The sequence below is a fragment of the Pipra filicauda genome, unplaced genomic scaffold (assembly GCF_003945595.2).
Source record: "Pipra filicauda isolate LSUMZ 115617 unplaced genomic scaffold, ASM394559v2 scaffold109_size3271384_pilon, whole genome shotgun sequence".
NCBI lineage: Eukaryota > Metazoa > Chordata > Aves > Passeriformes > Pipridae > Pipra > Pipra filicauda.
The window spans coordinates 734,023-869,983 of record NW_024103540.1 but is presented as its reverse complement, the minus strand read 5'-3'; the positions used below and the strand labels follow the sequence as shown (position 1 = coordinate 869,983).

The 135,961-nt window shown below is 44.1% G+C and overlaps 2 protein-coding genes and 1 long non-coding RNA gene across 8 annotated transcripts; 1 reads left to right on the top strand and 2 right to left on the bottom strand.

The window, feature by feature from the left end:
- Positions 1-16,894: 16,894 nt before the first annotated feature.
- Positions 16,895-77,173, bottom strand: SPRED2 (sprouty related EVH1 domain containing 2). 2 transcript variants are annotated; one of them, XM_027710099.2, is made up of 6 exons: positions 77,014-77,173; positions 43,620-43,797; positions 42,083-42,251; positions 39,263-39,327; positions 20,802-20,951; positions 16,895-20,374 (listed from the first exon to the last, which is right to left on the bottom strand). In XM_027710099.2, exons 1-6 carry the CDS (start codon positions 77,058-77,060, stop codon positions 19,724-19,726), a joined length of 1,260 nt encoding a protein of 419 aa, XP_027565900.1. In that variant the 5' UTR covers positions 77,061-77,173; the 3' UTR covers positions 16,895-19,723. The 2 variants fall into 2 exon arrangements, with proteins under 2 accessions (XP_027565900.1, XP_027565982.1); XM_027710181.2 differs by lacking the exon at positions 77,014-77,173 and adding an exon at positions 51,710-51,969.
- Positions 76,700-86,490, top strand: LOC113982426. Of its 5 annotated transcripts, XR_005563458.1 has the most exons (4): positions 76,700-77,021; positions 78,998-79,115; positions 79,323-84,312; positions 85,820-86,490. It is a non-coding gene; the product is annotated as an uncharacterized LOC113982426 (long non-coding RNA). The 5 variants fall into 5 exon arrangements; XR_003538766.2 differs by having other exon boundaries at positions 79,323-86,490; XR_005563460.1 differs by lacking the exon at positions 76,700-77,021 and adding an exon at positions 77,292-77,311 and having other exon boundaries at positions 79,323-86,490.
- A 21,308-nt stretch (positions 86,491-107,798) lies between these two features.
- On the bottom strand, positions 107,799-108,341 carry LOC114003840 (proline-rich proteoglycan 2-like). The gene has a single exon (XM_027751229.1). The coding sequence runs from the start codon at positions 108,339-108,341 to the stop codon at positions 107,799-107,801; it is 543 nt and encodes a 180-aa protein (XP_027607030.1).
- Positions 108,342-135,961: the final 27,620 nt, after the last annotated feature.

Sequence of the window (135,961 nt, the reverse complement as noted above, 5' to 3'; positions counted from 1 at the left end):
ATGGGATTAAGTTGTAATTGGATCATGTGATCGAAACCAAGAGCCAGGCAAGTTATTCGTGACTAATTTCAGGCAACGGGAACCTTTTTGCTGCCTGCTGTTACACTCTGAATTAGGCCCCTTCTTAACAGAAGTGGTCAGCATGTGCATCATCTGCAAACAACCTTTTCAAGTGTTCGAGGCCAAAATCACTTGCTCAAGAGTTTCCGAGCACACACATCCGTTGCAGATCATTTGCAAGCACTTGGGAGGGTTTTGCATCAAGAAATGAGCAGCAATACTTTGGACAAGTGAGTCATACAGCAAATCCCTTTCCCTACTCAAATAAATCTAAATCTGTAAGGATACGCACATTTAGTGATTAAAAATTAGGGCATTTGGAGTATTCGGTCTCAGAATCTGCTGTCTCTGGGACCATCTTTTGCTGCAGGAATCCCAGGCTCAGTCCCAGCAATATCCGCAGGGGAAAAAAAAAAAAGGCAAAACTGCACAGAATCATACCCAAATCAAATAAAAGTGCTATAATGCAGGTGTTTCGATACTTGATTTCAGGTGCTGGTCCCACCTAAGCTGTGGGTGGGCTTTCCTTGCCAGCTGCAGCAGCCAACTCCAGTGTTAAGCCCCTCCAAACCTCTGCTCAGCTGCAACCTCCCCTATAACGGGGGGCCTTTGGCACATAAGCTTTTTTCCAGTTAAAACACAAGTTCCCTCGGTACCTAAAAGTCTGCTGCGAGGCGAGTGCAGATCTGTTGAGACCCTGACAGCACTGAGCAGCTATGTGCTGTGTCCATGCCTAAACCACAATAGGCCCTACCAGCAAAGCGTTCTCTATCAAGCTCGCCTGCGGAGCCAGGCTGGAAGATGTGTGCGCAAGATGTTTTTGGATCAAGTCTCTCACAAAAACAGCTGTGGGAGGAAATGAGGCCAGTAGTCAGACCACATTTACCATTAATATTCATTTATGCACAAATACTAACACAATCATAGATGACTTCTAAAGGAATGAGCCTAAATACCTCCAGGAAGAGGCAGCTCTGTGCTCTGGACAAATGATTTAGAGGCCACTGAAAGGAAACCCAAACCCTCTTCCTCTGTTTTGTGAGAGGGGCCTCTCTTGCAGAGAGTTCCTGCCTGTGCATCCTGGTGAGGAGGAGACATCTCCTTCTAATACAGGATAAAGCACCTGGCTGGCTTTGAGGGCCCACAGCAGTGTCCTCAGCCTCTCCAATTTGCCAGGGTTTGGCAGCTCCTTGCCCACAGCTGAGCAACTCCCAGGGATCGATTGCACACCGTCCCTCATGCACCAGAGTGAAAAAGGTACCTGACGGCCCCTAGAACTGGCAGCTCCCCCAGGCTACAGGAAAGCCACATCCTTGCATAGATTCAAACCTCCAGCTGCTCTGTAACTCCTGCAGGAGAGAAATGATCCTCCCCTCCTGTAGCACCAGAGTACTAAGCAGGTATTGGATATAAATGGGCATTGCAGAAGGCTCAGATACAGAAGTAACTCAAGCTATACCTGTACTTAGGTGGATATATTTGAGGGGACATGTTTAGTTATAAAAGGAGCAAAGAGGTGTAAACCAGAATGACATAATTTTAATTTTGAGCATGGTTAATTGGAGGCCCCAAAATCACATCCCTGAAGCAGACAGGATTAAGATGCAAGGCAACATCCCAAAGAATGATGGGTATCTAGTGCCCCAAACTTGCATCCGCTCATGGTAAGACAGGAACAGAACAAGGAAAATACAACTCAAGCAAGGAAAATCAAACAGAGTGGGAAAGAAGCAAAGAGGGGGAAGAAGGACAATAGAGATGACCAGGAAAGGAGGGAGAGATGGCAATGAGAGGGTTACCACTGGCTTACCAACCCTAGTTACACAATCAATGCCACGTTTGCAGGTGGCCATGCATTCAAGCAGAGCCCAAGGATGCACTACAGAGGACATGGTCTGTCACCCCCTGTTTTGTGTGAGGTGCCAACAGTCAATGTGCAAACTTGTGGCACTTTTCACAAGGTTTAGAGTGCAAGACTCCCTGGCCAGACTCCTTTTGAAATCGATGAAATCAGCCCTGGATGGGATAAGAGAGGTGTTGAACAGGGCTCGAGGGGTCCAAGGAAAATTTTCACTTGTTCCACCATTCCATTTTTAGTTAAAGTGCTTGATGCATCAGTGATTACTCCCTGTTGGAACCAGCTATGTCACAGGGAGCACAGTAAAGATGGAACTCTGGGTTTTCCTCAAGGACACAGCTCCATTTTGAGGGGCAAAGCCTAGAAAAGTGCACAAGAGGGAGGAGACATAGAAACCTTTCTCCCCAAGGTTTACTCAAGTTCCCTGCTCATGTGGAGAAGTTATTAAAGGATACAGAGTGTAAATCCACTGACACCAGGAATGCATTTTCTTTCAAACCAAGTTTCTCTGTGAATCACTATGAAGGAACAAACACACAAGACCAAGTCCAAAACCCATGTCATTGCCTTATGTAGACAGTTTACCATCACCTTACATGGATGGTCCATCTGACTTCCAATATCTGCAAGCACAAGACGTTGCCTGCCAACTTCAAGAGAGATATTCACATGCACAACAGGCAGGACAAAACTTTAAAACCACTAGTAGTTACACTTTTACTGCCAGAAGCAACATTTTAATCTAAGTATTGGCTCCTGACAGAGGCTGTATTCTGAGGCACTCCAACATCTTTGCTCCATCTGAGTAATTGCAAATGCCTGTCTTTAATCTATTTTCAAGAACTGTTGGCTTTGGGGTTTTGATTTTTTTTTTTTTTTAAGTACAAAAGAAAACGTTTCTGTGTGTACATTCATGGCAACAGAGCTACACTGAGACATAAACTAGTGGAAGGTCCATATGTTGAGAGAATATCATATGTAATGAGAACTGCTGCATTTTTGTAAAATGTAATGGGACAGATACGCAGCAGCTGTGGGTTACTCAAGAAGCAGCTAATTTAGCAAGCTGAATTCAAGGATATTTCCCAGATCTCCCAAACAATGAATAGCAGTGTTGTTTAAGATTACCATTATGCCTTGCATCCTCCTTTGACTGGAAGCAGGGGGAGGAAGCCTCTATCTGTGCTTCTGGGGCAGAAGTACACGATTAGTGCCTAGCTATCATAGGAAGTCCCAGGGGAGCAAGGGGATCTGGACTTGAAGGAAGGAAGGAAATTGTGTAGGATAAACAAAAAAGAGCCTCAGGAAAGCGGTTGAGATGGGCAAGACTTGGCGAAAAATAGAAAAGAGAAATCAAAAAGGAAATGTTGAAGGGACTGACTTGAGTTTTAACTTTAAAACAAATACACCATCTTCCAAAACAGCATAAGAAATTTAGCAGATTTGTATTTCTGTATATTTAGGTTTGCTCCAAGGCAAGGTATTATACAAATTATTTTCAAATATACAAATAGAATTTTTAAGACTTGATTACCTTTAGATTTTACTTTTCCAGGGATTTTACTCACCCTCCCCCTGTAAAATAAAAGAAGATACAGACAACCTGGACATAGCAGATGCAACCACTACTCCACTTCAGTGTTCACGGAGGAGATGAGGCTGGCATGCTCTGTTCTCCTAAGGTGGCTGGTTTACCAACTGCCCAGTTTGGTGCAGGCCCCCCAAAAAGCCACAGACCCATTGCAAAGTCATTGGGGCTGCCCTGGCTCATAGCACAGCCCACTAGACCCAGCTGCCCTCAGTTCCCACTGCAGCTGGAGCCAAGTGTCTCACACTGAAAATGGAGATACACCAGGGGACCCCCTCCAGGTTCTGCTAATTCATGTATTAAAATAAGTTATATACACTGCTTAAAAAAAAAAGAAAAAGGGAAAAAAAAAAAGAAAAAAGAGGAAAAATCAAAAATGGCACTGCTTTAAACTCTGGCTTCTTACAAAATCTTTATTTTTGTGGGGAAGGTCTCTGCAGTGACAATGCCAATGGCAGTTTGCAGCCACCCTTCTGCAGCTGGGAGACAGAGAGAGAGGATAGGGACTGGCTAATCTGGAATAAGTTGTTGTGGGTTCTACAAATATAAACAAAAGTGACCAGGCCCTCAGCAAACTAAGAGATTGCCTGTGTGAATAGACTCTGTAAAGGACTTTCAGTCCTTTACAACTTGGTAGTAGTAAACTGAAAAGGACATTGTTGCATTAAGATATATTGCATTTATCTATTTCCTGGATCATGATACTAGAATTTCCTCTTGCTGTACTGTTGAGATAACCAAAACCTCTGCCTCTTTATAAAAGAAAAATGCTTGAGTTCCACACAAATGGAATGAGCTTACACAAGAGAAGTACGAGGAAAATTCACCTCTCCTGGCCAAGCTCATCTCTCTGCTCCACTAGTGGAAATCAGGACTAAATGCCCAAAGCTCCAAAACTTCATGTGAACTCCTGGGGGTAGAGCAGAGCAGAGGCTCGTGCTTTACTGATGGAGTCATTCCCACAAGCCCAGCTTTAGGAATTCATTATAGCAACAGGCTCAAGACAAACCTTTTGCTTAGTTACACAGAGAAGAGATTGCTCCTTCTGTTGAAATCAGTGTTAAAGCCACTGAGTGGCTTATGTAACACAGCATTGGGCCTCCAAAGTGTTTTGTGGCAGAGGAGCACATCTGGAGTCAGCAAAAGGCTATCTCGGGCCAAGGACTTCACTCTTTGCCATTTATGAACTGCACATGCAAGTCTGGGTGTAATTCTGCTCCTAGAGCAGCTGAAGTGAGATAACACAGCTGAAAGTTTGGGAACTACCTGAAATAAGCACATTTTAAAATAGACACTTTTTTCTTCCCAAAACTTTTTGAGCTGACCCTTTATGTTTAGTGATAAACAAACACCACTCTGCCCTCATATCAGAATGCAGTTCCCAGAGCAGCTCATTCCTTTGCACAATGACAAAAGCCCAACCCATCAGCAAGAGGAGCCGGAGTTTATTCAGGAGTCCATAGGAAACAGCTGTTGCTTTCAACCCAGCCTCTCCTTTATCTCCTTTATTGTTTATTCATGTCTCAGCTCATACTAGCCACTGTGAGCAGGTCAGGACTCTGCACTCCAAAAAGCTCCTCAGAAGCTGATGGAACTCAGCCCAGTGCCAGTAGGATGGAGAAGCTGGGTTTTATATTATTCAATTCCCAGGTGGTGACAGAGGTAAATTCCTGACTTCATTAGCTAATAGTGCAGACAAGAGCCAGGCCTTTGCCCTGGATTTTTGCAGAGGGGGGCAAACATTCAGTGAGTTGCATGAAAGAAACCAAATGCAACAAGCCAAAAATGGAGCGTGCCTTTGGATATTTCCCCCCTTCTTCTCTGAGTTTGTTGACAATTCCTTTGTACTGCAGAGGATGTTTACTCCCCCTCTCTTCTGTAATGAGGTATTGAGTAGGATTATGCTCACAAACCTGCAAATGTTTATCTGTAAAGACTGTGCTGTGGTGTAACGGCATGCACAAATGGTCCAGAGCCAAAACAGACCAGGGGTATTTCTGCAGAGAAGCAAGAAGGCGGCACAGAGCGGTGATCCGAATACATTTGCTGGAAATTTGCTACCAGGCAGGGGGAAAGACAGCAGCAATGAGCCCAGTGTGAAGAACAGGAAAACAGAAAGAAGGCAAGGCTCCCACGTCCTCCTTCTAACTGCCTTCATTTGTCTCTGTTTCCCAGTCAAAACGTGGGTGTAATTGTTCAGGCATAGCAAGAAGCTTTAAAGACTCACAGTGGATCCGGCATAGCGGGAGGACAGCATGATGTCAGCAAGAAGTAAGTTCTCCTCCTCAGCAGTGAAAGAACCAGTGAGCCAGATATCCAGGGATGTTGGGACTTTAGTCCAGACTGGAAAGAGCACTTGAGCTCACCAGATTGGCAGGAGACAGAGGTCTCCCCTTGCAGAAAAGCTTTCCTGAGTTACAAACCACCTAGAGCTGCACATACCACTCACACCCTACAAAGCTCTGCAAAAACCAAAGCAGTGTCCCCATGGGGAGAGAAGCAACATGAGTTTGCCATGCAGAAGGGGAGAGGAGGGGTGAATGCCTGCTTGTGAGCAGACCTCTTTTCATTCAACAGCAGATGACAGCGTCACTTATTTTCACAAACAGCTATTTAACATAAGGAAGCGTAATGAATAGAGAACAGCAGATAAGGCATAAATTATACAGCCAACTAAAGAATATGGCTCCTACTCCACTTTAAAAGGCAGGCCAGATGTCTTCAGATACTGTCGGCTGTTAGTCGGTGTCGCAAAGCCCTTTCAAGCTCAGCTAACTTGAGTCACAATGTGCGCTTGATTTGCTTGGCTGAGCGGGGAACTTCCCGGGCTCTGAGCAGGATCTACGCGCAGCTGAAAATACGGTGGGAATGAGTCAGTTCCTTGGAGCTTGCGTGGGAGGCAAAGACAGAACTGTGGGTGGCTTCAAAGTGTTAAACAGCCTTTTAAATTCAGGCCCAGTTTCTCAGAGGAATAAGGAAACAGAGCTATTCACCCAGTCTGGATTTAGTTCCATGTCTTGGGTCAGCCTTGAGAAAATTGCTCTCTGACAGTAACAGCCACTTCCTGGTCCACTTGCTCCCGAGCCAGTTCAGCTTCAGATGTAATTCTGTGGAGTTTAACAGCAACCCAGTTAGTCCCTCACCCACAGCAAGCAGCAGCAGCTGGCCCTTCTCTGCTAACATCTGGAGGCTGCATCCAAGACAAGGCAGCTTTGAGTCAGGCACTTGTCTGTCCATCTCACTTCTCTGCATCCCACCCTTTTTGCTTGAGCTGCCTGGGATAATAACTCTGCCAACACAGGCACTTCAGGTACCCACTCCCTGTGATGACAGAGAGCTGCTTCAACCTTTCCAGTTCTGTATTGGCAGGGAGTTTCCCCATCCCCCAGTCTATCATTCCACCTCTGGTGCCAAGAACTTTGGGATGTGGTCCTACCCACAACTGGTTTGCGCATATAGGGGAAAAGGGATACTGTGGGTTAAATTACCTGGTGCATTGGAAATTCAGGCCCCATCCAGTTACCTCCTGCCAACTGTTTGCCATTCAGCCCGGTTCTCCTATAGTGCAACTGGAGTCTGGTCAGCTCTAAAGAGGATTTATTGCTTTTACTGGATCAGGCTCACCCTTCCACCCTTAAGTGGATTAATGTGGGTTAGCTCTAACTTAGCTCCACACAGAATTAGCCAAGTTAACAGAAAGTTCCCTACTTTTGGCAATGTTGTTGTTTTTATCCTGTCACAATGAATTTTTAATGGTCTTTCTGTGTGAGAGCAGCTTCGCAAAATCTTAGACTCCTGCTTTCCAACTTAGATGATTTGGCATGCGAAGAATGCAGTGAATATTTAAACCTGTAGTTTGGCATAGCCTCCACAGGGCAGCCAGAAACCCTAGTCCTGGCCTTTTGGGGACTAGCCAGCAGCGATGCAAAACCCTAAGCCTGGAGGAACAGCACGGGGAGCTTGTGAGGTTACATCAATCTTCAGCGCTCAACCAAAATCGCCCTAACCCCGTCATTCTTTAGATTCTTTTAATTAACCTCAGGACTCATATGGAGGAGCTGCACGCGGGTGGAGCTGTGGGTTATTTGATAGATGACTCAGATCGCTCTGCCGGTCGTATTTTATTCACGTGAGAATAACTGTTGAAGGTTGCTATTTACCACTGGAACCAGGGTCCCCATCCCAGCGGACCATGTGCAACCATGTGGTAACAATCTCTGCCTGGAAGAACTTACAGTCAAACCAGACTAGACAAAAGGGTCAAAAAGGAAGAGACCCCTCTTTTGCCCTCATTGTACAGATGGGTGAACTAAGGGCTCGCACACACACTCAAGCAGCCACCAATTAGGAGTTTACTGTAACCCCTTTGTACACAGTTTAGCCCACAGCAAAATCAAGGCAAATCGACTTAGCTTTATTGGCTGTAAAAGGGCACCCGGTTCAGGAGCCACCACCAGAAATCCTCCATCATCCACTCGAACACACAAGGATAGATGCTGGAATCCAGCCAAGACAATGTGGCTTTCATCTTTTACATGAAAGGGGGCTCCCTTTGACATTTTGAGGCCCACTTTTTTAAGAGCTGTTATGCAAACTTCAGCTCACATGAGCTCGAACAATACGGAGGCACATAGTTCTGAAACTTTCAAAGTACGCAACGTTTCCGTACGCTCTGCAAAGATGGATGTGGGAACAGTGCCATTGGCTGAACAACTCCAACAGGTATCAGTTTGCACCCACCAGCCATAAAGGATGGCAGTGTAAATAAATTTCTGGTCTTAGTGCCCCCCGAGCTGTGGTTTTTGTAGAGATATTAGCATGGAAAGATGCATGGAAAGATCTCTTCAGAAATCGCTGTTGTTCTCTATCTCAGTGTGGCTTTCTGGAAATCCCAGATCTGAATGTTGGCAGATCTTTGCTATTTAACTTGTGAAGCCATCATAACCTCCTGTAGCTGGTGGGGTTCCTCACAAGTGATTATATTTAGGAGGCTCCACAAGCTGGTATGTCATTATCCCTGTGTTAATTGATTAAGTCTGGCCTACATACAGTCACCTGGACTATTCCCTTTTGGGTTGTTATTATCAGCAAGACACAGACATTTTAAGCCTTTTGGAGTCCAGGAATCTCTCTCATCATGCAGGTAGAAGCCCACAGAAATCTCTTGGTATCACTGACTTTCCAGTTACAATAATTTAATTTCATAGATGGAAAGATGCTTATACTGATGCACAAGAAAGTGATTTAAAAAAAGGTGAAAGCAGACTTCAATCTGACAACAACAAAAAAGAAAACCATCCACCTACAGCCCTTCAAAGATGCAGCCAACACTCCCAGCTGAATTAACAAATTGTGAAGCAGACCCTTTAGCAGCTAAAGTCAGACTGAAAAACACCAGGGCATTACTTAACACAATTCTTTGCCCTGATTGGGAAAACATGTCACTTCCCTCCTAGATATCACTGGTATATGTTAAAACAAGTATTCCACAAGCGATGAAATAAACAGGGCTTGGTTTCCAGAGGATGTGTCTGAGCATGACTGGCTGTTTAAGTGAGAGGTATGGTGTGAAAGCAAAGCTGCTCTGGTGGGGTGGCTGTTCAGTGTCCAGCAGGGCATGACTGCCAGCTGAGTTTATTCACAGGTAAGGCATTCATCACAAGGTTTTTCCCACACTTTTCTCAGTGTTTAATCAGGGATGAGCTCAGCAAGAGCATTAATAGCTCTCTGTTTTACCCAGCTGCCTATTTTTATGAGGCCTGTAGGAAATTAATGTCTTTGAGGCCTCAGTTTGGTTTTCCCTGGACATGTGGCTCAAGAACCATTACTGGAGAAGACTATTATACACAGAAGATTAATGGTGCAAATACAAGTCTGTCAGAAACCAAGCCAAAGATGAATTTGTCTTTTTATTCCAAGCTGTGATTAAATTCAATGAGGCGCAGAGCCTTAGGATCCACATCTTAGAAAACCCCATACCTGCTATTTTCAGTGATCTGTGGCCTGATTTCCAGAGATGCTGCTCATCTGTAGTTCATGTTGAAGCAATTAAAAACAATCATATTAGAAGTCTCAAATTAGGATCCAAACATCAATCAGTGAGTTTCTGCATCAGAACCCCAAAGTTTCTACGATTTGGCTGAACTGCTCACCTGGTGAGGCCTTGTTTTAAACAAAGTAGGTCTTTCACTTGTGTTGCTTGTGACTAAGACTGAATAAATGACTCTTAAATTGACTGTGATGGCAACTTAGGCTGAAGAATTTTCCTGTATTTCATTATAGGGTATGGGAAAATGCATAGAAGACCTTTGCACAAAGAAATAAAACACACAGAGGCATTCTGGTATTGTTCTGTGTATTAGCTCAGGCTCTTAGAAAAATAGCTGCCACTAATTAGTGTCCTAACTCTGTATTTTGGAGTTGATTATACTTTACTGAAGCCAGTGGGAAGTGTGCCATTGACCTCAGTGGGGCCAATGTTTTACATCTACCAAGCTTATGGGTTTTCAGGAAAAAACTAAGACATTCAACACCTCTCAGAGCAAAGCCCATTGTACTTATGAGCCTGAATACCGACTTTAAACCTTCCTCTCAGACACTTCATCCTAGTTTACATTCACAGCTAGAGCACGGATGCTTTGGAAAGTATCTGAGTTCCAGAAAACAAGTATTATAAATCCAGCTCAGTGTCAGCAATCTGACAGATAAACAAACCAATAGGTTTGCTGTCTTTTCACTACCCGTCTCATACCTTCAATCTGTTTTGGGTCTTTTGATACACAGGAGGCTTCAGAGAAACTGTACAACAACAAGAACACAACATCATCCCAACAATGAGAAAATTACAGTTAAAGGATTCATAAAAGGGTATTAAAAACTCTTGCCAGGAGAGAGATTTGGAGGAGGAGACATTGGCATTTGCAAAGTGGCTGCTATAGGGCCACAGCTCCTGAACATTGTCACATCTGCAGGGCTATCTGTATAAAAAAATGTCTGGAAAACCCCCTCAAACTATCACTTTAGCACTAGAAAAACCACCAGAGAAAATGGTAGAAGGGTTGTTATGGTATTTTAGAGGAATCAAATACATTTCAAATAAAAATTTGTTAGGTTTAATGAATAAACTTTCATCACTGTTACGCTCAATTGGATTTTTTTTTTTTAAGAGGCACATAAACTTTCCTGCTTGAGGAGATAAATCAATGACAAATTGTCTGATGTTGGGAAGAAATTTCCTCTGCTAGCAGATGATTCCAATACAGAGTTTCTTGTATTCTCTCCCTTTGAAGTATCTGGTGCAGGCTGTGGTTAGAGACAGGATATCAGCCTGATGAACCCCAAAGACATTTTCTTGTAGCTCAAAGTTCAGCTGGTCACAAACAGCAGTTGTTCTGGTTAGAAAAAAGCATCACGCATTTGCTCTAAGTTCAAAAGCTCTCTGCTCAGCACCTGGATTTGCTGCTCTTCGTGCCACATCTTTACAACCACTTCCTTCAGGAACTGGCCATAAAACGTGCTCTGATGGTGACAGCTCTTAAAATGTTATGTATGTGAGTGGGTTTGAAAACACAGCCCTTTCAGAGGTGCTTCTTTGTTTCAGGACCTTTCTGTCATGACTGTTAGTACACAGGCACCCTTTCAACTTTTTTTTTTTTTTAATCTTCAATTGGAATTTTGACCTAATATGAAAAAGGATTGCTGCCAGCTTGAAACCCTGTCAAAAATGAGTGAGAGGTGGCTGAGGGAACCTCCCTGCCAATTTGTCACTTTTTCAGTCAAAACTGCTTACTCCTCCAAAGATACAGTTTTTTTTTCCAAGCTGGTTTGGGAAGGTCCAAGTAAATGAAATGTCTTAGTAATTGGGCACAGGAAAAAAAAAGAGGGGACAAGCTAAGGCGCTAAGTTTAAAACTGGGGATCCTAGGGTCCCAAAAGACCTTCCTCATCCGTCAGCAGGATATTCTCACTCCTTTGCAGGAGCAGAAAGCGGTTCCCATTTCAAACAGCCCTTTAAAGACAGAATCGGGGAGCTGGAGCACTGTGTAGGATAAGAAATCCCTTTTTATGGACTTGGACATTGTACCCAGTGTCCCTGAGGAGAATGGGGGAAGGGAGAATCAAAGAATCACAGAATATCCTAAGTTAGAAGGGACCCACAAGGATCATTGAGTCCAATTCCTGGCCTTGCATGGAACATCCCAAGAATCTCACTGTGTGCCTGAGAGCATTGTCCAGACACTTCTTGAACTCAGACAGGCTTGGTGCTGTGACCACTTCCCTGGGGAGCCTGTTCCAGTGCCCAACCACCCTTTGGGTGAAGAACCTTTTCCTAATATCCAACCTAAAACCCTAACAAAGCTTCGGGCCATTCCCTGGGGTCACCAGAGAGAAGAGATCAGGGTCTGCTCCTCTGCTTCTCCTCATGAGGAAGCTGCAGACTGTGTGAGGTCTCCCCTCAGTCTCCTCCAGGCTGAACAAGAAGACCATGGAAAGTTCACCTCAGAGTTGCCTGTGGAGAATGTGCCAAACCTTGAGATACTGGCATCCAAGTCCAGCAGATCCCAGGAGACAAATCCTGGCTTCACTTTGGCGTATGGGATTTTTGCCACTGACTAAAGTGGAGTCAGGATTTTACCTCAGGGAACTGGAGAACAGTCTCCAGTCATCTCCTACTTTTTGCTGGAAGAAGTCCATTTGTTCAAAACCTAGGGAATAAGAAAGGCAGCAAATAGCATTGCACTGGTGATGGCTGCTAGAGTTTTGAAATTAAATGTGATTCTTGTCACCTCTCTGCCACATTGCAGCCCTTTAAAACTCCCTGCAAAGACACGGGTAAGTGTGAGGACTTTGCTCACCCTACAGACTAATCCAGGCCTGTGGCACATCTGGTCACATGTGGAAGTACAACTATGTCTCAGCCCCGTGGCAGAAACTGTACTTAAACTGTGGAACTGGCATCACTGCAAAGGCTGCCTAGCTCTGGCCAAATGGTTTGCCACAAACCCCTCCATTTCAGACAGATGAATGAATGCACAGGCTTTCTTGTTTGCCAAAATGCCCATGGTTTCCCCACAGCCCAGTCACTGGCCCCAGAGAAACAGCATCACTGACCATCCAGCACATGACCCTCAAGCCACAGCAAAGCAGAAAACTCCTCTGAGCAGAATATATCTCTCTGCTTCATCCTACAGCTATTTTGCTTTCTACTTCGGAAGCTTTCTCATTTCTGTGGCTGGCTCAACCACTTAATAGGGTTCTGGGGTTTTCCTCAAGATGAGGATGTTCACTGAGAACTATTCACTAAATGAACAGAGAAATCCTGCAGCAGTCCCCAAGACTTGGGGTCACTGCACAGAAAACCCTATTCATTGTTGCCAAGCCACCAGGGGCAGCCACACAGCTGGAGTTTTACCTGTTTGTTTAGTTATTTAAAGGGTAACTGTCACTTGGGTTTTTAGCTCATGTTGGTAATTCCATATTTCTGCTCCAAAAGGATATGCACACACACGTGCATCTAGATGTGTATATACATTTCCATTTTGGCAGCCTGTGCCTCAGTGTTGGTCTGAGCACTCCTCTTTGAGGCACAGAGCATCTGCCCTTCCTTGCAGAAATACATGGAAACTGCTAGGGGTACTTTAGCTGGAACATCGGGGCCCCATAGCCATACATTACTGTGACACTGGGAGCTTCATTTTAGGTACCCCTCAAAAAAACCCCAAAAAAACAAAAGAAAAAAAGGACTGTATTTCTACTTATGTTTCATATCTAGGATGAACCATATATCTTGCATCTGCATTCAGTCCTAGCTTATAATCTGTCTTTTTTTTTTTAGCTGCTCAGAGTTTTCTGAAATAAATTTACTGGAATTTGAACTTTGCAATGTTCAGACTCCTGCACAAAACCAGCAGAGTACCGCTTCTTTTGACTGCCCACACCAAAATACTCTCTGCTTTAAGTTGTGGCCAGCACTTTTGCAAAACGTGGTTGAAAGTTATACTTTGTAACCTGGCTTTTATCATTGTTCTCAGGAAGTTGTAAAGAGTAAGCACTTTTAAAGTGAAATCACTTGAGTTCAGTAGTTCTGGAATTGGGCTTTTAAGATAGGAAATGACTCTCTGGGGCACAAGGATGTTAATGCTTCGAATTTCAGAAGTGTCTGAGCTTTTAGTTTCTGAATCGGGTTGGAGGAAAATACAATCTGCATACTGGAAATCTCAGATTTGAAGATATTTTTGAATCTGGGAACATACCAGACTTGATACTTCAAGGATCTCACTGTATTGACAAGTTCCCTTCCCATGTTCTTTCCTGAGATTGAAATGTCATATCAAGAGCTCTATCAGTTGATAGGAAAACACTGGCACAGCACTGAATTGGAGAAATTAAGAGTGTGAAAATCAGCATAGTGCTGGCTCAAAGCAATAAGCCTGATAGTAATCCTGTCAGTTGCCTTAAAACAGATGTTGGCCAATTCTGCAGCTCATTGTGACATAACCTTAGAAAATGCAAAAAAAAAGAAATGCCAGTTCGTATGACATTTTCTATATAATTAATAATAATTAGGTAATCTAGATAAGAATTAAGTTTAAGGCTGTGTGTGACTTGCCAATGCCTTAGCCATCCCAAAGTATGCATTAATTCTAGCTCCCCCATGCAACAATACTTGCTCCTACCTACCATCTGTGACTCTTTAAGTGATTACAGGGATTATATTAAGCCTGAAAATGACTTTGTACTCTCCCTGTCACCTTTGAGCACGGAGCTGTGATTGCTCATGCAGAGAGATCAGATGTGTTACAGTCCTCACAAACCTTTCTCTTTACAACCACCCAGAGTGCTGCCGTGAGATCCCGTCTCACACGACATTAGGCAGCAGTGTTGGAATCAAGCAGAAGCCAAACCAAAGTCTGTTGATTCTTCCTAAATGAATTTACAAGTGGGGAATGGGGGAATGAGATGAATGGCATGGCACGGTTGTGCATGAGTGCAGGGGAGCAACTAAAAATATTTGTGGGGGTCTAAGTATACCACCCAAAAATACACACATACTTTCCACCATTTAAATATCTTGTCTCTGGGCGGAAGCCAAACATTTTTCTATTTATTTCCACATATGTCACCAAGATTCAAAGGAATTTAATTGCCTAATTCAAAATGTTAAGAAAATACCAGTAGGCTGACCATCCTGGAAAAGGATAAGGCGTAAGGAGGATGTTAACTCACCTAGCATGGTGTGCTGAAGACAGGAAAGCATCTCCTTGTTGCTCTCAAAGAAAAAGGCTGCATTTCTTTTGTACAAGAAGCCAAGTTCTGTCTGTGGTAAGCATTGAGAACACATGCAACGATACCTCTTGCTTCCAGGCATCCTGAGAGCTACTTCTAATTTGCATTTCCAAGTGGAATTAGCAGAGAAAGGAGATTTACACACCCCTGGCTGGTGGTTTGGTTTGTGCTCCATGCAGCGAAGCTCCTGCTGAAGCCCAAACTTCCCAATTAATCTTCAGAATGATAGGAGAAATGACCTTTGGATGAAGATGGTGGTGAACTTGTGCTCAGGATACTCCAGGCCAGACTGTGCCACAAAATCCCCATATGACTTTACGTAAGTCATTCAAACTCTTGGACTTACTTGTTTTCACAACAGGGATAAATCCATTTTGCCTATTTAAATTACAAGTTCTCCAAGTAGAGTGAGAAAAGCTTAGATTACTGAGTGATTAAAGCAGGCCAGGTGAACTCTCCTCATGCAAACATTTTGCCCCTAAAAGCAACGGTAGGCAGCTACACTCCTGAGTATTCTAAAATGTAATTTGTATCATGTTTACTAGTGAAACAGATTTTTTTTTAAACCAGAAAATATTCAATCTTGTTTCATATGGTTGCAAGCCTACAGCATCTGTGTCCTTTCCAAACTCAGTCTCTGTGACTCCATCCTACTAAGAGGACAGTACCTGTCCCAGATGATCAGGAGTAAATTAGGTTGCAGAAGGTTGGTTGCCATTCATGCTGTCTTGTATCTTGGTGACACTTCAATTTTCCACAGGTTTGGGGTCCAAATGTACTGTTTTCTGGTTCAGTTTAGAAATCTCCAGGCATAAGCAACACCTTTGATTCACAGATGGAAGCAAGAGGACATTGCAGGCTGTAAGAAATATGGCATAGCTGGGCATTTGTGGGACAAGCTAAATCCAAGTGGTCAGGAACAGGGTTGGAGGAGTCCTGACATAATTAGTCAAGAGAGCATGGACTATGAGCAACAGGCTGTTGGAGTCACCCTGCAGCTTTGCTGTGGATGGAGCCAAACACCAACACAGACTGAATGATTTTGTGTGCAGCAAGTCCTGAACACAGCACCTGACTCACAGTGTCTGTGCTTGTCATGAGGACTGCAAGTCTTTTTTTAAAAATATGTAACATCCGTACGGTTGTATAATAAACCTACACAGAAATATTTGTTTATATGAGCATATAACATTTCCAGGAATATGTAAATACAAATATAAACCAACAAAAAGGGCGCTCTTTGCCTCCTCTCTGACACCGCTCCAGGCAGCTCCGCTGTTCAGCAGCGAAACAAGCAGCAGCACATAAAAAGGAGCAACAGCTTGGCTGTGTTACCACTTACCTACGGAAAAATAAACCTGAGCTCAGCAGATGTGGTTGGGGGTGGCCTGACCAACTCCTGTTGGAAATAATTATAAAAATTTGGATATACTCACTAGTTTCCCCCCAGTTTCCTCAGTTGATTGGGGGAAGCCTGGTGTCCATTTTAACTGGGTTTTTCTCCTGACATCTCCCGCATTAAGTCTCTCTGAGCAGGGATGGCAGCGCCAGGAACCTCAGGAATCCCTCCTTACCAGCCGCTGCAAACCCGCTCTGCGTTCCCTCAGGAATCGAGGCGGCCCTCGCTCAGCAGCCATGTCTGTCACCCTTCTCGGCTCTCCCCTCCTCCTTGGAGCCACTCTGCTTGGGTGAAACAGAACAAAATAAAAACAGCTCCACAGCGTTTTTACCTCGGCCCCAAGCAGCGTGTGGGATGAGGACCTGGAAAGAAGAGCAGGGAGAGCAGGAGGAAGTCCCGGTTGCTGCCAGGGCCTACTGGGGCGTGGTGCCACCAGGCCACATCCTCCCACTGAATGTGTGAAACACCTGAAAACCACCCAAAAACCACCTGGAAAAACACCTGTCCTCGTCCTCCCCACTGTGTCTCGGCGAGAACAGCCCGTGCCCAAGGCTAGCAGCCTTTACCACCCAAAAATGTGAAATAAATCAATATTTTTCCTCAGAAACCCCCAGGTAGCTTCAGAGACGCCCCCATTCCATTTTCCCCTCATTTCCCAGACATCCGAATAACAATAAACAGCATCATTTTGACAATAAACGGCATCATTTTGATATGATGTATTTATATTTACATGGTACATTTTAAAGCAATAGCTACACTGATCATACATATTAGAAACAATAAAAAAAGAAGTTAAGAACTAAAATGTACATCATACACTTGTATATATATTTTTTTTTACACAGAGGTAAAAAGGCTTATAAAAATCAATACAACAGGGTTTTAACTTTTAGTATATAGATACATAATGATGAGGCTTCAGGCACTTTAATTTGTTAATGTGAGCAATAGCTTGGAAAAAAACCCAAAACAAACAAAAAACCAAAACCTTTCCACAACAGGAAAAAAAAACCTGGTTAATGTTTTTGTTACCACAGATACAAAAATAAAATCTGAATAATTTCTCTCAAATGATTGATGTCAGTATTGCAAAGCTGACTGGGAGAACGCTACACACTGTTCAGCAGCAGTGTGGAAATTAAGGAGAAATATTTACAAAAAACCACCCATTTCTATCCTTGTGCCCTTACACCACAGCCATCACAAACCAAATAACGCACGCAGCAAAATCTACAAGTATTACAAAAACCCAAGAGAAGAGGGAGGAAGAAGAAGGGGGAGGAAAAATAAAATAAAAAAAGAGGGACTTTTTTTTTAAACTTTTATTTTCAGACATACAGAAAGGCATGGAGTATGTCTACTTTATTTAAATAAATAGGGGCACTTCAAGACCGGACAAAAAACTGTAAGATCTTTTTGTAGTGTTGTGCTTTATAGAGAGAAGATCTTACAGATGTTTGTTTACATGAAACAACTTTTGAGAACAGAAATAAAAGGAAAAGGTTGTTTCATTAATTATTTTTTTTACGAGGCTGGCTTGATGTTTACTAGACACCATTGAGAGATTTGTCAACTGCTATTAGGCACAAAATATTTATATTTCACTCAGCAAACCCAGACACATCACCCAGAGTGTAACACTCCATCCCTTTTCCACTATCATTCGATTTTTTTCTCCAACTGAAAAAATCCCCAGTAACTGCTATGAATTAAACCTACCCAACTCTATAGTGTATAATAAGCACATTGCATACTTAATTCATGGTTGACTAGAAAGCTGTGATTAACTCTCAGAGGAACCGTCGGGACATTCCACCAAGAAAGAATGGCAAGCGTTCCTTTTACATTTATTTGGCAAATTAATTATTAAAAAAAAAATTCCTCTCTTTTAAGACTGATGTCAATGTGCAATAGAGGGAGGGAAAGGACATGCGCCCACTGGCAATTTACTGCAGAAAGAAATTATGGCAGGAACAGCAGTGCCAGCTTTGACAAGCCAATCCCTAGCTGCCTCAAAGTATTCGGATTGTACTATGCTAGTTAGAGCTCACTGCGCTAAATCAGTTTTTTTATTTTTTAATAAAAATTATTTGGCTATTCCTTGTAATATATTAGAAAAATACTCTTTTTCCAAGCTAATTACAAGCCTTGTACACAAGACAACATGACATTAAAAAAAAAAAATAAAAAATTAAAGTAATAGTATCCTGCTGTATGCACCTTATGCATCCACTTGATAAACCTGGGTGGTGAACTGGGGAGGGGGAAAGCCAGGCAGACGCTTTGGTCTGGCTCCTGCAAAGACTCACATGCTTCATCCTACATACAGACCCACAGAGACGCCGGCTGCGTGCGCAGTACGTTGAGACGTGTAAGTATCTGGAGGACTGGGACCAGAGGTCACAAACTGGAAGTGGTAGTTAAGATCCTGGCTTTGGATTTTTAAATACCTGTTTAGATTGCTAAATGTTGTTTCTACAGTGGACGCGTATGTTCTCATGCTCATGTATACAGAAAACAAGCAAACACGATTTTCCATATAATCCACCACGTAATGCAGCATTTCCCCAGAATTGCCATAATAGTGCTTTTGACATTGCATTGTTAGTAATTCTTTGCATATCAACAACTTTCCTCATCTGGAACCTTAGTGTTTTATTCACAGATCATTACACTGCTGGCTAATGAAGAAGTTCCCTTTCTTTTTGGGCAGAGCTCTGAAAACACAGTTTTATTTTTCCAATGTTATTTAGGGAAAAAAGAAAACACTACAATTTTAAGTTTCCCTTTCAAGTAGTGGTCTGAAATGATTACAGGTAAGGAGGACTTCCAGATTCTCAATGGTTATGTGACTATGAGCTTTCTGCTCACAGAGCTTTGCGAACAGAGAAATAATTTAAGATGTTTGCTGAAGGAAATGATGATGGACTCTAAAAGAGGAACTGCAGCTTAGATGGCTATTTTAGCTTTGGAAAACAGAACAAAAAACCCAAAGAAAACCAGTGACAGAAATACTGTGTTGTGGTACAAGTTTGTTACTAGCACACCTTCTATACACACACAATAACTTGACGGCAAGTTAAAATATCTTCCGAGTGAGATTCCATCCACTACACCGCCCCATTTCTAGAAATGTCAAAGCTTGCTAACACGCTGATGGTACCACACAAGCGGAGGCAAGACAGACACAACCTGGAGATGTTCTACAATCCACCACCATTTAAAGCAGTTCTTCTCTCAAACTCATTTTAAATGAAAAAAAAAAAAAATATAAACATGTACAAGACAGTCTGTTTTGATTACAGATTAATAATACAAAAGTCTATGCTGTAGGTTAGTTAGTTAGAACAGTTGATGAGCAAATCAATGCAGTGTGAGCCCCAGACGACCCAATGTAAAGTGATCCAAACTGGTGGTTCCCAGATGCTGTCGGGCACAGTGGCTGCATCAAAATGAGTGATCTCAATGCTCCAAAACCAACGTGTTCCTTGAACTACAGGAGAAACGTAACACTTTGAATGCATCTGTAGTCATCCAGCAGCTTTGTGTTTTCCACCACAGCACCTGCACATGACCCCACAGTGGTAACAAGCCCGAAGCGGCAAGTAACAGCACATACATGGAGCAATGAAAGACAAGGCGATAAGGGCCATCCACCGGAGGCAAAACATTTCATCACTGGTGTCGCACGAGCAAGGATCCGTATAGTCTCCTTCTGGGTCGGACATACAGTGATAGAGCATAGTGTCTGCGCACCACATACAGCTCACTCGATGGATGCAAGTCTTGACGCGGTCTGGAGCATCCTGGCACTGACCCCGTTTGTTCTCCTCGTGGTTGAACATGTCCCTGCAGTACACGCACCGCGACCTCTCACCGTCTTCCTTCCGCCTGGGCTTGAATTTGACAGGTTGAGTCTTTATCACAGCACCCTTGATATCTTCACCCAGGTCAAAGTCCGAGTTGTCGACGTAAGGATAAGTGTATTCGTGTTTTGAGGCCTCGCTTTTGGCAAAACGTACGTAGGAGTCCATGTCATCAGGATCAAAGTTCTTTCCTCGTGCTGGGGCATGGCGATAATCCTCATATCCAGTCATCCAGATCTTTTCCCGAGGATTGATGCGCACTATCTCCTCATCATCGTCTGGAAAGTTGACGTGCCGGTAGGACCGTGGTACTGACTGTGGAAGTAGGAATGGAGAGGAAGAGAGAGAAAAGATAAATAAGCTCACTTAGCTACTGGCAACAGCTGTCTCCTTGCTTCATGAAGAACCAATATTTAACAATTTTGTCTTTCCTTTTTTGTACGCCCTTCACCGTGATCCATCACAAGAGTTTCAGCCTTTGGCTCAGGAGTGAGTACAACTGTCACAGTCCTACAGTGGCCTGTGTGCACCTGGTACAATGTCACACATTAAACCACAGTGTAATCCCTCCTCTCCCCCCGCTTTATTTTTAATAACTGGAAGCCATTTAAAGTTAACTGAGAGGGAAACGGGGAGAGTGGAAGCGGGGAGGGTGTCTTTCAGGGATGTGGGGGAAAACCACCAGTCTTAGCTCTGGCAGAGACACAGACCTCGAGGTAGCAACACCGGGAAGAAACCTTACTTGTTCTAGATGGTAGTGGTCAGAGCTATAATGGTCGTGAAGGTGTCCACGAGTGCAAATTCTTCGATGTTCGCAGGATGCAGGAGAAGCCAGAGTTCGCACAGGCTGTTCCCTTTTCTGAGAGGAGTTGGAGGAGCTATCTGTAGCATTCTGTTTTAAATGGAAAGGGGAGGGGGGAAATGGTCACACATTCAGCTGTTACCACACACGGTATTAGGAGATGTTTTGCCACTCACTGACTTTGTGCACACCTGCAATACTGGCAACACCTGACGGCTGGAGGCTTCATAAAGTTTCACATAAAATACTTGAAAGAGGCAGATCTGTTGCCAGGCCATAAAAGCTGTCGCCACACACATGGAAAAATAATATGCCATAGCCTGCCCGTGACATATTCACCAACACCACTTGTATTTGCTTGGCATGTTATTTGTTATCCTGGGCATGGCAGGACGATGAGTCGTCACTAGAAGCTCCCTCTGAGGAGGAAAGTTAAACTCCATCAAATGATGCAATCGTGTTAAGTTCTGCGGGCTCACACAGAGCATCTACTCAGGCTACAAAAACACTGGCAATTTTGTTAACCTTTACACGTTCTCCAAACACTCACCAAATTCCAGTTCATCACAGGCTACTTGAAAAAATCAGCTTTCCTTTAAAAAGTTCAGGGTTTATTTTCCCTCTCGTTTTGTCACTGCTCTCTAACGTGCAATGAACGTTGGTTGAGTTTTTGTATGTTCCTGGCTCACGGTGAGCACTTTCTTTAGGTTAATTAGTTACAACATTATGCAACAATGATCATGAAAGGGTGAAATATCACACAATACCACGCTGTTGCCAATACCTGCAGCTTCTTAACATATGTATTTTTCCTCCTGCAGAAATACACAGTGGGATAACAGTTTTAGCCATCATCTCTCCACGGCCCTTCCTAGGTTAGTATAGTTGCCATACGATATCTAGAAATTCAGGATTTTGTCTGTTAATTCTATTTATAGCTTTTGGGCTCTTTCATATTACCATGAATATCAATGGACAGCTGTGAAATGCACCAGCAAACCGGAAGCAGGAAAAAAAGAGCCTCCATGCACAACAATCAGAACAGCTGTAGCATGGAACGTGCCTAAAACATTGCTGCTTTGAAATAAGAAAAATCTCCACCCCATCCCCCCCTCAACTAACAAGATGTGCTGCAGCTACAAGTCCAAGAGAAAGGCTTCCATTTGCCTCCACAGTTAGCTAGAGACACAACGTTGAGAGCAGAGAATTGTATCAGTAGTAGAAGACTGGTTTTACCTGAAAAACCTTCTCTCCTTGTCAAGAATGCACTCTCTAAACACTGTTTTCCAATGAATCGTCCTAGACACATTTTTTTACTCCAAGAATACAAGCACCCTCATTGTGGGTATTTGTTAAATAAAACAATGCTCTGCAAGACTCTGTCCAAAGATGAGAATACCTTGAAGTGTCACAACACAAAAATAGATGTTGGTTCTCTTTTACTGGTATAGCACTTAAAAAGCACTGAACTCCCAACTTACTTTGTTTAAAGCAAATACACAGATGTTTGCAGTGTGATGTAAAGCCAGTCAGGGTTATCTGAGAGGTACAACAAGCAGGATGAGTTTTGAATGGCTGACCCACCCACTAGGAACAGACTTTTAAGGCATGTGTTTGCTTTGGTTGTTTTTTTGCCTTTTTTTTAAACAAGTATGTATAAGCAGATCAACTCTTAACACAGTTAACACCTCTAAAATGGAACTGCACCAGTATTCAGGCTCTTCTAAAAAGTGGTTTTATCAGCCCAGTCTTCATATCTTATTATACAAAGGCACTTCAAATCTGGGGTTTAAACCCTTCAAAGCCAAGTCTTGCACCCATAACTTCAGATCCTACAATAAACAGCACATTTTGGGGACATTTCAAAAGAAAACGAGCAGCTTTTACAAATACTTCATGATAGAATTAAGCTTACAACCTGTTTGAAAAACCTGAGGAGAGCTAGGATTTAGTTACAACAACCATGTTGGTACTCATACGAGTACCTTTTTTTTTTCAGAGCTGTACATGCTGCACACCCCATAGTCTGGGCAGCCTCAGCTTGGTCTCAAAGTTAAATTTTGACTGACATGAACCAAAAAGGAGGTAGGCTTTAAAACCGTGCCATGGCAGCCAGTAGAATCCTTCACCTTCACTGGATCCGTGACTGAGCCCTGCTGGGACAAGCCTTTCGTGGATTCGCTCTGAAAACATCATGGGTGCTCATGGGTGGAACAACGAAGCCTGGGAAAATTACCCAACTGGAGGTGGTTGCACATACTGTCCTGCAACTCCCTCGCTGTCCTACATGAAAATAAAAATCCCACCCAAACTGGATAATCTCAGCAGGGCAGCTGGGAGCTATAACCAGCCCTCCGAGCAGGGCTATTCGCTGCCTCTCGGGGAAGGCAGCATTTCTGCAACAGGCAACTGGAAAGGAGGTTGTAGTGATTTTTATCTTGCCCGATTCATATCTACCTTTGCTTTCCTCCACACCTTCTCCTCCTTTAGACCCGTCAGGGCAACTGAGCCTCTCCTCCACATGTGTTGACACGGTTACAAAACCTGTTTGCAGCACACCACAGAGGCCGTGGCTCTGCTCTCCGCTTTCACCTTATTAAAAATTGCTGCATTTCCACATTCAATGTCCTCAGATTAGAAGGGCAGTTTGCCAACACAAATACTTACTCTTAAGAGCCCAGAAAGGGGAAATAAAGCTATCCAAGACCAGGGCTCTGCTCACTGGTCCATAACAAAGTTCACGCTGACTCCTGGTTGGCAATGTTAAAGGCAGCAGCTGGTTAACAAAGGCAGGGTTATCTTGCTGACCATCAGCTGGGATAAGCACTGTTACTTTCCAACAAGGTCCCTCATGGAAGCTTCACACTTCCATAGGAGAAGAGAGGTCTTGACACATATGAATGGTTTGAAGATTGAGGAAAAAGAAAAAAAGGTAGAAAATACCCACCTCCCAGGCAGAAGGTCACCACTGAACCCCATGGGTTCCTCACCTGTGCTGGTGAGAATACTCATCAATGACCTGAGAGAGGTGAACAAGATGACACAATTTTCTGATGAAACTTAAGTTATTCAGAATGAAAGCTGACCCTGAAAGCTTGCTCAAGAATCTCATAACGCTGAGAGATTGGATGTTAAACCCCCCCCCCCCCCGAAGTGCAATGTGACATAGACACCTTGATCTGACATGTGCAATGATGCACTCTGAGCCAGTTATTGCTGCTCAGGAAAGAGGTTTTGGGATTAAAACAGGCAGCTCTGTGACAGATTAAAAAAAAAAAAAACCAAGCAGAAGCAACAATCACCAAGGCATTGTATCTATCTGCTGTGCTTCCCCAATCTGTCTGCAGTCCTGGTTCCCCTCCACCCAGCGCCAATAGAGGTTATTTCCACCATGGCAAGGTGACAGAAGCATGGCCAGGACAATAGAGGATATGGGATGGCTTCTCAACAACAGCTAACTAAATACCCTGGGTCCCTCCAGCCTGGGAAAGAGATCATGGGGGAGAAGATGGGAAGAGAAGTCTACTGGACTGTGAGTCCCATGGAAATGGGAGCAGGAAGAGATTATTCTTCTAGTATCCTTCAGAAGGGAAGATTCTGAGGCATTCACTGGAACTGGCTCAGATAAGGTTCAGGCAGAACGGGGTACCTCTGATGGTGCCTACAGTCAAAATGTGGTTCAAGAAGCCATAGGGAAACCCTCAGAAGAAAATAAGTATCCAAGGATCAGAGACATGATGATGCCTCAGGCCTTCAAAAGTGTACTGTTCTCTCAGTACCACTCCACTGGGACCAAAACTGGACTTGGTGACCAGAGAAAGTCAGGTATGTTCTCAAAGAAAAGGCACACTCATCTTCAGCCAAGTGTCACTATGAACAAATGATGGCAAGACTTTGTTAGTGAGGGAAGCAGTGAACAATTCCTGTCCCTCATGACAAGACTGGGTCTTGGTTGGGATTTTCTACCATCAGCGTAGCAGGGAAACTTTTGGGGAGGACGGTCAAGAGTGGAAACATGAGAGGTTTGCTGCAGGTCATCCAACTACAACACACTCACCTACAGGAATACACCTAGAAAGGACATGCTGTCTGGAGCCAAGCTATTTCACCAATGGGAAATCAGGTCCCAAACCATCGAGCCACTGGCCTGTCAGAGAAACACTGTCTTCTAAAACCTTTTGAAACTAATCCAGCTCCAGCATTTGGTTTTGAGGGGAAGCTATTGAAAACATGCCCAGTAGTCACAAAAGAGAAATGAACCCAAAACTGAAGTTGGAACAGGGAGTCTGATAAGAAACTCTGTTTCAACATGCCCTCAAATGCTCAATTATGAGACATTTGTGCTGCACGTACCAGAGCTTTGTGATTGCTATGGCGGCCCCAAAGTCTTGTGGTTTCACTGCCTGGATAACAAAATCGTTAATCATGACCATGAGAGTCATTTTATAAAACCTGTGCAACACATTTCCTGTTGCAAGGGAGCCGTACATATCTGAGCGAGCAGACGTACCATATGTGTGGTGTGGCTGCTGTAAGAAACAACACCGTGCTTCTACAGGCAAATGATGGCACTGTGGTAATTTAAAAAAAGGAAAAACTGTGTCCTTGTTTCCCCCTCAGACTTCTAGAAGTGACTCATTAAATTAAAAAGCCCTAGTCATTAGTAAAGAAGATTATGTTAATCATTTACTGCAGTTTACTTCTCATTGAAATGGATTTGTTACACAAGAAGGCAAATCAGATACCCAAGTAATAGGCATAGATAAGCATCTATCAGAAAACTTTGAGAAAAAGAAGCCTTCTCCTGCTCCTGAACTGGACTGATCAACTTGCCTCTAATGGCTTCACAGAACAGGTTCATCCCACGTGATGCAATACCCAAGGGTGACTACGAAAAAGAAGAAAGATTCCTCTCAGAATTACGAAGCAATACAATCCGTGGCAGCTTGTCAGAAATCTGTTGCCAAAGGGAAATTACGGAGCTCTGTCCCTTAAAACTTCCAGAAGTGCTCTCAGCCAGTTAAAGGATTCGCAAGTTTGCTGTCAAAAATAATTGTGGGTCAAGCAAGACAAGATGGGGGTTTTTTATTCTCTCTAGGATTTTAACAGTTACATGAGGCAGGGGGGAACAGAAGTATCACGATGTTGAACAATTAGTTTTGCAAGTAATAGTTCTAAAGGAATCAAAAACCCACGCCAGCTTGGCCTTTGCAAAGCACAAGCCCTCTGCAAACCAACCTGCTCTCTATTGCCACGCTCCACTTTGCTCATCTCCCCCAGACATGCAAGCCCACCCACCACATCGCACAGATCCAAGGGGGAGTGCTGACACGCAGCATGGAAATGCAAAACTCGGTGGGGCTCAAGGTCTCATCTTTAGCAAGGCACCAGCCTGTCTGCAACAGCCAAAGCTCCTCACAGCAGCTTCAGGACATGTTAAAGAGGAGCCCATTGCCACATGGCCATCTGAGAAGGCATCCCCACCATTCCCAGGACAAGAAAAACAGCTCTGCACCAATTCATGGCTTGAGGATGAGCCTGGGAAAATGACAGCCAGCAAGCTGCATCCTCCTGTGCCACAGCCCGACCTCCTCCAGCCGAAACTCCCGTAAAGAGCTCCCCAAAGGCAGTCGGAGCCCTTGGAGTGCTCTGCCCAGGTGCATTCCCTTGGGAGCCCGAGTACAAGCCAGACCTTCCTCACTTGACCCGTTCCATTCACTGGCAGAGGGGGAGGCCCAGCTGTGTTATCAATACAGAAAGGAAAAATGATAAAGCTGGCAAAACGGCACAGCAAGGGAGTGACTCTGAGCTCAGCACCGGCCTGGAGCTTATCTGCAGAGCCTCCGCTGTTTAGGAACTTCACAAAGAGGAAGTCTGAGAGTTATTTCAGATGCATGGCAAAGAGACTTCCACCTTTCCAAAGAAATTAAGATAAAATATAGTCTCCCAGAACTCCCTCAGCTTAATCTTGCCAGACCAGAACAAATGCTTCCTTTCCCCTCCAGCTTTTTTTATTTTTTAAAGCCTAAAGAGATACAGCACTTTCGAGTTTCACAGAGAGTGGAACAGCACAAATCCTAATTTTTGTCTCAAAACACCTTTCTCTCTCTATTCAAGAAATTTAGAAAAGGAAACAGCTGATATTTTCCATTCACCTCTGACTGTGCCCTATATACTCATGACAGCCTATTTCAAGTATTAAGAAAAAGGTTCAGCATGAAAAATCTTTTAAGATTTGAGTGTCCTGTCTCCTGAGCATAAGCTTTTAATTTGTCATGGTAAGATAAAGCCACGGAAGAAAATGTTTTGTCAAATTTTTGTTTGTTTCCTATCACCGAAGACAGAAATTGTCTTGTAGAAAATTGCTTCTATACATTTTTGAAACATTTTGCCACTCTCATCCACTGAGGATGGCTGGAGCTGAATCTAGTTCTACTCCTTAGCAAAGAGTCTGAAAAAGCTTTGTGTTAGATCATATTCCAGTACAGTTTGAAGACAAATTGGCTGTACACAACCACTACAATAAGCATAGATTCAGACTTTTCTAATACCAGAACAGGACTAGAATTTCTCAAATGTTTGGAGTGTAGTCATCCCTTACAAAAATACCAATATAAAGTGCAGAAAGCTAGCTGGTTTTACTGCTATGTTTTTTTTTTATTTTAAGTTTTTGTGGTTACAGCTTTCAGTGCCAGAAAGATGCTGGTGGCTGTGCTGGCTGAAGTCAGCAAAACTCAGGGAACATTTACAAGAATTTGGTGCACAAGATCATCTCCATTAAACTCCTGCTAAACCCGATTCTGGCAACACTGGTCAGTTCTGCGTGGACCACAGATGTGGCTTAACAGCTCGCTTTGAGGAGTAAAAAGAATATATGAGAATCAGACACGGTTAAATGACACGGCACACTCAGATGTGGTAAGGGGGAAACCTCAGTGAGATTTTCCTGTTTCACTATTTGCCACATACAAGGCACCAGACATCTCTGCAAAAGAAGGTATTTGGACAGATACAAAGACAAATGTCTGCAAAAGTCAGATGAGGACTGAACTAAGACAGTACCACCCTTTTTACTCAAACTCAGCCCAGGACCAGAGGCTGTGAGTGGGTCCACACAACATTTCCTTCCCATATGATACCCTCTTCCCTTGCCCTTACTGTACCACTGGGCTAGAGTATCACTTCAGTGGAAGGAAAAGTCTTTGCATCAGGTACTTATAAGGGAAAACCAGAACGTCGAAAGGGGAAAAAAACCCAAACCACAAGCCCCAGCGACTAAGGCTGCTCCCCCAGGCAGCACAGCAACCCCACAGTACAGTGGTGAGAGCAGGGTGGCTCTGTACACCCATGTCCTCATCAATCTGGAGAGTCCTTACCAGGACTCCCACATTTCCGTCTTCATTCCTGTGACTCCTCCATGCGGTGGCCTGATTGGATTTCTCCATGCTGAGACGAGCTACACTGCTTCAACAGGATCTTTTTACCTAAACCTGGGAACTGTTTAAACTAACCAGTTGCTTAAAACCATCTAGGGGTAGAGGCAGGCTTTTCCTTTTCGCAAAAAGGCTCTGTTAATCCCTTTATGCCTTGGAAGTGACATCTTGGTGCAGATTACAGCATTGGTGGGATGATCAGCATCCAGTATTTGTGTTTGTACAGCTCCACGAGGATTAGCAAAGCCTCCCTCCTCTAAAAAGTAATATTAACCATGTTACCACATGTCCTCTCCTAAGGCCATGGGAATGGCCACCAAGGTCTGTACTGCTGTGGGGAGGTGATGGCCACTGCTTCTCCCTCCCACGAGTCCCATCACCTGCTCTGTGGGCATAGGTGGGTGGAGGACCACAGAAATCCAGGCCAAAATCATTTCTGCATCAGCTCCCTGACCCCAGCTGACCATCTGTGTGGTGGCACAGGAGGGTCTCCAGGTGACACAGAGAGCAGAGGTAGGGGAGGCTGGAGGGGGAGGTCCTAATTTTCAGGTGCTAACAGAGAACATAGCACATCCAACGCTGCCAAAAAGCCTTTTGCAAGATGGGTAACGATGCCAGGAAATAAAGGAGGGAAGTTCAGAGGGGGGTGTTAAACACTGGACACACACAGAGGATGGCAGGAGCCTGCACTGCTGCTGAGCACAGCTGGGAACAGATGGCTCCACAGAACCCACCACTGAATCTCAGCTCTCCTACACAGAAACTTTCAAGGAGGGGGAAGGAAGTAATATTAGGAGGGAAAGAAAAATGCTAATGAAAATTAAATTAGCCAAGCTAAAAGAACTGATGCACCTAATCCATCATGAATGTCTTTGCTATGTAAAAATTCCAAACTGCAGCCTCTAAATTCAGCAGTGCTGCTCCTATATAATAACATCAGCTTACAAACAGAGGGGAAAAAACTCAGTTAAATGCAAACTTCCCACAGCAGACTGATATGATATTTTAGGAAGTCAGTTAGGGGTCATTTATTCACACAGTTATGAGCATTGATGTTATTTTAGCTGGTATTTATCACCAAAATAGAATCCAACAGCTGATGCAAACTTTTAAAATACCCTCTTCACATGCACTGCAAATATGTCAGGCTCTGCTTAAAAATGTAATGGTACTTATTTACTTCTGCCTTTCCTTCTCCTTTTGCAGACAGAGCCAGAGACAGATGAACTGCTTCCTATAATGGCTTCTGATTTAATTTTCATAAAATATTTACAAGATACAGGGCAAGCAGACCCTTGGCAAAACACATTAGGCAGGTGAGGGAAGGAAACAGGGCTATTTAGACGCAGTTCTTTATAATGCATTTCTGAACTGGGCAAAGGTCCGTTTTGAGTTCCCCAGACTCTTGTATTTTGTTGTACATCTTTGGTTACTACCAAAAACATACCTGGGACAGAGGGGACACCAACCTGCAGTATTTTGTCAATCAGAAGGTTGTGAGTTTTTTTGTGCTGTGGGTTTGTTTTTTTTTTCCTTTCTTTAAAGGGGTAGAAGGGGAAGCCTGCCAACTTAAAGGAAAATCTTGAAGCCTCATGCAAAAGCACATTTCATTGTTAAGCTTTACCAAAGTCCTTCTTTTCCTTTCCAAATTCTAAAAAAAAAAAAAAAAAAAAAAAAACTGTACAAACAAAAAAAACCCATTTGAAAGGATGCAACTAAATCCCAGTCAGACGAGCAAAATTCAGGTGCACACTCAAGAAATCTCAACTCTGCGTGTTGTTTTTTTTTTATTTTCTACTTGTTACACAAGACAACAGATTCAAATCAGATTTGCCAGTGTTTAAACAGCATATGGAAATTACAGGAAGAGAAGAGCAATACAGTCATTTGCTCCACAGTTCCAGCTTGGCTCCCTCCATATCACTGCCAAGATGGATGCTCCAGCTCAGCAACCCCCTCTAAATTAGGCAGAGGCTGGGGTTGAGCACAGCTTTTGCCCACTTGCTCCAGACCTGCATCTCTCCGGTCCCACCAGGTTATTTGCCAGGCAGCCGTTCCCTAATCCCTTCTGCTGCAACACAGGAAGTTGTCAGTCACAGCTCTGCCCCCCGGCCAAGGCTGTCTCCTTCCAACAGTGTTTACACCCTGTGCAGGGTCCACTCTGCCTGTCACCTTTAGAGCCAGTGCCTGGGGCCAGGAAAGACACCCCAAATCCAGCTGGTGCCTCCTCCTCAGAGCGCCCTGGGACAAAGAGTTTTGTTCCAACACAGCAGCCAGCTGTTTGCTGAAAGTCACTTCCTCAGGTTGAATATTAAAATAATGGAAAAGGTCATTCTCTGTCTTTCTGTCAAGCACCCCACAGCTGAAAGAAAGGATTGTAAACTTCAAAGGCTGACTGCATAGCCCAGATCAAAGAAGGAATCTAATGGAAAACTATAGTCATACCATGTATTTTCAAGGTAAAAGCCACATTTGGCCACAACACACCCACACTGACACCACCTCAGCTATTCTGTCATCTCCTTCTTGTCTCGATCGAAGGATGAATTTCACAGTAGCAACATGAAGGAGGAAAATGCCTTAAATCCGAAGCCAGACTCAGACATGAGTGCAAGAACCATCTTACTTGTACCACCGGGTCTTGCAGAAGGTGATGTATCCAGGGCAAGGGGGTACATGATGAATTTCAGGTGTCACGATGAATATTAGTGGGGCGGAAGAGGTTTTTTGCCGCCCGCTCAGTCCCTCGACTCTTACAGTTTCCCTTTAGCCAGCACTTCTTCTGCTTTTCCAGCCCTACAGCGAGCTGGCTCCAGGAGCCAAACCACCGGAAAAGTATTCGCTTTCTTTTATAGGGCTGGTTTTTGGTTCACTTCCCCAGGCCGGCTCAGCACTGGGTCAGCCGTGCTAGGAAAAGGGGCATGGAGGAGCCCCCTTCTCTGCTCTGGTCATGCTAAAGATGCACCCAGTCAAGTTGAATCCCTCGGCTGTGGTTTCACATAGGTGCTAAAATATCTCCTGCCACCCCAAATCCTGCTCCCCCACACCAGCTCCACTCTTGGCATGGCTGTGCTGCGAAAGCAAGGTGGGGGAACTGAGCTGGCTGGAAAACAACTTGCTTTTCACAGGCTTCTTGACTCAAATCAGGTTCCCCCCCCCTTACATAATGCTGAAGAAATGCCCTGGGAACCATGGCTGAACAAAAGCAAAGGTAAAAAAAAATAAAATAACAAAAAAAAATCCTTTCCCACCCTGTTTTACTGTATGTTAAGAAATGGCAATTTCATCTTGGCTGTATTTTGTTTCTGACACATTTGTGCCTTAAGCACACAAATACACTAAAGCATTTAGCTCCAGATGAATTAAAAGGGAACACGCTCATAAACAGCTTCACACTTTAACTCATCACACAGTTTAAGTACATTACTACACAGCCAATTTATTTTTTCAGGAGACAAACATGCAGCTGGTTGATTGCAAGTGTGAAATGGTGCTACAACACACTCTGATCACAAACTCACCAGCCAGAAACTACGAACAGAGAGAGGCACCAGTCAAGTCACCTTTGGATGTGGAAATCTTACAGGCAGGTTTGCTGGTGACCCTTCTCATCCTAAAGCCTCATATTGCAAGAAAACAAGGGTTTCAGTAACCTGAAGGTTACTTAAATATTTGAGTGCAAGTTTGGTTATACGTAACAAAAATAATTAATAGAGTATAAAAGGTAAAGAGCTGGCACACTAAAGCATGCCATCATATCATCATCTAAGTACAGGGAAAGGCCAAACTGGGTGTTAAAAAGATAAGGAAGGGAGGGAGAAAGAAGGAAAGAAGGATAGATATCATTTGAACTGCTGGGGCAAACCAAACAAAACCAACACCTAACTGGTGCACAAATTACAACGCAAGCTCTGGCAAGATGCAGCTATAAGGAAACTTCCACCACAGCAGAAGATCAAATTTCCATTTCCTGCAGGATATATCCCAATCCCAGTGCACAACCAACTGTGTTTGCATGTGGGAATGGTACAGAGCCAGAAAACACACTACAAACATGGTCTTGAGAGGAAATATTGTGACAAGAGAAATTGCTTACCCTCAGCAAGGTAGCTCAACACATCCCAGTTGCAGCTATAATTAGCTACATAAAAATTACACGACAGCAAGACTTAGAATACTTGATAGCAATACAGATATTTTCTGCTTAATATTTTGTTCTTCTTATTCGTAATTCACTTAAGAGTGAAACAGTGCCAAAGTAACTGAAGTTCAATGCATTTGGGAATTGTGTTGAACTGCTTATTCCTGATCTGCAGCAAGAAAAGCATGCTTTGCCTATCAGAGAGTGACACAAAAGCAAAAAAACCAACATGATAAATACAATAAAGCAATACATAAATTTTGCAAGACCCCTACTCCCCCCCCTCCTTTCTTTTAAAGGAAGCAAATAAAGCTTCAAATTTACCCCATGAATCTCTCTCCTACCAGCTCCCCTGAGCTCCACACTACATCTCATGAATCTGTTATATACACAAGAATAAATGGATTTTATGTTCTGTGTACCTCCAACGCCACAGTAATTTTCACATTTTCTTCTGTCCAGATGACAGGCTGTGAGAAAACAAGGACAATCTATAGGCTGAAGTAGATAGTAATTGCCCCCACAGTTTTGAAGGACTTAAGTAAAAGAGCAGCTGCCATCCCAGACAATACCTCTGTTTCACTGGCAATAGTATTAAATTATCAGTGAGTAAACCTTGCTTGTTTTGGTAAAAAAACAAAAAACAAAAGGGTTAATTTCCAGCATCACTGGAAAGAAACAGGAGGTCATGAAAGAAAGGGAGAAACATAACATTAGAAAATAAGCCTGACGGCCAGAGAAAAAACTTTCCACTTGACCTTCCCTACTGAAAAATCTCTTTGAACATCAGTATCCACTGCCATTGAGTGTCGTGAATTTGTGTGGGCAAAGTTAACCTGAAGGCATCAAAAAAACCCCAAACAAACAACAAAGGAAGGGATAAAAAGCAGCTAGCCTTAAAACAGCTGGGTATTCAGGACCTTTTCACTGTTTTAGTGGCATCTCTCCTGCCTTCTGACCCCCGGCATACAAGCAGGAAGAATTCCACTGAAAAGCCGATACACCCTGGGGTTAATGGGAAGAAGGAAAAGAAAACAAACTACAGATAAACCAATGACTTCAGCCTCCAGGACTACCTTGGTAGTGAGCCTGCTGGAAGAGATCAAGGCAGAGCTCCCAGTGCTGAAGTGCGAGGAGTGAAAGCCGTGTTCAGACACGACAAGTGCTCGCTGAGCTGGTGCTGCACTGACTGCTTGGGTGCCGGGCAAGGATGCCCAGAGCACCGTGAGAGACTCAGCTATAAAAGAGTATAAAAGAGTTCATTGGTCAAAGCCAGCTAAGGTTTCTTTTTTGTTTGTTTGTTTGTTTGTGTTTTTTTGTTGTTGGTTTTTTTGAGGGAGGGGCTTGAGCCTGCTGGTTTCTGTGTGTGAACTTCTCTCTCCTTAGCAAGTACTTTTTTTTCTTTTTTCCTTTTAAAATCTGAATTAGAATAGCTGTGGTTTACAATGTGAGCCCAAAATCCAGACATCAGAGGATGTGGCTAGCAGCAATGAACCCTCTGGCTGTCCAGGCACAGCATAGCTGGCTGCTGGGCAGGAAGAACAGAAGTGAGGCCATCGAGTCCTGTCACTGTGACAATCCCCTCATCACTTTGCTCAGCCTCACAGAGCAAACAAGGTGGATCTGCTGAAGGTGACAACCCCATCATCCCCACAGAGAGCTCTGCTCCTCCAAAAAGCATTTTTCCTGTCTGCTACTCTAGCACAGCGTCAAGAAAAAGGAAATTGCAGGCTCTTGTGGCTCCTCAATCCCTGAGCACAACTTCTGACAGAAACACATCAGTGTTTCTCTACTCTCGGCAACATCTTTTTCCACAGAGGGGTGGGATGAGATGCTCCAGCATCCCACAAAACTTACAAATATATTCTAAAGTATTTGGACCGGGTTTCTGCATGTCTACTTTACAGAAAAAAAGCTACAGTGGTTCTTTAAAAGAACCATCTGAATGTGAAACGTCCAAGCCAGCAAGAAAAAAATTACATTTACTGTTTATCTAATCTAACTAACATAAATCTTATAAATTTTAATAGTGAGGCTCTAACACGCTTGAGGCCCACATGGGAGATGAAAGTAGACAAAAGGTTTCATGGAAAGGCAGCAGGGAGAAATCTGTTTTTTTATTTAGGAAAGCAGGAGAGATGCAAGGAGGACTGTAATGGCAACATCTGCCCCAACATGCACCACTCTGGTGGGGAATGGGTAACTATGCCTGTCTCTAAAATGACTACCAGCACCATCCATGCCACATAACAAACTTCCTAACTCAAACATCCCCAAGCACAGGAGTCCACGTTCAAAAGGCACAAGGGGCACAGGATCACTCCAAACACACAATTTGGTGGTAAAAACATGAGTATGAAGACTCCTGCTAGAAGTCCAAGAAGAAAAGCAGTGGTAGCAAGATCTTCACCTTAGTGAAGCAGGAGAATGTTTTCCCTGTCTTGTAGTTGGGGAACCAAGGTAAGCAAGCTTTTAGCCAGGAGTCAACAAGGGAAGCAATGAATCAAATGTAGGCGCCTCGAAACACAACTCTGTGGCTCAGCCATGGGCCTCTAGATCATGCCTGCTCTACTTCCAAAATTTTGCAGGTCTCACTTTGAACAAAAACTAGGTTTTTAAAAACATTATTATTGATTACATGAAACAGCTGTGATTGTACAGTGCATGTCAAACTTAGTAAGGCTGAGTTTGCTGTTTTCTCTCTTACATTCCCCCTAACCCAGAAGGAGACTGCAGTCATTTTTTTAGAGTCACAAACCAGAATAAACATGGGAGCCGCTGCTCCTCCTGCCAGTGGGTGTCTTTTCTTTAGCACTAAAGCAGGCACAAGGCTGCAGATTTATCTGAAAAACACATGAGTGGTGTTTCAGCTGAACTGGTCATAAGGTTTCAGAACAAAACACCTCTGCTTTTTCAGATGGGATGCTAAAAGAGACCATTTCAGGCACTCTGAAGACTCTGGAAGACATTGACCTTTTTTCCTTGGACTCAATTCACATTTTTCACTTTGTGGTCATGTGGGATTATTATCTGTAATTGAAAGTAAAAGTGTAGATTAAGGAAAAAATTTTACACAAGAACCCAATTATACGACAAATTCCGTGGTTAAGGAACTACACAATATATTCAGCCTGCATTAAATGTTACTTCTGAATCAAATGTTAATTAAAAAAGGCTGAAGATGCAGGCTGGATGGATGAAGACAAACAGAACAATCTCAGCCCGTTGCAATGACAGTGTTTTCCCCAATGGAGACGGAACGGATGGCCAGTCTTACTCAGATTGCATCTCTTGAGAGGACGATTTATAATGTACAAGACAGGAGAAATTTATTTGCTAACATATGGAAAACATTTATGGGCTCTTCTGAGGATCTGAAATTAAAGAAACACAACTACATATTGTTAAAACTTCTAAATGGAGATTTCATTTAAGAAATAAGCATTTTTCAACTTGAGTCAGTGACATTTACTTCTATATACTTTTGTTTTCTGCCCTATCAGGTACGAGCTTCAGAACAGGGGTCTGCTGTAGGTCTGAGCCACAGGAAAAGCATTAGTTGGCAAAGTCCTGTTTTTAAAGACGTAACCCATGCTTCAGGAAGATGGATGGGGAGCATACACCAAAGGGATGGGGCTGGGTACTGCTGCCCACGTTATCATCCTGGCACTGCAAGTTACTGCGATGGGAGGAGATAAGGCTCCTGACACCAAGCAAATGTTCAGACTGCCACAACTGTAGATAATTCACCCCCTCAGAAACAAAAAAAATAAATCCACCTTCTGGTACAAGAAAATTATTTTCCACTAAGCCACACAAGAGCATAGCCTGAAGGGGAGCTCTACCTCTAGGGCAAAACTTCTCCTTCCCATGGAAGTACCTTGCTGGATGCCTGGAAGGGCTGCATGATGAATAAACGAAGTGGATGATGCACAAGTTGCACACACAAAAATATGCACATCCCACGGAGCAAGACTGGAGCTAACATTATAAAAGCCAATTGATTGACATTATAAGGTCAGTCAATATCCAACAGCCATGCTGGAGTCACGGCTTCTATGTAACGAGGGTGGTTGTTTTAAAACTGGTTGGTGCAAACATCGGTGCACGATGAATTCAGGGTGGCCGGTCACAAAGCATCCTAGGAAATGTGAGGGTTTGGACTGCTGTGCTTGAACAGATTGAAACATCTTCAAGGAGAGCAGGACCTCGGGCCAAATACTTGAGGCAGCAGTGCAGCAGCAACGGCTGGGATTTTCAGAGATGGGTAAATGACTGATTAAATGACTCAATCATGCAGATGCTTTTGAAAATTCTGCCGCACGCAGTTAAGTTTATTCATGCATGAGTGGGAGAGGGGGAGGACTGTGAAGATTTTAATAACTACCTAGGAAATAAAAAAGAACAAATGTACTTTCTCTTTAAAACACAGGGGGGGGAGAAAAAAACCCCAAACCCAAAAAATCCACTGCTGTGGCTGTGAAAGAGTTTACAGAAAGTTGCAGGGAAGTTTTGTGTGGAAGGATGACCAAGTGAACTATGATACACTAGTCAAAAATATGTGCAAAGAAAGAATGAAACAGAAGGGTAAAAATAAAACATTTCACAGCCCTATCAATTTCTTCCAGTTTTAAACTGCTCCATGCTTCAGTATGTTATTTCTGGCTTATGCAGACTTCATACTCCACCATAATCTACCAGATAAATAGGAGTTGAGAGCTTTGAAGAGCTGTAGGAAAAGGAAAGACTTAATCTCAGGAAAACAAAGAAGAAATATTAGGGAAGAAGATGCCCCTAAAGCCTTAGTTTTGCAGTATAACAACACACCTGCCCTGATGCAACAGCTTGACTTAACAGCACCACGAGAGGAAGCACGACCAGTGAAGACCCTCTTGCTCTCTGGAGATCACAAAAACCCGCAGAGAGCACTGCCATGCAGGGCACAACTCATCCCCCAGATCCCAAAAAAATGCTGACTGCTGCTGAGGTTTCCCTGCTTGTTAATGCTATTGAGGATCTTCTTGCTCCTTCTCCATCAGGAATCCTACCCATAAATATCTACATACCTGTCACCTCCCTGGGGTCAAGACAGTGGGAAAAATCTCTCATAGTTTTGGCCCTTCACTTTGATTGCAGGAGTTTGAGTGATTCTGATGAAGCTGGAGCACCATTCATCCAACTTTTCCAATGCGAAACAACACCTACTTAAAGGCAACAAGTTCTTCCTCCTGGTAAAAAGCATCCTACGAGTTTAATAATCAACACTCAACCTCAAGATTGAGTGTGTGGAGAAATTCAGGAGCACTCCCAGGTCCCTAAACATCAGCCAGTAGGATTTTAGTAAAAAATATCCCTTCTTATTTCCACAGGCTACTTTTCACTGCCTAAACACTGAGTATTCCCATGTGTAACCCAGTGAGAGCTGGCACACACCCACCCAAGGCACATTTTGACAGTCATTCCCTTTCTGATGAGCACAGAATAGCCACACACACATCAAGAGCGACTGTCCATCCCCAGCAGAGCACAGCTCGTCCGGTGAATCTGGGAGCAAAACAGCACATATCGGTAAACGGCTCTGGCTCCACCGGTGCCTCCCCCCGGTCTGTCCCATCCCAGAGCCTATAAATCACTTCTGGCAGGTAGTTGGGAAGCAGCTGCTAATGATAGTTTTGCTGCAGAGTGCAGGAAGTCACCTTTTAACCCTGCCTGCTGTTGTTTGTCTCCCTGAGCCTTGACAAAAGGACAGATGTGGACAACGTGCCAGCCGTCGGGAGGATCTGGTCAAAACGCAGCAGGGAACCTGACCCGGTCCCACACTTGGTGAAACACCACCCTCAAAAACACCTTTTGGCTTCTGGTGCTTCCTGGTACCCGTTTTCAAACAGCTTGATGCTTGTACTCATTTTTTTCCCCGTTCACCTTAACGATCCAGGGAAGTATCACAAAGACAATTTTGTGATACTGTTGCTGCACAGGGGATGTCCCACCTTCCACCCTCCTGGCACTGAGGCCCCACAGAACAATGACATTTATAATATACTAATTAGTATAATATAATATACTAATATAATAATATATGTGTGCATGGGAGGCTGCAATCTAAGGTGAGCAAATAAATTCAATAAGACACTGAGCAACTCATTTTCAGCCTGTGAAACAGCCCTGACCAGATCCAGAATTTCACCTGACAGGTTTTTTTATTTTTTAACTTTCCTTTTAAAGTGTGCAAGTGTAGCCACTTCTGTTTCAGCAAAGCTCCAAAATACATTTTAGACAATACCACAAATTAACTGCAAACAACTCACTCTTATTTAAGTCACTGCTGGTTAGGTAGATGGCACATTACTGTGCCTTCCTCCACCTAAAAAGCCACTTGTTTGAACTTTCTACATTTTATGTACAGGTGAAACATCTTTAAAGTTGGCTTCTGTTAAGAACTGTGATTCAAAATCTTATTTCCATGAGTATGTACCTGAGTAGCAGCCACCTCCTTGAGTTTGTAGGAAGCTTCTCATGGACAGAGAGAAGTATTGAGAGGTGTGTGTGCACCACTCAGACTAAGCCACAGGAAATTTGAGGGTGACTATTTCTTCACTTCTAGCCCGACATCATCTGCTCTGACACGCTTTTCACGTGGCAGTGGGAGGCCAAAAGAAACCCAACATTCTGCAGAGGATATACTTCCATCAAATAAAACACACCCAATGGCCAAACACGATGGTGGCTGAAAGCCAACCCTGAGGCATAAAAACAAAAAACCCTTTCAAACTTGACCACGTAAACCTGAGCATGAAAGAGAACGACCTTGGGTGACATGCACTTACAGTGAAGACATCATCGTCGCCGACCTCAGCCTCGTTGTGAAGGGTGGACGAGGAAGTCGTAGATCCTAGGGAAAAAAACCAACAACTTTTTAAACACATGATGACATTTCCATGCAACCTTTGTTTTGTTTTTTTTTTTTAATCGGCCTGGTAAATGTTTGGATTCTCACAAGTTTGTGAGTTGCAGATATGTGAAAGAGTGGCTCAAACTAAGGAAGAAAAACCCATCTTCTGGGTTTTGGAAAGGTAAAATCCAAGCTAGGTTTGCAAAGGTAAAATCTGAAAGTGTCTGTAAAAGCAACTGTGTGGCTGGCAATGCTAATTAACAATGTTAAAAATAGCAGTTACCATTTCCAATTACAGAAGACTTTAATTTCTGTAGAATGGTAAAGCTATGCACTAATCAGTGCTTGAGGCTATATCTGCAGCTGTCAAGAAACCATATAAGAGTTTTTCTTCACATATTCCCTAAATCTGGGGGCAAAATAGCCTTTTGTTTAAAAAAAAACAAACCTGACTTCGAAAATGAAGAGTTGGACTGAGTTTTTTTCTCCTTCCAAATCTGGAAGTTGTTATATACTCTAAAGGTCTTCTCTGTTATCAGCTGCTTCTCAGAAAACCACCCTGCCCCACGTAAGCAAAGCATTTGAAAGGAGCTGATATGTGTAAAACCATAGAAAAGAGTAAAATATTGGGGTGCCATTTTCACTAGTTACATGGCAATCTTCTGGAAAAGTGGGAAAGTGTATTAAAAAAATCTTCTTCCAGGGTCTTTCCTCACCCTGTGGGTGTTCCCCTCCGGAGCCGCTGGAAAGCCCAGTCAGCACCCACATTCCAGAAGGGCATCACAGACACCATTGTTGGACTTGACAGTAAATTTATGCTGTAGCTAAAAGGGAGTGACCCCTCTCCTTATACTAGCCCCCCTTCCTGTCTGGCTTCACCCTCCATGAGGCCTCCAAGGAAGGTGGGCGCAGCAAGATGGTCTTGGGGGAGAAACCCCAAGTCAAAGGTCTATTTTTCTGCTGTAAGCCCACTGTTAGACTGAATTACAGCCACATCACATCTCTGACCAAAATAGTTGAACGGTTTGTACCGCCTTCATTCTGGAAATTTGTTAAAATAACGTGCTTTATATAATGCTATCAGCACCAGCCTTGGCTGCTCTCAGTTGCATCATCATGAAGATGTGCAGAGCTAAGTGCGAAAGCCCACTTAAAACACTGAGTAATGTGGAAACATTTGTGCCATTTGCTACATTAGCTTCAAAATTAAAATACCCCAATGCTCTATGGAGCTGCATAGGATTCCTGTACTTGTGCACCAAACTTCTGATGCTACAGGGAATGAACTGCAGGTTAAATATTAACAATAAAGCAGTGATTTCATGAAGTTCCGAATGCACAGTCAGCTGTGCTTAATATTACCTGCTAAATTCGATCAAGTATGTGAATAAAAAATGAATGACAAATGAAGTCGGCTGCCCGACGCTGTGTGTGCATGAGCCAGTTATTGTTGTTCATTCAGAAAGCCTTATTTGGAAGTTAAGGAGGAACACATTCATGAGGATCAGCCTGTACTGTTAATGGGATAAATATAGATTTGCTGATTTTGAAGCATCTGAGATGCAGCAGAACTTGATTTTAAATACCTCCACTGCAAAATGGATCAAAAAGAGCAAAACAGGAGTTGCCAAGTATCGGCATCTCCAGAAGACCACTCAATACAGATGAGTTATCACCTCCTTGAAACTTTGCACAGTCCCGTGCCACTTACATAAAAGTCATCACTTTTATGACTCAGAATGCTTCACAGTTTTAGCAAGAAGAAGAAAGCGGAAAGTCTGGCTGTAGCTTCTTCATGTTAATTGCACAGAAAAAAGCAAATGAGTAACTATTTGAGAACATCCTTCCTCTAATTGATGAGGTATTTGCCAGCAAGGAGGATTAATTGTCTCCCAGTATCTACCATGATTAATTGTCTCCCAGTATCTACCATTTTCATGTTAAAGCAAGGACAGGGTATCTAGAACATTAAGCTGTCTTATGGAGCTGGTGTCCTCAAAAATAATATACATCTGGACGTATATTTGAGTGAGTATCCTCAAAAAATGATACCATCTGTACATAAAAATGTCCCAGTCACACAGAGGGAGAAGGCAAAAGGTTTTGAACCGCTAAGTCCCTACGTAAAGTGGCATGGTTAAAAAAAAAAATCAAGAAAAAACCCCCATGAAGAATCAAATATCATTAAAATAAAGTACAATAGAATTATAGCTGTATTATGATTGCCTGATTGCAATGAAATGGGAAAAGGAAAAAGTTATGACAACTTCAAAGCACGGGCAATTCAAACGCATTTTTTGCAGAATTAAAAAAACAACACCCCAAAACACAACAAAGCCTTCAAGAACTACCATTCAACTAAGAGGATGCAGACAAAACTAATTACTTCAAAATAAAACCAAAGACAAACCAAAGTTTTATTCAACTCCAGGCAAGAATTAATCCTATGATTTAACAAAGACTTCAGGAAGACGAGCTTTGACTGCACATAAAGAAGAGCCTGGGCTGTTTGAGTTGCCATCACTAGCGTGAAACCCAAGCCTATCAAAGAAAGCAATAACAACAAACTTGATAATTAAGGGTGAGAAGTGTGGACAGATAGGATTGAAAAATACTTGGGACTGAAACACCTTATCTCCTTAAGGGAAAACTCAGTTCTTAAAAGCTGATTTTAAATCCATCCCTCTTCCCAGCTCCCTGACTCAAAACCCCTTCCCCACTCTTCCAAGGCTGGAAGCGTCCACCTCCATGCTACCTTCAATGAGGTCCTCGATGGCTTTCCTCACTCCTCTGTCGAAGGCTCGAGCATCGGCGGGGCTTTGAAAAGTGAGCCCAAACTTTCTGTTGTCAACTTTCCAGTGGTGGAAGGTGGGGTTTGCCTTCGTGTACACCAGGTCCTTCTTCACAAAGCACTCCAGAACCACCTAGGAGGGCGTGAGCCCCAAAAGAGGAGCAAAGTCACTTTTCCCACCCCAAGGACACAGCCGGCACCATCTCAGGCCGGACCCAAAAGCAAGCCAAGTCATGCCTCGCGTAGGGGAACATCCTTCCCTACCAAACGATGACTAACAAACACCAGACTCTGTAATTGTTCTCATAACCACTGCACATTCATCTTTTGCTTGTGCTTTGAGTAGGCGTTCATTCCATAGCGCAGGAGTCTATTTTAGACCCAGGCTCAGCATCGGCACAGGTTAAGCTACTGGGGGCTCAGGTGGAGGGAGAACCTCTTCCCTCCATAATTTTGCTCAGCAGAAATTTTATCCACCATCAGCAGCAGATTTAGGAGGAGCTGCAACATTCCCCTCACCATTTTTAAATTGTTCACCCCCAGCCAGACACTCATCTCAACATTTGCTGTGCCAAAAACCATCTCTAGGGTGATGCTCTGGGAGAACAGGAATGGCTTGTCATGTCTTACTCCATCCCTCAAAACCATAAGCATGACTCCCAAATAATATCAAAAAAAGCATCCTAAGCAAAATAGAATTGCAAAAGACAAACTACAACTGAAACAGCTTTAAAACACCAGTCTTTTTGAAAGAAAGATCATTTCTGACTCCAATAATGCAGTTTTGGAGCATGTGCAGGGAGTGCTATTTTTAAGCTGGCCCATATCTTCACAGGAGTCTATTTCAGAAGAATCAAACATATAAAAATGAGATAACAAACTGTAACATCTAAAACTGCCCCTGGAAATCAGGAAAAGGCTTTATTAATTTGATTTGTGCAGGGATAGAAGAGAGCTCCTTTTTAGATAAACAGCTACCAGGAGAAACCGAGTGTGTCAATTCATAAGAGACAACTTGTCTTCATATTCTCACTCAGCTTGTTCAAACCTTGAACGGCACGCAGCATAAATAATTCATGGCCCATTTTAAAAGGCTTGCGCTGCATTACTCAGTGCAATGTGACTGGCTTCATGGGTTCTTTACACTTCAATTCACTTCTCACTTACCCCCACTAGGTCTTAGAAAAAAAAAGAAAAAAAAAAACCCAAAACAACACAGGCCCTCTTTCATTCAAAGGGGATCTTTGCATGGATGTCAAAAATTTACCTGCTCCTTCCAGGTGGCAGCTTGCCAGCCCAGATAGCAAAAGGTGGCAATTCTAGATGAGGATAGGTTTGTTTTGTCCAATCTGATATTATTTGCACATGGCTGTTTTTTTTTGTTTTTAAAAACAAACAAACAAAAAAAACAAACAAAAAACTTGCACAAGAATACAATAGCAATAGATTTGGGATAATTCTCATTATAAGAACAGACAAAAGTTGAATTAGGGTCTATTACCAGTTTGTCTTTCTGCCTTTCACCATGGATTAGAAATCCACTTCTTCCATTGCCCTCCGGGTACGTGACCTTGCAGACGCCAACTCTACTGAGACCGCCTCCTTCTTGCGGCAACCATCCCCCACTGGAGTCATCTCGGGTCATAACCACAGCTTTGACTCGCACAATATAGCTGTCACTGCAATGGTAACAAAACAAAAACAGAACCTTTTGTGAGCATCGCGCAGTCTCATCGCAGTGTTTTTCTCGAGGGCAGCATTTAGATGGCGCTGGGCTGACCCCAGCAGAGAGTTCCTGCCCAGGATGGAAGTCCACCTCTGTGACGGATGGCCTGGACCACTCAAGCCACCATAGGAAAGAGACCCATCAAACAGCAAGGGAAGAACCCACTGGGCTTCCAGATATTAACATACAGATCGAACAACCCGTGGTTCCTGACGCTCTTTCCCTCACGCAGCTGGGGGCAGGGACCAAGAGAGTGGGGTGAACAAGGCAGCACCCCAAGGCCACCTTCTACAGGGTATGCATTGGGGCATCAGGTCTCCAAAGTGCTGGAAGGACACGTGGAGCTCAAATAACCCATGCACAAAGTGTTTCAAGTTTTTTGTGATCAAATTCTTGAAAGCGAGTTTTGGAAGACAACACTCAAATTCCTTTGCATCTGGGACAGCCTTGGGAATCATCTCAGCTCAGGTCATCAGGACTAACCATGTCCCTAAAATAGTTTCACCAGCATTTCAAGGAGCTTTGAAAGGCAGAGCATCACAACCTCACAAGAAACTATTCTGGAAGCACCTAAGATTGGGGGATAATCCAGATGCCCACCGCAAGAGCTCAAAAGAACCCCCACAGCGGGTGGCTCTGCTCCCCCAGGCCTCCTGCTCCACCCTTTCCACAGAGCAGTCACTCTATCATCTGCTGGGGACATGACCAGGGTCACTCAGAAGCAGAAAGGCCACCACAGAACGCAAGCAAAAGAAAAAGAAAGCACCTTGCACAGAATACGCAACAGACCTCGAGTTAAAACGGGTTGTCCCCAGCACAGAACTGCTGGGCAATACCCAAATCAGATTTTGGGTCCTTGATGCTGCCACTGAATCAGTGCAGCCCATCACGTGTTGGACATGGATTAACACAGTGATGCTCAGGACAGCACTGGCAGCTGTGATGCCCTCGCAGGGAGGTCAGCACAGTGTGGCTGGATGTCAACCAGGCACAACCAAGGCACTGCTGGCTGCAGAGCTGCCGGGGCACCCACTGGTGCCCACAAAAGTGCTGCAGGGCACTGAAACCTGAGAACATCAAAAAAAAGGATGCACAAAGAAAACTGCCCAAGGATTGTCCATCTCCGGGCCACCAGGTGAGCTCACCAGGAGGAGGAAGATCAACTTGCTCCAAGAGGGCTCCAAGAGGCAGCCCTTCAAAATGACAGGCACTATCCTTTAGGAAAAGAAATTTCTCCCTGAGGGAAGCTCTGTATCCGGACATTTTCCCAGGATCCTGTACAACATGACAACAGAACCAGTATCCTGTACAACATTACAAGCAGCAGTAGCTTTCTTCATCCTGCACCAGGTAGAACCACCTCTTGTTTTCCGACATAATTTCTGCCACACTTTTGTAATTCAGATGCTAATACTTAAAGTCTGAGCTTCCCTTTCTCTAACATGACCAGACCTAACATCTAAGCAAGCAGCCTCACGGAGCCTACCTGAAGGCAGTTTTGAGGACAAACCAAGGGAAGCAGTGAGCATCTTTTGGGACCAGCTCATCCCTTCTGCAGCCAGAGAGATCTCGCCAAGCACACGCTGCAATTTTCCCTTCACCGCCTTTATTTTATGGATACGCCAACTTTCTCACTGCACCTACACAATGAGGGCAGTGCACAGATGCTTGAAGTTCATCCCCTGTTGCTCGGAGGACTTTGCACTGGCTGATAAAAAGCTTTTCAGCACACTCAGATACGTGGCCCATGGGGTACCACAGCTGACACACACAAGGCATTCAGAGAAATTTTGTTCTTAAGAATATTTTTGCTCGAGTCCTTAAAGCAGCATCCTGGTACAGAAAACAAGGCAAGTGTGTCTATAAAGAGATCCAGTTACCTTTTTATTTTTTAATGAAAACCCATTTCTAGATTTTACAATAGCAACTTTACTCTTTGACTTCCTGATACTCAGAATTAAGCAAAATACCTCAGCTCATTTCCTACTGTGCAAAAACTGAGCTGCTTCCATGCAAGATAGTTTTTGTTTTATCTCTGTATCTTTCCCATATGGTCTACAAGGATTAGCAATTAGCAGATGAAGAAAAAAAGCAAGCCAACTATACATTTCTATATCGTTCTACAGTTCCCCAAGGATCCTTTCTAGACTTATTTTTAGCTCTCTTCTGAAGTCGGAGCCGCTCAATATGACCTTCTCTCCCATCCTCCCGCAAAAGTCATCCACACACAAACTGCTGCTTCTACTTCCACACTTGAAAATTGCCACTAGCATTATAGCTTCCTGCAGGATTTACCATTCACTTTTATGGCAGCAGTTGGAGCCTTGGGCTGTCCCAAAAGTAATGTCTGCCTTCAGTTACTCTGCTGCAAAAATAGTTCACTTAAAGGAAAATTAGCCAAGTAGCAGCTACTCAGTACTTTGTGATTCCTACCAATTATTTGTGTTTCCATCAGCTCTCAGTAAATTCTCTAAATTTGTAGTTATGTTTGAATACTAGTGGATGCCTACACAATTAATTTAGGTGCCCTGACTACTATCCCTGCCCATTATAATGATGACCTGGTGAAGCACAAGGCCATATCCACATCATCTTCATATCCACACTGATACTGTGACCTGTAGCTCTTACAAACTCTGTCACCACATGCCAAGAGAATACCATATAAACTGCATTCTTCCCATCCTGGAGAGCTAACTCCTTAAATATATCAAGCCAGAAAACCTAGTTTCCATCCCCTTACCATGGCAAGATGCCCTCTGTTCCCCTATTAGAGCCTTGTCCAGCAGAAGGGTTCACCTTTGGCAGGGCAAGCAGAGCTCTGGCTCTGTTAACGTAATCCCTTGGCACGCTTTCCTGCAGGATCAAAAGTCATCAGTGACGCTGGGCTCCCTGCAGAGCCCCGTCCCCACTCCCACTGTGCTCCAGCCACAGGCACATGCTTCCCAGAGTGCAATCCATGCCCAGGCACTCGGGGAAAAAGGAAGAAAAGACTGAAGGAAAGGAGGAGGTTAAGGGTTCTTAGGGCTTGACATCTTGATTTAATCACTGGATTAGGACTCAGAAGCTGCACGTTGAAGTTTCAAGGCTATGCACAGCTTCCTTCAGTCTTCTGTCTAAATCCTGCCTGCTGCTTCCATCCACAAGCCTAGAATAGGCAATGCTTCTTTCCCTCATGCCAGTGTTGATAAATACTTGGGAGGTACTCAAATATTTCAGGTCCATATAAGGACCTCGCTTCCTTAGTGTAAAAGCTGTTTATTTTCTTTGCTATTTAATTTTACGCGACTGCATCAAGGCTCTCGCTGGTTCCAGGCATTCAAAATCCTGAGGAGCAAAGGAGCAATCTGCAAATCCCAAGTGCATGTCACTGCTGAAACCATGATGCACCGAGGCAGTGAAACACCTGCATTTTTATCATGGCACCTGCAATTTGACTCTTTCAGGAAAAACGGTTAATGAGGTACGTGAAAATATTTGGTCTGTTACAATTAATGAGATACCAACAGCTAAAAATGAAACAGTTAAAGAAAAACCCCACAGTAGCCTTAGTTCCCCTTGTTTTATTGGCTTCTTAAAACTTTTAAGACTACTCTAACTGTCGGGTTTATGGCCTACATGTTATGCATTTCATGCAAACTATTCTTAATTATGCTCTTAAATGGAATACTTTGCTATCTTAACCCTACAGATTTGTCTTCAACAGCCTTAAAAGCTTGGGAAGAAAGTATCTGAAGGGATTACCCAGCTGCATGGCAGCCAGCCAGCATGTTCCAGGGCTGCTCCAGGTTGTCTGCCCGTCCCATCCTGAGTAAAAAAAAAAAAAACAAAAAACAAAACAAAACCAACAAACCGGAATGAACTTGGGGAGTAAAGGTAGTGCTGAAAAGCACGTTCTGTTTTTATTGGAAGGAAAAGAAAACCCTTTAAAAATTATAGCTTGTGGGTGTGGGTATATATATAAAAGTATTTAAAAAACTGTGTGTGTGTGTCTGTGTGTATAATTGCTATTCTGGAGGACACCGAGCATTTTCCTAAACAAGAAATAACTGAAGGATTACCTTTGCCATCACCGAATGCCAGTTTTACCTACAGCCCAACTTACAAAGCATTTGTGTGTCTAAGTGGTGACATTTAAGGCTGATAGAAATGCTTTCCCCCAGCATGTACAAACGTGGCTGACACCATCCAGCGCTTTCCAACATGAGCCACATCACTTCCAGCAACACCAATGGGGGACAAAGCCCTGAGCTGCCTTGTATGCTCAATGTGGGCTTATGACTGCTATCCTGCATCCAGGACTAAACACCAAATAATTCACTTGCTAGTTAAGGTTTTAATCTCACCAGTGCCTTTGTAAAAGGAAGGTCAAAGTAGACAGCTCCCTTCCACCTGCTGCTCTTCTTCTCCACTTTGCTTCCAATGCAGCAACTGCAAATACCATGTGAGATGTCTAAAAATCCCAAGGGAAAAAAAAAGTAGACCAACCCACCACATTTACTATTCTTTGTTGAGTCACACTTAGCATCTAAAACACTTCCCAGACACATTCCATAATGCAATAATGTTTTTTCCTCCAGCCAAGCTACTTGACCAAAATATAAGCTTATAAACTTCCTTGCTAATGTAGCCATAAGGCACTTCAGTATTTTCCTCCCTTCCCAACTTTGCAGCCTACAAGATCAGAAGAGATTCAGGTCTCAAACAGAAAGGTAATTGCATTCAATGCGTTTCAAAATTATGGTCTGCTGTCATTTAACAAATACATTGACATTCCCAGATCCCAGGTTTCAGGGAAGAACCAAAAGGACAGCAGGAGGCTGCTAATTCAACAGCAGCAGAGGTCAAGCTGTTCAGCTGAACTGGACACATAAACACAATTCAAACTATTTGGATCCATGCAAACATAACTTTACGATCACTGGGGCATAACCTGTTCTTGGCTGAGCTGGATGTATTTTGCAGTGCCAGGTATTTTCCCTGCCCCAGCAGCTCTGGCAGCTGGAGTTAAAGCCATCCCATTCCGCCCAGGTGATTGCTGCAAATTATACTGTGAGCATTCCTCTTTGCAGTTCATCCCACAGCCAGAAAGCAGTGACATTTTGGTGGAAGACGCGAAAAACTGCTATTTTTGGAGTCACACGTTCTTGATTTGACGTTTGGTTTGTGAACCTTCCAGCAAGGGTGAAATATCTGAAGATTACAACCAGCATTTTCTCCTTCAAAACCTAATTTACCAATTTGTTGGAAAGTAAACTTCTGAGTGCATGCAGCTACAGCAAAATAAAGTTGATATTTCCATACCAGTTGAATTTTCAGCAGGTTTGAAACTCTTTCAGTAAGTTTCACCATGAAAAAAAGCCATCTGTGCCTCTCTGGTCAGATCAAATGTTAGAATGCAGCCTGAAGAAAACCATGGAAAACCTCCCAAAAGTTTTCCTTGCCCTCACTTCTGCACCATACCAGGAACGTAGAACCACTCTATCTGTAACCCAACTTCAGTATCGCAAATTTGCAATCTGTATTTTTCTGTCTTTCAAATCTAATACCATCAGAATAAAAAGGCATCTGGGAAATTTTAATTTCCACACAGTCAAAGTAAATACAAGACAGGTCAGTCTCCACATTCCTTGCTCCAGAGATGCTGGTCAAGAGCAGCCCCAAAGAGGGGTCAGGTCCTCCACAGCCAGTGCTCAGCAAGCCTGGGTTTGCTTCAAGCACTTCAGCGCATCCAAAAATCCTTCATAGGAAAAATTAATAGCAGTTTTGTTTGGGGGTTTTTTCATGAAGAAAAAGGACTTCTCAAAAAACCAAGACACCTGCAACAACCCAGCCACCCGCCTCCACATCTCCCTTAAATACCGAGGCAGAGAGGAACAAAGGAATCCTTTCACCAAAACGTGTGTTCAACATTTAAGGCTGATTTTACTGAGTTTACGAGAAGCAGCTCTATTCTAACCAGCTCAAATGGGATTTCATAATGCCATAATTATTTCAGATGCTTCTAGGAAGTACATGAAAACTCATTTTTAAAATACATACATATATACATATAAATACATACAACGTAGTCCTGCATGGACTACATCCATCTTTCAGCCTCTCCTGTGCCAGACTTGCCTGATGATCCCCACAAAGTGCTGTACACATGGGCAAAACCTCGAACAAACTGGCAAGCAGCTTTTAGGGAAAAAAGTTGGCTTGCAAGAATGCTGATGGGCAAGCAAAGATCCATTGACGCAGCTCAAGTGCATGGAATTTAAGCGGTCTCCCAGAAATCAGCTTATTATGCAAACAATATTGAATTAAAAAGGAAGTCTAACAGCATCAGGGCAGGTTAATTTATGAGTTGTGTCTGTATAGAAGCATCTATGTAACATGTTGAAATTGTGTTAGAGCTATCAAAATCCACAGCAAATCTTGCCATAAAAAGACCCAAAAAGTTGGGCTTTTTTCCTATAAGACAGATGTGACATCAGTGGCATACACACACTCACAACAGAACTTTTAATGAAATCTTATTTCATTTATTTTAATGAAAATGTTAACGAAATTTTAATGAAAACAGAATCATTTAATGAAATCTGTAAAAAAAAGTTTTCTTTGAATTTGTTGAATGGGTCAATTTTGCAATAAATGGCTATAGCTGCATATGGTGGCATGTCTTGAAAAATTACAAGGGACAGCAAAAAACAAACAAAAAAATCAGTTAAATAACACAATACATTTGAATAATTTGGCCTGCAGCTTGTGCAGTACTGGCAAGAGTTGCACACTCAAGTCCTCCTATTTTTGTGCAAGAGTATGAAATATTAACAGATTACAAGGAAACTAATTAGTACTATCATTTACTGTAATGAGAACGGAAGTTGTTGTTGCATGACAGATGGTATTTGTTTTATATCACATGTAAGATAAGCAAAAATCACATAAAAGTTTAGCCAGGCAAACAGGTAGATCCATAAGAACTGCATCCTGAATTGATTCCCCCCCATCTCAAAAAAAGCGCCACAACCAAGTTCTACCCTAATTTTTTTTTCTAACATACACTGACCTTAAACACTGTTAGTGCTATCCTATGCTACCTAACAAGCACAGCAACTGTATTCCATAAAAATAATTATGTATCCACGCCAACATAGACACAGTCTTTCTGAAAACTCAAAGTTTACAAAGGAAAGAAAAAAATCCAGAAATTGCTCACCCAAAGCAATTGAATTTCCCCCCACTATCCTCCATTTTCATCAGTGGAGACGACTTTATTTATCCCTCTGTAAACATCCTCCATAACATGTATGTTACAACTACAAAGGGTAGACAATACTTTGCAAATATAAAAAAAATAAATTCTGTGACTCAATTCCACCTGAATCTGTATCAGAGGAGGGGTGAGGGAGTAAGCAGGATAACTGTGGTTTAAAGCTAAGGGGTTTTTATCTTTTGCCAGATAAATGAACTTTAAAAAAAAAAAGAATACATTCTTAGCTACATCAAAACCAGCATGCACATTGATTTTGCCTTCCACCTCTCTTTAAATCTCCTACTTCATCAAGTGTCCATGGAGAGGGACATCAAGGGAAGCAGCTTCCCAGGGAGCATCTATTTTCCTCTCTGTATTTAAGAGAGGGTGCATGCTAAACCATTACTTCTGAAAAAAAAAAAAAAGAAAGAAAAAGATATGAAACCAGAAATGAAAGGCAGTGTTTCACAGAAGTAGTCTTACATATTCACTGATAAATCATATGCTGATTTAGACAACATTCAGAAGGGCTGTGGGGGCAGATGGGGGAAGGCGGAGGAAAAAACCCCACCAACCCAAGAGAAAAAAATATATGAAACTATATCCAGGCAGAACACACACTTACCTGCTGGGGGATGCCATTTCCTCTACATTTTACACCCTCTTTGCTCCGTTTTACCATCATTGCCACCGCCAGCCTCCCGTGGCACTGGCTACCCCACGTCCCAGTGTCCCAGCTGGCTGCTGCTGGGCGAGGAAGCGGCTTCCCCCCATGCGTGATTCAGTCTCCTTGAGGGATGTGCTGCATTGTACCGGGTGAGTCATCCCAGAGGTATTCTGCACATTACAGCCCCAGCCGGACCATTACTCATTCGCAATATCCTCCCGGCTCGAAGAGCACAAGCGCACGCATCGACCAAAGATCCTCGCTTCCCCACCCCGGTTATAGGCTGGAAAAAAAATAAAATGATTATGATACAACCCCCATAAATCCATAAGGGGGGGTGTTCAGCAGCAGCTGACGGGGCGAACGTGCTGCCCGGAGGTTGCACCAGCCCGGCAGGCGCGGCACTCGCTCACCCAGGACTACAAACAGGTCCAAAGTTGAACGCAGGTGTCACATCCTCTGGTAAACCCGTCAGCACTTTAATTCCCCCAAAGCTGCTAACACAGCGCTGGGACCAAGGGTCCAAACAACTCAACAGGCCCAGAGGAAGCACTCAGCCTCCCAAGGTGTCTGTCTCCATCGCAAGTTTTGATGGGATTTTAAATATTTCCAGCTTGCAGCAGGTTGGTATTTCTAAGTATCAGCTACAGATCCTTGTGTTCCATACCTTTGCAGGCAGCTCAGGCTACTGAAGCGCCAACACAGCGACATCCCTACACAGGAGCTTAATTTTGGACAGCTGGTCTCAAAGTGCTCCATTGCAGCTCAGAAACTTTCCCAACCACGGGATCTCCTCAGAGCTCAGCCAGTTTGTTGTGTATGTCCCCCCAAGTTATATGATCATCCCTAAACACCCTCTCATTAAAGCAGAAATGTTGCTCAAGAGCTGCTTCGGCACCAATGACAAGAATAAAAATTGTGACACTGGGGCTCTGAAAAGCAGCTTCTAAAAATACTTGTCCAGTTTCTGAACTAATCTATGCTGATGATTAGGCAGGAGGGGAAAAGAAAGCTAACTGAAGTGTTTCCAGGCTCAGCTGCTTCTGCCTTCCTTAAATCCAATCTGTTTTAACCCTGATTTGGAGCAAAAACTACTTTTTTCTGCAAGATGGAGAATGGTGAACGCCTAAAAACATCCTTTAGGAAAGGTGCATCCCCACCTTGGAGACATAGTAACCTAAACCCACATACGCTCTTGAAAACGTCAAGCTTGGACCACAGAAATGCTGAGCCTGAGATCAAGAAGGCTTGAACCCAGTTTCAGTGCATAGACACCGGACTGCAGAGAGGACATTGAGGACATCTGAGGGGGCTGGACTAGATGGCCTTTAAAGGTCCCTTCCATTCCAAACTATTTTATGATTCTATGACATTCAGAGTCACCAGCATTTATTCACTGCTTCTCTCCAGCACCCAGCAAGCACTTGTGCAGGTGTAGCTACAGGCACCTATTTGCAGCTTGGCTGGATTGTGTCATGACAGTGGAATCAAGCTACGCTCCAAAGCCATGCTGAAGGCAACAGGCAGCATGTTAAGTTTGTTATAGTGGTATCAGGTGACAGCTGCATGTACTGTATTTCAATATAGAACATAAAAGGGTCTTTAATTTAATGGGCAAAGAGTACTGTGTTGGTAGTGGTGCATTTTCAGCTGATGGGTACCTCTTTAGTCAGAGTACCACGGTATGCAAGCAACTAAAAAAATACGTGTGTGGGTTTTTTTTTAAGTTTTAATTGCACATCCCCAGTCCACTTCTCATCCTATTCAGTTCTACTAAAATTTGCTGCCTCACTTTCTTCTTCAAGCTCTGCAGCAGCCCTGCTTCCTACCATCAAATGCTTAAAGCAGCAGCCATCAGCTCTGTTCTTAGCTGTCTACAGCAAGAACTCAGAACAAAAGTCCAAGGCAGCATCTGCCAAAAAAAAATTAAAAAAAGCTGCCTGGCACTTTTTGCTGCAAGTCCAGTTTCTAAAGCTTTTCTCCCAAGGGACAGAAGATGAAATTAACCTCCCTGTGTTAAGACAAAACTATCTTTGAATAAGTTGTGTTGTAATCATGTTTTTGAAACAATAATCTTGAGTGGTTACATCTCCCCAAAGTTTCCCTGTTTTCTCGCCTTTCTACTGCTCTGCAGACCGTCCTGCCACTGGTCCTCCTAGAAACTCAAGGCTCAGCACAAGGAGAGACTCGGGACTATGAGAAGGTTTTTATGGAGAAGTGGTGTAACAAACACGATTCCAGCATTACCACATTACATGGAAAAGCCATCACACTGTACAGGGAACACGGTCTCACAGCTGCTGCGGGGCAGCTCTCAGCTCACAGGGCTGGGTTCATCCATGACCTGGGTATTCTCTGCAAAGCTGCCTGTTTGCTGGTCTGCCCAGGGTCAGGAGCAGGTAGGGAGAAACACTCTGTATGTGAAAATGCAAGACAGAGAAAAGCTCTCTGTTACAAATGTTACAGTGTGCTCAATCCATAGTGATGTCTCCTGTCTACACTGAGAAGCTGTTGCATCAGTCAAGAAGAAGAAGAACCACCACTTCATTCAGGTGGCTTCAAGCCCTGCTCCCAAGGGTTTTCTCTGAAGGGAAGCAAGTATCAAGTCACCGGATCAGCATCAGCTGAATCACTGGTTGGGTTCTCACCTTTGCACGTGTTCTTTAACTTAAAGTCTAAGCTAGCAAACCTCAGCTCCAGTGTTGGCAATGCTGCTGCACTTTTTTCTTTAATTATTATCATAACAGTAAATATTATTTTTCCCTTCAAATACTACCCCATCCAGCAGATTGCACACCCATCCCTACTAGCTCAGTGCCACAGTGAAATATCCTCTAAAGCTTTCCTGCGATTCCTACCTTGGACTGGTGAGTGGCTGTGCCAACACACAAACACTTCCCCCATTTCCCAGAGAGGTGCACACTGCTACGGGGTTTTGCTGTTACAAATCCAAAGCAAACATTGCAACTGGAGAGCCAACAAGGTGGTGGATCTGCCTTTTGCTGCCCACCTTGCCAACTGCAAGCATGGTTCAAAGAGCTGAGACTGTGGTCGGAGCGAGAGGAGCCCGTTTTCACTGAGGCTGCTGCATTACTTGTGGTGAGGAGAAAGAAATCCAGTCACCTTGCTAATACCAGTCATATTAATGGGCTGAACTTCTGCAGCACAACATTAACACGGTGCATGGGACCAAGCCTGACAGCTTGTGAACCAGGAAAAAAGATGTTTCAGCACATAATTTCAGTGCAGTGTAGGGTTTCTGAGTATCTGCAGTCCCAGGTCCATATGGGGGACATAAACTTGTCATGATTCATCATCTGGGGACACCAGGCAACCTATCTTGGGTGTAGCATTCAAGATTATCTACAGAATACTGCCTAAACATTGCTTACCGTACCTTGTGAGAGAGGTAAAGAAGGTCGCTTTTCTCCATTTTTGTTTTAACTAAAAAAAAAAAAACCCAACAAAACAAAACAACAACCAAACCCCCCTCCCCCCAAACAAACAACAAATCCAAACAAAAGATTTTATAGACATGGTCAGTGTAGCTTTACGCCTAGCACTTCAGAGACACCCATTGCACTCACGTTGTCCTTGTTGCCCACAAAGTTGCCTTGAATACAGCGTTCATTAAGAACTGTGTTGTAGGGAAGAGTAGGAAGTATGGCAAAAATAGGAAAAAGGGCACAAAAGTAGATCCTTAGGAAGGACTCAAACATTTTATGATGTGCTTGGGGCTTCTGAACATTCTGGGAGCACTGAAATGCTCCTCCCTACATATCATTATCCATGTTTTCCTTATTTTCCACATCATTCTCAGGGATGAATGGACCTTTGTACATATGGATGACAACAAAAAAATGACCCCAGCATAGATGGTATTTCCAGCCAGGACGCAGAAAGGCTCCGGGTGGAGGCCATATGGATTTAATTTTCCTGCACAGAGATCAAAGGAGAGCGCTCAGAGCGTCTTACTTGACTCCAAATAAACATCCATGACCAGAAAAGAGGTTACACAAATGACACGCATCGAGCTCCTCTGTGCCGGAAAAGCCTCATGTGCTTTTCTTCTAATTAAACCCTTCCTCCATGGCTCCTAATTGATACCTGGACAAACAGCTGTAATATACTCCAGGAAATCTAACCCCGTACTTTGCTTTACTTGTGTGACATGGACTTGATCATCACAGGGCACACTGCAAACTTTCATTTCCCTGATAGAAAACTGATTAAAAAAAAAAAAAACAACAACAAACTGAAAAAGCAAGGCCTTCCTCCTCCCCTTTTTTGCACTTTAATACTTAGTTCAAAGTCGAAGTACTTCACGTGGGAATCTTTTAACCACTGCATCTTTGCTTTCTCTTTTTTTCCCATACAAGTGTTCTCAGATTAATTATGCACATCCTAGACAACATATATCCAGTTTCTTGTCTTCTCCAGTTTCTTCCTTCTAGATTTCCAATCATCTTTACTGCTCTTTGAGGGTTGGTTATTTCTTTTGCAAACCCCTCATGCCAGGACTCCACACTCCATGCCAGAAGCACCTGCAAAAGCAGACGAAGAAGCAAGCACCACGATACGATAACCTTTATCCACCTACATTTCCAGAATCACTGAGAACTCCCATAAAACCATGTTGACCAGTTCCAAGTTCATACTCTCAATCTGATGCTGACTGCACCTCCTGTCAGCCAGCTCCTTGTTTTGCTGGGGCCTGACTTCAGCTAACCAGCTTAAATTTCCAGGATCACTCTGCTTCTCCTGTCAGTGTTAGTAAAACATTATCCTGCCCTTAAAATGTACCTTGTCCAGCTCTTTCCAGCGCTCTTGGGAACAATCTGCTACTTTACAGACTTAAAGGAAGATGGTTACCACTTACGAGTCTACTTTCATTTTTAGTAGTGTGGGAATTATTGCTCATTTATGACAGTGATCCTCACAGTCTGCTTTTGTCAGAGCACAGAAGACAATACCAGGCAGGTTTTCCCTCCTGTATGGAGCACTGCAAGCTTCACCATGCCTGCCCTGGATCAGGACATCCAGCATTAACTATTTTTACAAGGGCGTGCAGTGATAAGACAAGGGGGGAACGGCTTTAAAGATGAATGAGGGCAGGTTTAGATTAGACATTAGGAATAAATTCTTACTCAGAGGGTGGTGAGGCACTGGCACAGGTTGCCAAGAGAAGATGTGGATGCCCCATGCCCCATCCCTGGAAGTGTCCAAGGTCAGGTTGGAGGGAACTTTGAGCAACCTGGTCTAGTGGAAGGTGTCCCTGCCCATGGGAGGGGCTCTGGAACTGGGTAAACTTCAAGGTTCCTTGCAACCCAAACCGTTCTATGGTTCTACGATTCTATTTCCTAGCTCTCTGATTTTAATAAGTCCTCTAGCAGGCAGCACCAATACCTTTGGTTTCCTCTGGCCAACTGTGTGCATCTCCTAACCTCTACTTTGTTCTCCCTGCAGCCAGCTTTCCTGTTTACATCTCTGCCGTCGTTTCCCTTGGAAAGCCGGAGGGCTATGGAAAAAAAGGACAAACAAACAAGCGCTTCCTCAAAATGCTGGCAGTTGCGTGCCTGCGCCTCTCCTCCTACCACCGTCCTTCGCCCGGTCACAACAGTGTCACATGCATTTAACAGCTTGTATTTCCTGAGATCTGCTTTAACAGGCAGATCTTTTAAATGCTAAAAGACGTGGTGGTGCAAAGTGCCTGCTGAACGTACCACTGGCAAGAGGCATTTTGCTTGCAGAGAAGTCAGTCAGGGGATCATCTTGGGGTCATTCTGTATTCTCATTCTGGCAGGTAAGTTATATATCAGGTGAGTTATTCAACATGCTGCACATTCACGTTCTCACACCAATTCCTTCCAAAAAGGTTCAGTATAGTGACAGCTGGAGTCCTCTGGCACCTGAAGGAGGTTGAAGCCTCCCATGGTCTTTCCTTTTAGCACCAAAGATGGTGAAGGAGCTTCTCATCCTGTACCCATCAGAGTTTTTGGTGCACTCAATATCAGCTGAGAGCTGCCATCTCAAATCTCCTGGAATACCATAACATCAATGCCCCACATAAGGCCAAAAAAACCGCTAAGCAAGAGCTTATGCAAGTCCCATTTAATGGGCGACAACACTGTTCAAAAACATCAAAAAATGAATACTGAAGAAAAGCAACATTATCTTCTTGTGGAAGATCTGTGAGAGGAAAGCATTTACCTTTTCTCTTTGTGTAAAGCCCCATCTATACCATGCATTGCCCAATTCCCGTAAATTATTACAGTAATATCTACAAGAGAAGAAGATATACCCAGATTTTTTCCCCTAACTTCCCATTGGTTTTTTGCTGTCTCAAGCTCTGTTACCACCACTCTACGCATGTTCAGCAGATGATAATGAAACCACAAGTGTTTATCTCAATCCAAAATGGTTTCTTTTTTTTTTTTTTTCCTTCTCCCCTTAAACTCAGATTTAACTAGGGTTTTAATTCCTGTTTATCAAGGTCACAAAATCGACAGGAGATGCACACTTATCCTTTGATGCCCCTTATCCTTTGGTTTTCTTTTTCCTCAAGGCAGTTTGATCCAGTTATAAGTCTGACTTCCTTGCTTAGGATTTGCCTGCCTCTGCCACTACCTCCACCAACATCTTGCAGAAAGAGAAATTACAGCAAGGAAGAGTCTTGGTCTTTAGATAGGTCTCTGCTGCATTCGTGCAAAGGGAGGGCAGCTCCATGCCCAGCACTCCACTGTGATGTTCTGGCTCCCAGACAAGACAGTAGCGAAAGACTGACATGTCAAGACTGCCCTGCAAGGCCTTCTTTTGCACTAGAAATTAATGTTCAGAGGAAAGAGCAATGGCTTTGCAGCTTTTCGGCCTCCTAAGGGAGAGATATATGCACACACTGCCCAAAAGCAAGATGAATGCAAGCTTTGCTAACAGTTCTCACCATGATGGGAAATCACAAGTTGACAAGATGTCTGAAAAAAACCCATCAAATAAACCCCCTCATCCAAGACTCTCTGAGGCAGATGAAGTGCTATTTTCAGTATTAATCTGCAAGGTGGGGCAAGGACCTGCAAGCTGCTTCTTCATCCAGGGATGCCTTTTTATTAATGTTAGCATCATGAGGAGGCCGGTGCCCAAACTGCGCTTCCTCCACTGCAGGGACAGCCCTGGGAGCTACCAGGCCAACACTGTGAAGATGCTCTGGGATATAAATGCAATCCAGTGCATCCCACCACAGAAATCCGAGGCAGTGCCAGAACAAGCACCGAGTTACAGGCCCAGCTCCAAAGGATTCAGTGACAGAGTCGGATGATGACAGCTCCATTCGAAATAGAAAGCTGAGGGGGAAAGCCAGTTACTCATCCAAATCCAGTGCTCTCCCTTGGAAATGCATGGATGATGCATACTGTCAATTCTGAGATGGGAGAAATCACATTTCTCCCGTCTTCACCCAGTCCAGATGTGCCTGGGTTGTAATGAGTCCATGGAGGATTTGGGAGTTCAGTCCTCATCCAACACACAAGCACATGCATGTTTTAGGAAGAATACATTTACATGCCCACATTTAATGCATGTATTTTAAAACTGTGCTGAGATAAGCTAACAGTAACAAAAATTAGTAGTGTAGCAGCTGAAAAGATTGCCTCCATCCCATTATAACAAGGCAACACAAGAGCTGGATGTAGAAAATGGGCACTTCTCTGCTGACTAACACTCAACCTTGCTAATAAATTAGGTGGAAATCTGTGGTCTCAAGAGAAAGCCCAGATGTAGTAGCATCCCTCTTCCAGGAGTCCAGCTCACACTTGGACAGGAGACCTCCAGATGCACTCACAACCAAGTAAATGAAGTCTAGCTGAAACAATGCTTCGCCAAAACCAACACAGAGACAGTGACCTCTGGAATTTGGTGCTACTTGCAGATGTCCTAAAGGATGCCATCAACTAAGTCATAAAGAAAGTACTTTAACCCCTGGCAGTGATTCATCAAGATATTTTTTCTAGCAAAAAAGCCTTATTACTGAGGGGAGGGTTTCCTATTATTTGTAGGAAAACTCAGAAGAGAACAAGTAGATACTAATTTGTTAAAAAGACAGATAAACATGTACAGGAAATACTTCTATGAAGGTCCTGATCCTCTGAAGATTAACAATCTACAGTACTGGAGACAAAACCATGACACTGAGGAAATAACGAACTATAAAAACAGGAAGAAGTGGAAGTTTATTTTTTTATGTTATTTTGAGGGAATATTTGTTTTTCTGAAGCTTAAGATACCAGCAAAAGCCTCCATCTGCAGGTCACACTATTCTCTATACAAAAGCAGCTGCACAGATTTTCCTCGCCCAGGTCCCCAGAGCTGTTGGATGAGGAGGCCATCCTGCACATTACAGATCTGCTGCCTCCTTAATCGACATTGTTATTCAGTTTTCACCTCATCTGAAGTCATTACAAGTTGTTGCATGGACAGTGTTTTGTCCGTGACGCCAATAAATCATGTTATTTTGCTGTTGCATTTCCCCCCACAGCCACAGGACTGGGTGCTCCCTCCAGATACGTATTTTGGTATATTTACCATAATAACATTAAGGTAGTACTTGTTGGAAATGAAGGGTTTTGCCACTAGTGTCATGCCTTATACCTAAGTTATCTCCAGTGAGTCAGTCTGAGGCACAGCACTGCCCAGGGGTCTTCTGCTGTTAAAGGAGGTGGAGAGTGTAGGAGACAGGGACACCACATCAATTTATCTTCACCCAGGGTCTTTTTGAAGCAACTTCTCCACCTTTTCCCTGCAAAAGCCTAACAGAAATTTAGATAATTCCCACCACAGCCAATGCTATGCACACGTGCTGAGTGCCAACCTAGAAGCAGAATGACGCTCACATCTGCCCGCAGAACTCCCAGAGCACGAAAAGCCATCAATGCAGAAAATAAGTTTAACTTAACCCGAAAGAAAGGTTTAAGTATTTATTCTCCTAATACGTCTTCATCACTTCACTCTTTACTGACACTTAAGAGTTGAATTATTTTTGCCCACTGAAAGCGATCCCTTTGAACTAGGGCATTCGTAGTTTAGGAAATATAATTAAATTTCCACGTTAGTTAGCGGATGTTAGTTAACTATCGTGGGGAAATGATCTACATTAAAAAAAGACAAGTACAATCAGCTTTCCACTTGGATTTGACCTCTACCACAACTGGAATGAAGATGTAGATGCTATTTGTATGCTTACTGCATGGAGCATTTGTACAAATATATAAGTATCTATATATTGGATCAAATATTAAGCATTTGCTTTTTGTTTGACACAGAATATACCAAGCCACATGTCTTCTGGTTTTGTGTCACGTAGGACTATGACGGTATGGTCAACAGTGGGTACCTGCCCTTTTGCCAATTCACATTCCCTTTTCATGTGATACATTACATTAAAATCCTTTAATGAACTGCTGCACATTCAACAGACCAGCTGTTACCTTTGCTATCTTTTGGTTTTGTCTCTCATGTGTCCTAATGTACCAGGGTTTTATGAGACCAAATGTTCTACATCACCTTGTAGCTCCTCGTGTTAACTACCGGTGTTGGTAATTAAACATTTCACATCAATTACAAGCAGAAATTGGAATAATAATAACACAGAGACAGAGCCCTTGAGCACCAGTTTCTAGGAAATTGCTATCAAGGCTGTTAAAGTTTATGCTCTCTTGCTAATTAAGTATTTGAGGTGGACCTGTATACAGTGCTCACCAAGGTTCCCTAAGCTTTGCACTCTGAAATGCCACGCAGAAATGTCATTTCAACCTTGAAATGACACCCAGACAATCTGGCTTCACCCCTTCTTTGCTCTAGATGAAGATGAAGGAATGAGCTACCAAAAAAACCTGGACAGTACTTCCACAAAAATACCAAACTTTGACTTCTGCCATTCAGGCAGATCATCAGGTGAGAGCCAATCCCCAAGAGATACATCTGTCATCTGCCAATACCCAAGAGATACTTTCACAAGTCACAGACTGGCTCTTCAAGTCCCTGCCTTCAAAGCACATAAAAACAGCATGAAGTAAGACAAAACCAAATTAAAACGATGGGTGCCTTGTCCAAAGCAGGCTTTCAAGCTTTGGCAGCCCTGGTGACAGAACACATGGGGTCCAGGACAGCTGTAAGCCAGTTGATGCTGAAAGTATTGGACATTTCTTCTTCTGGGACATCTCATGGTTTCTTGGCTTTGCACAGCCCTGGCTAGCATGTTTTTGCCTTATCCAGTAAATCCACCAGTTTTGGAGATCCATGGGTACTTGTATGCCAATGACACCAGGAAAAAAAAAAAAAAAGTCAAGCAGCTTCAAAAATCTTGATGGCACTTACAGACTGTGGACTCTCCTGCCAACCAAGGTAGCAAGGGGAAGGCTGGGCTCTGGTGCCAGGGACCCCAGATGCCCAGCATGCCTATAATGACCACCTGTTGCTGGTATGGAGGATGGTACAGGGACTATTTCAAAAATCCCACTCCTGGATAGCGCTTGGGACTTCCGTGTGACCCTATGCCAAGCACGTGGCATTGCAAGTTCCACGTGGCTCCTCACTTGCTTTCCTGAAACCCTGCTGTGAAATGGGCAAGGATGGCTCTGCTGAGCCCAGCGGTGCTCACACCATTTCCAAACAGCAGGTTTTATTAACTTCAGCCTGCTAGCAGCTGGCAAGGCAATAACCTCCATCCACGGGCTGCTGAAAGTGCTACATCCCATTGAGATTTGTAGGGATAAAATTAAGTTTTTCCTTTGATAGGGAGTAATTCTTGCTCGGTGCCACAATGCTTGTTCGGGCAGGCTTTCTATTCACCTGGGGCAAGCACGCTCTTCAAGCTTAATTAGATCATATCCCTGGCTAAAACACTTAACAGTTAATTGAAACTTTGTGCCAACCTATGGTCTTCTCTGCATGTCTCTCATGCCTTGTGTCGTGGAAGTCCAAGGGTGGGAGTGCACTGAGAGGTGGGAAGAAGGTTTAATTTGAGCCAAAAGGAATAACACGTTCGGCAGCGCCCAGCTAAAGAAATAAAAATAAAATGAAAATCCACTCTGCCACAGTCCTGCTCCATGACATGAGCAGACTAATATATGCACGATCCATAATGCAGAGGAGAGTTAAATCCCAAAAAGTGTTGGCAAAACTAGAGGCACAACCATGGACAACACAAGCCAGGACTGCTGTGCTACACAAGATGGGGAGACAGCCTGCATAAGCCTTGGAGCTACCAACAACACACTCTTGACAAAACTAAGGCCATCCAGCAGAGGGAAGTTAGCACATAGAAAAGCAAGTATTTTTCTGAAGCACAGAAGAGGTTAGTGTATTTAGCATTTAATTAGATCATGAATGACAAAGCTACAATGTTACAAAAGAAAGTTCCTGTATTTAAAACGTTCCAAAATAAAATGAATAGAAGGACTGGATTTTAGCCTTTCAGGTATTTCCTTCCTCATATTTAAGGTCTAGTTTTCAGAATAAGTTAAATATAAAACAGTAAGAACAGGTACAAGCTGTGAACAAGCACAATCCTTTCAGTTTTTCTCTATTCAATTAAGTGAAGAAACTCATTCATGTTCCCTGCAACACAGCACCTTCCAACAAGCCACACTTTCCCCTCTTTCCAGTTGTACATTTTCTCTGAGTTTTAAAAATTTACCTTTGCTGTCAGAGGAGTTTCTAAATCCCCTCTGTGAATGATGCAGCCAGAGATGCCTGAAACAGATGCTCAACCAGGGACAATTCCATTGAAGCCATGCAAGGAAAACCCTACTCAGGGAGCTGTAAGGACATCTGGCAATCTACAGGTAGGACTTTCCTGGACCTTATATAATACATCCTCAAGCAAAAGATCATAAACTTTCCAAGTGTTCTGCTGTCCAGAATTCGAAGCTAAACATCAAATCAGCAAAACACCCTAGTGGGCTATTTCCTTTCACTGATGAAGACTTATAACTTCCAAGTGTCTTGAAATGCACGACATAACAGGAAAATTCACCTCTGGATTCAAAAAGACAAAACAAAAACCCAACAAACTTTTCTGCATTTTCTGTACTTTTTGCAAGAGTTCTTGGGCAGAGCTTTAGGCACTAGACAGTTTTTTCTTAACACAACACCACTTCTGTGAAACACAGCACGGCTCCCTTCATTGTTTGCTCTGCACTGTGGACTTCCACACTGCACGTCCCTCCTTGCCAACCACAGCCATCCGTCATGCTTCACTTGCCTCTCCCTGGCTATTTACTTAAGGCTGGGTACAGCCAGGAATTCCTTCGTGTAACAAAGTGTACAAACGTGCTTTTATACCGGGCATTTCGACGCTGGAGAGTGCTCTCTCAAGGAGTTTCCCTTTTCTTCCCTGAGGAGCCGGTTTTACTCAGAAGCTCAGGGACCAGCAGAAGTTTCTTGCTGACAAAAGTCACATGCAGAAGTGGAGGAAAGGGGCTGAACATTTATTCCATCCACCTAAGGAAACGAGAGCTTAAAAGAGTGGTTGGGTATTGTTGAGAGCCTTTTTCAATTAAAGAACTTGCAAAAACCCAAAGCACCCCTCTCTCTTGAACCATTCTGTAAACAGGGGTTCGGTGTGACCTTCTGCTCCCCACCACTTCATGGAAGAAAGCAGAGTTGTTTTTCCTTTGGAAACATCATAGCAACTCAGTACTGCCAAGGAAATGCACAAAACTGGTGGTTGTTGTACCTCTGAAGTCACCTGAAGATACACTGTTATCATGCATCTGGGTGACATCACGCAGGCAAGGTGATGAGGATGAACCCGAGGCACACAGGCTTGAACCAGCAGCTGAGGTAGAAGCCAACTGCCACACTGCTGGGCATCTGCATCCTGCAGAATCCAGAAAGGAAGACATGATAGGGCTTAACAGGCAAGAAAAAAGCCAGGTGTTCTGTATCTGGTAAGGCATGCACCTCTGAATGATAAACCAAGGAAGACCCATCACATCTGACACTGGAAGGTACCGTCTGCAGACAGAAGATTCACTTCTCCTGGTCTAAGAAAAATATAGTCACGACCTTCCTGTGCCCCCTGTAGCAAGGAGTGACCCAACTGGCCCCATTTCACACCATGGCAGTTAATAAAACAATAAACTGGAATGAATCAGTACAAAAAACTAAGTGTTTTTTCTGCTGACCTATCACCAATTAAGACAAATTTCTCTGCCATCCTATCCTTGCCTTCTCTCCCCGCTGCTCTCACTACATGCAGGGATGTTTACATCAATATACACTGCAAAACAAAAAAAAAAATCTAGTGTTAAGCACACTCAAAAGTAACATTGGTAGCTATTTACCAAGTATTTTTTAATGCATGCTAAGATTTGGACAGTCCCTTTCATAAAAAGATGAGAGGATGTGAAGGATCTGTCTTCGATGCTCAGTTCTCAGCTGAAAGCCAGTTAATGTTGACCATCTGAAGAGACAAACTCTTCCAGTCACAGGCATGTTCCCTACAACCATCATCATCAGCTTTCAGCTAGATCCCTGAAGTCCATTAATGAGTCCTTCATAGCATTAATCACAACAAACAGCATATGTTATATATTGACTCCAACTGTTCCTCAGACAACTGGTCAGAGACAACAGATCCAGATGCCTCTCCCAAAGCAGCTGGGTTTTTCCACCCTTGCTTACAAGGCAGGGGTTGCTTTAATATTGGACAAAGGCAGCACCTGGCTGCTTTAAATATCCATACCATGAGTAGGTATAGCCAGAGCTCACTACCTGTGATCCAAGGTAGATGATCACCGGGAGAAGGTCCAACCAGGGATGCTCATTTTTAGTCCCACCCTCTACCATTTATATCTCAAGAAATCAGAGCAACCTTTTCCTTCTTAAAACATGTACAGGCAAGTGCTACTTGCAGTTGAGTATCTTCAGGAAGGTACCAGATTCATGTAGAACCACAATCCAGTAAATGGTCTTGTGAAAAATTATTCTTCCCATTCCTGCAGCAGAGAATAAGCAGAAGAGGGAAACAGTCTAGTAATATTTAACTGCCTTTTTTTTAATTTCATATCAAGTTTGCACAAAAGGTATGTGTTTTACTGAAATCTCAAAATTTAAGTGCTGGAACAAAGGACACATTTTCCCCTGTATCATCGTACCCAAAATCAACACAGAAACCTCAGATATATCTGTAATCCAACGAGAACTGATTCAGAAAAGCACCTTGTGATTTTATTGCTTTAATCACTGCAGAACGTGGAGAGCATTTGGCCAACAGACGCAAACCCAAAGCACCAAGTGCTGTCCTACCCAATGCTATTCCCCTTTGGTTTTCTTTTAAGTCAGCACTGAAAAAGCAAATTAAGCTTCCAACTCTCAGCTCCTATAATCACATGAGATACATGGCACCGACTCCAGAAGTTTATATATTTTCTTTTTAAAACATGAATGGGAAAGTGTACACAAACACCCTTCTTTCCCCATCCCTTCCTTCCCATAAGGAGGGCTGTTTGTTTTTTTATTTGACCTTATGAAAGGCTAGGGAAGCTATTCCACCAATACTCTGATAAAGGTAGCCCACGCTTCCTTAGAGATACAGCAAAGGGAAGGAGGAAAAAAAAAACCCAATCACCAAAACACCCCCAACCAGCCACAAAGCTGCTAAATGTATTTTTTCATGACTTTTGTAAAGAACAGCAAATTTTATCAACAAATTATCCCAGTTCACAGTTCACTTAGAGCCTTCCTGAACAAGAAAATATAGAGTACATGAATGTAGAGGCACTAAGCACTGTAGAATCTCAGTGGTCCACAGCCAAACCCTCGTATTCAAGATAAAACCACCTCAGACGGGGCTTTCTGTGTTTCAATTTATGGATCCTTAGGACCACCATTTCTAAAACAGTCCATTCAGCTGCCAACTCTAGGGAAGAGTCTTTTTCGTTGCTTATGGAGGTTTGGAAAGAAGGGGAAGGGGGGGTTGCTTTTTTGCATGCCCTGGAAATTTATTTCAGGAATCTTGTTTAAAGGCGTGCATGCAGAACCAAACCAAATGAATGGTTGGTGGCAGACTTTGTTAAGCCATAATTTTTTTCATTCACAGGCTGTGATTTTAAAGGGCTCCTCAACCGCTCGCTGGGGGAGGATCAGCATAGCTGAGGTGAACAGGAACACCAGCCACTATCTCCACACCCAAAAACTGGGAGATCCTGGTTAGATCTTGGCCTCTGGGCACATGAGCATTTTTGGGATCTAATAATAAATCTTGGACGAAAGCGAGAAGATTTTTAGTGTTCAAGCACAGGAGATGACTTGGGTAAAAACATCACACATATTTAACATCATCCAGCCCGGTATCATGCAAAGACAGCCACGGCAATCCCAGGACCAACAGACTCTTCTGGAGTTCAATCCAAGGCATCAAAATAAGTATATTTCTGGCCCCTCTTTATGTGCTGTCTCTTTATCATTTCTGCACATACCACATACTTAAAATCCTAACTTTTAGGTGGGGGAAGATCATCCTCCCCCATGTACACATCAAGTCGAACGGATAAAATCCCCCACCTTCCTCCTGACTCTGCCCATCCGCACAACTCTGTGTTTGGAAGGATTTTAACCAAAAATGGTCACTTATCCAGACAGACTGACCTGGGAAGATTTAAGACTTCTGGGGAAGGGCAAGGGAGACATAGACTTTAATGACTAATAAACAAACCTGATGAACAGCTCAAAAAACAAACAAACAAAAAAGGCTGACATTTATCATATAACTTGTTTTAGGAACTACTGTAAAAAGGCACATCACTGACTTGATAAGATCTTTCAAACCAGGGGAGTTTATGTATACATAGGCACAAGGGGAAATGGTTTATTTGGGCTTTAAGGTTCTTCCTGCAGGATGCAGTGTTTATAAAGGGTATTTCTAGAACTTCCTCATTGCATTTGTGAGATCGTGCTCTCCGTAAGTCTCCAGCTCATCTCTGCACCAGCCTGACCCTCTCCTATCACTCCCCCTTTAATTATTTTATTTTATTTATTGGTTTTAACCAACCTAGCTAACTCTCTACATTTCACTTCCTTCAGACAACAAGCAGAAGCTCATCTCCAGCACTGCTTAATAACTTTCCAGCCATTCAACACACTCTCATGAAGCATTACTATACCAAAATGCCAAATACTTTCACAGAAAAAAAAAAAAGGAATTTTTTTCTCTTAAGCAGCTCTAGTGGTTTAATTGCAATTAAACAGAGAAAAGCTCTTCACTAAGCTCTTCCTCTAGGTCAACCAAACACCAGGTGCCTTTTTTAAAAACACGAGCTCACTCAAGCAATGCAAATATCACAATTACTATTTTATAAAACTCTGTACCATTTCCTAACCTTTTTATCTTTACAGCCACCAAACTGCATACATCCAGTAACAACATGTAAAGCAATGACGAGCTGCAACCAGCTTAACAGCTCCCATGCCAAGTTTCAGTCAAGGATGAATTATGTTGGCAGCACTATAAATTTCCAGCGAAAAACTTTTTGCTGTAATTTCACTAGTATTTAAAAAAAAAAAAGGCAGCACACTGCTGAAGTATCAGTGTAATTTAGACATACAGACTTTAAATACATGGAGCATAACAAGCTCCTGAAATACAGGGATTTACGCTGAGGTCTAGCAGGGGTGCCTATCCTGGATCTCCCTTGCCACTGAGGCAAGCACGGGTTTTAATAAAAGTTAAATTAAAAAATTAAAAAAAAAAAATCAACTTTAAGGAACCAGGCACCTTGGGTTTTAACAAATGTGATCACATAAGGCAGCAGCATTGCTGAAATCGCAGAGAAGATGGCAGAAGGCAGGTCTAGCCCCCACTTTCAGCAATGTGCTCTCCCATGCAGCTCTTCAGTAGCCAACCTGGAAGCAGAGGGGGGTGAATTTCTCAGCTTGGCATGAGCAGGACCCACTGCATGGGGCATCTAAGGCAAAACTGGGCATTCATCACCCCACTGAGTCGCTGGACTTCTGATCTCACACCCTCACCCACACAGTACAGACGAATCACAGAGAGATGCAAAGACCCAAGCATTACAGCAATCACTCAAATAAATCAAACAAAAGTAAGTAACTGCACAAAAACTAAGCTACACAGCTGAGAAACTCCAAGCCTACTTTAAATTAGCTCAGGTGATACTTTCAGATCTCCACACGACTTTTAAGAACCATACAGTTTGTAAATAATCGCAACCCCAGAGCCAGATCCCTGCAGCAGCGGCTGAACGCACTCGCCAGCTCTGCTGATGCCTTCCAGCAGCTCTTTATGGCATCCCTTGGATTACTGCAAGACAAAAGAAGGAGCTCTCCAGTATTAACACCTGGATACTTTTTCTCTTCTCAGTCCTCAAGGTTTTACAAAGGTCCCAAGGACAACTGTCTCAGTGGGACCTTCCTGGCATTCCAGCCCAGAACGCCGCTCGCTTCCAAGGTACGATCCCAGCAATTCACCCGCCCCTTGCCTCGTTTTGTCCCAACTTGAGGCAAAGCACATGCTTCCCTATATGCTGCAACTTGAAGCATTAGTTAGCAACCTTCCATCAGCTCGGGGGCATACCTTTCCACTCATAAAACCAGGTAAACAGCCAGCATGCCTTCCAAGCACTTGGAAACCCAGGCGGGAGTGTTTGGACATGTCAGCGGAAGAAATGCAGCGAGCGGAGGTGAGCTGAGCTCTCTGCCTTCAGCCTGGGGGGTGAACACGATGGGTATGTTTTTGGGCAGCATCCAACTCACCATGGGGACCTGCTCAAGGTGTTACAGCTGAGGAGTCTCTACAGCGGCAGAAAAATGAGTGCTGCCAACATCTAAAGGGAGGAACACCCCACCTAAAAACAGATATACACAAGGCTATGTGTATGTCAGCTCATGTCCCTGCCCCCAAAAAGCGCTTTCCACCACCAGCATCTGAATTAAGAAATAAATAAAAAGCATAAATGGTCTAGAGACTCAAACAGAAAAGAAGAAAAAAAAAAAACCACACAGATATGTTCTAGCTCAGATGCTAATTGCTGCTAGTGGCATCAACTAATCCTAAGCATGGACTTAACTCCTATAAAACCACATCATTTAAGAAATCTTGTCTTTCCGCAGGCGAGGGGAGGACCAGGAAGGAGCTGGTAGGCGAGACCGTGGTGCTGCAACAGGCTCTGGTGTTTAGGGAAGGAGCTTTGCGATTTCCCACAGCGTTTTGAAACTCTGACTGCTGTGCAAATGCCTCCAGTGTATTTCAGATACTGCGATGGAAACTAATCTTGCTCCCAACTATTCAACAAACAGGCAAGCAGTGCTCAACACTTCAATGTACAGCACAGGGGGAGAAGCTGCCTAGTCCTCAGACTCACTTTTAACCGGCAAGAAAAGGAGTAATGGGACTATCCAAACAGGATGTATGTATAATGCAGTTAAAATCCCCCCAACCTAAGTGTTTCCAGATCTCCTTGGGACTCGAGTGCATGTGCAGAACACGCTCCTGTCCTTGCACGGCAGCGCAGGTCCTTACAAGCAGAGAGATGTGTTTCCCATACGCAGGATCAAAAGACGCTATCAGGTTTTACAACACATCTCCCAGCGCCATCAGCACCAGTCTGGCAGAGAGCAGCAGCAGAGGTGGAACAGCCACCAACTCAACTTTCCTATTAAAAAAGGTGGGGGGAAGTGGTTGCTCTCAACAAGACACACACACTTTTTGTTCCTAGGAAGAGATGTATGCAGGTAACAAGTTCTAATGTTACTTTTAAAAGCCCATTTAATACACATGCAAATAAAAACCATCTATTTATTGTTTAGGTAGTTCACTGAAGACTACTTCTGGCTTGCCTTTTGCCTGATTTCTGTAGTACCTTGGACAAAAAGAACTAGCTAGCAAGGAGTAAGTTCCATCATCACATCAGTCTTCAGGTCATGAAATGCTTCTCTCCTTGCCAGGCATCTCTGTCAAAGTCCAAACATTTTGGGCAACTCTGCAATTCCACTGTTTTTGAACACACCTGCAGATGGGGAAATCAACTTATGTTGTTAGAAAGCCCTGTAACCCCTCCTCCCAACGCCTGCCAGTAAGAAGTTTCCTTCCTAGCTGGAATAGCCATCAGCAATACTCAGCTGATAGACTCAAGATCTCTCCTCCGATTACGGCACACGTAGGAGTTGAGAACAAAGGAGGCGGGGAGTAGAAACACAACAAAAACCCAAAACATAGTCCTTGAAGTGTGAGTTGCAAGCAGAGAAAGTCAAAGAATAAAGTTATTCAAAGAGCAGGCCGGAGACAAAAACAGTAATTTGGGTTAAATCTCACTTAGACCTACTGCAACAGGTAGAACCTGCTGGCTGTTGGCAGAAAGGTCTCCAGCAGCCTTGAAAGTAGACCTTGTAATGCTGCTTTTGATAAAACACACCTTATTTTAAGGTGAAGCATCTACTTTTACTGCATGGGGCAGACAGTATTTCACTCCAATGGCTACATCAGGTGCATGTTACCGTGATCACCTTCTCCTGATGTGAGGAGAAAATACTGCCAGGAGGGTTTCGCTGCAGCAAGAGAAGTCCTGCTTCCAGACAAGAGCGATACATGAGGAAATAGAAATAAAATAGGCAAGAGGCAAAAAACACCCCCCAAGAGCTTAGGGAAAAGAAATGGAGACAGAAAATGAAATGCAGCAAAGACATCCTCTGGACTTTGAGATGATCTCCACCTGCCCACCCAACGCTTGTTTGGCATACAGCTGGAGTAGAAAAACAAGGTAGGGAACACTGCTATATTTTTGGGTACCAACACTGACGGTCACACTGATATGATAAACCCCCCCCAAAACCAGCAGGCAAAAGTGCAGTATTTGGGCACTGCTTTGCTGTTCTTGCTGCCTCAGCAGGGCTTGCCCTTCATCCCAATTCCATCCTGCCAGCCGGCACCCTCGGCTCACCGAGTAGAGGGGGCCAAGCAGATGGTTTGCCTTGTGAGGAACTAAAGCACGAGAAACTACCTGGGCAAACCCAACTTTGCTCTGAAAAGCTGATGCAAAATCAAAGGTGAGGGTTAGATGCAGTGGGAAGGCATCAATAAGGCAGTCTGCTGCATTTCTCTGCAGCTTGAGAGGGTCAGGTTTTCAGTACTGAGCAAGCACCAGAAAAATAAATGATTAAAGGAAATTTGACAAGGAAAGGGGGTGGACGTGGGTAGAGAAACGGGAAGGAAGGAAAGCTCACAAGATCTTGGCAGAAAACCAATAGGTAAGAAAAGAAACAAAAAAAAAAGAAAAAAGAAAGCATTAGAAACCATCAGCTGAGTATACCCATGGCTAAGGTGCAAAGCAATGGTCAATGCAAGCAAGGCTGGGAGATGCTGCCCTGCTCTGCTTGCTGCCAGGCTTGGAGTAGACCTCTCTTTCCAGTGCTGGGATTTATGTGACAACAGCTTCTTGCTTGCCTTTGGTAGCCCACAGAAATGGGGACTGCTGCGGCTTGCATCTGCTGTCAATCAACTCTGCAGTCTATTTGTGCCTTTTTTTTAGTCAACTGACCTTTTTTAGTTTTCTTCTTTTTAAATTTCTGCACTGCTTTAGAAGTGTAAGTCCTCCAAAAATCAAACGCAAACAGGGCATGTATCAAAAACAGTCTACAGAGCTGTACTTTTAGTTTCACTGATCTCTGTGCCCTCTCCACCCCTGCACAGCTCTTGCAAAAAAGATCACCTTCCTCTGTTAAAAAAAAGGGGGCGGAAAAGAAAGAAAAACGAAACCCTCACATTTTTCAATGAATTTGTTGTAGGAAGCAGTTCCTATGGCCATTCTGCTGGAGGGCAGAAAATTGAATTTATCGATTCCTCAAGCATGCCAGAGCGTGTAAGAAAGAAACAGGAGGGACTGAAACAAATAGTTGTGTCTCATTCCTGAGCTCCTATTTTCCAGCCTGGTCCAGGAAGAAGGAGGACAACTACCATCATCTCCCTGCAATTTGGTGGCCGACAGGAAACGATTTTGTGGTTTAAAACCAGCTAACAGCAAACCAAGCCCATGTTGAGAGCGAGCCTTGCCACACAACGTACTTTTGTTTGCAGCCTCAGGATTTAATTAAACAGGCAGATAAAACCTACCTTTTAACCCACGCTCCAGGGTGTGCCCCGGCGAGATAAAAAACAGGCTGCAAAAACAGGTCAAAGAGGATCCCATTGCTGGTGCAGCATCTGTGCTGCACTCCAGCACTATCCCACCACCAGCATCCCAAACCACTTCTGGATGAGGGGAGTTGCACTGAAAAACCTCACTTTTTGGCCCAAAGGTGGGTTGTTTAGGTTTCTTCTCTTCAATGCAGAATCGGGGTTATCCAAGGGCTGCCCAGGGCCATGGTGTGGACTAATAATGTGCTGATAAATTCAAAATCCATCTCCCTCCTGCTTGTGGCAACCCTCTTCCCACAGGTTTCCTTTCCAGTTGTCCGACAAAATACCCTCTCCATATATCTTCCACTTACAATTTCTTTTTAAAGCATTTCCAAGACAGAAGGAGAGAAAGAGTAGAAAGGGTAAATCCCTTCTTCCCTCCCCCCCCTTTTTCTTCATCCAACAGAGCTATTATTCCCTTATAAACAGCAACTTCTCCCAGTGACTGAACAAAGCAGCTACTTACATGTCATATTTTAAACAGGCATGTTTTCAGGCCAAGAAATAAACAGTTATATTTTGGCAATCCTTCATTTCCTGTCCTATTTGCAAGCAATAATGTCATGACACGCAGCATGTCCCATGCCTTCCTCCCTGGCTGAAGCTTGCAGCAAAATAATTTGGCTGAATGAGCTGCCTTTGATACCTACAGAAAAATCACCAGGCAAAAACACAGTGAAAAATGAAAGGGGGGAAAAAAAGGAAATAAATTATTTTTTTCAGCATAAAGGGCAGACTGCAACATTGATGGACTCAGTATTTAGACAAGCATCGCTGATCTCTGCTCAGGGGTGGAGGGAAGTGGGGTTTTGGGACGAGCAAAAGAACAAATGAGGCTTAAGTTTAATTTTCTTTCCCTAGACTGGGAAAAACGCGTCGGTGTGATCTCACACCACATTCTGCTGTCCTGGACAACACCACAGCAGCCCTACAGATATCCCACTTAACCCAGCTCGTTAAAAACCTCCGGGGGACCAGTCCCACTTGCAAACACTTGGCAGGCGTGCTCTGAGCCCGCTGGAATAAATCAAGCGCGCGTTCCGAGGAGCGGGGACACTTCGGGGACACGGGCTCCGGCAGGGCACCGCGGCTCCATCCCAGGCAGCGAGAGGCTGCGGACCAACACTTCCTCGTTCTCTGACCTTTTCCATTTAATTACTTCCTGTGACTTTCTTGGAACCATGCATCGGAACGAGCAGGCGGCAGCCTCCGGCCATAACCGAGTCACTTTAAGGGTTCAGCTCCATCCTCCCCTACGGAAAGACACCGGCAGCCCATCTGGGAGCTGGTGGTTTTGGAGAGGGTCACCGCTCGCAGTGGGCAGCTGCCCATCGTCTGGATACAGAGGCAGCACTTCCCGAAAACTCTCCCACCGTTGCAGCTTTATGCCTCCAATTTATTATCAGGCGTCCCCGCTCTCCCCCAACCCTGCGACGTGTGGAGGGGGGGGAAGGAGGGGAAGCAGAAATAAAGGCTGAGATGCAGACTGAGGCGCTCGCTTTGCAATGACAAATTGACCTCTAAGTATCGATCCGAAATGGTGCAGTGGTGAAGGGACCGATGAGTTTACAGCATCCTAAGCCCCATTTTTTTCCTCTCCTCGGTTTTATAAATTGTCTCAAAACTCAAAATCTTATCTAGCTGTTCTCAAGAAATTATTAAAAAAAAAAAGGCAAAAAAATGGAGGGAGACCCCCTTTGTTGTTTACTTGAAGAGGGTTATTTTAAAAGGCATCCTGACAGTGGTCCTTTTTTTTTTTTTGTAATCTGGCTGTTAACATTTGCTCACAGTGCACTCTGTGAAACAAGAATAGCTATGCAAATTAAAGCCAGATATCTAGGGCAAATAGCACGCTATACTACCATTGTTCTGACAGCTCGAGAAAACTTACCAGGAGAGCCTGTCCTTATTTCTTTTAACACCATATATATTGGAGGAAAAAAAAAAAAATCAAATCACTTCACCCACCACTGAAATGAAAAAACAACCCATGAGTCACCGGCTTCAGCGACGCTATCAATCAATGCAAGGCTGGAAGCGAGGAGCTTACAGAGGAAACCATGGCTTACCTAAAACACCTCGCTGTGCCCTGCAAGGCAAAGGCCTGGACTGAACTCTGACAAGCCCAACCATGGCCTCCAAAAGAGCCACTCAGGGTAAGGACCATGAGGCATCATTTATCCTGAAAGCCACCACATCCAAACCCCAATAAAAAGGCTATTGGTGGCCTGGGAATGGGTTGGATACCAGCTCCCCGTGGCCACCAGCACTCTCCATCTCCCAGGGACTGAAGCACAACGTTGTTGGGTTGACTGGTGACCCCACAAGAGGTGGTGTGACCCAAGAGCTTCCCTCCCCAGCTCAGGTAGGGGACACACATGAAACCCATCCAGCTGAAGCCTCCACCAGCATGGCAGCGCAGTGGCACGTGGAGGAAGAATTTACTCCAAAACAAACTGCAGCCTACAATTAAGGGAAGAAAACCCCAACCAACTACCAGAGCCAAGTGCTCGCTGTTTTACACCGACACTCACCTCCACACCAAGCCCTGCAGGAAAACACATTTGGAGCAATATCTTGCCACAGGATGAAGGCTGGTTCAGCATTAGATTTTGTCCACTGAATTGGGTTAGGTTTGGCCCTGTGTTCTCAAACCCAGAGACAAGGACCCACTTCCCCTCCTCTTGTCCAATTTGCAAAATTAAACAACAAAAAAAATAAACCCCAAACAAAGAACCGGCAGGTTTTTATTGGAAATGAGTTGGCCACATTTTTCCAGCCTGTTAGGTCATGACAATCCGTGCAAGAGAAACTCAACTTTTTCTTTTTTTGTTGCAAGAACCTTACCAACTTCAAAATAACCACAATTTCAGAAGCTACATATAAACACGTATTTATAGTCTCTTCATTAAGAACTGCCAAAATAACAATCCCTCTCAGCACGTTGCAGGCAGAAGCCATTTCCTTCACCACTCATGTTTCTCCAGCAAATCGCCCTAAAATAAGTTTACCAGGACGAAGGTGCGAGTGTGGCACATGCCACCAATTATGATATTTTCTCGGGCTCCAAACGAGCCAAAAAGTTGCACAATTTTGACGCTGCTTTATAAGCCCTGCGAGGAGTCATTTTAAAGCACGGTACATCCTATGGCGCTTGGCACCAACCCAGTCCTGCACGCCAGTGAGTCATTCCTCTTGACTGTCAAAACCCCGAAGGAGATAGCCAGGAACAGCCCTTGGGCCAGCGCGGCGTGAAAAAGCCCTTCCTGCCGTCCCCCTGCAATAGCTTTGGGTTTTATTTTTGGGGAAGAAAACATTAAAAAAAAAAAAAAAAGGGAAAAGGGCACCGTCAGGCATTTTGAAAGCCTCGGCGCGGCCTCTCCTGAGGGGGGGGGTTATTCGTGCGGGGGGTTTATCCGCGGGGAGGCGGCGGGAGCGGGCGTGGGTACCCGCATCCCCCCGGGGGTGCGGCGGGGGGGGTGCCGGTGAATGGGGAGGCCGCCGGTGACCGGGTTTATGAATGCGGCGTCATGTGACGGCGGCGGCGGCCGCCCTCCTATTCACAAAACGGCGGCGGCCGGGGCGGGGACCCGCGACGTCGTGTGTGTCCCCCCCCCCCGCTCCCCGCCTCAAGCTCCGCGTCCCGAACCCCCCCCCACATCCCCACAGACCCGGGGGCCGCGGGGCGGGGGCGCGCAGCGCTCCCCCTTCCTCCTTTCGCCGCCGCTTCCGCCGCCCCCGCCCGGGCGCCCCGAGCCCCTCGGCCGGGGCGGGGAGCGGCGGCGCGGGGCCCCCTCCCCGCGGAGCCCCCGGAACCCCGCGCCGCCCTGCCGGGGGTTTTTTATGAATGAAAGGGCCGTATGCAAATGAGCGCGGCCCGGGGGGGAGCGCGAAATGGCGGATGCGCGGGCGGGCGGCGCGCACACGTACGCGCGCGCCCGCCGTCCCTCTGTCCGCCCGCTCCCGGTCCGTCTGTCCGAGGGGAGCGAGCGACCCCCGCACCGCTTCGCGCCGGGGGCAACAAAGGGTGCCCCCCCACCCCGGCCCCCCTCCGCCCGCCCGCGGCCCCGCTCACTCGTCAGGGTAGGCTTCCTCGGTCATCTTCTCCCCGTCTAGGCTCATCCCTCGCCGCGGGCGGCCGGGCTGCGCCTCCGCATCTTCCCCGGCGCTTCACATGGCGAGGGAGGCCGCGCCGCGGCGGGCCGGGGCTGGCGGCCGCGCCGGGCCCGACGGCGCGGGAGCGCGGGCGGCGGCGGGGGGTGGGGGGGGAGGAGGAGGAGGAGGAGAAGGGAAAGGGAGGGGGGGGCTACGGCCGCGCTCGTCGCCGGGCGGCGGCGGCCGGGGGCGGAGGAGGAGGAGGAGGCGAGGCGGCGGTCAGCGCGCCGCGGGGGCGCGGCGGGGCGCGGCGGCGGCGGCGGCGGCGCGGGGTCCGGGCCCGGGGGAGCGGCGCAGCGCCCGGGGGCAGGCGGCGGCGCCGGGCCAGCCCCATGGCCGCGCTCACGCCATGGCGGGGCGCCGCGGGGGGCGGCGGAGCCGGGAAGGGAGGGAAGGAAAGGAGCGGGGAGCCCCGGCAGGAAGCGGCGGCGGCGCTGCCGCGGCCGCCGGGAGCGGGGCAGGGCAGCGCCGGACCCGGGAGGGAGGGGACGGAGCCGCAGCGGCGGCGGCGGTGGAAGGAGGAGACGCGGGCGGCGATGGCGCCGCCCCGGCCCGGCCCCCCGAGCCCCCGCGGCGCAGCGCAGCGCCCCGGGTGCGGTCCCGCCGCGCTCGCCCCCGCCCGCCGGCGCCGCCCCCCGCGCCCGCCGCAGCCCCCGCGCCCCGCCCGCCACCAGCGCCTCCCGCGGCCAGGCCCGGGTGGGGTGGGATGGGATGGGACGGGACGGGACGGGATCGGCCCGCCCGGCTGCGAGTCTGTCCGACCCCCGCTCGGCTCGCCCGGTTCAGCCTCCCCCGGCCCCGCTCAGCCCTGCGCAGCCTGACCCAGCGAGTCCTGGCGCAGCACTCCCAGGCGGCGCTCAGGATCACGGAATCACAGAATCAGTTAGGTTGGAGAAGACCTCTGAGATCACCGAGTCCAACCTTTGGCCGAACACCGCTATGTCAACTAGACCATGGCACTGAGTGACATGTCCAGTCTTTTCTTAAACACCTTCAGGGACAGTGAGTACACTACCTCCCTGGGCAGCCTATTCCAATGTCTAATCACCCCTTCTGTGAAGAAATTCCCCCTGATGTCCAGCCTAAACCTCCTGGGTGCAGCTTAAGACTATGTCCTCTTGTCCTGTCACTGATTGCCTGGGAGAAGAGGCTGATCCCCACCTGGCTACAACCTCCTTTCAGGTAGTTGCAAAGAATGATAAGGTCACCACTGAGACTCCTTTTCTCCAGGCTAAACACCCTCAGCTGCCTCAGCTACTCCTCACAGGACTTGTGCTCCATTCCCTTCACCAGCTTTGTTGCCCTTCTCTGGACAACTTGGCTCACCTCAGCCTGACCTCTCCAGCCCAGCTGAGTTTGGTTCAGTTTGACCCAGGGGAGCCTGGATCGGCACAGCTCCTTGTCATGGCTGATGAGACCCATAGGAAGAATTTCCATACCACGACGCCATGTGTCCAGTGGGGGATCTGGCAGCCAGTTGGTAAAAGAAGAGCCCAGGGAGCCAGTGTTGGCCCCACAGCAGCGTGTCCTGAGGTGATGGGGCTCCTCAGCCCATACATCTGGTTTCTCACCACCCTTGTGTTCTTCCCACTGCACCTTCCCCTCGTGAGAGCTCAAATCGACATGTAACCATGTTCAGCATTGCTATGGGGTCTGTGCTGGCATTCTGGTAGCATCGTGCAGCTTATTTTGTAGGCCAGTTTAAATGTTTTTTTGCTGCAGTGAACAGTGCCACAACTGTAAACACTCTCTCAACTCGTGACTATAGCTACACCTTGACGTCTGCCCTCAGGACTTGTTTGGTCCACAGAGGAGGGGGTAACAGGAGCTCACTATTGAAAAGAAAGTTTGGCCCATGAATCTGAGTAACCAGCAGTGAGTTTTGGTTTTGCTTTCTCCACCAGATGCTCTGTGATCAGGCAATCCTGGGAGAAGAAATGTGTCTGTCCCACCCAAGCTCATCACCTTGACCTTCCAACTTCCATAGGCCCCTCCCGTTGAAGCATCCCTTTCCCATTGCAGGTAGGGAGATGTGCCTTCTCTGCTCTCATTGCATAGGGATATTCAGTCTCAATGTGGCTGCAATTCCTGAGGGAGCCACTTGCTCATTTGTCTTTCAAGTCTAGTCTGTGGGATTTAGTCTTCAAGGGACCTTCAAGTTTTGGTGTGGAAATTGTGTTTCTGCTCCACTGGGTTTCAGTTTCTAAGTTCTGCTAATTTTCTTTTCAGGAATAGAAATGGACACTTGGAGAAAAATCTGTGGACTGCTAGTAATGCAATGAAGGCAAGAGCTGATGAAAGCTTTGAGGTCTTCCTTCTGGGCAGTCACTCCCAGGGAGAAGCAGCATATCCTTTGGAGGTGGTACCAGAATCCACTGCTTTGGGGGCATTACAATGTTATAGTGATGCTCCTGCCACTGCCAGAGGTTTGACCATAACACCAGACAATATATGAGAGTACAAGCCTTCTTTCCAACCCTTGGCAGCCCATGGCATGCTCTTTTGGGTGGAAATGCTGCCTATATCCCCACCCCCTTTCCACCCATTCATTCCTCTGCAAAGCATAGTTTGTCACCCCCGCGGCTGTGCTAATGCACCCCCCGAGCTGAGGAGTGACACTGCTGGATCTGCTGAATGGTCCCAGCTAATAATACCCCCCAATACCTCTTTATTTTGGAAAGTTATTCAAGGATCCAACTTGCAGAATGGCATGATAAACATCTTGGCAAAGCTGAGTTGGCAGCAAAAGGAAGTGTCAGGGCAGGAGTAAATGGTTAGGGACAAGGAAATGGCAGGAACGTCTTCAGCTGCTGTACAATAAAAGACCAGAAGTAATGATTTGACACATTTCTACCCATCCTATGTCTTTTTTTTTTTTTTCCAAATGATGTTGTGATCGCACAGACCTCTAACATCCTTAAAACCTTTCATGCCAAAAATTTCCGTGGTCAGCAGGAACATCAATGCACCTGAAGTGGGAAGTGTGGCATTTAGCAATTGGTTACTACAGAAGCAGAATAAGGGCAGAGTTATGGCCGTATGAAAAACCCAGGGCACAATCTTGTAATTAAAAGGCCATCATAATGCATGTACCACTGAGGAGGACTGGGTATTAATCACTGTCTGATTAATACTTGAGAGCTTGTCTGTGTGATCTGGATGTATTTTTATGTGCTCGCGTTGTGTATGCACGTATTTGGCCCAGTGGTGAGAAGCAAATGTGTCTGAGGCTTGGAAGCTGAAGTTTCACTTGATCTGGCTTCTTGAGTCATTTCCTGTGGATTTGCAAGATCTCATATTTGATCTCTGCTTTCACTGTCCTACTAATTTAGAAGCTGCTGAGCGATGTATTCTCTGAATGATTTCTCTCCCTCTTGGTATTACTTTCATGCCGATAGATACTCAATTTTATTTCTCTGATATTCAGGTTACTGTGCCGGTTCTTGCGAGTGGTGCATTCGAGATGACTGACTTTTCTGAATGAAAAGGCTCCCTCTCAGAGGTGTGATTTCTGTTTGTGCCTTGTGTTGTTTGTATACAGAGTTTCTGCTCAGACACAGAATAGTGCTTCCCTGTGATGTGTTCATTACAGTACCTAGAATTAATTAGCTATGGGTGGCAGAGCTTCAAGGCAGCAGCTCCTGCATACTAACGATTTGCATGCTGTGACTGTCCTGTGTTTTGTATTCAAAAGAAACATTTATTTTGCAAAGTAATGCTTTAGCTGTTGCAGAGAATCTGGCATATGGATCTCGTTTCTGCTTGGATTGGAATGGACTTCCCTGAGTGCTGTTACACCTTTAGCTACCACTTATTTAGGGTGAGAAGTAGCTGGAATTTGAAGTGGCAAACTTCAGGATGGCATTTACTGCAGGCTTGCAACGTAACCTCCTACCTTCACTTACTCTTGCTTGTAAAACCTTTGAGCTGAAGTCTTCCACACTGTTGATTTAGGAACCTAAATATGAATGTTGGTACCCTGTTGACTGTGCTGAATTCAATGATTTTTCCACTGACTCACTCGGTGACTTTGAATGAGTGAGGAGTGGAAGTCAGCAGTCCTGAATCATGCCATCCTCCAGACAATTACCCCCCTCACCGATAATTCTTTCGAGCAGCAATCATATTTTAAAAGCAATGATTGCATCTGTGTTTTCCCCCATTATAATCACTCAGAATTTAAGAGCCACAGAAACAATCTGCAACATTTGCAGTCAGCTTGAAATCTTTCAGTTGACACTTTTTGGGAGGTCAGAGACTGTGGAAATACTAAGGGTTCTTTTCAGCAGGAGTGGGATTTCAGCATACCTTTGGAGAATTGGTTTGGAGAATTGTCAGGATCATTTCAGGCACCTGCCAGGGGAAGAGAAGGTGGAGAACTCCTTGCAGTCTTCCCAGGATGTCGTTTTGGAGGGTGGTAAGATCAGAGCAGGAAAGCAGAAAGGACCCTCACTGCCAGATGAACTGGTTTGCTCAAGAACTGACTATGCCACTGTTTTCCAGTTTTTATTTCTTTGTAACTCTGTGTTTTACTAGGGCTGAAAGTGGCAACAAATCTTAGGAGATCTCTTGTGCTGTTGCCTGTGTGATTTTTCAGGACACCAAGGGATCAACCTGGGCAACAGCAATGACTGTGCTGGTGTCTGGGAAGGCATTGACCAGTGCATGCAGTCAGCCATGAGTCACTCGTGTGGGACAAATCTGCTGTCATTTGTAGCTGATTTCACGAAACCATGCGCTCTCCTTCACCCTCTCCCAAAATACAAACAAAGTTTATTGAAATGAGGAGACTGTGAAGAAAAGGGGTCTTTTCAAAACCCTTGCTTTCTCACTGGGCACTCCGTTGCCCTCGTAATATTCAGCAGTATGTGATTTATAGCTCCCCTGACACGATGGTTTGGTGTTTCCTTTGTGTGCATAACTTCCTTTTGATATAAAGGGATGATAACAAACCTAAACTGTAATCTCACTAGCACATGACACATTGTCTTTGTGGTGCAGATGGCAGGAAAATGCTCTGATCTTGAGTTCAGCACTTCAGCCTTCCCACCCCCACCCCAAATTCCACCCTGGTAACAGGGTGGGCATTAGCAAGTTTAGTGAGACAGCAGTGTTGGTGGGGGCGATTCCTTCAGATGCAGTGATGCAGGATGATGGTTTTGGGAGTCCCACTGGAGTTGAGTTCCTGGTATGGACTCAGCAAGAGATGGGTGCACAGCTGCTTCTTTATCTTCTTCTTACCTTTTTGTGCTGAATGACTAGAAGGAAAAACTGCTACAAAACCTTCACTTACCGCTGTCAGTCCCCCAGCAGAGCTTTCCTTCTGTGCATTCCCAACTCAACGTGCCCTGGCCCATCAAATCAAAAAAATAATGTGCACGAACTCTGCAACTGTCACGGCAACCTCAGGATTAGTCCTAAAGCCGGGCTACTTTTGGCATGAGGGAAGGGCTGCTCTTCTCTTGAGATGCCTTTCCACCCTTGAGAGGTTTCTGCATTTTTGATACAGCTGCTTCCAGAGCCTCATGGGAGCTGAACAAACAGATGTCAAATACTCTGTTCTTACTTCAGGGAGCACAAAAGTGGATGGGTCTGGGATAAACACTGGAGCTGTGCACACCTTTTCCTCCCCTCCTCGGGGATTATTTGAATTAGGCTTGAACCCTTAAGTGTATTTCAAAAAGTTGCCTTCTGATGGCCAAAATTCACTTGGGTGTTCCTCCCTGTCTTGCACAGCTATTGTGAGACCAACCCTTCTGAACACTCATGTCCCCTTTATTGCAAAACTCTTTGATTGGCCTCAGCAGGTGACACAACGGACAGTTGACTACTTACTTTAGCAAAACCAGTTTTCATGGCTTGACCTCCTTTTCTGACCCAGTGTCTTGCTGTGAGTAGAGGGTCCTATTCAGTTTCTGAGCAGTTGTAATTGCAGGATTACCCAGTCCAGGCCCAGCCGTGGGAGAAACCCCCCCACAGGCATTGATCAGGAAAGGCTTCTGGAGTTAAATTAAGCTTTTGAAATATGGAAATGAGGACATGGCTTAGTCAGGCGTTCAGTGGCATATGATGCACAGGGGAAATGAGTTATATGCACCCTATTTGTGTCCCTCTGAACCCAGCCCTCAGCTTCAGGGCTGCTCGGTGACATGACCCATGCAGAACTTTAAAGATGCTTGACAATGTTTGATTTCAAAGGGTGCCAGTCCACCCTCTTCTCCAGGCAGATATTTTTCCTTGTGTCAACATCCTCATAACAACTCCAGCTAGGCAAATATAGCACATGGCTTATGAGTGTCCTGGAAGGACTCAGAGGTGGAGAGTTAGAGCTAAAGAAGGTTCATGGTTAACCCCATGCACCACTGAATAGCTTTTCCAGGGATAAATCACAGCACATGATGAAGAAGCTGGGAGGAGAGTTTAATGGTCCTGCAGAGAGCACCACCTTAGACAGCCATCCCTCAAGATATTCCCAAGGATTCTCATGGAAAATAATCCTACGCTCCTTTTATGTCCTTGTAATCACACACATATTATGCTTCCCTGCCCTGTTCTAAGGAGAAAGGTAATTAGTCACTCCACACAAACCTTTTGGGACTATGCCTATACTCCAGTATGGAATACAGCTCTGTCTAGAAGGGAATAAAAATGCACAACTCTGCTCTGTGTGTGGTTATTAACAGAAGCTGCCATTCGCAGGAACTGGGTGCAAGGCCTTCCACGTGCTCCCTGCCAGCTGCATCTCCAGCAGCATTGGCTGCCAGGCTTAACAAAGCCCAGAAATGGAAGCCCAGGTTATGAGAGCTTCACACCTGTAACGCCAAAAGCACAGGCTTGACTCCTGCTCACAAAACTCCCTTGTTTTAGATAGCAGGCTCTCCAGTTTCTTAGAGAGGAAAAAAAAAAAAAAAGAAGAAAGGCTGGTTATTGCTGGGTGTGTGTTCTGACCTTAAAAGCTGAAAGTAAAAACTCTTCCAGATATGGGGTGTGCTGAAGTGGCAGCTGAAGGGCTTTTTTTGTTCGTTCTACAGTTAATACCATCATGCTAAAATTGCACAGGGAGGAGTGGGGGTTAATTTAAGATTTAGTGTGACCAAAAAGAATTATTTAAAAAACAACAAATGGACGACATTCTGAAAAATAAGCTTGATTTCCATAGTCAGGAGTACTTGACTTAAGTTGCAGGGACTGTGAAGGAAGCCTCCTGGATCCATGGCAGGTAAACATTTGCTTTTGACTCTGTTTTTCTCTTCAAGTGTAGAAACCCCAGCATTTACACTTAAATGGATGTGCTGTAAGCTATGTTTAGGAAGAGAATTTCATCCCCTCCTGCACGTACTTTTAACACATGATAATTATTTGACTGCAGCTTTACAAAGTATGGCTGGAGGGATGGTTTGTAAGGGAGGAGTTACATGGCACTGATAACTGCCTGACTCAGCCCCACTGAAGGCAGTGGCAGCAGGATCAGGCCATCCAGAAGAGATATTTTATTTTAAATGTCAATTATGTACCTTCAGTGGCTTATGGTAAATTCCTGCCTCCTGATTTCACGCGTTGGAGAACACGTGTATGCTGGAGTGATGAATGTCTTCAGGGTCACGTGTTCAATGTGGACAGGAATCTCTGCATTTTATAACCTTTTTTTTAAAAAAAAAAACAAACCAGGGAGCCAGAGAGCTTATGAAGATGATGTTTTGGTGACTGATACCATCGGTTTTGTCTTCATCAAACATATCACAGAGTCTGTGCTCTTCCTTTATTTTTTGCTTTCTGCTTCTTCTCTCCCACCTGATCTGTTCCTTCTATACAAGAGGAGCGATAGTCCAAGATTCATCAAGGGGGGAAAAATTGCCCTAACCACATGTCCAGATGCATTACCTTGCATATGACTGGTTCTGCTTGTGCCGAAGCCATTGCCACATTACCAGTATTTAATTTATTATTGCACAAAATGCTCTGGATAGCTGTGACATTAAAAAGGTTTTTATAAATTGGTTGTTGCTCAGCTCTGAAGAGATTTGGGTCTTTTCTTTGATGTTTCTCGGTCTAAGAAAGTGAAAGCTCTCCTACAAGACTTGATCAAAGTCCTGTGAGATGGCAGTCTGAATTTTGGCCCTTCCTCTCTTGGAGGAAAGCAAACCAGGACAAGTCTTTGTCTTCTTGAAAGAAACATGGATAACTGTCTTCTTTAAAATCCTGTGAGGATGGAAAGCAGAGGTTATTTTCACCTTCCTGTAGAAAGGTCAACTCTGTCCCCTCTGCAGATGGACTTAACCTCCCCAAGTAACAGGATGAGCAAGGCACCTTTTGAGAAGGGTCACCAGAGCCTGTTGCTTTGTGCTTTCTGAAGAATGCTAGCAGTGGAAAGGGCTTCATGCCACTACCATACAGCTGTCACCAAAATCACAGCCAGAGGTTTATTTGATCATAAAATCTGCTACAGCAGGAAGCAGTGGAAGCTCTGCAGTAACTTACTTTGCTGCACACAGCTACCCCAACAGGGGCTTTGACCTTTAAACAATGGCACTTTGTTATATAGAATTTTCTTATGTTAATTTTCCAAGTATTGAGGGGAAGAGGATCACTGAGAAACAGGAGATCTTGAAAAAAAATTTAAAAAATGTAATAAATCATATATTGTGACTTTTGATATAATTAGTACATCCATGTAATAACGTCTGGTATGACTAGTCTTCATTCGTATCCTTCACAATCATTTGTAGGGGTGAAGAGTGTTGCTCTTCCATTACAGCAGAAGAAATCACAGCCTGAGGAGATACCCAGGTGTCAGGGAGAGGACTTGAACTCATGAGCATTTGGGAGTCATCTAGGACAGGAAAACAACATCTACTCGAGTTTAATTCCCTGTGCTTTTTTATGTGTGTCTAGTTGCTTGGCTGTGAGTGGTATTTAAATCCCCTGAGCCCCTCCGTTCCCTTGTAATTTACTATCAGAAAGGACAGAAATAAATTCTAACATGTTTGTGAGACATATCAGAATTACTTCAAACTTAAGAGAATTTTGGAGTAAACTTAAATGCTTCAAAGCCTAAATATCACACTGCTAATTATCTTCTTATTAGTTTAAATCATCATGGATAAAAATGAAATGCTGCTGTGAAAACTGCCCCATCAAACTGAACGTGGTTGTAGCTGTTTGCCTGGTGTGACCTGAGTAAAAGTGCTCTACTGTGCATTTCTACTTTAGAAAAATTCTTTATGCCCTGATTTCCAAGTTCGAAAATAACTCTCTACAGATGAAACACATTTTTCACCCTTCAAAGAAGTGTTTTCACCTACAAATACTCCTTGCTGCCTAAACAAGAGCCCTTTCCTTTACACTTGTGCCAACATGTAACTTGGATAAAGAATTAAACTTAGATTCTTAGTTATAATGCTTCCCCTGACTTTTTTTTTTTTTTTTTTAAATAATGACTGTAAGACCTGTGCCTTCTTCTTTCTGAATTTTAATCTTTCTAGTGAAGGTGTGTTTGAAGAAGGCACACCCTTCAGAAAATGTTTTGTGGTATCGTATTTGTGCCTTTAGTGTTGAGGACGAGCTTGCCTTTTCAATATTAAATGCACTTTTCAGGGTCTTACATCACAGAGGCCTAAATTAAAACATGCTTACCATAAAGGGGTGCAGCATATGCATTCATCCTGGAAATTGCACTGTGACATGAAAGATATCCAAGCACTACATGTAATTTTGAAGATGAGCAAGGCTTGGCCTTTCAGATGTCCCACGCGAGGGAAGCACCCACATCCCGCAAAATTGTAAGCTTCTGAATCATGGAAGTCGGATCATAAAGCCTCTAATTCCCACTGGTTTGAAGATGTGTGGGACTGTGAAAATTAAGCCCAGTGCTGGATCGGGGGTGGATGTGAGCCTGTGCAGGAACCCCTGTGACCTGGCACCCAGCATGACCCAGGGAGCTGCAGAGCTCAGGGATGGGGTAGCTCTCACTTTCTGCCTCCCAGCTCCTCCTCCACGTGGTTTTAAGGCTCCAGGGTCAGGATCTGGTTGCTCACCACGGTGTGAAAATTTTGCTTAGTGGCTTGCAGGCTGAGAAGGGCTGGTCATGCCCTGTGTAAAGAATTATTTGTTTAGCTCTAAGTGTCTTTCTCTTAATTAAGCCTGACAAAGAAAATGTTTCCCCTCTGGTATGGTGGTATAGACCAGGAGTAAGACCACTGGCACCCTTATTTTGGATATATATACCATGGTGAGACCAGCAGCTGACCTTTAATATACCATGGAATTATGCAGCTATGGGTGCACTTTGCTGCAGGCTGTGCACCCCTGCAGATCTAGAGACCTTCTTTCTGGGTTCATATGGGATTAATGCCAAGTTCATTCTCCACATCCATGTCTCCCAGGGGCCAAACTGTAGCTTCCAAGAGCCATCGGCTCCATGAGCCTGTGGGTATACAGAGGGAACTCCCAAACTCCAACCAGAGTGAGACTTCCTGCCTCTATTCAATGTCAATTTTTACTCATAACTGTTGCAGGGACAAATTTTGAAATCCATTCCAAGTATTGGATATTGGCAATCCCTCTCCTAAACTGCCATAGTTGGAGAGTATCCTGGGCTAACTTTGGAGGCTCTAGACTCTCCTGTTTCTAGATATTGCAGTAAATGTTGTTATTTAGCCTCCTGTGATGTTACTGGGCTCTACACAAATGTCCTAGTCAAGCTCACAAGGAAGAGGAAATATGGGAATATTTGCCACCAGAAGACACTGCCTCCCTTGACATTTTTGTCTGCAAAACAATGACTTACAGAGAGTTTTAAACTGGAAGGTGTTGTTGGCTGTTTTCTTTTTAATTTTTTGATTTTTGTTTCCTGTAGGAGACCCTCTGAATTCCTTAATGTTGTCATTGAGTCCTAGGGATTTCCCTCCCTCTCCTCTTCCAGTTGTGCTAGCTACATCTCCCAAGTTGCCTGCAATGCGAAATTGCTGAGGGAAGACATTTCTGTTTAAACTGAAAGCCATGAATACAACAGCTCCTCCTCCCAAAGGAAATGTTGTTGTTCTTTTTACTTCCATGTCCTCAAATAAGTCATAATCTTTGCTCTGTACCCTGGTATTTCCACTTGGGACTTCCCAGTTTCCTATAAATTCTGTTTTACTCTCTTGCTGAGTCTGTGGAACCAGATACTAAATCCATCTTACTGAAAAAAAAAAAAAAAGAACAATAAAACCCTAATTGAAATATTTTGCTGAAAAATACCACACCATAGTGATTTTTGAAACAAAAACCCTAGAAATACTTTTTTTCTTTTCTAAACTAGGAAAAGAAAAGCAATTCACTTTTAGTGGAATTGGAAGTCTTGTGTGGTATGCAGTGCCAGCTTCAGGAAGAGGAGAACCTGACTTTGTCTTTTTATGTGTATTTGTGTATCTTTGTTATCAATATTGTAGAGTCACTCTTGTCAAGTTTTGCCATGATGTTAAGGAGAAGGTGGCTGTTCCAGGTACTGTGAACTCCTCTAAAACCTCAGTCAAACCTCAGGGGCTCTGCCCCCCACTTCTCTCTGACGGAGGGCAACCAGATGTCCAAGCTCTGTGTCCATTCTGGAGTCCTAAGAAGAATCTTTGGGATATTGTTTTGTCCTGGTTTTTTTTGGTGTGTGTTTTTTTGTTTTTGTTTTGTTTTGTTTGTTTTGGGTTTTTGTTTTGTTTTGTTTTGTTTTTTTGGTTGGTTGGTTGGGGTTTTTTGGGGCTGGATATAGTTTTTCTCCCAGCAAGCCATTCTTACTTTTCAGTGATCTGATGTTATTCCATGCCAAGAAGACAGGAGTCTCCCACGCAGGAGACTTGTGCCTGACCCACCTCACTACCCTCCCCAGCTCTTCCTCCCTTCACTGCTCCTTTCTCCCTTCAGAGTCATCACCCAACTAAGTTCCTTATAACTTTGGTGCATTTATACCCTTGCTCTCCCAGATCTTGAGGCATGAATTCCTTGTTGATCCCACCCAGAGGGATCATTCTTTTGTGTGTAGTGACTTTAGGCTGCACCATGCAGCACCTCAATCCGGGAGTCCCTGGCCAAAACCCAAACACCATGTTCCCCTCCACCACGTGAAAATGAAAGTCAGCTTGGCCACAGCGAAACCACAGAGCCGTGGCAGAGCCTCATGTGTTTGTGGAGATGGTGTAAAGCACCCAAACCTTTTCTTCAGATTTTGAAGGGGTGCAAAATACACAGACGTGTCCGTCAGCGGGACCTCCAGAAGGACAAAAGGCCACTGGGATCCCCCCTAGGAAAAGCTGCCCTAAGGTCGGTGACACAGGATTTCCACAAGCTTGTGCTTATCTTATAGACAAATCTCCTGGGGAGGAAAAGTCAGACACACACACAGGTACAGTGAGCACAGCTGTCTGTAGTGGGGCTGTAAGGAACCGCCGGAAACCCATGGAGGAAGATGCAAAAGAAAAAAAAAAAAAAGAAAAGGGGAAAAAGGCGGGGAGGGAAGAAGCTGTTTTTCTCAAAGCTTGGCTGCCCTTGCAAGCAGAGTAACATCACAAAAGAGACACATGTTAGGCAGGTTTTGACTATCAAATCCTTTCAGTGTTCTGTAGATGGTGAAACAGAGGGAAAGAAATTTCACTGTGCATTAGTGCAGTGGTAACATGATGTTTTCAGGAGAGTGCACCCATGAGCAGGCACAGCAGCTTGCCATGCTGATAAAGCTTGTTTCTGGTCTGGAATAGGGGAAACTGAGCCATGGGAGCAAATCAACTTGCCAAAGCCACACAGCAAGTGTGACAGAGTTAGAAAGATTAAATATGAACAGATTGCCCTTACCCTTCCTGCTTCATGCACACATGCAAAGACAGTGCCTGCACTGAGCGTTTCCGATGCTCCTGAAATTCTGAAGTCAGGTGGCCTGAATAATATTGACTCGCTTCTTATGTAGAAGTTATAGATGGAGTAAAAATGAGCCACTCGAGTGTTCAGTTTGCTCCAACAGGAGCAGAAATTTGTTGCTCACTCCATGTTAGCCCATGCACTGTATGTCAGGGAGGCTCAAAGTAGAGCATATGCCCTCTGAGAGATCTGGGGAAATAAGAGCTGCCTCAGTTCAGGGGCTGAGCTGGAAAATGGAGAGAAAAAGAACTGGATTGGGTCAAACCAAAAGGCAAGGTAATTTTTCCCTTTTTTTTTTTTCCTGTTTTTGTTTGGTGGAAATGAGAAAAACCCCAATGTGTTATTTTGGGTCAACCCGAATCACATTTTGAATGTAATGTTTTGTTTTGAGGTTAGTTGCCCCTCTTGTTTCTCACACTTTCTTTTATTTCAGGTCTCTTTTGAGTGGAAAATGCTACTTCAAAATAGCAAATCAAAGGGTTGTGTTTAAGAGGCAGTGAAATAAAATGCTGTGGCAATTTCAAAACAAACCATTTATTTCAAGAAATGTAGATATGTATGTCTTTCCCCCATAAATTTTAGATACAGTTGTAAATGTTTGCCATGTTTCATTAATCTTGGAAGTTCCAAATTGCATGGTTTGGGTTTGTCTTTTTTTTTTCCCAAGATATTTTAGTGTTGGTTTGTTTTGGGTTTTTTTTTGCATCATTCAATTCCTGCTGAAGCAATTTGCCCTGCAGAAACAACAAAAGGGAGGTGTGTGACCTGAGGAATGGGGGGTCATAAGATTTCAGGGCACAGGACAAGGCTCACAAGAGCACTTGGGTCAGAGGCCAGTCTATAGCTGAAGGCAAAAGCATTACCAGTGCCCTCTTATTTCCCAGCAAAGCTACCAAAGTAGCAGCAGTGAGGAAAGAACAGAGGCCACAGGGGATGGATGTGTGTGGCTTCATGTTGCTCGGTTTTAAATGGCCGTGCCACTGGAGGGTTGGTTTTCTAACACCCAGATCACCAGCACAAACCTTTCACCCCAGGCTTTCTCAGTTTGCTGGCAGGTCCTAGAGAGGTAGATGTGCAAGAGATGTTGGGGTCTAGTTTTATCACTATGCACCCCATGCCCTGTGGGGATCTGCAGGGCTCTCTCCTTCAGCTGGTTTGCCCTATTAAGTCTACGGATGTGTAGGTGCACTTGGAGCTACTCCTCTGCTCCAGCTGTGGGCCTGCTTGCTCGCCAGCAGGCAGGCCAGGGATGTATGGAGGAGCAAAATGCCTTGTGCTCACTCCAGATAAGAGAGGTGATGCTGATAGGCATGAGGGAAACATCCCAAGCAACTGACTGAAGCAGGAATGTGGTTTGCAGCTCAAGTGTTTGCCTGACTTGTTGGCACTCTCGGGCAGGGGCAGACGGGAGCTGGTCCAGGGGGACTGTGCTGCACAACAATGTCCAGTCCTAGAGCTTTTTTTTCCATCTACTGCGAAGGCAGTAGCCCTTTAAAACCAGATATATGGTAACTGGCAACTTAGGTGAGAGGCCTTCCCTTCCCTTCCCAACCAACAAATAATGCTGTGTGCTTTGACTAGCAGGGGACAGACATTCGAAATTCAAGCTGTTTTAAGTGAGCAAATTCTTTTCCGGTTTTCCCAGAGCTGGCCAGCTGTGGCCTTCTGTTTGCTCCATCATGAGATGTTTTGTAATGAAGTGGTGGGGTCTCAGCAGGCCTTATTCTGTTGCTGGAACAATGGAGCATGGACTTTCTTTATATCCTGAAGGGCATCAAATAATAAGAACAAGAAAAGTTGTCCAGCTGTGCTTCATCTGGACTAGTTTTCTCTTTTAATTTTTTTCAGTCAGCCTTAGTAGACAGTACGGCTGCTTAACTCACTTGTCTTCTGAGGAGGATACTTGAAATGTAAATAGAAAACTGGTTTTAAGAAGTGAAGTGCGTCTAGCATGGAGAAGTAAGAATTAGTCCTGCTGGAATAACCTTCCTTTTGTTGGGATTATATTACGGAGGGATTTGGTCTGCTACTTGGGCAGCTCCGTGCTCAAGCTGGCTGTTGTTTTTAACATCTAGAAATTCATTCCTAACCTTACTCACCTCAGGTGATTTGCACTTGAAAAGATCACATAGCCTGGTAAATTTGGGAAGGATAAATAAAGGAATAGCAACACCAAACTGCCTTCTGGCTAGTAAGGGCTGTGGTTACTCAGGTTTCTTGGCAGTGCTGGGCTATTCACTACTTCAGTTTAATCCCCTTCAAAGTCCATGTAGAGGTGGAGAATTGCAGGCAAATCCCGCTGGCTGGTCCTGCACCTCAGAGCAGTGCCCAGAGGTGGCTGTCACGGCTCAAGGTGTCACAGAGAAGGAAGCCAAAGCATCTGTCAGGCCCCCCTGGCCTGTGGGAGATGCGCCCGTGAAGGTGCAGGCGGATGTTTGCTGCTCACAGCCTGTCTCCAGTTGTGCGTCACAGCAAGGTGAAAATGAACCCAGTAAGTGGCTTAAAAAGCAGATTTTGAAGGGAGCAGGTCAAGGGACCTGTGGGGCCTGGCAGTGGGAGCAATTCAACCAGCACAGCTGCAGCTGGAGGAGAATGGGCGGCTCCACTTGTATTGTCCTGCTTGGAAAAGACTGGCTGGCAGGTAAAGCCCACTGAAGCAGGGGCCTGGGAAAAAGGGGGCTGCAGATGATTCACCTGCATCTATTGAAGCAAATCAAGTGGGCTTCATGGAGAACAATTTATCTGCTAAGCCCGTCATATTTGCTGTCGTATTTTTTGTTGTTTTTCTTGTTGAAACCACTACAGAGAGCAGCACTTTTCCAGGAGCCTCACTCCAGCAGTGAAACTTCCCTGTGGCTTCCCGCCGGCTTGGGGAGGATTCGTGACTGGGGATGCTTTACCTCTTCCGTGCCAACTCGACTGGAGCCATGTCTCAGGATAGTTCTTTGATATCCTGTACAAAGGCTTGTTCCTCATTTGTAATGAAATAATATGTTTCTGCGAAGTTTAATCTGATTAAAATACAGAGAATTGGGATGGGGGACTGGGTACGTGCATAGTGGTATTTATGTATCCATTTCTTTTGTTAATAGATAGGCCTGCCAGTCCCACAGAAACTTAAACATGCACTTAATGTTCCCAGTGGCTAATCCCATGAAAGTCTACTCCCAGAATATAGTCAAGCACACATCTGTATAAGGCATGGACTGCACGGCCCTAATACTGATATGCTGACTTAGGGCTGTTGGTTGTGAATGTTCTCATGTCTGGAGCGTATCCTCAGACTCAGGGGTGCCTAAATCCTCACTGTCTGGATCTGCAAGATGTTAATAGGAGTTGGAAAATGGAGGGCTGGAATGGAGAGGCAAGAAGTTACATTTAACGATGTGAAATAATGGTAGAAGCCAGGCACAGAATTATGAAGTAGTGGCTTTGGCTAGCAATTATTTACTTCAGTCTTCCTTCTGCCTCTGTGAAATGCTGACTCCTGCACCCTCCATCTAGTAATGGCACAGTTGCCACCACTTTTTCCAAAGGGACATTTTTGTTTAATATTTCAAAAGCAGGCCTGGAACATCCACAGGTATCAGTGTCAGGCAGGGGGACAGAAAGCTCAGAGATAATAGGGTACATAGTAAGGCATGCACCTTATCCTTCAGCAAAACTGGTGAATTACTATCAGTGCCACAACACTGTTCCAAATTACTGCAACAACTTTAGGACTTTAATACAAGACCATCAGAATTTTGGTCTGCAATCTGATAAAAAGCCAACTGTACCAGAGCAGCAAAGAGATTAAAAGCAAAACAAATAATTAATGAAAATGGAGGGGGGAAAAACACCTCCAACAAATGAAAAATTACAGACTAGAATCTTCTTTGCTAAAAACTCTCAACATATATTCCAGTATTGTTTTGAAGGCAGATCTGTTGCCCATGTGAGACTGGAGTGACAAACCAGTGTGTAGGTACTGCTGTGCAATTATGGGATCTCTAGAGCACTCATGATTGTGAGTCCTTTCTTCTTACAAGGACCCATAGGCTTGGATACTTGGGGAGATGTGCTGGGTTTGGTTTTCAGTGTAACCTGAAGCAAAAGTCAGCTTGAGGCTGCCAGATTGTGCCTGGTTTCAGATCAAACCCCTGTGAAAGTAGTGAATTGAGTAGGGTTTCCACTCAAAACCATAAATCGGTCTTGGTTTGCTTGAAACTTTGCCCAGATTTTTTTTCTTTTTCTTTTTTTTTTTTTTTTTCTTTTCCAAACTTGGCCTGTGTTCTAGCTTTGTAACAAAACCTAAAACAAACATCTCTGGGTTTCGGGTTTAGTTGTGAAAGTTTAACACAGAAACCATTTTCCTCCAGGATGAAGGGGGGATGCTGGCCTGCGTGCTAAGGCTGAGCTTAGTTTTTTATTCTTTTGAGAATGATGGTGACAGTTTTTAATTTCTACCTTGAAAGCAGCTGGAGAAGAGGCTTTGGCTTAACATCTGATCTGAAGGACAGAGCAGAGGAGGGTAACCATCCCACCCCAGCCTGGTTTTCCCATTCACTGTTAGCAACGGGGAGTGCAGAGAAGTTCCGCTGTCTCACTGTGATGCCACTTAACTCAGACCAGAGCAGCTTTGAATCAAGGTCAGCTTTTGATAGCATGGAGGCCAAAGATAGCAGGAGGACAGATTTTTGCCTGGCACATGGTAAGATCAGCAACTGGGAACCATGCCACCACAAGAGAAGGAGCTGTCAGAAATTGCAGCTTCCAGCTCACACTGAATTCCCATCTCACCGGGAGTGAGGCTTGTTGTGTAAGGAAGCAAGATACCATCTATTAATTGCTGGCAGCATTTTGTCTTTCTGTGAGACAGAAGCTTCCGACTCCTCTTGTGTTTCTCCCAGCAAGCTGGGCCTCACATTTTGTAAAGAAAGTCCAATCTGGCATGCTCCCCTTGCTCTGGTCTGCATGGCAGGGGATCCAGGACTCCAGCATTTTCCCATTAGCCTAGTGCTCCCTGTGCCACATTGTGTGGCGTGAAACAGAGATTGTTTATTTCTAATTTTTTTTAGTCAAGATTACTAATGTGCACAAGGTCAAAGACTACAGGAGTCACCATTTGCCATGCTAAAAAAGGTTGCTGCTGTCTCTGATGAGCACAGATACACCGTGTGGTCCTCACAGCTTTTGACCCAGAGGCGTGAATGCCAACACCGGAGTTCTCTCTCGCTGTGCCTGGCTATAATCACAGGAAGCTCATTCATTACGCAGGTCCTGAAGATGTGGAAGTCTTGCTAATCATTTTAGATGGGAGGGGTAAATTAATCATTTCCTTTTACACTTGTTGATAGAGCAATTCATTCTGTCAGGAGAAAATTTGGAAGTGGGGGGAAGTTTCGGTAAACTGTGAGTAAAACCTGAGATTTCAATCAGATGTTGTGGTCCAGCTTTGCTGCTGCTTTTCTCTTTAATCTTACTTCCCCTGTCTCCTCACAGCAGGGCCTTTTCCAGGGCTAAGCCACACTTCCCAGAGCTGTCCTTTTGCGATAACCGGGATGGATGGTAGGTAACTTTTCAGCCAGGGAATGGACAGGGAACCTAGGGAAACATATCTGCTATCCTCATTCAAGGGACTAGATAAGATCCTGAGAGAAAAGAGCCTAAAGCAGTACAGCTAGTGTTATCTCCAGACATTAGCAGCTAAAGCAGATTAGGGACCTCCCATGCTTTCCATGGAAAGTAGTAAAGGAGTGTCCCAAACAGCTGGGACAAATCCTTTCTGCCTCTGCCTGTCCTGTTGGGCACTGCTGAACTCACTGCTACAAAAGGATCCAAAATAATACTCCTTTGGCTGCTGCCCTGGGCTACCTTCATGGAATGGGGGAAATAGTGTGCACCTCCAGCACTCTGTGTCCTTCTCCTGGCAGGGCAGTGCCTGACTCTTGCAGGGATATTTTAGCCACTTCAGAGGCAGCTGCTGAAATATTGTTGAGCATAACATTGGAAAATGAGGAGAACTGAAGCTGGGTTTTTTTGTTTTGGTTTGTTATGGTATGGTTTTTTTGCTACATCGGGCTTTAAACTGTTAGTTCTAACAATAACATTCCAAATTATAGTCCAATAATACCACCAAGTGTTTTAGGGATACTGATGTCATGGTGGTTTTAGATGCTGTCTAGGTCCTACAAATTTTGGTGGGGTATGTACATAAAGGAGCTTCACAATAATCCATAATGCTGAGGTCTGAAACCAGGGATCATTAACAAAATGTATGTGTCAAATCCATTTAAACATCCTACATCACCTGGATACAGTAGTTGTCACAGAAAATGAATGGTACCTTTGCATGGCTCTTGTATTTCAAGAACTTGCCGCTTATTTTGCCTGATTTCTTATCTGTCTGTTGCAATCTCCTTGTGCTAAGTACAGACCTCTCTAAAGCTCCTTGCAGGGGCTATTTGGTAGGGTGGGACTGCATATTATTTAAATTAGGAGGGGGGAGGAAAAAAGCAATTAGTGTTTCCTTCGATCACAGAATCACCTTTCAGTTGCACTAGTGGGAGATAAGGTTTGTTAGTTAATTGGAAGGGCTGAAGCCCCAAGGCACCAGATGCCTTCGCTTTTAGAGGCTACAAAAGAAGACAGAACTGTGTGCTGTGGGAGTTTTTAGTCTGCCAGGCTTGCATGAGTGTGACTGCATTTTCCATTTTACAAAACAGAGCTATTTTTGTTTTTATTAAGTTAGTACAGGTGTGAAATGGTCTCTTTTAGACCTTTTCTCCTCAAAGCAGCAGCGTTGCTTTATCTGTGTTGAGGCAGTGAAAATGTTACATTCTACCGACCCAGCTGTGCACCACACTAGTTTATGGAGCTGACAAAGGGGTTTTAAATTAATCCAGCCGATTTGGGAATGCTCTGATATGGAGCTGACCTCTAGCTTTTTGTTGATGACAGGCAGCAGCGAGTAGCACCATCAAAGGAACTTGGTACTTAGGTGTCTGTAAGCTGATGTGCTCCTTCTCACTCAGGTTGTACTGGTATGATGCCTTGGGTATTTATAGTTAAAGCTGTCATTGGGCAAAACATCACCCTGGGCTTGCAGAGACCTTGCCAAATCAGGTAGTACCAGCTGGACCGAGCTTGAAGTGAAATGATGAAATGTTGGCTACACGCAGATGCCTGTGGGTTGGGTGTTGGTAGCCCTGCTGCTTGCCAGGACCTACTGCTGGAAGGCAGTAGCCACAGCTGCTCCTTTGACAGTCAATGGCCCAAACCTGTATTGATTGTGCCAAACTTTTTGGCTTCTGCTCTTGCTCTGGTTCCTCAGGTCTTGAGTGCAGCTTCTGCTCTTCAGCTCCCGCTCTCTTCCTGGGAAGCTCATGTCGTAAAGACCCTACTCTGGCAATACAATGCTTTTACCTATGCAATTCTGGCCCTGAAGTGACTCTTTGCTGCCGTGATAGTACGTATGCAACATTGTTACTGACAAAATGATGTAGTTCAGTCTTCCCTGCCTCCTCATAGCACTGCCACCCAAATCGCTGCGTTGGTAAAACAAATGGCAAAGTTTCAGAAGAGAGCTTGAGCTGGTCTAATGGCAGATTACTGCTAGGAGAGGGGAGCATATCCCCCCCTTTCTCTGTCCATCCCCTTTCTGCCCATAACTGTGATTAGCCTGCTTCCCCCTTTGTGCCAGTCTTCAGCCAGTTTGGGATCTTTCAGTTGAAAGCACTGAATCAGGGGCTTGATAAAAGTGAAACCTAAAGTGAAAAAGTAAAAAGCCTAAATCCGCACATACAAAAAAAAAAAAAAAAAAAAAAAGGAGATTTTTTGACACTGGTAAGCAGAGGGTAGAGTCCACATGGGATGGGATGGGACAGAACGCAGAGTGAAAATGAGACGTGCAGTGAGAATGAAAGTGGGATAAGGAAAAAAAAAAGAAGATAGGGAGGAGGAAGAGGAGAGCAATGAGCTGTTATTTAAGCCCATCCACTGGATTGAACTTCACTTTCTTTGTGTAGCCCAAGTCTCAAGGTGAGAGATCTGTCCTCTGCCTTGCATCTTTGGCAGAAACCTTTGCCATTTTTTTGCAAATGGGTCTGGCAGCAGCAGCAACAGCCACAGCACCCATGGGCCTACAGGAACATGGGAAAGATATGATGAATCAGGACTCCCTGCTCTGGGCACTGGGATGAGGCTGTTGGCCTCAGCTTACTGAGCGCTGCTGCTGGACACATTCATATACAACAACCTGGAAAGAAGCAGGGAGTTAAGCTCTGAGGCAGGGAGGAAATGAGCTGAAATGAATGTAAGAAGCACTGTTTTCAGGCTGCAAGACATGTAATGACTAACCTGAACAAAAGCTCTCTATCCCAGCAAGGTGTTAATTATATGCCTTGTCTTTCTGGATATGTGTGAACAGGGTCTCTTTGCCCACTGGGAACAATAGGTGTAATTATTATTTAGTTGGAAACAGAGGAAGCCCAGCTGCCTTTAATGCACAGGATCAAATGAAGGCCAATAAAGTGTATGCACACGTGGCCTGCACTCTGTGGCTTAGTGTAACCTACAGAGTTTGCCAGTGTAATTCTAGGGTGTGGAAAGAAATCAACTCCCCCACTGCTGGCAAGGTGCTGGTGTAGACAGAGCTGTGCTGACAGATGAGTGTTTCTGACAGTTTAGCATGTCTGGGTACGTCGGTGGCGTTGCCGGAGGCTGAAATTCCCTTTGGTGGCACAGGCCGTGTTTCTGCGAGGGGATTCAACCCACGCCCCTCCATGGCAGTAGTACAGGCAAGGACAGTTTCACTTGTTGTTGTTACTGCGAGATACCTCCTAGCCTATGTTTTTCATGTGTCAGTTTGCTGATGTTCCAGACGTATTACGGGGTGCAAGCACATGTTTGTAACAGTAGAGCTCTGTGTTTCAGGCTCTAGCTAAGGAGAGCCACAGTGGAATGAAGTCTCTGAGGCTGAAGCAGGAAAGTATTTATGCCAGAAAGTGATGCAGAACTGCTCAGGTCTCTTGGAGGGGGGCAGGGGGCTGCATCATGAGGATTTTGTAGAGATAGAGGACAACCCACTAGAGCCTGTGTATATGACACACTCTCTCCTATCATTCCACAGCTAAATTAGAAGATAAGTGTCAAAAGTCACCATGAGACTGCCCAGGTCGGTCCTGATACTTCTCTGTCTCAAGCAGCATCTGTTCAGTTCTCCCAGTATAGGACATCTCCTCTGCAGAACAATCCTGTGCACAAAGCTGCCCAGCTCTGCTCCCTGGCACAAACCCTGGATGCTGCTGGCCACCTTGTCAGCACGCTCTTGTTATAGTGTGTTCGTCCAGCTTGCTCATTTGCTCCTTCACTTTGGGAACCAGAGGATTTTCCCCCTCCTGGCTGAGCACACAAAGTGTGGACCATTATGTCAACATCCATGCTGGCTCTGATTTCAAGAGCTGACTGTCATCAAGCATCAGTGCCACCAGGGAGCATTCTGCTAGGTATGGTCCAGACAACTCCTTGGACTGATCTTGCTAATGACTTATGTGCAGCTGTAGAAGAACATGGAAACCTTCTCTGCCAGAATGCTAGAGGAGTTTCTAGGTTTAACCCTCCATGGAGTATCCTAGGATTTTGAATGTGAATATAAAGGCGTCTTCTGGTAAATGAGATTACTTTTAGCAGGAGGGAAAATGTAAGAAAGTTAGCATTAAATTTATTCACAAGTACGGTAAATGTTGGTTGGAAAAAAGCAAAGAGACCACCTTATGGATAACTTAAACAACCACAGCTAACCAAAATCTAAGAGTGCAAACGTAGAGCACAGATCTTTCTGCTACCTCCTCAAAGCGTAAGGACCTGGCAAAAAGGTGCTTTAATGAAAGTTTCTTTCCTTCTACTAAGTGCATGCTTTTCCTGAAGAGGTGCCATGCATAAAGAAGAAATCATGCTAAAGGCATAATTTTGTTTTCCAAGTCAGTGTTTCATTTGCCTCCTCTTAGAATATACTTTTCTTTGCTTATGATCTTGGCATGGCTGTACATATTTTCTATTCTCTTCAGGGGTGGTTTGCTTTGTTGTCATAGCAATGCCTTCTAACTCCTGCACTCACCAGTTTCTTTTCAGGCTCCTGCAGGCTGCAACCAGTCCCTCATTGTGATGATCACATCTCCGAATAGCTTTAACGCCTCTTTTTTTATCTCCTAACTATAGGCACATTCAGTAGCATGATTCCAAAGAATTCTGGCCCAAACAGGTTTACAGCTTAAAAAAAAAGAAAAGAAAAAAAAAAGGCAATAACATTGTTTGTAGCTGTTTGTAGCTGATGATCTAATATTTCAACATTTTTATTTATTCATCTTCTTAGTTTTTCTTGGATATGAGCTATAATTGCCTTGGTGGTCTGGCTATTGGGGATGAGATGCACCAGGCTTATCACCTGGAGAGGTCCCAGTTGACTGGAAGCTGGCTAATGTTTTCAAAAAGTGCAAGAAGGATGACCCTGGAAACTACAGGCCTGTCAGTCTCACTTCAGTGCCTGGTAAGGTTATGGAGAAGATTATTCTGGGAGGTATTGAAAAACACCTGAAAGAAAGACAACACAGTCATTGGTCACAGCCAGAACAGCTTCATGAGAGGAAAGTCCTGCTTGTCGAACCTGATTTCCTTTTATGACAAGGTAACCCATCTAGGTGATCAAGGGAAACCAATAATCTTTCTGGATTCCAGTAAGGCTTTTGATATTGTCTCTCACAGGATCATTCTGAACAAAATGTCCCGCACAGTTGGACAAACTCATTATGTGGTGGGTGAGCAATTGGCTCATGGTTTGGACAAAAAGGGTAATAGTGAATGGGGTAACATCAGACCGGTGACCTGTCAGTAGTGGGGTTTCACAGGGCTTGATCTTGGGCCCTGTACTCTTTGACATCTTCATAAATGACTTGGATGTAGGACTCAAAGGGATACTAAGTGTGCAGATGATAAAAAATTGGGCTGAGCTATTGACTATCTTGAAGGCCTGAAGTTTTGTCCAGGGAGGTTTAGGTTAGACATTAGAAGAAAGTTCTTCAGAGAGTGGCACTGGAACAGGCTCCTCAGAGAAGTGGTCACTGTACTAGGCCTGACAGAGTTCAAGAAGCATTTGAAAATTCTCTCAGGCACATGGTGTGATTTTTGGAGCTGACCTATCCAGGGCAAGGAGTAGGACTTTGATGATCCTTGTCGGTCCCTTCCAACTCAGGATATTCTGTGATTCTCTGATCAATGTGGCTTTAGGACTGTTTTTCTCTAGGTTGTGATCACAATGGGAATGTGAGGCTGGGACCAGACCAGCTCAAACAAAATTGTCCCCTTTTTCTGTGCAGCTCAGCACCTTTCCTTCCACAGAGCTCCATTTTGGAACACTCTACCTCCTCTTGTGTCCAACTCCACCTTGAGTGGTTAGTGGGGCAGAGCTGTTCATCTGTTCACTGTTAAGCCAAGCAAGAAAGAGTTAAAGGTACAGGAGTGAGGAAGGCCAGATGAATTCCTTAAACTCCATCCCCTCATCCAGAACAGTCTTTTACTATGAATCAGATTATCTCAGCCTTAGGATATTGCTGGACATGGGCAAAGTGGGATGGGCTAAGAATTCAACCTTTGTGCCCAGCTTCGCTATGGGCTTCTCTGTCCTTGAACAAGTCGGTCCCTCCATCCTGCACATCAGCACATCCAGGGCAAAAGAGAAAACATTTTCTGCCTCAGGTGGGAGGGCAAAATCTTTCCAAGCACATCTAGGCTTAGGTGTCCCCATGGAAGGGATGATGACAGATACTATGTAGGGAGAGCACAGACTTTCCTTGTCAATTCTGCTGTTTATGAGAGATTACAGCAGGGAGAACTGTGGGTTTGAGGGTACTCAGCTAAGGCAGTGATGCTACTTTGAGCAATGTACCTAGATTTGTGTGACCTCCTTGTGCTACACCTCCACAGTGTGTTCTGCAGCTGCTGGTTTTAATGTGTATGGGAAATGCTTTCAACAGGATGGGATGATCTCACCATCTTCCACTGCACAGCTCTCCCTCATTTTCTTGATGCAAGCTGTGTATCTACAAGGATACATGAGGCTTCCAAAGTAGGGAGCCAAAGGAGCCATAGCCTACATGCTCACCCCCAAATATTCCCTTGGGACAGATTAATACAGGCTTGCATTCCACCCTTACCACACAAAATACAAATCACATAACAGAGATGGTTCCTGCTCCAAAGAGCTTTGTTCATCACACAGTGGCTGTATGAGGTTGCTGGCTTATATTTTGTTGCTGTTGGAATTAGTTTCAATATGAATCAATACCATTTTTTTTGTGCAGTAGGTGCAGACGCTATACAATTGAAACCAATTTTAAAGGAACTTGCTCTTAAATGAAACTCCTCTTGGGTTTCAGTTCCAAAGAGACTATCAGGCAGGTTTTTTGCTGTCTTGTAAACATTACATTCAGTTTGGATTGTTGTTGTTGTTGTTTTTTAAACCGAAGACGTTAGATTTTTTTTTCCTTTTTCCCCAAAGTAGGAATATTTAACTTAGAATCCTCCAACAGCTTTGGAATGCAGCCTCCACACAGACTTTAATAGCAAAACCCACTTCTTCTGACTCAGGGACCATTTGATGAAATGTCTAGAGAAGCAAAAAGCAGCAACAAAAAAAGCTTTACACAGATGCTTCCCTGTGACTAACAGAACGTCCACCCAAAGTGGGGAGAGTATAAGTACGTTTGTCATATGTGGGTGTATTTTTCCCATACATTCATTTTTAAAGCTATGCAGTAGAGCACTATAAAATTATAGTTTTACAAATAAGCATTATTTGACCGTCACTGGGCTGAGCTGATGACTCACTCTGTGACCTCCATGCAAGTCATTTGATTTTCTTGTTCCTCAGTAAAACTATCTGGGAGACAGGCTGGGAAAAAAAAATTAAAAAACAGACAAACCCAGAAGGCATTCCTGACAATGTGTTCCCTACCTAAGCTTTGTGTGTTGACTGGAAACACAGCATTTGAAATAAGAGCTTTACAGCTGTTGGCTTGGTGTCTGGGCCCAGCCCTGTAGGAATTGTGGGTGGCCAATGTCTCTGAAAAGCATGCTCTAAATATGGCTTGTGGTGTCTGACCTATTCTAAAAACATTAGCAGTAGAAGACTTGGAGGCAGCTGCCAATATCATTATAGTGTCCCACCAATCTCATTATAGTGTCCCATTGTCATTGTGGTGTGAGTCTTTTCAGTCTCCAGAAGCACTGGGAGACATTATCCTTACAATACAGAGCTTACAGGCAAGTGTGTCTCTTGACATGGTTTACCTCCTGATACTAAGTTACTCTTTGACCTGAGAGCAACCTGCACAGAAACATCTTTTATAAACACTTTTTTAAAATTTAAAATAGTCCCATTATGTCTAGAAAGCAGCACATCTATATAGTGTTTCCAGGGCCCAAACTATTAATTCATCCAACCCATGCAGTATTACCAGCATTTTGAACGCTTTCTTGATATTCAAAAGTTGTGGGGCAAATCTCAAAGAATTACCAGGTTTTGATCTGGTTTTAAAGACCCAATGTTTGCTGGCCAAATCTGGGTGCCTTTTCTGGGTTTTCTTTAAAGCACATCTATGTCAGGTTTTTGAAGCCTTCTTTGCAGAGAATAGCAAGAAGGAGAAAATAACTTCCTTTAATGACATTGGGGACCATATGTAATCTCCTGGCTCTAGGAGCTGGAGCTTAAAGGGTGAGGCTTGGAAAGGCCTGTCGGTTTTGCCTCTGTCCTGTTTTACATATGTTTCTAGTTTATTTTCCTGTTGCCATTCATTGCTTTTTTGTTTTGCTTTCATTATGCTTTTCCCTCAGTTTCCACCTAAGGGGCCTTGATCTATTTTGAGGAGGACACAGCAGTTATCTTAAAAAGAAATCTAATTAACTTTATTTTGACTCCTTCTTTCTGGTTGCCAGTTATGTGAACCCCTCCTTCCAACCTGCTGTCTAGTGTAATTGCTGCCTAGGAACAACTATGTTAAGCTTTCCATACATCCAGAGAGACTTATGAGGTGTCAACTCTGAAGCATCAATACCATACCTTGAAGGCACAAGCCTTGCTTCAGAGCTGACTCATGACTGACAAACCAAATCTACTGGATTTAAGTGCCACAGCCAAAGAAATAATTGCCCTTCTTAGTTTGGATTGCCTGTCCATCAGGTGCTGGCATTTCTGCAGCAGGGTTGGAGAGTTGGCCTTGCTTCTCTCTGTCTTTAGGCCCGGTTCAAGCTCTGTCATTTAGATTATGTGTCTGATGAGGATAGGACAATGGTACCAGGTGAGCAAAGCCAGTGTTTCCCTATGCTAGCAGGAGTATCTTGCTGGCTCCTGATGCTGTAGCTGTCCTTATCCTTGCCCACTGTGGTCAGCTGCCTGGGACAAGACAGGGATCTGGGATCTGGGATGGGTGAGACCTGCAAAAGGATCTGTGTGATGGACAAACTTGCCAAGCAATGGAGCCATAGTGAAGTCAGCCCTGGGAGGGTGACTCTGAGGATGTAAGCTGCTGAAGCTGAGTCACAGTCCCAGTCATTTGAAAGAATGTGGGGCTGGAATGAAATATAGCAACAATTAACGAAAGCAAAATCTACTGGATAAGAGCTTCCTCCATTTCATTTTCCTTATGGATGTTATTGATTCATCACTCTAGCAGCCCTGGCTCCCACCCAGGATGCAAAGTGCATAATATAGGTTGTCTGGAGGCAGTGGCCATGGAAGATAAGGAATATTTCTGTTCAGTATTTTGTACAGGAAGCTCTCTTGTACGTATCCTACCCAAATTGCTCACGTAGAACAGCAAAATGTATCATGGGGAAAGAGTCGTGCCTGTTTGGATTACTGTGCTATTTGAAGGTGGCTATTACCAAGTGGGTTGTATCAGTCACTGCAAGTAGTTGTTCTGGGAGCAGATGATGCAGTGAAAGCTGCTTCCTATGAATCTTTATTCCATTCCTCTGTTCACACAACCCTTTATATACAGCTTCAGCCAGTGACTTGCACAGCCCCACACCACCACCTCCGGTTCCACCGTCACAAAAGTCCCACCTGCTTTCCTACACCACAGTGCCAGCTGGCCAAGCAGCAGACACTGGCAGTGAACTGGGAAAGCTCCAGTAACTGGTGTATAGACTGGCTGGTATGTGCGCCCTGCTGGGTCACCCCGTCAGCCAAACGAGTGACTCTGGAACTATAGGGTCTGTCCTAAAACAAGGGCGTTCATTTGGGTATCTCTTCTCAGCTTGGTGCTGATTTTCATTAAGCTTGGTGAGGTTGCAGAGCTATTATTTTGCTACCTCTCTGCCAAATTTAGATGGAATTGGCCAACAGGTTTAAAAGCATTTGAACAGAGGAGGAAGGTGGGAAAGGAGAGGAAAACAGACAGAAGGATCGCATAAGCCTCATTTCATTAGGAAGCCAGGCTGGAAAAAAAAAGAGAGTTTATCATCTAGCTATTAATTTTTTTTGATTTGTTTTAAATACTTGAATACAAAGAGAGCTGTTTTTTGGTCCAGACCAGTAAATAAACAGGTACCACTTAAGTTTGAGAGATGGTTTTTCTGTTACCTGTGTGAATGAAAGGAAGAAGGAAAAAATCCTGAGGCTTACATATTTGGAAGGGGAAAGTGGAGGAGTAGAAGAGATTATGAGCAGACAGAAGGGGCAATGGTGATCATATACAATTAGAATAATTTTCACCATGGTAACAAAAAATAACCTCCCCTAGAAGGCACTTGAACCTACAGGACCAATGTAAACAAAGAGAGTGATGAAGTATGTCTTGTTTAGAACATAATTCATTGCAGCTCCAATGAAATTCTTAATGCAGTATGATATTTTCACCTTAAAAATCACTTTTAGAAGATGGAAGCTGTTAAACTCTTTTAATCTTCACTTCCAATGGTTGCCAGCAAAATCTGATCCAGAAAGTCAATTAGAAAAAATTCTCCTGTGTGCCAGGTTTAATTATCTCCTTGTTGTGCATTGAATCACTATGTGACTCTTCTCTTTAACTTCCTGCACAGAGTTTAGGATTGTTAAATCTTCTTTCCAAAGGTATCAAACAGAAAAAAGTTAGTACCATTCTGGCTGCCTTGCAAAGGAAGGGGGATACTTAGATTTAAACAGAATCTTAGGGAAAACTTTCCCTCAACAGTCATGGTTTGCTGATTAATACAATTATGTGTAAATAGAAACTTTGCTTGGTTCTTGTGTGGAAGAAGCTACGCATGAAAAAAAGAGTGCATCTATACCCTAGAGTCTGAGTCTTACTACGCTAAGCCAGCTGTCTGAAAGGAAATGGTCAGAATCTTGTCAATCGTTAGGAAAGAATTTGTTTACCAGATGTTCATAATAATCCTGTGAGTATAAAAGATAGGGAAATCTGACTCCTTACTGAGGACCAGGGCTTGCCACTCCTGTTTCATTGACATCAGCAAGACTCCTCATGTCACAGAGGGCAAATATTTTCTGGGAGCGGATTCCTGTTCTGAACCCTCCTACGTCATTTACATACACGCCATCGTTACAGGATTGCTCAGAAGCTGCTGTGGGTGACCTCTTTCTTCCCATCTCTCCCACACTTACAGTCACATATGTGTAAGCTCTCTGTCTCAGAACCCAATTACCAATGCGTGTGGTCTGGGCTGGGTCTCGATAGTATGTGTGAAAGGGACAAGAGACCTGCTCCGGAATCTCCAAAACATCTCCAAAACAGTGAAAGGTGAGTGGTACATTTGAAAAGGGTCGTTCAGCCTGGGAAGCCACCAGAGACTGAGAGCCTAGGACACTCATTCTCTTCTCCACCTTATTGGACCTACAGAAAGATAACACCACTGTTATTTTAATGGAGTTGTCCATCCAGTATCTGCCACAGGCTTCAAGGAAAATCCACTGAGCTCAGCCCACCAATTCAGACTGCTTGAGCCAGGCTGTCTTGATTGTGTGGGAAGGGGATTAGGCAGCACTTAGATAAGGTGATCCTACCTACAGAGTCAGGAAGGTGATAACCCTCTAGCAGATGGGAGCTGACAAGTAAGTGGGAGGTGGACACATCTCCCAGCAGACTAGCTGTTGCCATTCCAGCCAGGTCTTTTAGTCTTAACTTGTGACTGCCATCCAGGGCTCAACTGAAAAGGAGCCTTGCAAGAGACCCATTTTAGGATCAAATGGTCGCATTTAGTTAGGTTTGGAGGGATGCTTGGTCCCTATGGGGGATTAAGTAAAGACAGTGGCTTTACCTAGAGTCACCATAAGATGCTGCTGCACTCTCCTAGCAACAGGAAATAGCAGGAATCCTGTTAGACTGCTGGATTTGGGAGTTTTTCACTGCTCAGAAGACACAGTGAATAGGTTGGGCTAAAGGACTTTGGTGTCACAGGAACAGAGCAGAAGGAACTGGCTGTGGAAAGGAAGCCTGGTGTTGCTCAGGGCTCAGTTTTGGGGCCAGTCCTGTTTAATATCTTTATCAACAACCTGAACTGAGCTTGTAGCAAGGTGGGGATCAGTCTCTTCTCCTAGGTAACAACTATAGTACAACAGGAAATGGCTTCGAGTTGTGCCAGGGGAGATTTAGGTTGGGTATTAGGAAAAATTTCTTCACCAAAAGGGTTGTCAAGCGGTGGAACAAGCTGCCCAGGGAAGCAGCAGAGTGACCATCCCTGGGGGGGATTTGAAAAACGTGATGTGACACCTGGGGACACGGTTTAGCGCTGGATTGGCATTGTTGGGTTAATGGTTGGACTCGATGACCTTAGAGGGTTTTTTTTCCCAATCTAGGTCGTGAATCTGGGCGGGGACTCCAGGACAGAGGGAGCCCTGAGGGGAGGAGGACAAGCGGCCCCGACCCCCTCCTCCCCCTCGGCCGTGGCCGGGCGGCCCTCGAGCGGCCCCGCGACATGGCGGCCGCTGCCGGAGCGGCGCCTTCCCGCTCTAGCCTCCGGCGGGCGGGACCCGGCAGCTCCCGGGCGGCCCCGCAGAGCCGCCGCCCGCCGCCCTCCCCGCTGTCCCCGCCGGCGCGATGGCGGGTCCGGCCCCGCGGGGGTCCCCGGCGGCCCCGGGCCCGGCCCTGCCTGAGGGGAGGGCGACATCTTGTGGCGCCTGGCGCGGCCGTCGGGGCGGCCCCTGGGTCGGGCCGAGGGCGGAGGGGGCGGCCCTCGGGGTCGCCGTCGTGGTGCCCGCCTCCTCTGCCCGAGGGCTTCGTTGTGGTGGCTCCGCAGGGGTAACGCTGAGCTGCTGGTGGAAATCGCGGAGTCGTAGCAAGGTTGGAGGAGGCCTTCAAGGTCATCCAGTCCAACTGTCAAACGCAGCACCACCATGATCACCCCTGAACCATGTCCCCAAGTGCTGCATCCAGATGCTCTCTCGAACACTTCCAGAGATGGTGACTCCACCACCTCCCTGGGCAACCTATTCCGTTCCAAAGCCTAACCTCTCCTTCAGTGAAAAAAATTATTTTAATATCTAGTCTGAGCCTCCCATGCACAACTTAAGGCCATTTCTTCTCATCCTTTCATTTGAGACATGGCAGAAAAGATCTACCCCCACCTCACTACAACCTCCTTTCAGGGACTCGTAGACAGTGATAAGATCACACCTGAGCCTCCTTTTCTCCAGACTAAACACTCCCAGCTCCCTCAGCTGCTTCACAAAGGACGTGTTTCCTAGACCCTTCACCAGCTTTGTTGCCCTTCTCTGGACATGCTCCAGCACCTCAGTGTCCGCTTTGAAGTGAGTGGCCCGAACATGGACAAAGCACTCGAGTTGTGGCCTCACCAGTACTGAGTACAAAGGGACAATCGCTGCCCTTGTCCTGCTGACTGTGCTGTTTCTGACACAGATGAAGATGCCATTGGCTTTCTGGGCCAACCAAACACACTTCTGGCTCATATCCAGCCGTCTGTCAACCAGCACCCCCAAGTCCCTTTCAGCTGAACAGCTCTCAAGCCACTCTTCCCTCAGCCTGCATGGGGTTGTTGTGACCGAAGTGCAGGACCCGGCACTTTGCCTTATTGGATGTCCTGTTGTCCTCAGCCCATTGATCCAGTCTGTCCAGATCCCTCTGCAGAGCCTTCCCACCCTCAAGGAGATCAACACTCCCACCTAACTTGGTGTTGTCTGCAAACTGACTGAGGATGCACTCCATCCCCTTGTCCAAACCATCATCAAAGACGTTAAACAGGACTTGCTGCAATACTGAGCCCTGGGAAACAGCAATACTGAGCCCTGGGGTTTGTTTTGCTCAAGTCCAGTATGAAATTACACTACCTTTTCAGAAGTGGGTGGGTCCCTGTTTCATCTTAGTGCCTTTAGTTGCATAAGGAAGAGTGATTTGTGGCAGAGCATCCTTAAGTGCTGTTACATCCCACCAGGTTTCCACATGGATTCTCGTGAAACCACAATGTGAGGGCCCACAAGTAAACAGATTAGTTATCAACTACTGTTCCAGTCATGCGTGTGATAGAGATACGGTTAAGGGAAACTGGCAGTGGTCTAGGGATTAAGACATTTTGTTTATATTCCTCTTTCCACTACTTAGTTGTAAAATGACCTTGGATAAATCCTACCACCTTATAAGGCCTTGGCTTTCCCATCTGTAAAGTTAATAGCTGCGCTTCGATACCTTTCAAAGAGAATAATAGGATTTCTCTTTACTAAATTGTTCCACAGCCTAAGAAGCCTTATTTTAAAACAACTGTTTCTTACTGGTTCTTTAAGAATTTCAAGTAATTAATTAGTTAATTAATTTGTAAAGATGATTGCTTTTCTTTTTGTTTTAGTGTTGAGATAGCAACATGTATTTTATTTCAGGGGAGGGGGTGGTTTGCTACTTTATATATTTTCAGTTTACTAAGATGGATAAATAAGCAGATGGCTCATTCTGATATAAGATTGCAGGCAGAGTTTTATAGCCTGTGAATTAATCCTGCACAGAAATATTTTAAACATTTCTGCTCTTTTTTTTGTGTATGTAGAAATAGCTGCTCTACAGACTTTTGTATCAGAGTCCATCCCCATTCCAAACAGTACTGCCTCTTGTGAAATATTATCTCTTGCTTTACTCATCTATTTATTGTTATACAATAAAATGAATGCCTAAGTCAAGAAATCTCAATACTGCCCACTAAAAACAGTGAGAGCAAGGCTGGTGGTCCTGGAGAGCCTTCTCTAGGTGACCCTACTTGAGTAGGGGGGCTGGACAAGGTGACCTCCATAGGTCCCTTGCCACCTCAACCAGTAGTTCTGTGACACCTCTGAAAGTCAGGCCGTGGATTTGCCTGCCTTTTCCATGCTGGGACTGAGAATATCGGTCTGGGAAAACAGGACTGTTTATGCTCTACCCAGGCATGTTACGCTCAGGGGAATTTGAGAACAGCTTCAACTGACAGGATGCAAGTCTCAAACTTTGCTCCTGTCTTTGTCCCCAAAGAGGACTTGACAAAAGTACTGAGGTCATGTAACATGTTCTAGTCCCCGTGCATCAAAAGGAAGTCACTGCCGCAGAAGGGATTCACTTGCCTTACAAGGATCAAGGAAAAGGCATCTGATGAAGTTCCCAAAAGAAGGAATAGTATAGGGATGAAAGAAGGAATTTTCTCCTTGTTCCACCATCCATGGGATAGAACTTGCTGGCACATCTGTTGCAATAGCAATGGTGCTCATATCTTTAAGTCCCTGCACGTTGTGCCCTCCTTTCATATATCTCTGCCTCACACTTTTATGACTCAGTTGTCCATTCATTCCTATTTCGTGAGAAAGAGAGTGCTGATTGTCTGCATCTGTAAACCTGCCCTCATTCCAGCTTGAAATGTGGGGCCAGGTGGGTCTCTGATCTTTAAGGAGACTTGCTCCTTGCTAATCATTTACTAGTTTTAATAAATTGATTTGCAAGGGGTCTCTTTTTGGTATCGTGATTGTCACCCTGTGACACAGGTCCAGCCAGGAACATGCCCATGTCCTCTGAAGTCACACAGAAGAAAGAAAGAAGCAGAGAGAGCCACAGAGGTGATGCTCACCGTAACAAAAATCTTCAAAGCTACTGATGGGTGGGACTGAGGGTTGGTTGTTCTGGTGTCTGCATAAAAGGAGCTGGTAATGTCAGTCAATCAGACAGTTCAGTCGTACATCTCTCAGTGGTCACTGCTCATCACAAGCAATGTGATAATCAAAGACCTAATGGGCTTGGGGATGGACTTTTGAATAGCTTTGTCTAGAAGCATTGTGCAGCTTCTGGTCAGATAAGGGTTTGAGTGGAGGGAGTGAGCATTTGATCATTCTGCTTTGCTGTTTGTAGTAATATTACACAACCAGTGTGACTGACCCTCAAAACAGGCAGCCAGCAGCTGTGTGGTTTGCACTGGGATGAAAACTGCTCTAGAAGCACTGTTGTCATCATTAGCACGTTTGACAGGGAATAATGCTAGGGGAGCCTTTCCACTCTCCTTGTGAGGGGCTTTGCTTTTATTCTCCAAGAGATTATGAATGGTCCAATCTGTTGGTCTTTTAGTCCCTTCTGTATCCTGTGTCCATGGGGATTTCCAGGGACCCCACAACTCCAGAAAAATGCTCTGTTCTCCCCTCTATAGAGAATAAAATGATTTTCCTTAATTGTTCCCAGTCAGCCCGTCTCATTCTTCTTGGGGGTTCTGGATCTATTCCCTTGACAGCTCCTTGCCAGACTGCTGTTTCTGAGAACGCTCCGCCTTCCTTGGGCTGTAGTCTTTTATTCCAACCACTGCTAATCGGTACATACATAGCTGCAGAACATGAATTAGGCTGCTCAACACATTAACTCCTTGGTGACTGGATAAGTATGGGGCTGGAACTCAACATTCTGCTCCTTAAAGGATATGAAATGTGGGACTTACTATTTTCCTATGGGTGGTCTTTCTGGAGAGGAAGCACTTTGCTAAAGACTGAAAGAAAACCTGACTGTAAGGAATTGCTTGAGGAATATAAGTTCCCATAGGAAAGAATAGAAAAGAATTTCAGTCCGTAGTCTCAGCTAGTGAGTTACTATGGGGAAAATTTAATTGGCCACATGGATAATCATATATAGCATAATAGAGCAAAAATAGGAATCCTGCACTTGGGATCCTTCATTCTGCTTCATATTTTTTTTCTTCTTTGTGCTTAACAAGAAAAGTTGAGCAAATCTAACAGGAGTGACAGAGCTCAGCTTCATCAGAGTGCATTTTGAGGAAGGTGATTCCCTTACTTCCCAGACAGGGATGTGTGTGGCTGCATTCTGTCCTCCATTTTCTGCAGAAACTATCCCACCCGAAATCCTAGTGTTGTCACAGGGCAGGATGATCTTCAGCTACTTCACACTATTGCTACATAAAGATTCATTTCTGGCTGTTGAGGATAAGGGCCATGGTGCTTGGTAATCAGCATTTGACTTGGTTTATTCATTTAATTATTATGACAGCTTTTGGAAGCCATCCTTAGATGCCTTAGATATTTCAGTGTGATCAGGATTTCCTCCCCAGTGCAATTGTATATCCTCATGTTGTTTCTTTTCCTCTTGCCTTTTGGTGTTCTGAGTGATCTAAAAGTTCCACTGCCAAGAAGAACAAGAAAGATGAGGCCTTTTCCCCATTCTTTGACCTCTAATAAATGTGAGCCAGTAAATAATATCTGCTAGCAGTTCTTGTGTGTATCATATCTCTCAGGAAACCACACCGAGACTTCTGTAACAGTTTAAGGAGAAAAGTCTGCTGAAAGTAGCCTTTCATTGTCTGTATTTGATCAGGAAATACATGACCTAAAATATATTTCTATTTTAGTAAAAACAAATCAGTGGCTTTTCAAATCCCAAAGCAAAGGAAAGAGATAATACAGAGAATAATAATAAGAAAATATTTGAGTTGTTTTTGTTAATCTGTGTGTGTGTTTATAGACAGAACCAGCAAGATGATACTGATCCAGATTGATGTGTGACTCTGTTAAGGCAGAAACAGAAGGCTGCCTTTCAACAAAGGGAAAAATAAGGATAATTCCACAAAACCTGATATTGTTGGGAGAAGAAATTTTCAGGATCCAGAGACTTTGGTATGGTAATGTGTGGTGATTAGGCAGGGTGAAAAACTCAAAAGAGATACTGCAGAGAGTCACATGTAAGTGTATCTTTGTCCAGTTCTCCACAATTGACTTTCTATCAATGTGTATATAGGGAAAAAAAAAAGATATTGGACCCCGGAGAAGGTGCTCTGTTTGTGGGCATATATGTATTTATAAACATACAAATGCACACACACACACACATACACACCCACACTTATATACATGTGAATGGACATGTTTATGAAAGACATTTGGCCTTCTCAAACTGCCAAAAAAGAACTGTAATAATAAAAGTAACTTACACCATAATTGTAAATTCGAAAAACACTCAACTTCAATGGAGATCGAATGTCTTGGGCCAGGGTTGGTAAAAGATGCCTAAAGAGTAGCGGAAGTTGGATTTAAGAAGTCCAGTGTGTGGAATATCAAAATGTTATTTGCTTTCCTATCTCAGTAATTTAAAAGAATGCAGGGTACCTATGTCCTTTGGGCTGTAGAAAAGAACTGCTTTTCCTCCCTCTCCCAGAAAATCAGGCCATTGAATCGAGGTGCAACTAGCAGCAGAGGAGGCCTTACTGGGATGTGTTGTTCTTCGTGCTTGAAAGGAAAAGTTGAGCAAACCTCTCAGGAATGGCAGAGGCCAGCTGGCCATGACTGACTTGTAGCTGGTCTTGCCAACTCTCTGTGTGAATTCAGGAAAGAGAACTGCCCTCTTGGCCCTAGAGCTGAAGGGTGGCACGAAAATTATGTTGAAAGAGCTACAACCTCTATGAGCTTTTAGTTCCTTATCATCCTACTCAAGGAACTTGCTGTTTCTGCCCAACTTCGGGAGAAATAATCCTGTATATCTTGGCAACAGCTTAGACTTCCCCCGAGGTCTCAGTTATACAAGACCCTGTTGCTTCACACGCAGCTTTGTCTGTGCTTGTGGAGGACTGTCAGGGCTTGAGCGGTCTCTGGGCTGCGGTCACTAGATGGCAACATGATCACACACAGAGGCACGTTTCCTATTCCCTTCCTTGGAAGACACACTCTCTTGTGGAAGGACCGAGGACCGGAAGATTGCATTCAACTTCCTTGATGCCCTAAAGCTTTCTAAGATGGCAGGCAGTGAGTACAGCCTTATAAGGAGACGTACCGTGTCAGATACAGCATCTGCAAGTTACTTCATATTGCTGATTTCTCACTGTCTTCAAGGTGTCCCATCATCTGCCTTTAGGGATTTGTAGTGAAATGAAACTCATCACATACTTTTTCCCCTGGTGGTTCTTAGCACAGTGTTGTGAAAACATATTTTTCAACTTTCTGTTTCAGTGTACACATCTCTGTCTGCATGGGAGTGCATTTATACAATGATTTTTACCTTGTACCTTGCACCTTGCTATTTAGAAGAAGAGTGGTCCCTCTGGGCATGAAGGCAAGTAGGATTCAAGTTTTCCTGTAGGCTGTTGATAGTGCGTTGCCAAATTCTATCTTAGCTCAGTGGAAAGGGGGACAGCACATCTCAATTTCACTTGCAGGTCAGCATTTCTCCCAGGGTTGGTGTATCCTGTTTGCTGGAAGAGCTGCACAGTCTCAGATCCTTCTGAGGGGACGTTATGGGTTAGCAATGTCCATTGCTGATGGTAGAAGTGTGTAATCCACAGACAGACACGAAACTGCCATCACAGTTGTGCAAAGGTTCTCGCGACAGCTAACAATTGTCATCTGCATTAGTCTTGTTCCCGTCCTTCTCCAAGCTATGGGGTCAGAATATTTAACAACTGCAATGTTCAGTGATAATGAAATTAATACATTGAGGTTCCTGAGATAACTCATGTCTTTATACAAGATTAGCATTATTCATTTGGCTGAAGGCATTGGTGCCTCTGTTTTAAGATGTGTCAGAATATTTATCAATATTTTGGAGGGCTACATACCTTGTAAACACTCTTAGGCATGTCTCCACTTTCCAAAAGAATCATCAAGGTAATGAACATTCATTAGCTGTGTGTTTACAGTAAGTGGATCACAAAATATTGGCAAGACCTGTACATTTGTGTGCCAACTGACTTGGGAACTTTTAGTGGCTGAACCTTTCAGAATGATTGAGATTGATGGGAAATGATTCCAGGGACAGGACTCCTGTCTAAGTCTGTTAGCAGCTGCAGGAGCAATATCTTGCACAGGTGAATTAGTCACCAAGTATAGATAACTTCTCTGGGCCAATACCCTGCCATCAACCCACAGCGTTTTGTAAAGAAAAATGTCATCCATACTGTGCAATGAACACACTGTTTTCTCTTTGTTGAGTGGTTTACCTGAGACTTTTCTGCAACTTCAGTGCCCACAAAACACATATTTGTTTGCCTGGCCTTCAGTGGGTAGTGTAGGTACAAAGCATCTATTGCTTTCAAACTTAAGCAGGTGTATTATTCCAGGTATGTGAGAAATCTTAACAAGCCGACATTTCCTGGTGCACTGACCTCAGCCAAAGACATCATCTTCACATGCAGTCTGACAGAAAGACCCTTTGCAGGGGACAGATCCCCAGCCATTTCACTCACTTACTTCCAGCATTGCATTCATCCTCCACTGATGCTTCTTCCACAGTTGCTGAGAAACAAGAAGCATAAGGAAATATAAGGGCATGTGAAAATGCGAAGTCTACCTTCCTCCTTCCAGCAGGATATCTTACTTCAGTGTTGCTGTAGTGGTGGATTCACTTAAAGGCTGTATCTTCTCTTGCTCTGCTGAGTGGTGTCCTGTGTTTCGCCTTGAAAATTGTTTCCTATGCCAACCATTCTTTGGGAGGAAGAACTACCAGTTGCAATAACTAGTCAATGTACTGTTATTGCCTGTTCAAGTTATTTGATCTTTTTTTTTCTGACATCTTCACCCTGATTCACCTTATTTTTCACTCCAGCTAACAATCATCACTCTCTACAACTACCTGAAAGGAGGTTGTAGCCAGGTGGGGGTTGGTCTCTTTTCCCGGGCAATTATCAGCAAGACAAGAGGGCATGGTCTCAAGTTGTGCCAGGGGAGGTTTAGGTTAGATATTAGAAAGAATTTCTTTACAGAGGGGGTAATCAGACATTGGAATGGGCTGCCCAGGGAAGTAGTGGATTCTCCGTCCCTGGAAGTTTTTAAGAAGAAACTGGATGTCTGAGTGCCATGGTCTAGTAACCGCAGAAATAGTGGATCAAGGGTTGGACTTGATGATCTTGGAGGTCCCTTCCAACCCAGCTGATTCTATGATTCTATGATTCTATGATTCTATGATTCTATGATTCTATGATTCTATGAATAATAGGAATTAGTAATGGAGAAATGAGCTCTTTACTCCTTCCAGGCACAATACAAACTTAGTAATTCGGTTGGAACCTTGTATAGGAGAGCAGAGTTAAAACCTGATCCAGAAGTCCCCATTTTTGTTTTACTTTATTTATTTAACATTTCATTATAGACCCATATGAGTACATGCCTGATAGAAAGCGTAAATGCACAGAGCCAAATTTTCCTTGGAGGGCTCTATTCTGCACGAGGTGTTAAACAGCTGCACAACCACAATATCTGCCTGGAGAAGTCCCACTGCAATAGATGGAATTACCTGGATGGTGTAAATAAGAGCAGATTCTAGCCCCAAGGCTACTTGCTGTTATTTTGATTTTTATTGCTGGCCAACAGATGAATACTCTTTCCCACAACAGCCTGCCAATAAAATAGCACTGTTGTTATGATTCTGGTGTTTTCCTGTCTTAATTGAAATTGTTATGAAAATTCAGTGGTCATACCTACCAAAGTATTTGGGAAGCCTTTTTACCCCATTTTAATTGTTGTCAGCGCTGTCCAAGGTAGGCACTGTAAATAGGAAAAAGTGTGATATCTTTTGTTTAAATCTCAAACTGAAAAGACTTGACTGACCTCCAAATAATAACTAAAAAAATTATCATGGCTATTTATTTATACCATGTAAGGGATTTAGGATTCATCAAGTGTGCTGCTGTGACCTCCTTTAAAAGGAAATAATAATGCATAGCCTACATTTGCTAATTCATCTCTTTTTAACTGAATTCAAAGCCTGAAAATGATTCTCAGCTGTAACAATGTGTCTCTGTGACACTAACTCAATCTTTCTGGGTGTTGCATTTATTAGAGGAAATGCTCAGTAGACTTACAAGAATGACCGCAGGAGCTTTTCCAAAGTAACTTAGGGGAAAATCTTCAGCATTTCCCATATTTATTCAGCAGAACACAAGTGAGCACACAAAACCACTGCATGTTGTTATTCTCTTGTGGGGTCAGGTACATGTAATGTACAGTGTAAAGGAGGGATACATGTGCTTTAAAGCTGAATGTTCCAGGAATAGTTTAGTGTTTGCTGCTTTTGGTGATATGAAAACAGAGAAACATCCAGCCCCCAAATGGGCTTGTTTCAGAAATGTGAGCAGGAACAAAACTGGGCCATAGGTTTCAACTGGCTTTTCTTAACCTGTACTTCAGTGTTTGCATGCTTAGATGTCTTTCCATTAAATTAGCAGGGATGCTCCAAGGTAAGCTAAATTCAAAATGCCGGGGGGTTTGTATTTTTTTTTCTTCAGTAAGTCTGCATTTCATGGATAATAAGCTTTCCTCAGGCTTTAATTTTTTTGGCTGTGAAGGTGATTCATCCCAAAGGGAGCCTTGCTAGTACTGTGTGGAAATCGGCTTCAGAGCTCATTGGTGCTGGGCACTTCAGACAAGCTTTTCATGTGTGAGGAGCTGATCTGCTTATGGCCTACACAGCCACCCCTGACTTACTGTGCTAAGGTAAGGAAGGCACAGGTTTGGTGCTGACAGGCAGCAGGGATGATGCTGAAGCTGCTGCCTCAGTTTCCCCGACTGGGGACACAACAATTTGTCTTGCAGAGACCGTGTGAAGTTGTTGAGTATTTGTAAAGCCATGTGGGGAGGAACATTCCCACCCTCTAACAGGCAGAGGAGCATTAAGAGGCTCTCAGTCAGCCTGGGAGTCCTGTGCAGCATGAGAAGACTGGGCCATAAAAAGATACTCGGTTGGAGTGGAGTAGGACAGCTGTGCCCTTGTGGGAAAGAGGGTTCTGGAGATCTATCCCTTTATTTGATGTTCAGCAGGATTCTGGGGTTAGCAGGCAGCAGAAGCTGCTCTCTGAAGGACCATTGAAGTGTTGTTAACTGCTGGCTGTGTGGGAGCTGATAAGGATGTGCTTGGTGGTGGGCAGTTTCAGGGGTGAGGAGGAAGCAGTGGATGTTACACCCTCAGGTACTCCAGGCTAAGCTGTGCTGCTTCTTGGGCAGATGAAACTCTTTGCAGGAGGTTGTCAGGGTTCTGTGAGTGGCTGTCTAGTTTTGGGGCAAACTGATCTTGCTCTGTGCAGAGATATGAGGGGTGTTGGCTCAGATGCAGGAGTGAGAATAGTTATACGTCTTTCAGGAGTAGCTTGATGCCAGAAGTGGTGGTGTTGCTGTTAAGCAGCCCTTGAGCAGTTAGCTGATAGATCTGGTGCCTCTAGAAGTGGGACCACAGGCAGAGACAACCTGCCCCCGTGTCAATGGGGCTGAAAACTCTGATTGTGACTGTACTGGGCCTGATATATGTCTATGTACTGTTGCTTTGCTTGAGCTGTCAGTGATTCCATTTGCTGGCTTGGGACTGGTGTTGTTGCAGGGGTCAGGAGGCCTCATGGATCTGAGCTGAATCTGTGTGCTCAGTTTGCCTGCTGTGTGCTCCTTGGTGTATCCCTTATCTCTCAAATTATCTGGAGTTTGCCATTGCTGGCGTTTGTTAGGGGAGATATCCCTGTCCTTTCATAGTCTTGCTATATGAATTATACTGTTTACTGCAATATGTAACTACAAAGATATACAATTACACAATCTTTCTTCCTACTTTAAATAGTAACCTTTTACCATTAAGCTGCCTAGAAAAAGCATAAATCTTCATGGCAGATTTTTTCTAAAGAAAGCTCAGTTATTTCTAAGACATGTGTTCTTTTAGAGTTGTCAAGAACTGGGATAATATTAAATACATACAAACAAATGTGTACTCAATTTAATAATTGGGTGGCTGGTTGTATACTAAAGCAACCTCAGGAAAGATGCACGTGGAAAGGCAAATTGACTTTGACACGTTAAACATGTTGGATAAAAGCTTATTGGGGGCTGTAAAGCATTCTGGTAATAGCAGTGGGTAGTATTATGAATAATCAGTCTTGTTTCTAGATAGCAGCTTCATTGTTAGGCAGAACAAATGATTTTGCTCTGAAATATCATACTGTTGCTGCACTTTCTTCATCTCTCTCTATCTACATATATCTCACAGTGATTGAAAGCTCTGGTGAATTTTACTTGATTCCCCCATGTGGCAAAAATTTACAATGGTATGAAAGTTATGAGAGAATGCTTTTACTTAAAGATCCAAATGATAAATGAATTAATTGACAGGCAGATGAAAATATACCTTCTGGTCATCTGAAAAAATTATACGCTGTAAATGCAACTGTAGTGGCTTTTAGCAAGTGCCAAACTAATGTGAAAAAATGTGTCTGGACTAACTTCTTGCAGCTCTACTAACACACAATGCAGGCTCAAGCATTTTGCTTTGTCTTAGCTGAAGGGTAGAGTGTATTCTATCCAGAAAGTGGTTGCCAAAGTTTGCAGTCTTTCTTTAGTTTTTATTGCAAGTTTAGGCTCTTGTCCTTCAATCCCATAGGATCTTCCATGTTCTTGTGAACACATGCAAAGTCATACATGCTTGTAGGAGACTCTAAAACCCTGGAGTCCTCCCACGCCATCCACATCTTCCACTGCCTTTTGGTGGCAGTCACATCCTGGTCCCAGGCTCTGATTGCTTGAGCAAGGAAGGAATTTCCCAGATGTCATGATCTAGCCAGGAAAATAAGTTTATCTTGCCTGTGTAACAAGTCCCAGCCTGTAACAGGAGCAGGGATAACTGAAGTCTGTAGTCCATAGACTTGGAAGATGGCAAAGCTGGAACAGCTTCAGGGAAGAATGTTGGCAGACAGAGGGGAGGCAGGAAGGGGATTTATATCGGTGCCATTCCTGCTGCTAGGGTTTTTTTTAGAAGACACAGTAGAACTTTTCTACCTCTGCCTTTCTCCCTGGAGAGAGTATCCCAGTTTTATTATCTATATGATACTGTGATACTGTCTCTACTATTGTTCTGTGTATACTTTGGATAATCCTTGGAGGCTTTTTAACTATTTAGACAGGAGTTGTTGAGAATGTTGTCTCTGTTCCATTCCATTACAACTCTTCCTTTCTTTCTGTTAACCAAATTTCAAACATTTCTAAGTATCCTATTTCTCTGGCTCTTCTCATGTCTGTTTTCTACCATCTACAAACTCTGGCTTGTTTTTAATTCTATTTTCGTTATTGCTTAAAAACAAGACTGGACACAACCAAAATTCCCCGTGGCATCCCCTGAGACACATCCTCCCCACTTTCTGCTTGTAATCCTTTGTTTATGGTATTTCAGCCAATTCTCAATTAAGGATCATGTGACAGTGTTTATATTCAAACTGAATGCAATTAATAAGTGTCAAGACATCATGAAATGCTGTGTGAGTTGTGTGCTAAAAGACAAATGTTCTATATCTAGGCCTTTCCCTTCAGGCAATTAATTAGATAATATATGTTTGAAAGGGTTGAGTCTGTCAGTCAAGCTACAGATCTGTAAATCCATGTTGAAATTCATATGGCAACACTCATCAAAACACTTAAATGTGTGCTTAAGTCTTTTCTGTGTTCAATCAACTACATAAGCATGTGCTTAAGATTTGGGTCTCCAGGCAGACCCATTGAGATTAATGAGAGAAATGTTTTTCATCTCTATGCACCAGATCTCCATCTTGCTAGCAGGAAAACTGAAGCCTTCATTTACCAAGAGCAGAGTCATTCCAAATCTAACACTTCAGTAGATATTTAGTGCACTTATTTAAAGCACTGGAGTTATTTAAAATAATGCTTAGGAATGTAGTTTCTTTCCTGTCTTCTAAATGTAGTTAAGGTCCTTTAGGGTGAGTATAGGACTCATCTACAAACTCTTATCAGAGGTTCTGTTTCACATCCGTAAGTCGTGGCAGTCTTTTCCATTGACTCCTTAATAGTTCATCATGAGGTCAGTGGGGCCTTTATTAAATTTTAGTAGTTGTTCTTTTCGATCCTGTGAGATGGAAAATGGGAAGCCCTAAGAAATAGCATGGCCTTTGTCACTCATACTGCTGACACTGCAAATTTTCAGAGAACTCCTCGTTTCCCAGAAGTATTTGGGCATTTACCTGGGAGAAAAGTATCAAAGGACCTTTGGACATTGCCTCAGCCTTGAGGCACTCAAGAGCAAACCTATCTCTTCTAGAGATAGTTAGGCTGGACTAGTGATCCTGGCTTGCTTAGATAGGCTGTCTCTGACACGGCTGTGGAGATGGTGGACGGTTTGATAGGGATGCCCAGAATATTGTGCACTTTTGTGGAGACTCTCCTTCTATTGTTCACAGAAGAACAATAGAAGGCTATAACAGCTGCCATCTGACTTATATGTTTTTTTTTTTGGTCTGAAACTTTTCCTTCAAGAAACTGCAGGTTGTAAACAGCCAATGTTTTTCTGGAAGAATAAGAAGTGCAATAGGTTCAAACAGGTAGAAATAAATTTAGCCATTCTAGAGGGTAGAAAAAGAAAAGAGAGATTGACTGGGACAAAAACTAAGGTTTCCTCTGAAGTCAATTAATTACAACTGTTGAAGAAAGGTGAAGCTCCAAGTCCTGGGCAGTTCTGGGAACTGATATTAAGAATACCAGTTTGAACATGGTGACCCACATCTGTGATGCCTGCAATTTTTTAAGGTAAGCTACTATTATAGGACAACCACTCTGAAATCTCAACTCCTGTTCTGCCAAGACTCACATGTTTCTCTAAAAAGATGAATTAATATATTTAAAGGCAATGACCACTACTTGGCCTGCCAACAGAGCCTTGGCTACTATTAAAATGAAGCTATAGGGATTTGCTTCTGCTTTCCAGTAGTTAGTGTTTCTGCCAAAGGGTAGAGGGAACCCAAAAATTTGAAATGGGTAAAACTGAAAGCATGTTTCAGATCTTCTTGCTAGTCCTTTCCAGGGACTGTCCATATTACCCCAGGGTGTTGACATTACAGTGCTGAAAGAATGGATGGTTTAAAACCTGAGGGAGAGCATGTTTGCATCCTCCAGGAGTTCCTTTAGTAGAACTCCAAGAGGAAAATGTGTTCATGTGACACAGTGCTATGCTGTGACCAAATCAGAGTGAAAGTGCTGCCTGAGAGTTCAAGAAGCCATTAAGTGAGTCCAAAATGTAGTTGTAAAACAAGACAACAAAATCCATAGCCAACAGAATGAGGTGACAGGGTTGAGTTAGATTTGAGTAACCTGTAACATAAATTAAGGGTAAACCAGCAGTGACTGGTGGTGTAAAATCTAGTGGGTGAGTCCACACTGTTGGCTGTTGTCATCTGATATGAGGCAATGGAGTTCAACCAGGGCCTATTTTAGCCAAGGTGAGCCTTTCTGAGAGCTCTGAGCAAGCCCTCAGGGTTGTACCTGGCTTTGTGGTGTCTGCTGGTGCCCCAGCACGCTCGGGACAGATGTTGTTTTGTTCGGTTGAGTGCTGTTAGCAACAAGGCTGGAGGGCAAACTACCAAACCCCTTATGGCTGGGAAATAGGCAGTCAATTGGCAAAGGCTTATGAATACGTGCAATTTTTTAGCGTTCATTGAATCTGCCCTGCTTGGAGGCAAACCCACCTCATGTGATGGTGAGTAACCCAGTACGGTTTTCCTGGCAAGTGGTGACTCGTTGCCAGCATTATGAGTAATCCAGGGCAAAGCAAGGTCAAGTGTTCAGGTAACACAGGTGTTCTTAAATAATCCGTGGACCATGAGTAACTTCTGTGATTTCTCACCTTCTTCCCCTCCCCCTTGTTTTTCTGTTGTTTTCATTACAAGAGCTGCCAGATCCCAGGCCTAACTCCTGCAAACTGAAAGCAGCCTTCTCTATCACGCACAAGTGGATTGTCAAAATGGAACAGCAGATTGTGTTCTCATCATCCTTAATCACAGGGACAGACAATATTTCTCAGCTTTTCATTCTTGAGCACTTGGAGCCATTCTAATAGAAGCTACTATAACTAGTAAGCAACATTTAGGTGGCTTCCTTTTATTTTTTTTATTTTTGGTGGAGGGGAAAACTATAAATACAACTTAGTATCTAGATCAGTACAACCTCCATCAAGAACAGGTCACATGCGGGGAAACCCAGCCAAGTGTCATCATTCCTGAAGCAACCCTGTTGCAACAGGTTGTGTTTTACTTAATCTATTCCATTGGCCTAACTCTTTTGTTCTCAGGAGATGGCATATTCTTGTTTTCAATTGTTGACCTGGCTAACTTTTTTTCAAGTAGTTTCTCTTCAGATTCTGTAATGAAAGCTATTCAAATAACTTAAACGCAATTAACTCTCAAGATAAATGAAAATAACTATGCTAATAAACTCATGGGGAAATTGAGGTGATCATCTTGAGGCCTGGCTAAAATCCTATTCACACTTAGTTGGAGGCCACCATTCTGTCGAAAACATACTGGGAAAGATCATGGGTTCAGGGCCTAACTCTTGATCTGAAAAGGTGGACTGAAGTTGAGGCGAAGCATTCAAAAAAATCCTTATTCTATATCCCTACACTGAATTTTAAGATCAGTTTTACAGGGCTTTGTGTTTTCCTACTACACAACCTCTGCTCAATGGTGGTCTGCCTTGGTCTCCTGAGCCCTCCCATGTCTTTGGATTCTTCTCTCAATGTGTGTTTGGGCTAATTCCATTACTAAGAAAAAAAATCAGAGTTTGGGCAGAGTGAAAAACTGTGAAGGCATCTCTGGGAACATGGGGTGAAATGACAGCCAGAGAGATGCTTCTACGGCCTTCATGTTTGCTTTGAATGTGTTATTCAGCCTTTATAGAGTCCATCAGACCCAAAAGAAGTTACTGAGAAGGAAGTGTTGATTTTGGTTGAATTACAATGGGAAATGGAGCTGCTGTACAGCCCAGGAAGAGGAACTGAGGCAGGCAGAAGAAGAGAGAGAGAAGAAGAGAGAATTTATCTTGATTTGAATAAATTCTTGAAATCCAAAATTTGCAGAACCTTTCTATTCCATAGGGAAGACTGGAAAGTGTGAAACTTTCATCTGTTCCTTACATAAGTAAAGGACTTAGTATGCTTACTCTTCCTTTTTCTCTTCATCTTCTTCCCCTTCCTCCCTCCCTCACTCCTGTGCTATCTCATGAGTCAGAGTGGGTGTATCACATGTAATTAGTCTAGATTGCTGTTCGTGTCGGGACAGCTACCTTGCACAACCATCTTTCATCAAGAAAAACTTGCCAACTGAATGACCTGCAGCAGATAGCCAGGTGACCTATTCCACTTGAGAGACTGCTGTGCAGTTTGATGCTTGTTGGATTAGGAAGTGTGACCACAGTAATTAGCAGGAAGTTTCTGGATCTAGATACAGCACATTAAACGCAATCTGGCCCTTGGAGAAATCTGACCTCGGTAAATGAGAGTGGGCAGGCTGGGCTGGGGTGCAGAGATGAGATGGGCAGGAGAGGACGTGAGAGAGATGGATTTAATGTCACAGAGCTTGTCACAGGCTGACGCTGGACACGCTTTTTTCAGAGGCTGCAAAAGGAATTGCTTGCAGCTCTGTGACAGAGAAAGGTACGAGTTAAAACAGATTGACTTTCCTCCCCCAGCGCACACGTGCTCCTTAAATACCAGGGGAGTACAAAGGGAGCAAGTCTTTAAAAAAAGATTTGTTCTGTAGACTGCAAAGATGTGCGATTATTAGCAGTTCTACAATTTGTGGGAGGCAAATGTGCATGTGGGGCTTTTATGATGTGCAAGTAAAGTAAGAAGATAGAGAGAAGGAAAAGGCATGCTCTCCAAATGCCCATCTTTTCTATCAACAAATGTTCCCTCAGAGGCAAAAGCTTGGGTGTTTCTTTTTCCCTTGGTGTTCTGTGTGCTTGTATTAGTCACACCCATTTATTTTTGGCATAATTCATGCACTATTTGAAACTTGGCAAGAGTAGGGATGTTATGGCCAACAGTCAGTCTTGCTTCAGGAGTTTCTATGAATATGAATGCTTGAAGTTCACATAAGCTTACTCTGTTGCTATAGCAACAGATTTGTTGTGAAATCCTTGTATTTTAAAGGCTAGATTCTGTAAATTAACTTCATCTTCACTATGTTTGATGCTAGTGATTTGTACATGTATTGTTTTCAGTGAAGTTGCAAATATTAGGGAAATGGATAAATTCGAGGATTTAATGAAATTAGGTTTAATCACAAACAACTCCAGCACTTAAGATCAAAGTAAACTAGTTTTATGTCCCATCCAGAGAGGGGCTGAGTGCCCTCAGCTCAAGCAGAGTTCAGAAAGAGTTGAAGGTGCTGAATAACACAGCTCAAGGTGCCTCAGAATGGTGCCTTACACATGAATAGCGCAGACCCTGCCGAACATCCGACACCTACAGGGATGTGTTCAGTTGTAAAACAACAGGATAGGAAGTGTCTCATAGAAGCAGAATAGGGAAAACCTGCTGGACTTTTTATTTTTTTTTTTTTTTAAAGGGGAATATTAAAATATGCTTTAGTTTTTCTGCTTGCTCGGGGATGTTTGAGTCTCAGTTGACAATGAGCCCTGTTTAGGCAAACCCCTGCGCTGAAGTCCATATGTTCTGTGTGGAAACAGGGGTCATTGCAGGTTCAGGGTCTTACTGCCTCTTCATCAAGGGCCATCAAATACACATAATAAACTAACTTGGGAGTGGAGAGGAAGTAGGAGCTATTTTTTTTCCTTCCTGCTGTTTTCTTTCAGTGGACTAATCATGGTGTAATGTAACTGTAATAAGTTAACAACCCCAACACCCCAGTCTTGCCCCCCCATTCCCCTGATGCAAAGGGGCTTTCCAGATAGATTAGATCTTTTTAAAAGAGGTAGTGGAGCCTGATTTCCAGTTTGTAAGTCCTTGGGCCTCCCAGTGTTTGCAGTTGTTGAAGTAAATGGAACCCCATGCAGTGTGCAAAGCTAAATCTGTGTTTGAGTTTTTGCAGGATCCAGGTCCAGAAACAGCTAACACCAAACATCTAAAAAGGGAAATGAATGACAAATTAATGACTTTTCTTACTCTTTGACTTGGGCGCCTTTGGTATTTCAAGGGCTTAGAGGTTTATGGGCTGTTGGGTCATTCCCATTCTGCCAGCGGGAGTGTACTAGGGAAGGGGGCAAGACCCTGCAGGCCAAATGACCTTTTAGCAGTAGCTTAAGGGGATAGTTCTCTTTATGGAAGTGGCCTAACTTGAAAAACTGTATTTTTATACATAGCCGGTTTTGGTTAGACCAATACATAAAAGTATCTGAAACACAAAACTTTGATTTTGTAGTTGCAGTCTTTAAATATTAAAAATGACCAAAATATATTTAAGATTTGTTTAATCTTAACTTAAGAACTGTTCCCACAATTCATGTCAAGTTTTCACTTTTTATGATGATTCTGCAGTCAAGGATAAAGTAAAGCTGTGAGGTTTTGGGGTGGGGAAAAAAGAGGATGCTGGTGGCAAGAGGAAAGGCTCAAGAGTCTCTGGAAACATTTGTTTTTTATGTGTATCTTTGCTGAAGGTTTTGCAATGACCATGTACAATAAGCAATGTACAGTCTTGCCAAAGGAATTATCTGATTTCCCTTTTAGAGCACAAAACGCACTCATTGGCATATTCAACAACAATCCAAATTGCCAATGACATTTTTTTCATTGCTGTAGTCTAGTACAGGATGGTGGGTTGGAATAACCTGTCTTTTGTAAGAATTGCTGCTTTTCTTTTAGTAAAGAATGGATATGAACTACATTTTAAGGACAATCAGAAGCTTTCTAAGAACAAGATGGGCACCTGATAATTAAAGAAATGTATGAATGAAGCAAAGCATGTACAGTTCCTAATTCATACAAAGAAAGATTCCCAAGCAGTTTCACAGGGCACATTTGGAGATAGAGAGGGAAATTACAGATGAATCAGAGTCACTTATGATGATTTTTCTTGTCATCTCTGAGATCAATGAATATGTATGTCTGTACTGCAGAGCTACAGCGTAGTGCAGAGCCCAGAGCTGGCCTTAGGTACACACAGCTTGTGGATTCACCCTTGGACTCTCCTCCTTTCCTTCTGTCCATCTCCTCATCTTGTTAAGCTATGACCCATCATCTGGTAGAGTTATACTTCCTGGGCTTAGCAAGTATCAGATTCACTTCTTACCTGGCCACTGCCTGCAGGGACTGTTCTACTGTTTTGTTACATCTTTCCCATGGAATGATTCATAGAATCATAGAATCATAGAGTTATAGAATCATAGAATCATAGAATGGCCTGGGTTGGAAGGGACCTTAAAGATCATCTTGTTCCAACCCCTCTGCCATGTACAGGGACACCTCCCACTAGACCAGGTTGCTCAGAGCTCCATCCAGCTTGTCCTTGAACACATCTAGGGATGGGGCATCCACACTTCTCTGGGGCAACCTGTTCCAGTGCCTCACTATGCTCAAAGTAAAGAATTTTTTCCTTATATCTAATCTAAACCCATTCTCAGTTTGAAGGTATTCCCCTTTGTCCTGTCACTCCATGCTCTTCTAAAAAGTCCCTCTTTATCTTTCTTGTAGGCTCCCTTTGGGCACTGGAAGGCTGCAATTAGGTCACTCCTAAGCCTTCTCTTTTCCAGGCTGAACCAATCCAATCCTCTCAGCCTTTTCTCACAGCAGAGGTTCTCCATCCCTCTAATCATCTTGGTGGCTTACTCTGGACTCTCTCCAACAGGTTTATGTCCTTCCTGTGTTGGGGACCCCAGACCTAGATGCGGCACTGCAAGCGGGGTCTCACCAGAATGGAGCAGAGGGGCAGAATCACGTCCCTCACCTACTGCCCATGCTGCTTGGGATGCAGCTCAGGACACACTTGGCTTTCTGGGCTGTCAGTGCACATGGAGGGGTCATGTCCCCCCTGTCATCCACCAGCACCCCCAAGTCCTTCCCAGCAGGGCTGATCTCAATCTGTTTGTCCCCCAGCCTGTGTTGATCCCAGGGGTTGCCCTAACCCAGGTGCAGCATCTTGCACTTGGTCTTCTTGTTAAACCTTGTGAGATTCCCATGAATCCACTTCTCAAAGTTGTCCAGGCCCTTCTGGATGGCATCCCATCCTTCAGGTGTGTCAACCACACCACTCAGCTTGGTGTCATCTGCAAATTTGCTGAGAGGGCATTTGATCCCTTATCTACATCATTAATGAAGATATTAAACAACACCAGTCCCAATACAGACCCCTGAGAGATACCTCTTGTCACTGATATTCACTGGGACTCTGAGCTGTTGACCACGACCCTCTGGATGAGACTGTCCAACCACTTTCTTATCCATCTAACAGTCCATTCATCAAATCCATCTCCCTCCAATTAACAGAGAAGGATGTTGTGGGGGATCATGTCAAAGGCTTTACAGAAGTCCAGATAAATGATATCTGCAATCCTTCCCTTGTCCACTGATGTAGTCACTCCATCATAGAAGGCTACTAGGTTGATCAGGCAGGACTTGCCCCTGGTGAAGCTCTGCCAGCTGTTCCAAATCACCTCCCTTTCCTCCCTGTGCCTTAGCGTAGCTTCTAGGTGGATCTGTTCCATAATCTTCTCAGGCACAGAGGTGAGGCTGGCAGGGTCCTTTTTTCTATCATTTTTAAAGATGGGTACAATGTTTCCCCTTTTCCAGTCACTTGGGACTTCGTCACAACTTTTCAAATATTGTGGAGAGTGGCTTGACAACTCCATCTGTCAAGTCCCTCAGGACTCTGTGATGCATCACATCTGGTTCCATAGACACAATGATGTTTCCCTCCTTTTCCATTTGTGTGCAGTGAATCTATGCAGGAGACTGATCTGTCTGCAACTTAATCACTTCTATTTTCTCTCTTTGTTGGGGATTATTTTCATCTGTGCTGGCTCTTTAAACTGGTCCACATGTACCACCATTAATCACAGTGCAAAGAAGGAGGCTGGATTATGTGACTTGTATTACAGAGATGAAGATGGGATCAAAACAGTCTTGAACTCAAGCTACAGTGGAACCTTCCCCTCAGGCTTGGATGCTTGAGAAGGGAGAGAACTTAGAAAAGGAAGGACAGGGTTGCAGACAGAGTTGAGATCTGCACGTAAAAGCACGAGGAATTTAAGTCATACTGCAGAGACACAACCCACACGTTGCTGGTGTCTTTTGTCAAGATAGACAGGTTATATTTTAGAAGCTGGAGCAGGGACTGAGGGTTTGTGAGGGCAACCTTGTTTCAGGCCAGCTCTGGCTGAGATACTGAACTGGTCAGTTCTCCTTAAGGTTACATTAGCTTGCACAGAGACCTGAGCTATCATTGTGGGGATTCTTGAACACCCAATGTGTGTTAGTCACAGTTCCCAGCCAGAAACATCCCCCAGAGTGCCAGAGAGATGGACAAAATGTGAGGATTTCAGTATTGTTCTTTTTTAAGTGGTGTCCAGTTGCTGTGTTCTTGGTGCACAAAAAAAGCTGGAGGTCAGGATGAGTCTTACATAGAAAGTCTTACACAAGCCTGTCTTCAGTCTGCCTGGGGTGTAGGTACCTGCCTCTGGGTGCAGGAGGAAGGCAGATACTAAAAATTGGAGATGCATCCCAGGGCATCCTTTGCAGTGCTTGCTGCTTGCTCGGTTGGTTGAGAGCTGTACCTTGCTGTGCTTCCAGAGCAGGAGCATTTGCTGCTTGGAGTCAATACCAGAGAGGATTAGTAGTTCAGCCCTTTGCTGGGACAGACTGTTCCACATTACACTGTGTCCATTAGGTTTCCACACAGACAAACTGTTGGCTTTCCAAGGTGCAGATATTGGCCTTCCCTTGAAATGTCTTGATAGGCAGCCTGGCTACATTTCCTCAAAGATGGGGGATGGCATGGGAGACTTCTGGCTCCCTTAAAGGAAACAAACACAATGGGGCTTCAGTACAATGACAAATTACTCTCAGGATCAGGAGGCAGGCAATGCTCTGCATGTTCTAATGTGCTGTAAGTAGCTCTACTGGCTCCTATCTCTGGCTTATTTTGACATTTTCTGGCAAAGCAGCAGTGTGTTCCCCCCCTCCTTCTTCCCCTTCCCCATTATTTGTTTTGTATGTTTAATTGGCAAATTGGAGCAAGTGTGGAAGCTTGGAAGCTTGTTTAGCCTGGAGCTTGGCTTTCTAACAAACAGCTGGCCCCAGCTCCTGGTCCAGATAGTTTGTTCTGGGCACTTGAAGGAAATGCATACTTTGCAAGTGGTCCATTGAATGTCACTGTGATGCTCTGCAGAAATTCAGCTCTAATGAGGTTTGTCTGGTTGCAAACAAGATGAACAGAAAGCAGTTTGAAATTGTCTTTTTTTCTTTTCTTTCCCCCCCCCCTGGTTTGGGATGCTGAGCTCATCTCTTATTCTAACTTCATTTCTTAAGCACAGAGGTATCTTGTCTTCATTCACTCCTTTAGATGACCAGGGAAATAATACCAGTTTAAGGGGCTTGTTAGATTCAGCTTATTTGTTTCTTTGCTTTTATTTTGGGACAGAGAGAGCTCCATGGAAAGTTGAGTTACCTTAGGACTGTATTAATAGGAAAAGTACTGCTGGCTCACCTTTTTTAGGATATGCTATGTTTGTAAAGAGTAGTATTACACAAGACTTGCTCTCACTGGACTTCAAGTATTATCCTTCATTATACTTAATTATCCTCTGTGAGAGAGCTGAAAAGGCTTCACTAAGGTTATGCAAAAAAAGAAGTAGTTGAGCAGTAAGAGGTTTCTGCACCCCCTTGTGCTGCTGTCCTGCTCACTGAGCAAGATGAAGCAGCAGTACAAGGAGTAACCGAACAGAAGTGGTGATCAAGAGAAAATGGACTGCGAACACAATGCCTGTAATTAGTGAGACTAGTTGGTTTTTTTTTCCACATGACTGTTATTGCTAATGAGAAGAGTTATTTTCTCCAGTTCTTGAATTGCAAGTTTTAAGGGGGAGTAGAAGCAGTTGAAAAGTACTAATCAGTGAGCAAAGGGAGAGAGATGTTATCTCTCTTAGGCACAGGTTTATTTTTTTCCGGGTTCAGACTTTCTGAATCAAGTTCTGGGCTGACACTGCTGGGGCAGAAGAGGTGTGCGAGGAAGAACAGAGTCAGCAGCTGAAGCAGCACAACCAGGAGTCAGCTCCCCATACCTGGCCTCTAAACACTGCAGGCAGGTGGCTGCAAGAGTTGTAGAGTCAGGAGTGTGACCTATGGAGATTCCAGGTAGAAATACTGCTGCTCTCAGTTAAGAAACGTGCTATCCCAGGTGTCCCTTTGCAAGGTAGGTAGTTATGATTCCTGAAGGAGTCTCCCCTCTCGGCTTCCATCAGTTTGACACCTGTGGGCTCAATGATAGGGGTCTAACTCCTTTCCTTCCCATTTGCTGCCTGAGCTGTACGTGTGGTCACTGCCTGAACTCGTGTAAGTCCAAACGAGCCCACTCAGATTTAGTCTTCACAGTCCGGTTAAGTGATTGTTAACGAGCCTTGCCCTTTTACCTTGAGTTAGTCTTACTAGGACTTGCTGTTTGTTTATTTAGCTTGACTTGTTTAGAACAGCACTTAACTGTTGCTGTCTTGCTGTCTTACTATCTTCTAACAGAGGTAGAATGGTGGACAGTGACTGAGGTACGTCTTCTGTGATTAGAAGAGAATGTATGAAAGCAGTAGCAGTTATACCATTGTTCATCTGTAAAAGTGTCACCACGAAGGGTGTATGTAGATTTACTTTTGTGAGTTTATGAAATAAATCCCACATCTAAAATAATTAAATCAAGACAAAGGGTGTCAACCAGGTTTGGGAATAATGCATTTAATCATGTTGTCTGACCTGTGGTAAATATGCATGTACAAGCACTTAGTCCCTGAGCTGGTAATATACTTTGAGCATAGCTAATTTCTATTGTTGAAAGTGAATCTAATTCAGATCAGTTGAAGTCCTGCCTTAGACTCTGTGTCTGTGCGTGGGTAATTACCACAGCTGAGCCGATGCTGAATGTCCTGGAGGTGTCTGATGTCCAAGACTCACTCATCACACAAAAATTGGGAAAAATCTGTGGCAGGCAAGCTGTCTTTTTGCTTTGCTTAATAGCAGGCCTCAGTCCTAGTGGATACTAGTTGATATCACAGGAATATGGAGACAGCACACCAAATCTCTTTGAAGTTCCATTTACAGTTCTCCTAGAAGCAAAGGGAGCCTCGACCATCAAAAACATCTAGTCCAGGGTGTATTTTGCAGAGCAAGAGTATACTTCTTATCCTTGTAGAGCCTTTCACTGTGCAAGGAGACAAGAATCCTGGTGACTACTCTTCTTCAGCCTATCCGATAACGCAGAAACCTGTTTCTCATCTGGAAGGACTGCTGGAAGACTTTCTGTCACAGGATTTCAAATTTCCCATTTGCCCAAGAGTGGAATCCCTCCAAATTCTTCACTGGTGAAACATAAGCCATGGTATGAGCAGGGAACTGTATCACTTGGAAATCTGATGCTCTGATGCTAGAGAAATCCATCTTTGACTAGCATACCTAGTAAGGAGTGGCCTGTGCTGTCATGTTCTGCACACAACCTTACAAAATAGCACTTAAAATTCTTTACAACCTCAAGAGCACTTTGCAAGCATCAACTAATCCTGGAAGTGCCCCCTCCTGTTGTGAGATACTAAAATAGGTGGTATTATTCTCAACTTACAACTAAGAAGATGACCTTCACGTAGTTAAGTGAGTTAACTCCAGGCCACCCAATGCAGGTACAAACCTCGGCTCCTGCCTCTGTGTTTGACCACACCCTTAACGCTGGTATTTCAGCCTGCGGCTTGGAATGTGTCAGCACTGCAGGTGAGAGACCACGGCTCCAGGGAAAGTCAAAGCTCTGCAGGGGCCAGTTTGCAATACAAAACCAGTCACAGTCCCATTAAATACCTTCATGTCCTGGTTAGATCACAGGAAGCAAAGGTCTCCAGCCAAGCCTGTGTCCATGACTAACTGCTTTGAAGAAGTAAAAGCGCACCGTATCCTGCTATATAATAAGCCTCCAGCTGGACTCCAATTAGGCAAATGCTATTACATATCAGCCCAGAAATTTGGGCTCAGCCTTGGAGTCCGTTCTTTTCCCATAGAAGCCAGATGAAGTGGCATCTCTGGCTTCAGGGTGGCTCAATTGCTGTGTCTTTTGGGTCTGAATCACAGTTTCAGTCATTATAAAAACTCTTTGACTGAAATTTTTCAGTGACACCATTTCTTTCTGGAATCAGTATAAAATATAAGAGAAAATAAAACAACTTTGGCTCCCGATTAATTTTTTTTCCTCCCGGAGAATGAAGGAATCTGGGCACATCAGCTGTCTGGTCTGGAAGCAGCTGGCAGTGTTTCAAGTACATGGACGTCTTTCCAGTTTTCGAAGAAGCTGTGTGTGGGTTGCCTCCAACTGATAGATGAGCTTTGGAAATTCTGCCCTTGTTTTTAGATATTTTCAAATATTTGGAGAACAATATTAAAATAAATGACTGACAAAATGCTGATTACACTTTTCAATATTTCCATGGTTGCACAATAAGGACAGCACATGAAGAAAGAGCTGAAAGTTACATTATCATTGTAGGAGCAGCAAAAGTGTCAACATTGATTTAGGAACAAAGTCACACAGACGATTTTATTTGTTCCTGATCCTCCTCTGTGATACTTCAGTCTGTTTACACAGTGTTACCCAGACTGACATTTCCTATGTGTGTCCAAATTAGTTTAATTTAAAATTGCAATGCATATTGACGACAGAGAATTACAGCTCATGTGCAGTAATCTTCCAGAAATTCACCATTGCTACTGATTAGCTTTTATTAACACCACTAACTACAGAATTCAGACAGAATATTATTTCAGATCACATTAAACTGATGATGAGTGCAACATTTCTATTGTTTGGAGCTGACACAGATCCACTGGAAAAATTATTCCCTGAGAGGTACAGATGGATTTTTCAGCAAATCAGAACACAAAATGCATTTGTTTTAGACTCAATATTCTAGACCAAGAAAATACCCTGAAATGTGTCACATTGTCTCTTAAAAAGGTATGTTTCCAAAATCAGGGGGGAAAAGTATTCTGGATAATAAATAAATCCTTTCAGCTTCAAAGAGTCCACTGTGGTAAGGATGAATGAAAACACAGAGTTTAGGAATATGAGGAAAGTGGTTTAAGTAACAAGACTGAATAGCAAAGCCCATCAAAGCCATTAAGGCATAAACCAACAGATTTTAAAAAGTGAGAGTTGAAGATTATTTAGCATGGTGTGGAGGCTTTGCAGAACCCATTTCAAATGAGGATGGAACAAAAGAATGAGCAATTGCAGCTTTAGGGGAGATTTATTTCAGTGGAAGGGAAAACACTTGCTCTCTGATACCAATTAACCAACAAGAGGACGGCGTCACAAGCCCCCGATATTAAAAATGTAAATCCCAAGCCCAAGGGTGCCTGAAATGCAGGTCATACAATTTGAGGAGAGAATGCATAAAGAGATAACGAGACTTGTATTCAGACCACATCGGCTGCCTGATTATCTCCTTGCCTTCTGCCTATTCTGCTCGCTCACAATAGGAGAGTGTCAGGAGAGAGGCGCAGGAGGCTCCACGGATGAACAGGATCACCTTGGGAAGTGGGCTGAAGTTGATCAACTGTGTGTCACAAAGGTTAGGAAAACAGAAGATTAAAACCTGATATGGTACTAGGAGGTAAACAGGTGAGGGAGAAGCAACATAAAGGAACTGTGGCATAGTTTTTGCGCTCTACGACCCCGGGGCTTTGTGTGGGGCTTTAAATCAGTGGTTCCCAACAGAGGGCATGACAGGAATCCTTTGGAAACTCTCAGAGAGATAGGATGCATTTACTTACTTTCACAAGGGGTCATGAACTCAGCTGAGACCATGACATCCAGAAGCAGGGTTTCAGGGTGTCATGAGCAGCATGGGAATCCTGCTGCAGATGTGTGGTTTGCAGCTCAAAAGACAGCATGAGCCAGATGGAGCAGAGGGATTCTGGCTGGGAAACTTTGGACCGGCTGCGTGCCCTGTTCAAGGAAGCTGAGAACTTGAGTGGGATAGCAAAAAGGCTAAGCATCCTTATTAGCACTGATGCAATTAAAGGACCACATTGCACCCCTGAGGACCTGCCTGAACTGAGAGTCTGGCTCTGGAATCTCTCAGGCCTTGGGCTTGATTCCAAGAGGCAAAATAGGCTACTTTAATAATACCAGCTCATTTCCATGCTGCCAGGGCAAGAGGTGAACAGTGATGGCTAGATGAGCTGAGGTTCTAGCACTGGGAGAATCATATCCTTATTCACCCCAGGTTACCTGGGTTTAGTGTTAAATATAAAAGACTTTTAATGTAGCTTCTGTGTAATTGCTGTGGCTGATAGTAACAGTTTGATGGTAGAGAAGAAGGGACAATATTGCAAGCTCCAGAATGCAGCCTCAAACACAAGACTCCACTGCTATAAAAGAACCGTGGATCACGGAAATGCTATTTTTAATGGCTGTAGGTGTTTCTTCATTATATTAAGCAGACATGTTGCCACAAGACAGGGTTGCCTTTGATTTATGGTAAAGAGATTGTGATAGGAATTAAATGAAAACTCATAGGAAAATTAATCTAAATAAGAATAATTGAAGAGATTCATGGTTCATTTGCG

Excerpts from the sequence above, each read along its gene's own strand:
- SPRED2 (XM_027710099.2), bottom strand. The coding sequence starts at position 77,060 with ATGAGCCTAGACGGGGAGAAGATGACCGAGGAAGCCTACCCTGACGA. Across the intron at positions 39,328-42,082 it reads CATCGAGGACCTCATTGAAG|GATCTACGACTTCCTCGTCC; the intron begins GTAGCATGGAGG and ends TTTTTTCCCTAG. Across the intron at positions 20,952-39,262 it reads GCGACGATGATGTCTTCACT|AATGCTACAGATAGCTCCTC; the intron begins GTAAGTGCATGT and ends CATTTAAAACAG.
- LOC114003840 (XM_027751229.1), bottom strand. The coding sequence starts at position 108,341 with ATGGTGGTGCTGCGTTTGACAGTTGGACTGGATGACCTTGAAGGCCTC.